The following is a 144,179-nucleotide window of genomic DNA, read 5'->3' as shown; positions in this document are numbered from 1 at the left end:
ATAGAAGCAGAATTATAAATTGTTCTTACAGTATAAATTTACTATATAATACTTACAATGCAATAGTTTACTACGCAATACATCTTACCATAGTGGAGAGGACTAAGGTAAGGCGACTGCTCAGTCTGCTAGCCAAGTGCCATTCATTTCTGGGCCCAATTCAAGGTGCTAATCAATAGGAGATGGTGCAGTGCAGGTGCACAGCTCACCTGGCCTCCCTTTGGCTGCATCACTGTGACATGCCAGCATGGTGAGGGAGAGCGGGGAGGTGATGGTGAGATGACAGCCTTGGTCTGGGTAAAAAGCAAGATATGAAGAAGAAGAAGAAGAGAGACTGGGTGCGAATTCACACATAAAATATCTTGAACTGGCTTTCAGAGTCAGAGTGGATGGGTCTATTCCCCTGAACTATTTAGGTGGTGCACATGAGCAATGGATCCATTCTTTCTCTTGTTATTTGATATCCCTGGGTGCCAGCAATCCTCTGAGGCCCTGTTCAGCATTTAAAATTGCTTTGGTGTTGGAGCCAGACACCACAACCTCAGCGACACATGCTAATTTGTAGTGCTCTCTGGAGAACTGGGCTTATTATTTGCTATTGCTCTCAGTTTGGGTGGCAGGAGGAAGCAGGTTGAACGTGTGATCCTTCTTACCCCTGGGTCCAGCAAGTGTTAAAATATAAGCCAGGCTAGTTTCCTGTGTTGAGGTGATAGCCTGGGTGATGGGCCATTAAGGGAAACAAAAGGGAGGGGCTCTGTGGGAGATGGCAAATGGGCTTGCAGTTAGTTAGAAGTAAAACAGCAAGCTGGAGAGAAAGTCAGAGCAACATTTGAGAGAAATGTTTGATTTCTGTTGGAATCCAATGCTGTGGCTATGGGAGAAACAAGACCCTTTGGGAGTGTCAATGCTGTGAATCCCTCCATCGTAGGCTCAGGTTGTATATATGCGTAAATAAGCCAGTTATCATAAAGACACCACAGTGTCCTGCCTCCTTTCTGAAAGGAAGCATGAACCTTAGATAAGCACTTGGAACCCCTGGAGTCTCACACTGTTCAGAGATTAGGGTGCCATGCAGCACTGTCAATCTTTCCTTGCTTCATTTCTGGTTATGCCACATTTTAAACCTTAAACCTTTTTTTTCCTTTGAAAAGGTCTCCTTCTTGTCTTCCAATAAAGCTGGCTTGTCTTGAAAATTTAGGATGTATGAAGCAGAATGGTAACTAAACACTTTTATAAATATAATTTTGGGTTGGCTGTACTGGTTCAAGGTGGGTGTGTCTTTCCTAAGGTCCCAGCTAGTTTTGATCCAGTCACCCTTTCTTTCATAGGAGTGACATGAGAGTTAATGCCCTATTTTGTTGTAGTCTTTTGCAAAGTCTTTGGATGAAAGGCATTATAGAGATGCAAAGTCTTCTATTGCTGCTATCAGCCTGCTGTTTGGGGATTGCTAAAGGGCTCTTCTACACCAAGACATCTGTAGTGAAGATAAATTATTAAATGATCTGTCTTGCACTAGAGAAACACTCCCTCAGCTAGAACTTTGTTTACATGCTTCCTGACTGACTGTGCTGACAGCAAACCCTGCCTTTCCCTACAGTGCTTGCTCAACCACAAAGAACTATCTCAGCCTCGCTGGGAAATATTACATTATCACAGCCAGGGCTGAAGCTTACTTAGGACGTGAGTTTGCATTTTGCCAGGACATAAGTGGACCCAATCAGCACCATGGCTGTTCAGCAGGATAGGTCACGTACCTCCTATTTGACTGCTAGACAGCCAACACTGCTAAAATTAGACAGATAATCATACCACAAAACACATTTTTTCCTTGTCTTTTGCATCTCAGGCTGCACCAACTTTGCTATGAATCACCCCTAGCACATATGATGACTGCATAGCTCAGGAAGAAACAGCAAGTGGGGATATGGGTTACAAAAAGGATCGTGATGGGGGGGAGTTTTAGGGGTGTAACACATTAAAAATGTAAAATGTGAATGCTAAATTATCATCTGCTTCATTACTATCATCAATCAATTTTACATAATAACATAAGCTAAAAAGGCAGATCCTTGCACTTAGAGTTGAGGAGTTTGTTTATGTTAGTTGATAGGCAGCAGGGGAGGATAGATCACAGAACATAAGATGCTCTATATGGGCTACCTCTGAAAAGCATCTGGAAAGTTCAATGTGAAAAATGAGCAGGTAGAAAGTTGGCAGGATCCTGACTGCCTGACAAAATGACACTAATATTATGTTATTATACATTTATACCTCGCTTTTTCCCTGACAAGACTTAAAGTGGTTTGTAGATAAAAACAAGAACTTCTAAAAACATAGAAAAAGCAACCATTAAAATAGAATTACACATCGACAGAAAAATCTGTTTAAAACATACCAATAATTTCAATAAAAACAGCATGGCACCAGCCCTTAAATTAAATCCCCCAAAGCCAATTCTTCAACTGCTGGCAGAAAAATAACCAGGAGGGAGCCAGTCTAGCTTATCTAGGGAGGGAGGAGACCCAAATTTCTCAAGATCCAAATGAAAGTGTGCTGACCTTGAACTATAAACCCTAAAGAGTGTTCAACTTGGATATTGAAACAGCTGCCTCTTTCCATATAAGCCTACCCAACCATCAGAGGAAGTCATGCTTTGTCCTCCTGATATGCTTTTGCTATCTCTTATTATGTTGATTTTTATTGTTTTTAGATATGTTTTGTTTCATGATTCTATGTGAGGGCTATAACCTAAAAGTCCTATAAGTAATGCTAACAACAATGCTCTAGTTTGAATGAAAACTAAGGGTGCAGGCCACTGAGACACTAAATATATGGCCACAAAATTAATTTCATACTATTCACCCAAAGAATGGGGAACCCAGACAGAAGAAATGAAACACACACTGAAACATGTAGGGGACAATTGGAGCATTTAACCATATGTATAGATCTTTAAAATATCTATTTGAACTTTCTTACAGATTCAGGGGGGAAAAGCTCCACTTCTGATAATAACCCTTCTTCAGATGAAAGCCATGACACTAAAGTAGTATGCAATTGGTTTCTATAGGAACCCATTGAGTCACTTGATTAAAAAACTGAGTGGCAGGAGAATGCTGAAAGGTGTTGCTGATGAAGAGATTAATTGGTGTGAGTCGGACTGAGTTGATGGGCTCCTGTATCATTTGCGCAGCCATCTGCCTTGCCACCTCCATGAAGTAGATAAGGCATAATGGACAGGAGATGTTTGTAAGAGAACAATCTAATCTCTCTGGAGTTAGAGGCAGCTCTGTGTCAATATAGGCCAGTATCCAATTTGCCCACTGAATTCATATTAATTATGATACAAATGATAAAAGATTCCTATCACATACAAAGCCCATTATTTTTAGAAAGTACAGGGACTGTCTGACTTGTGCTCAATCTGCAATTTTCATGAATTGGCTGTTTTAAAGTTCACCTAGGATATTTAACTAGGGGACGCAGGTGGCGCTGTGGGTAAAAGCCTCAGCGCCTAGGGCTTACCGATCGAAAGGTCGGCAGTTCGAATCCCTGCAGCGGGGTGCGCTCCCGTCGTTCGGTCCCAGCGCCTGTCAACCTAGCAGTTCGAAAGCACCCTTGGGTGCAAGTAGATAAACAGGGACCGCTTACCAGCGGGAAGGTAAACGGCGTTTCCGTGTGTGGCTCTGGCTCTGGCTCTGGCCAGAGCAGCGATGTCACGCTGGCCACGTGACCCGGAAGTGTCTCCGGACAGCGCTGGCCCCTGGCCTCTTAAGTGAGATGGGCGCACAACCCCAGAGTCTGTCAAGACTGGCCCGTACGGGCAGGGGTACCTTTACCTTTACCTTTAGGATATTTAACTAGAAAACTATGACAGTCGATATGATGATAAGGGTGGCAACAACCACCAACACCCAGTTCAGCTAAGTTCAGTGGCGTGGTGTGGGAGAGCAGGAGGCGCAATATTGTTAGGGGGTGCAAAATTTCAACACCCAGTGCTGCCTCAATACAGCTGTGTGCTTCTGTCACTGGGTTCTGTTGAAAACGGCTTCTCCATGCAAACGAGGAAGTGACGTCTTTGGACACCAGAATGGCTATTCTTTGCAATCTGCTGGGTGACTCAGACGCTGTTAGGCAGCTGAATGTGCATGTGTACTCCATCTTATTCCCTCTCTCCCACCCACCCTTCTGCATGGTTCCGGGTGCTGGCAACGCATGCTATGCCACTGGCTAAGTTTGTCTAAAATCAGTACGATGGGACTGAAATAATGCCTTGCATGCAGGCTATGAAGTTGGGGCAGGGCATTTGGGGGGGGGCAGCAGTTTGCCCACACTTTCTGGTAGTCTTGCTGGAGGTGGCAATAACGCTTCTCAGTGCAGAAAAGCATGTTTACCTCTTTATTTTTACCCGTAAGCCACCAAAATGAAAGTAGAAAGCATTGCCCTCACTCTGATTTGGCATTGGTCACCAACAAATAACCTGACCTAATTGACTACATGACATCATATTAACATTAAATCAGATTTCTGGTGGCCTGTAGCAGGGGCGGGGGGAAGGAAGTGGGGAGAATGGTGGCCAGCAACACCATAAATCTGAGTATGCTTTCAATTCAACCTTAAAAAAAATGGAGCGGTGACAATCCTATGAACTGCTACCACACCTCTTGCTGAGGTAGGGAATCTTTTTCAGCCTGGAGGTTGCATTCCCATCTAGGGAAACTTCCAGGAGATGCATGTCAGACTGGTGGGTGGAACCAGTCACACAAAAGTCTGAGCTTTTCAACAACCACACCCAACCCTCACATCTCTCCCTGCAGGCAAGCAAGTGACCGCAGTTCAAGGGCATATCACAGCCAAGCAAAAGCCCACAATGGGGGCAGGAGAAGGACCCATGAGAAGTATGACTTGGGGTGTGGCCTAAGCAGAATCTTTAGGGCTTGATAAAGAGACCTGAAGGGTAGCATAAGACCTCCAAGTCTGTGGTTAAGCACCCCTGTAGTAAATATACAGGGTATGATCAAAATTACTGCATGCAGTTTTTAAATAACTTTTTAAAATAAAAATGCAGGGGTTAGAGATAGACATTTAGGTGTTTAAGAGAGAAGTGCCTACAGGGTTATAAGCTAATGATCTAAGTGGACAACTGTCTGTCTATGCTTGTCACTTCAGTTGAAACCAGAGCTGTCATCTTGCCCTGAAAAGACTAGCTTCTTTAACCTTTGCATTGGGTTCTTTCCACTTAAAATACCATCTTCTTGTAGGCAAACTGCTTTAAAAAAAATGAATTAGCAGTTAGCTGTCTGAGCCATCTGTTGGGTTGCGGAATATAAAGTGGTAGATATTATATAACTTATACCTATTTTAAGCAGCCATTTAGATTCAAGCCATGTTTTTCCATGTAAAGGTCAGACTCTGCACCTGCTGGATATCAAAAGTTTGGCCTTTTTTCATAGTTCAACAATCCATTTCACTCAGTTGCTGCCTTTGTTGCCTGCAATCTTCATGGCATTTCCTTTATCAGAAGCTAATGAGAAATATACCCCTCCAGCACAGATACAAAAAGACACCAAAAACAACAGTCAGCCTTGCACTTTTGCCACCAGCATTGTTGTGAGATACACAAAAATAAGTCAACCCCAGAGAAGCTATAACAAGATTGGCACTGTTTTTCCCTCAGGGGGACACAGGAACATTGAAACGTGCAAAGAAGACTTTGAGGTTTCTGGCTTTCTTTCTGAATGTGGCTCTCATGGTGCTGTGATGCCTAAGTTCTTTTCACCTATCACAAATACGGATGTATGAATCAGGGACCATATTCACATTTAAAGCACTATGATGCTTATTTAAACCATTATGGTTTTCTAGCATCCCAAAGTTCTGGGAGCTGTGGTTTGTTAAGTGTGCTGAGAATTGTTAGAAAACCCCTCCCCCACCTCCATTGACCTACAGTTCTGAGAGTTCTGAGAATAGGCATCTCCAAACAACTTAACAAATTGCAGCTCCCAGAATTCTTTGGGAGAAGCCATGACTGTTTAAAGTGGCACCACAGTGCTTTGAAAGTATGGTGTGAATGTGACCAGGGTCAGACCTAGATATGTTGCAGTCCAAGGCAGAGAGCAGCAAGTGATCCCAAATTATTTTGGCACCTGAGGCAGAAAGTTCCACAAATGTTCCCCCTCCCCGGACAGTAAAAAATAAAATATACCAACTAGTGAATAGCTGCACTATAAGCTGCCTAAAGCAGCCACTTTCCTCTGCCTAATGATAAGGCAAGCCCCACTGAGAATCCAGTCTCAACCAACAGTTGCAACTTTCTCATATTCCTACCCAACACTTTTTCAGTTCTTGGTTTGTAATAATGAAAATGAGTGGCATGTCTTTAAAACAAAAGTCTTCTTATATTTTAAAGGCTTAATGCAAAACAAATGCAATTAAAACCCATCCCTGGGCTTTGAAGATCACCCTAGAAGCTATGACTCCATCGTAACTTTGTAATTGCTTCTTTTTGGAAAGTCTTTCATTCAGAACACAAAATAACTATAAAATACAATGTTTAAGGGAGATGGCAGCCGGATAGTCTTCACCTGAGCCCAGGTTCATACACTTGGTGGTTCTGCAAGGCATGGTGGAAGGAAGGTATGAGTTCAGATTGCTGTTAGACTGATATGGGTTGTGGTGCAGCAGGAGATTGCAACAGGGAGAGGAAAATTGGTAGAAACTGAGGAACGCACCTTGCATTAGTAGAACAATGGCTTTCCCCCCAGCAGGAACTCACTGGAATTGAGTTCCAGCACTTCTCAGGTGGGTGCCATTGCCATTACAAGAGAACAAGGGAGGCACTCAGGGTGAGTTCCTCCACCTCTTTTTCTAGAAAAATAGCACAGAGTAGGACTGCCTTCTGTTTGTGGCAGTGTAGGTTTAGTTCCAAACAATGTGGCACCCCAGTACAGCGTATCATGGTGGAAGAAACATTTCCTTCCTTAGTCTTCACTATAGGGTATTGCAAGCAAATGGTTGCTAGATGCACTGGCCCACCCACAGGGATGCTGTTGGGCAGGCTGAGGTGGCCATGCTAAGCTCCTTTTTAAAAAAAAAATTCACATGCAGCTTTAAGCTTACTCAGCTTCCTTTTTGGGGTGGGGTGGACTTGCAGGGGAACTGATGCCTCACTTGGGTTGAGCTTCATACAATATTTCAGCAACACAGCAACCAAGTTGTCAGTAGGGGCTGTTCATCTTATTAGTGTGCTCCAGGCAACTGTCAGTGCCATCTTTTCGCTCCAGTGCTTCGTGTTTTTAATTCGGAATCTATAGCTCAAGGTTGCACAATTTACCTGCCATAACACTTCTCTTTTCTTCCCATGCCTGACTTCCTTGTCATGTTCCTATTAACCATTACGCCACATCTCAAACTCCTAGGATTATCATATCAAGGAGCAAGTCCTTGTTATCATCCCAGGGCTTTTACAGAGATGGCTATTCTCTCAACTGTGAAATCACTGAATGAATGAATTCTCCCACACAGAAACCCTCTAGCTCTTCTTTTCCATTTACCCCAAGACTGGCTACGTATAATAGGATGAATTTTGGGGGGCAGCAAGGGCTGGGTTGTGTTTTAACAGAATAGTTGTAGGTTGGTGACATTTATAGCATATTATCACTCAGCTAGTGTTCAGTCAACCATCGGCTGCCTCGTTTACAGCCATTTCTCCAAGTGATCTCAAAATACACAGGAAAGATTGCTTCATACTGACTTAGAAAAAAATAGAAATTTATCTAGTTATAACCTGGAATGGAAATTCCCTGTGTTTTGATAACTCCTGGCTGCAAGGGCCATCTACTCAGCTCTAATATGTCTTCTGGACTACCTTAGAAGAATGAAGATCTGCACTATCGTTCTTCTGGCTTTTATGAAGCTAATCCCAAATTACACAAATGTAGAAGACCTTCCAGATAATTTCATGTTAGAAAGAAGCAAAAATCAATGACAAGATGATAAAATTAAAACAAATGATGAAAGCGGGAATCTAACTCAAACTTGCTTCCAAAAATTCAAATTTATATACATTTCATTTGGTTCAATCAAGTCATAATGATTGATGCAGGAGTTCCTTGGGAGAAGAACCAGGGTCTACATTTGCTGTTATTAGAATTATTGAAGTTTACACTGTCTTAATTGCCTGACGTTCTCTCCAGAGAATTGGACTGTAGCACCTAATGCCTTTCTAAAATGCCAGTTAGATCAGGTTGTTCTGGCTGGGGCTGATGGCAATAGCGTAGGTAGCCAGGGGCAGGTGGTGGTAGTTTTGAAGTCCTCACCAGGTGGATGTGGGGCCTGTAGGGTGTCACAGGGGTCTGCAGTGTTTTATGTTGGCTGCTGCATACCAGGGGTTTTGTTTTTGGGAGTTTGCAGGTGGCACTGTGGTTGCTTGGCAAGCTCGCCTTAGAAGGTCAACCAGATGATTTCAAAATTAAATGGTTGTTGGCAAATGTTGATAAGTGCATCAGCTATAGGGTGGCCCTATTTGCACTAGCGGCAAGAAATATAAGAGCAACCTTTCTGGATGGTGCAAGTGCTAAATCCTAGGGATGCTGACATTGTAGATTTGCCTTGTTCTGGTGTATGCAATTTTTTTTCTGTTTTGCAGTTGTGCAATTTGTGTTCACATTGTATTGTAATAGTCATTGGCTATTTTGATTTCCCCAAAAAAGCTCAACAACTTTGACTGCTTTAAAAAGAGCTAGAGGCACTAGCAGGGGTTGCTACATGATGGCTGACGGGAACATGGACCAAAACATCTAGAAAGCATTAGGATGGAGAGGACTGCATATCTGCTTGGATATGATGGAGGTGTTTTCACAAAGAGGCTGAGGTGCTGTCAAAGGATTTAGCACTTCTAAAAGAAGTGTAACTAACCTATGCACAACAATGCAAACAATCAATGCAACATATTCCTTTGTCCCAATATGTCAAGGAATGATCTACAGATAACTTCATAGGGGATTTGAGTGTAGGTAATTATCAAGAAACAGAGCTAGCATATGAGTGAAGTATGTGGATGTGTTCTAAGTAAAATACAGTATCTTTTCAAAGCTGGATAAATCATCAGGCCATCATCCTTGATTTGTCTTAGAGAATTTCATTCATTATTTTTATTGATTATTTAGCTGAGATTTGTGCATTGCAGGGCATTGGACTAAGTGACCCACAGGCAGGGGTGAACGAAGGCTAACCAACACCAGGGGTGAGTGAAACTGCTGGCTACACACGCATTGTGCCGCAACGTACAAAGTATACATGGTGTCGCTACATAGGGCGCACGTACGGCGTCACTACCTACAGTGCATGCATGTGACACTGTGCATGCGTTGTATATAGTGGTTTGCTGCTGGTGCTGCCCAGTGCTGTATGGAACCTCTGGTGGGATCCTCTGCTCACGGCGGCGGGATCCTCCGCTTGTGGGCATGTGCGGCATTGCTATGTACAGCACATGTGTGCGACACCACACACGCGTTGTATGTAGCGGTTTGCTGCCGGTGCCGCTCGAATGCCGTACGGACCGTGGCAGGATCCACTGCTTGCGGCTGCAGCTGCAAACGGAGGATCCTCCACATGAGGCTGCAGTGGCACAATGGCTGCTTGCGCTGCCGCGCCTGGGGGCGGTGGGACAAGCACCCCTCTGGGGTGCCTTCTTGTCACCCCCCCAGACATGGCACCTGGGGTGCACCGCTCCCCGCTCCCCCTTGCGATGCCACTGCCCTCAGGGTCCCTACAGTTCTATGATTCTATGTACTCATACCGTTATCTGGGCATACCAAATCTTATACCTCAGCCTAGGTATAGTGAGGCCTAGTCTCCACCTCAGAAAACAATAATAGACTCATAGAATTGTATGGTTGGAAGGTATCCCAAGGGTCATCTAGTCCAAACCTCTGCGATGCAGGAATGTCAACTAAAGCATCCATGACAGATGGTCACCCAACCACTGCTTAAAAACCTCCATTGGAGGAGAGTCCACCACCTTCTGTGGGAGGCCATTCCAATGTCAAACAGGCAGTGGTGGCTGGGACTGGTAGGGTGGAAGGCAGGGAGACCAAGTGAAGGTGAAGCCAGAGCTTATGATAGGCAGAGCCAACTAATTCTCATTTTACCCCATCCTCCTATCCGCTGAGTTCTACAAAGCCAACTTTGAGATTAAGGAAGAGGAAACTGACAGGCACCCCCTGAACTGGGTGTAAATTGGAAGGCAGATAGGTTGGTGGAGATTGGCTGAAGGCAGACTGAGGTTGGTGGGGCATTGCCCCATTTTCCTTAATGGCTGAGCCACCAGTGCCAACAGGGTTTTGCTGATTCCTGCTGTGCTCACATTAATAAAAATGGAGACAGTTCCCAGGGATACAGTCCAAGTTGTAATAAAACATTTTGTTTTTGCCTTTTGTTTTTCAACTTCTCCACTGAGATTTTGAACATGCAATAAATGGTTCAGGGAACAAACTCGACAGCAGAGAAGGCTACTGCTGAAATATTAACTAGGGGTTGGTAGCCTGCTGGCTTACTAAATAAGTTGGTAGGGAGCTGGCTCCCCACTGCGCACCACATTCTGATCCTTGACACTGGTGTTCTCAGGGAACTCGGAACAGTGGGCAAACTTATACATATGGTAATTACCTGAAAAAAAAGTAATTAATTTTTGTCCTATTTCAGCTGCACACGCTGGGCATACAATGACATTTTGCATAATACAGAGAGGCTGGCTGATCGAAAGGGCTCGCAAGCCCTATAATTTATTGTACCTCCCCAGTTCACTGAATTTTTCCACAGGGGGGTGGTTTTTATTTACTCTTTCACGTTTATGGACTACCAGCCCCTAATAAAATATTTTATTTCCCCCTCCAATCTTCCTGTTGAAGTGCTGGGCTTCTGGTTTTATTTTAAATAGTTGAGTTTTTATAGGAGGTCACAAAGGCCACTTATAATGAGACACAGTCTGAACCGGAAAGGTCCGTGACTGTTACGGGAAAGGCTTTTGTCTGCCCTGGACATTTGGGCCAAAGGCAGCACTCGATTTGGTTCTGATTCTACACATCATTCCCAGTAGACCTTTTCTTTTTTAGAGGGCATTTCTTTCTCTTGACCACTAACACACTTTACACCACTAACACACTAACACCACTAACACAATGAGTCTTTGGTGAATTGCATAGTCTCTTTGAAACCAGTGGGTAACAAGAGCTGAACAAGAGCATTATGAATAAGGCTCAGCTGCATTTTCCACATTTTAAATTTCTGCATAGAAAAAGCTATACTTTCAACAAATGTAGAATTTATTTAAAAGGCAGTCAGTCAGTGGAAATGGGGTTTTGGTGTGTGTGTGTGTTTAAAACAACTTTAAGGAGAGCAACTTCCCAGATTGGAGCTCTGAAGTTCCAAGGCAAGACCTGTGGGATGTGCAGAGAAGACCATGATAAACTTGGCTGAAGGAACTTATCTAATCCGTGTGTGAGCCATAAAGCCCCCTCTTTTGAATGTGCACTTAGAATAAGAGTCTGTTCATCTGAAGGAGATTTACTCAGGAGTAAGTGCCCATCCACACTTGACTTCTCCCATGCCTGGAAAGCATGGATCTCAGTGGTTTCGTTTGTTCCATGCATTCTAGGCATGGGTCAGAGCGGTTTTCTGTTTGCCCTACCACTTTTCCTGGGAAAACTTGCTCTTTACTGCTGAATCAGAGCAAACATCAATCTGCAGAAATGTCAATCTGATTGACATTTGATCCAATTCAGTGGTAAGGAGTAGGTTTCCCATGTGTGGGGGGCGTGGACAAGCAGAAGTGTGGACAAACCCTTAGTGGATGTAGGATTGCTGCCCTAAAAGGACAATGCTGGGGATAGGGATGGAATTTTCGAGGGGGGGGTTGTACATTGTATATCAACTTCTTGTATTTTTAGGAAAATTGCAATCTATAAATATTTAAATAAATACCCTGCTCAGTTTCTCTGCACAGCTTTTTTTCCTAATTCCCATCTTGCTCCTTGACTTTGATCAGTTGCATTTCATCCCCCCCATGAGATTCACTAAAAATTCACTAAAAGCAATTCTTACACATTATATACACTATTGCACCCAGTATTATACACATATTATGAAATGCACTACATGTATATACAGTCTAGGTTTCCTAAACTAACCAGCACGTAAAGAGATATTCACAACAATGCATAAAATGTATAACTTACAAAGTTAAGCTGTAGAAATATAGTACCACTTGTGAATTGACTCTATGTACAATAGACATATTTTTATGTTTAACCTTGTTGGGCTTTTTTAAAAACAACAACAACTATGCATGAGCAGCTTGGACATAAGCAGGTGCTTGATGCAAGAGGAGGTCTAATGTGGGCAAACTTTATTGGGTCAGGACCACTAAATTTAGTGTATAATCCATTTAAAACTGATTCCTCCTTCATCGTTAGCTAGGGAAGTCCCCTGGTCTCCTTTGAAAACTTGTGCACACGAAGCCTGAAAATAGGAAGGGAAACTTGCAGCTTATATTGACATAGTTCTAATTTCATTTTTCTTTTAAAAAAAAATAATTTTTATTCGTTTTTCAAACACATAATAAAAACAAAACAAGACAAACAGAAGAAAAACAAGAAAATCAAAACACACAAAACAATTAGACCAATATAACTTCATTTCATACCCTTCTTTCTTTTGACTTCCCCATACCTCCCCATCTCTGCATCCTTGTTTAGTGATTCTTTAGCAACCCTTTAGTCAATTATCCTGATTCCCTTTCATTAAATTTCCTTTAGCTTTTTAGTTACAGCTGCAATTCTCTGCTTCTTACCCCATGACATCTTAGCATTCCTCAATTTTACAATAGTTTTTAAGGTATATTTTAAATTTCTTCCAGTCCTCTTCCACTGTCTCCTTCCCCTGGTCGCGGATTCTGCCCGTCATCTCAGCCAGTCCCATAAAGTCCATTACCTTTGTTTGCCATTCTTCCAGAGTAGGTAGTTCTTGCATCTTCCAATACTTTGCCAGTAGAATTCTTGCTGCTGTAGTGGCATACATAAAGAAAATCCTATCCTTCTTTAACACCAATTGGCCAACCATGCCCAAGAGAAAAGCCTCTGGTTTCTTAGGAAAAGTCCACCTAAGGACCTTCTTAATTTCATTATAGATCATTTCCCAGAAAGCTTTAACCTTTGGGCAGGTCCACCAAAGGTGGTAAAAAGTGCCTTCAGTCTCATTACATTTCCAACACTTATTGTTAGGCAAGTGATATTTTTTTGCAAGCTTGACTGGGGTCATGTACCACTGATAGATCAATTTCATAATGTTTTCTTTTAAAGCATTACATGCAGTAAATTTGATACCGGTGGTCCATAACTGTTCCCAGTCAGCAAACATAATATCACGACCGATATCTTGTGCCCATTTAATCATAGCTGATTTCACCGTTTCATCCTGTGTATTCCATTTCAACAGCAAGTTATACATTTTTGATAAGTTCTTAGTATTGGGTTCCAACAATTCTGTTTCTAGTTTTGACCTCTCTTTCTGGAATCCTATTTTCCTGTCCTGTTTGAATGTCTCATTTATCTGATGATAATGCAACCAATCTCAAACCTTGGGCTTTAATTTCTCATAACTCTGAAGTTTAACCCTTTCACCATCATATTCTAAAATTTCATGATATTTGGCCATTTAGAGTCCATATTAAGTTTTTTTACTTCCCTCGCTTCCATTGGTGACACCCACCTGGGGGTTTTATTTTCCAACAGATCTTTATATCGGATCCAAACATTATACAGTGCTTTCCTTACAATATGGTTTTTAAATCCTTTATACACCTTTACCTTGTCATACCATAAATATGCATGCCAACCAAAACTATTGTCGTACCCTTCCAGATCCAAAATGTCCGTGTTCTCAAGAAGTAGCCAGTGTTTCAACCAGCAAAAAGCTGCCGATTCATAGTAAAGTCTTAAGTCCGGCAGGGCAAACCCCCCTCTGTCTTTTGCATCAGTTAAAATCTTAAATTTTATTCTGGGCTTTTTGCCCTGCCAGACAAATTTTGATATGTCTTTCTGCCACTTCTTGAAACAGTCCATCTTGTCCAAAATCTGCAGCATCTGAAATAAAAATAACATTCTAGGCAATACATTCATCTTAATAGTAGCGATTCGGCCTAACAAGGAAAGTTTCAGCCTTGACCATATTTCCAGATCTTTCTTTACTTCTAACCAACATTTTTCATAATTATCTTTAAATAAGTTCACATTCTTGGACGTTAAGTTTATCCCCAGGTATTTTTCCCTTTTCGTTATTTCCAAGCCTGTTTCATTCTGAAATCTCTCTCTTTCTTCCATTGTTAAATTTTTCTCCAACACTTTCGTTTTTTGTTTGTTCAATTTAAAACCTGCTACTCGACCAAATATTTCAATTAGTTCTAATACTCTTTTAGTGCTAGTATCTGGCTGTTGCAGGGTCAATACTAGGTCATCTGCAAATGCTCTTAGTTTGTAGTGTCTAACTCCGACCTGAACTCCTTTAACCAACTGGTCCTTTCTAATCATATTTAACAAAACCTCCAGGACTGATATAAAAAGCAGAGGGGATATTGGGCATCCCTGCCGTGTACCTTTTTCTATAAATATTTCTTCTGTTACCACATTATTTACAATTAACTTAGCTTTTTGTTTAGTATATATTGCACCTATACCGTTTTCAAAACCTTGGCCTACCCCCATCCCTTGGAGATTCTTTTTCGTAAAAGTCCAACAGATGTTGTCAAAGGCTTTCTCCGCATCCACAAAAATCAGAACTGCCTTCCTGTTAATATCAACGTCTAACAACTCCAAAATGTCTATAATGTTCCTCACATTGTCTGACATATGTCTCCCTGGGAGAAAGCCTGTTTGGTCCTTATGAATCTCCTCTATCAACACTCTTTTCAATCTTTTTGCCAAAATGTCTGCAAAAATTTTATAATCCACGTTAAGTAAAGATATAGGGCGGTAGTTTCTAACCTGGTTCTTCTCAGTTTCTGTTTTCGGTATAAGTGAAATAAAAGCCTCTTTCCACGATTCAGGTGCCTTTTTCCCCTCCAAAATTTCATTGCAAACTTGCTTCAGTGGTTGTATCAGCCATTCTTTCAGCGCTTTGTAGTATTTAGCCGTCAGGCCATCTGGTCCTGGTGATTTTCCCAGTTTCATGTTTTGAATGGCACCCTCTATTTCTTGTTCTGTTATTTTCTCATTTAAGATCCTTTTGCTTTGTTCTGAAATTTTTGGTAGACCGTATTTTCTAATAAATTCTTCTATTTCATGTTCGTTAACTGGCCCTTGTGCATACAGTTTCTTAAAAAAACTTTGAAAGCAATTATTTATCTCATTAGGTTTGTGGATACTTTTTCCATCCATTTCTAGACTTGTCACAGTGTTCAATTTCTGCCTTTTTTTCAATTGCCATGACAGAAGTTTCCCACATTTATCCGCTGATTCAAAAGTCTTTTGTCTCATTTGCTTTATCTTCCATTCTATCTGTTGATTCATAAGCTCCATGTATTGCATCTGGTAAAACTTTATTTCTGACATAGTTCTAATTTCAAAAGCAGCTGTGCAAGTGATCGTTCAGACATCTGATAAGAGCAACTAATCTGTCTCTCCCCTGGAAGCGAGGACAAGAGAAGGGGGGATTGTTACCTATCTCTGACTCCATGCATATTCGGTGCATTGTGCTATGCTGTAGAGGAACAGTGGTGTTCTTGTTTTTTATGGAGGCGGGGAGAACGTGAGAAGCTAACTGGACATCCTCAGTTGTTACTCTTTACCAGGTTCAAGATCTTATACTTCTCCAAGAAAAGATACCTGAAAATTTTATATTGAAATCTAGACAGGCAAGACTAGAAAAGAACAACACTGAAAAGAAGCAATAGGAACCACTCCGAAAACAATTTCAATTTCATAGTAATATTAAAAGTAGCAGTGAATTTCTGCATGCTCTGCCTCAAGGCTTTCTCTGTTAATTTACCAGTTAGCAATCAATGTTAAAATATTCATTTATTCTTACACTGTTTTGGTAATGGTAATTTCTTGCATCTGTCTGTATGAGGTGGCAGTAGAGGCATGCAGTTTAAAAAAAGTATTTTAGGAACATTTAGAGAAAGGAACATTTAGAGAAGGTGGCTTTGGCATCTTCAGGTACATAACTTCAATCTGCAGAAGGTATGAACACTGAACAACCTTTTACAGAACACAACCATTGTCCCCATATGATGGATGTAGAACTGAGGCATAGTATTTGGTTAAGAGACTTAGTCTGCACTGTTCAAACAGTTTAAACAAGCTGTTTCCCTGCTGCCCTCCAGATATTTTTGACTACAACACCATCAGCTCTAGCCAGCACTGGCCTGGAGGGTACCAGGCTCAGGAAGTCTATTTTACACTATGTGCATTACAATTTGACTGATTTTCTTTTCTTTGTGTGAGAGAGAGGTGGCACAGCATAGTGGCTGACAGGTTGGACTATAAACTGGGATCTGCCTCGATCAAATTATACTTACTTGGTGGTCTTGGGTGAGTGGCTATTTTTTTAGCCCTCCCATCATGTATATTTATCCTGCAGGGCCCTCAGCATTGCCTGTCAGTAGCTCCTGAGCAGAACTGTTAGCATACCGCCCAACTTTTCAGGAGCCAAAATTGGGACGTGCGTCTTGTGGGATGCGCTCCTGAGTGTGCCATGTGACTCTTGCTGCACTCTCAACCTGAATGAAGAGCTTTTTTGGAGTGACATCTTGCACAGTGCCCCAAAACACACAATCAGTGCTTTTGGCAGGCGAGAGCATGGTGCAAGAGAGTGCGAGATCGTGGCACCCAAAATGGCCATCATGATCTCACACAAAAAAGGGATGTCCCGTTTTTTCCGGAGCACTTGGGAGATATATTTTAGGAAGGACACAGATAACCTGGTCAGTCTCCCCCATGATCATGAGATGTAGTCATTGTAGTAGCAATGTCTAAATCAGTATAGCAGTAGAAATAAATTATCATACTGTATATAATGTTAATACAAATCTGTGCTTTTTTTGAAGAAATGTGATGCATTTCCTCTTTTTTATTGATGCACAATGAGTGCCCTACCTCTGGGGCATTAAAAGGGCACATTATGTTGTACTACTGGTGCTGGATCAGGCCTACTGCTATTGTTGTGCTAAGCATTAAATGTGGGGATTTAACATCTGGAATTGCTTCAAGTCAATTGGTTCAATGTAAATTAAGGCTTCCGGTTAAAGTGCTAACACAAGGTGTTTTAAGAATGGGACTACCATGTATCCTTGTTAAGGAACCTGCCATTAAAAAATTACCAAGATCCAAATCTCCTTCAGTGAAAGGGTGATTGGTTTTGAAATTCAAAGGTCACCTCTGCAGTGAAACAAACAGCCAGCCAGATACTGCTGATTTGGAAATATTGCACTTGTCCTAAATAGTTAATGCATTTACAGCAGCGATTCTAACTCCATTTTCTGTCTTATTTTTAGTTTTTGCATACATATTTAAGGAGTAAGAACACTATTCGGTTCTTCAGCTTGATTGGATCAAAGCAGAATGTGATTTTCAAGTTCACACACCTGAGGTAGGAGACTAAACAACAGAAAAGTGACACCAGGCCAGGCCATAAGGAAACCACTAGAAAGGTATAAGTATTTGTAGATGACAGTCCATTCATCATATGCACAGAGTTACAGGTATTATATGCACATGGTTTTTGTGGAGCAGGGTTGTAAACAGTGAAACTGGAGGAAAATTAAATGCAGAAAGAACAGGGACATATTGGCACCGCCAGTCAACACCTGCAATGTTGCGAAACTCTTACTTGTCCTGATTTGATCTACAAGTGCTAGCATTAAACTTCTTGGTGAATTGTAATTCAGCAGTTTCACGTTGTAGTCTCTCTTTGATATTTCTTTGTTCCAGTATGGCCACTGTGATATATGCCAGAGTGAGGTTTAAGTGTTCCCCCTTTGGTTTTTGAATATTGCCATTATTAATAATAACAATTCTAATACTACATATATAACAAATATATGCATTTTGGTACACATTCTTTGATTGGAGAATTACACTGCAGAATTAACAGAAGTGCAAATTTCAGAGAAGAGCTCTGATTTGGTTTGTGTAAAGGTCTGGGAAGTGAAAATTTTGTATTTTCTTCCTATTCTGCTTAAAACTAAAACAAACTGCAAGCAAGGCTCAGCTTCTCTGAGAATCACCTTCCCACATCCCTTCAGGTAACTTGCATCTCATCTTTCGTGGGGGTTAGGTTCCTGGCCATCATGCCTATAAGCAAAATCTCTTAAAGCCAGTAACTCCCGGAACCGCCCCCCACTGCAAGGTGGAGGGCTGTTTGCCTGGCTTTGGGAAGATGGCAGGAGGGCTCTCGTAGGGGCCTAGAGTCCTCCTACTTATTTACGAAAGCCTAGTAAGTGCTTCATCAGCTTTGGGAAGGAGGAAGGAGGGCTTTAGGAGCCCGCACACCTCCTTCCCAAAACTTGGCACCTTACTAACCAAGCTTTGGGAAACTGGCATAACTTGCTGCCTTCCCAAAGCTGGGTAAGCAGGTTTGTTCAGGTGGGGAAGGGAAATAAATAAATGGAGAATGGATTTCTTTCTTTCTTTCTTTCTTTCTTTCTTTCTTTCTTTCTTTCTTTCTTTCCATAACAATTTATTGATTTTCCAAATATAACAAAAAGTAAAAAATATCACAATACAAAAACAAAACAATACAGATTGACTTCCCTCTAGTCCCTTCCTTGGTTCCATTGTTTATCAATATGTCAATTGCATGTCCATTGTTCAGTTTGAGACCTATTTAAATTACTTATTATCCATTCACAACAAAATTACAAGTAATTTTTAAAACCCTGCTAATGTATTAACCTGTGTACAGTGGTACCTCGGGTTACAGACGCTTCAGGTTACAGACTCCTCTAACCCAGAAATAGTACCTCAGGCTAAGAACTTTGCTTCAGGACGAGAACAGAAATCGCATGACGGCGGCTCAGCGGCAGTGGGAGGCCCCATTAGCTAAAGTGGTGTCTCAGGTTAAGAACAGTTTCAGGTTAAGAACCTGAAATAAACGTCTTCCATTCTTCTGTAAATTTGTTGTCGTCTCTTCCTCTTAGTTTCTTTGTCAGTTTTGCCATTGCAGCATATTCCATTAATTTAACTTACCAATATTCTTTAGTTGGGACACTTTCTTCTTTCCAGAGAGTGGATTTCTTCTGCTCTCCATTTATTTATTTATTTTCCCCTACCCATGCAAAGCTGTGATTGTGTAGGTAAATATAGGGTTGCCATATCTTGAAGAGCAACAAAGAAGACAGCCCAAGCTGGGGAAAGAGAAACGGAGGCGTGGGTATGTGGGGCCGCTGCCACCGCGCCCATGCGCCTCTTTCCTTGGCTCCGGCTGGCAGTAGCCATGGTGTGCAGAGCAGCCCAAGCCCCACCCAAAAGCCAGACATTTCCTTTAAAATGTAAAAATTCGCCCTGATGGGCATGTTGGCCTCCAAAAAGAAGACATGTACAGGTTTTCCCAGAAATATGGCAACCTTAGAAAAAAAGTATCAGATGTGAGTTACCTGTATACAGTGGTACCTCGGGTTAAGTACTTAATTCTTTCCGGAGGTCCATACTTAACCTGAAACTGTTCTTAACCTGAAGCACCACTTTAGCTAATGGGGCTTCCTGCTGCTGCCGTGCCACCGGAGCATGATTTCTGTTCTCATCCTGAAGCAAAGTTCTTAACCTGAACCTCTATTTCTGGGTTAGCATAGTCTGTAACCTGAAGCATATGTAACCTGAAGCGTATGTAACCCGAGGTACCACTGTATTTTTAAAACCCCAGCAGGAGGAACTGTTCTATGCAACTCAAAGCTTGCATGCTAAAGTGTGAACTTGGGCTTGTTCCCAGTAAAGACATTGTCTTATGGTCCCTTGGACCATGCTGTTGCTTGGCATCACATCAGATATGTCAAAATTCCTACACTCCTGTGTAAGAAGTACACAATTCTCCTGTGATGACTGCATATTTACTTCACTGTGCCTACACTATGCATGTGCCTGCAAACATTGTTTTATCCTTCTCAGTCTTAGAATTAGGCTATTCTGATTAATTCAGAGGACACTTGCTGTCTTTTAAAGGTCTTTTCCTAGCTTCCCCTCCGACCTGCTGCTTGCAGGCTCCATGTTAACGCAGTGCTAATTGCTGAATCAATTACCATTCCTTTGAAGGATTCCTCCTCCAGATCAAAGCTAGATCTCAAAAGTTTCCTTCCTGGGTAAATAATGACATATCAAGGGTAAATTGTTAATGTATATTTTTTGAGAAAATCCTGTAAACTGCATTGAGGGTGCAGAATGTCTCACATGGTCTCACACTTAATGTGTTACATTTAAATTGCATTTCTAATTATTATGTTGTAAGTTGCTGAGAGGCTTTGTGTAGGTGACTCACAAATCTTATAATTATTATCATCATTATCATCACAGTGCCTTTAACTTGGGTCACACATAATAGGAAGATTCTCTTGCCGTCACTTTGGGAGTGCCCATGACTGCCCATTGAGCTTGTGACCAAACCATATTTGCACAGAGACACATTTTTTGTAAACTGGTGCCTATGTCTGGGTGGGAACTGGATCCATCTTCCCCACTGCATAGGTAAAGTTTTAAAGTGGGTGGGGGTCACCTGTCACTGAGCTGATACTCAGCTGATGTTGCAATAATGTTAGGTGACCGATTTTTGCTCACACAATTTCAAAATCAAACTGTGTGGGCAAAGGCAAGATCTACAAAGCACTGATTGTTGGTTCTTCTGAAGCACTGTACATCAACCGATAGCTGGATTTTGCAAAACCTGATGGATAGCATTGTCTGCAGAACAACCAGCTGAGAGATGGAGATTGCTAAACCCTCTGCAGAGCACTTCAGAAGCTCTGACCGTCAGGATTTGAGAAGTCCAGTGCCCAGTGCTTTGTGCAGAGCTCCTGTTGCTCTGTCCCAGCTTCTGTTTGTCCAGGTGTACTTAGCTCAAGTGGCAAATTCTTCTGCCTGCACCTTGGAACTTCACTCCCCTCTCCTCCCACCATGCACCCCTGTTACCCCCACCCCCAAATCTGCTGTCAGAACAGATTTAGTGGGTGCATGGGAGGGAAAGTCCTGTTCCACTCATGCATTGACTTTTTTGGATTAAACTCAGTACATTTGCTCACTATAATTGGGTTTCTCATAGCGTGAGGATATCACCACATATATTTATGATAACTGCAGTTTCTGTTAATAGGAACACTTCTTTTTTAAAAATGTAAGTGAAACTAAATATTGTTCTAAGCAATATGGCTACTGTTGGCTACACACACAAGCCATCCCTGTGGATAAAAGTGTAAGAAATAGATTAGGAGGGATTTGCCGGGCATTTAGACAGAGAACGTTCTCCCAGTAAATCTGATTATCAGAACCACATAGTACTCAGTGATTCAGAAAGCCAAAAGGATGATATCAATATCAAGCCTGATTTCTGAGCAGCAAGGCCTCTTTCGCTCTCCCTCCCATCCTCCCTCAGCGGCTGTCAGTCTTTGAGTGTCTAGTAGATGGAGTGTTGTCTGTTCCCTGTCATGAACAAATTGTGTTAGACAAGTGCATGATGTCTCAGCCTTGTACAACACACTGCTGACAGAGAGAGCAGTGATGCAGAACTTTGCAACAAGGGTCACATGCCCTACTTGAAGAACAGAGGGAAATGCCCCTTTTGCTGTCCCTGGGCATGCACCTGCTCTTTGCTCCCACTGGAAGACATTAATGACTGGGGTGGAACAATATTCCATTGGAAGAGGTAAGCGTGGCAGTTGTGTGCATGAGGGTTGGGAGCAGGCCAGGCCAGAGGGTTCTCTGCAAGGTGACACTAATTAATCTCTGTGGCCCTGCTCTCTCTATTTTACATAAGGAGCCAATCAAGACACTGGGCCACCCAGCAACCTGGGTGTACATTAGCAACTTTCTATATCCTGCTTCTTATCTAATGACTTCAGTTCTGCTGACTAATTGGATTCCAGGTTAATTGCCTTCCTTTTCTTTTTGCCTTACAAGGCTTTTGCTTATTTTAGCTTCTCTTGGGTTATAATTTCTTTAGAGTGTGTGTGAGCAGGGGATGATGATGATGATGATATAAAGGAATAGGCCTGCAAGCCCCAAATACTAAGCAGGCTCATGGATAACCACTGGGTTTGCCATTGTTCACATGAGCAATAGTGAAGTGGCCAGAATACAGATGCAAATGCCTATTCTACAAATGTAATTTTTCTGTGACCCATGGTGCAGTTTTGCTAATGGCAATGTCCCCTCATTGGCTTTCCCAAACTGTTTGCTGATTGATCTCTGTATTTCAAAAATATTTCCCACTGCAGCCCCCCACCCTACCCAATAGTTGATGGGCATTGCTGCGTCTTGTGATCAATTATGCAGGGCAGTGCTTACCTGTCCCCTCCAATATTTTATTCCACTTGGCACCCCAGCTCAGACCCAACCTTCTAACACCAGCTGGACAGTGGAAGGGCAGGGTGGTGGTGGGGTTAGGGCGTCGTGGTTACAGTGGCAGAACCATCAGATTAGTCAGTGGTGGTCTTATGGGCTAATTGTGTGGCCACAAGCTTGCTGTCACCATGTCCCAGACCCAGCCTTGTAAAGGGAAGTGATGTCATTGTCATGAAAGCCGTCCTTTGGCTGCACCCCACCTCCTGCTGGCACCACTTGCTACCATTGAGTTGGACAGAAAAGACCATCTTTGCATCTTTGCTGTTCCCCTTTCAGCTTTATTAGCCTGGTAGATATGCCCTAATGCGTATAACTGGAACTATATTAGCCACCACTCTTTGAAAATACATTGAGAACCGTGCATGAAAAGGAGTGAGTTGTTGTATGGCACTCTATCACCATTGTACCTGAGCGTATGCAATTAGACCACGTGGGTTACTGGTAATAGTCCATGCAGCACAGCTGAGCTGCTGAGCCTCGGCAAGCCAATCTCATTTTATAGATGACAGGGAAAGCAGCTCTGAAGATCAATTCAAGCACTGCAATGTGTGTGCAACCAGATAAAGAGCTTTTGAAAAAAATTCTAAAGAGATGAAGGATGGAAATGGCTGTCAATACAGAGAGCAGCCAGAAAGAAGAGGGAATTTAGACATTTGGACCTGCTGCCAAAGAAAAGTTGTTATAGGATCACTGTAGACTACAAGTAGCTGCTCAGCTCATACCGCATGCCAAAACTTGACTTCACCGCTCTTCTGAATTCTACCTTCCCCCTTCTCTGATTCTCTTCCACTAATCACTTAGGATTCTAATGGAGATGAGAGAGTCATAAATGTAACTGTGTTTATTTGTGCAGGAATACAGGTAGTCCCTGCAGCAAACAAATAACATATGGGCAAATAAAACCTTAAATGTCTGTGTACGTGCACCTGGAGCTCTGATGATGTTTTGGGGAGTCCCGATCCCATGCACGAATGTTTAGGGATGCATCCCTCGCAGACTGTTCATATTTGTAGTGATTTAATAAAAGGAACACCTAGAGAGTATATATTCCTTGACCGCTTGATAACTACAAAATATGGTGGCAACGTACTTAATAAATAAAATATACTTTTGCACTCATGTGGCTAAAAAAGACTGTGCCAAGATAATCTTATAGCCAAATGTCCAATAAGATATGCAAACAATAATCTTATCAACTGTGGTGATCACACAGGGTCCCTGGACATTTGACAGTCTATTGATCCCTGTGCCACCACTGTGCCCGCTTTCCCGCTGCCACCAACCCGTTACTCTCGGGTACACACTGAGTCCAGACAGTTGTTTAAATTGAACCAAATAAACAAGTTTATTTTATAAGTATTAACAAGTTTATGGTTTCTCAGATAATACTCTGGTCAGTTTCTTAACTTTAGTTTCTTTACGGGCCTATACCTTCCTAATACCTTCTGACTGATTATCTCAACTGTTTGACTGACTCCTCTTAACAGATTCTCTCACTCTCTCACATCAGACTAGCCCAACCCACAGACTTATCCTCTCCTTCTCTTCTCTAACTCCAGACTGACTTCTTAACAGCTCTAACTCTAACTCCTCCCCTTGGGTTTCTATTGGTTAGTCATTTTACACTTAGTTAACCCTTTCCTTATGACCCAATATGATGTCACACACCTAGGAGGGCAAACGCCACAACAACCAATAACATAGGAGTGCAATTAGATTCTGAAGATACTGAATGCTCTAACCAGATACATATCAAACAAAATAAAAATCAAGCAAAGGCAGAAGCAGCCCTCGTACCATAGTGCTGAGATGCAGCCTTAACAGGACCTATCTTCTTTTTTGCCGCTGTTTGAGATTAGGGCTGCAACCCTTAATTGGCTAGTTGGTTAACTACTTTAAAACACTTTTAATCAGGGAATGTTGTAACTCTGGCTTTCCTGCGTGGGGCAGGGCCTTGGACCAGATGGCTTACAAGGCCCAACTCTCCAGTGCTAGTCTGAATTGGACAACACTTAATTATTTTAAATATAGAATCGTAGAATCATAGAATTGTAGAGTTGGAAGGGAGACCAACGGACATCTATTCCAACCCCCTGCAATGCAGGAATAAAACTGAAGATGGCAGGCACCCTTCTGGAAGTACTGTAGCATCTTCCCTTTCTCTTGGGTTGACAGTTTGCGTAATTAAAATATATATGGAACTTTCCAAGCTTTAAAATTGAATTTACTCAGTATTTTAAGGGTGCTTCTCTCTCACCATATGCATCTCATTAATCATTGGGAATGGCTGCTCCAGAACCATCCACGTGACCTGTTATTTGTACTGTGATAATAAGCACAGCTATAAGCTTCCACAGGGTACATAGGAGAAGTGAGATGAAACTGAAACTGCAAAGCTAATGCCCCAATTGAACTTTTCAGCATTGCTATGATTCCAAATATCCAGGGAGACAGCCGTGTTAGTCTGTTGTAGCAAAAAAAAACCAGCTAAGAGTTTGTGACACCTCAAAGACTAACAAATTGATTACTGCATTTGATGAAGTGACCTCTGGTCCATGAAATCTTATTCCATAATAAATTTATTATCGGGATTTGTGAAACAGCAGCAGCACATCTCCAAGAGCCTTGTTTTCCTAAAGATGTGGCACCCTGCAGGTATTAATTGGCCTGCTATTAGCCAATGGACAGCCTCAGTTTCTAATGAATGATCCTTAGATGCAAATAAGGAGCCATCATTTATACGATAGTGCAGAATTAATTATTCATTGGAGGGAGAAAACCACCAGGGAGAAGGCAAAGGAAAGCACAATAAGCAATTAACTGCTTTCATCAGTACTGCTTGCACCTCATTAGTCTGTATTCATTTAATCAATACTTCTCCCCAGGAATATATTTGTTGCAGGAAGCTATAGGAGAGCACCAGACTTGCAAAGTCCAGGCTAATGGATGCTAATATTTCCTGCAGGGAGGGGGAAGGTATGGCAAAGATGAGACTCTTATGCCCTTTATGGTGCAGTTTTTATAGAAGCTTTGCAAAGGTTTGCAACATTTCACAATGCATGATCAGAGACAGGATGATGTAGAGAAATCCAGGTTCAAATCCTGACCCTATTCATCTCTGAAATTCATTGTATGGTCTGAGCCAGTTAGGATCATTTAGCTGACAAAATTGTTGTAAGTCTAAAAAGCTAGCAGCCACATGATGAGGCTCTGCTACCAGAGCTTAGAGGACCCAGAAACAAAACCACAAAATGATTTAGAAATGTGGCAGGCTGAATTTAGGATTGGAAAAATGAGAAATTGAGAAAAACTGAAATTGACAGATTCATCCATCCCTATAGTATAGAATGAGAAACTCAGTAAATTATTTTTATTATGATTTATTAAATTTATGTATCACATACAAAGACCACAAGGCAGCTAACAACATACAAAGATCACAAGGCAGCTTACAACATAAAAACACAAAATACAGAACATAGTAATAAAAAGAGAATCCCTGCTGCTTCTGGGATATGCCACCAGTGAGGGTTCTCCCACTCTGTGCCATAACATGTAGAAGCACCTGCCACATCATTCAGCATCAAAACAATGTTCATATGGCAGGTGCTCCTGTACATTATAACTGAAGGAGGCAGTGGGATTTGCCACGTGGGAATCTTGTTTTCACTGACATTCCCATGTGTGGAGGCATGAACTGTACACATAACTTTGACCAACAGTAAAACAATTCCAGAACCGAACCTTATAGCTGATATTCTACTGATCTCTTTGTATGTGTGGATGTGAGGGTGGGGTGGTGGGCTGGAGATGATCTGAGATCAAAGACTTTTTCTTTTTAAAAAGCAGCCCAAGGATTCAGTTCTGGATATTGTTGCTCTTAGCCAAAACGATGTGCATAGCTCTGCAAATAAGAAGAAACAACGCCAGCAATTAAGAATTATCAAATGCCTTCCTCACCTGACATAACTATGTAGGACCGGTCTGTGAATCTGGAATATGGCTTCTTTGTGCAAAGATTCCTCAGTAAGCTGCTAATAAATTCTGTGCTTTGTAGTTGCTGATTTATTTATTTTAAAGAGATTAATACTACTAATGAGCTGATTAAACATTGACAATCAGCCGAAAACAGTTTTTAATTAAATTTACATAGAAACAGTTGGCTTTAATTATAACAATTAGTTTGTTAAGGGAATTGAGAGTTTTCAGAAAGTGGTAAATAGACCCCTGCAAAGAAAAATGAGAGAGGGCTGAGGGAGAGGAAAATGCCCCCACCACACAATGCTATAGCAGCACATGCCCCAAATTCATTAACAGGGCTTTGGTCCTGAAGGAAGAGAGATGCTGATCATTTCCTTGCTTCTTCCAAGGGTAGGTTTCTTCAGGCATACAGCAAAAGAAGCACAAAAAAGCTTTGTAAGAACTGAAATGGTATGAAATCCCCAGTTAGTAATTTGTTCATTATACACTTGTAGAGGAATGCAGCATATGAAACCTCTTGGAAGATAAAGTTGCAGAAAAATGATTGAATCTTGTTTACTTCGATTCATGTCTAATATCTCTGATTTTACTATGTGTTACTCACTTTCTAAAAAAAGCATTTTACAAAATTGCTTTTCCTTGCTTTCCTCTACCCACCCATAGTAATACAAGTCATATGTACTAGCACAGAAACAACTTGATTATCTGATGAAGTATGCTTGCCTATTAGGCCCATGCAGCAATGTACATTTGTTTGCATTTAATGTCTTTGTTGTTTTTGCTGTTTCATATTAGCGTGTTTCGTCTAAAAATATTTCTAAGAATGAAGGAAAGAGAAATGGAGAAATACATACAAAAATGCTGATGAATTTTCATAAGAACCTTTAAACAACGCAAACTGATGTGGAGAACTGAGAAACTAAGAGAAACCAGAGCAGAAAGATTTGTCCATTCTTTTGGAGCATACTTTGCAGAATCAAACATGCAAGGAGCCCTAGTTCTGAGGCTGTCTGGTACCCCTTACTGGGTACACACTGATAAAATAGAGTCCTTAGAGTCCGTGGGACGCGGGTGGCGCTGTGGGTAAAACCTCAGTGCCTAGGACTTGCCGATCGCATGGTCGGCGGTTTGAATCCCCGCGACGGGGTGAGCTCCCGTCTTTCGGTCCCAGCTCCTGCCCACCTAGCAGTTTGAAAGCACCCTTAAGTGCAAGTAGATAAATAGGTACCGCTTTCTAGCGGGAAGGTAAACGGCATTTCCGTGTGCTGCACTGGTGCTGGCTCACCAGAGCAGCTTCATCACGCTGGCCACGTGACCCGGAAGTGTCTCCGGACAGCGCTGGCCCCGGCCTCTTAAGTGAGATGGGCGCACAACCCTAGAGTCGGACACGACTGGCCCGTACGGGCAGGGGTACCTTTACCTTTTTAGAATCCGTAGCACAAGGGATGTCAGCACACACAGCTGAATCCAGTGTCAGAAAGGTCACCAGCAGGGATGTTGGATCTGGGATTGCCTGACTGATGCTTCAGCCTTCTTCACATGTTTGCAATAAATGCCTGCAGAGGACTACAGTGGATTCAACATCTAAATATTATAGCAACTACATAAAATTTCATTAGGGGTTGAGACCCTATCCTCAGAACTTGCTCCTGTTCTAAGCTATGCTTAAGCTTTGATATACAGATATTAGCTCCAGGGCTGTCTTACTCATAGGCGCTAGGGGTGCAGGGCACCTGGGCACCAGGCTCTCAGGGGCACCAGGCCAAGAGTCAGGGGCCCAAGAGTTGAGTCGGGGAAGAGCCCACCTGTCGGTTGGAGCGCCACAGTGGGCTCTTCTACTGCAGGTGGCTCTGTGCCACGACTTGGGGAGCGACTGAGCCAGCGAGACGCTGAGGCAGCCGGCCAGCTCCGCCCACCTGCGCACTTGGGACTGGGCAGCCTGGGGGGGGGGTGCTGGGCGGATCTTTGCACCCCAGCGCTGCATATGCTTAAGACAGCCCTGATTAGCTCCCCTGTTCATTTATACATAGGCAGCTGATGAGCATGTGCAAAGGAAAGCTCAAGGGCATCTTGTGTCTCCATTTAACTGAATGGTACAGCAATAAACTGTTGTGTGACAGTCAGAGCCCTTGTGCCTCTTCAGAACTGACTGGAGGAGCCACTATCTCTCCCATGGAGGTCAATATTGCTTTATATCTGAGTGAACTGCTGACTCTGACTGTCCTCATTTGCGTTTCCTACCCTACCCCCTTTCATTTTCCATGTGGCCTTTTAAACTATTCAGGCTGAACTCATATTTAAGTAACCACATAAAACCCTCCGAATGTCAAGAATAGTCACAAAAGCATCAGAGAGAAGAACTAGTGACAAGCCCTTAAAAGTTGGCCCCAGCTTCTTCCAGCCTAACGCAGAGACAACTGGAAGCCTGTTTATCTGGCAGAGACAAAGGCAAAAGAATGCAACAGCTCTCCACCCTCCTTATTTTACGAGTGTCATCTTGTCACAAGAGAGAGAAAAATGCAAGGGGAGGAGGAGAAGATAAAAGAGTCAGAGAAAACAAAGATGAACACTTGTTTCACATGAACAAGGTAAAAAAGGGGGGGGGGGGTGGAATCCAAAGGGGAAAAATGATTTGTAAAACAGGAAAGTGAGACAGAGTGTCTGACACTTACGGAGTGTGAAAGATACAGAACAGAACACAGAAAGGCACAGTCCTGAAAGTTAAAATCAAATATATAATGCTTTCAAACAGGCAACAATAAGGAGATGTATTTGTTCAACAAGATTATTGAAGTGAAGAAAAGCACAACTGTCAGGGACTGGAAAAGGCCCCATCAGAGTTACCTTTAAAACAGTATTATACCAGTCATGGCTTCCCCCAAAGAATCCTGGGAACTGTAGTTTGTTAAGGTTGATGAGAGTTGTTAGGAGACCCCTATTCTCTTCACCGAGCTGTAATTCCCAGAGTTCACTTGGGAAGAGGAACTGATTGTTAAACCACTGTGAAATGGTGACTGGGACTGGTGGAAGTGCCTGACACTTGCAATTTTAACGTGCTAATCCTAGCTGGTGAAAGACGTGAGGAGAAACAGTATCTTGCTGGTTGCATTGCTTTGTGGGGCTGCCGCTGAAAACCATTTGTTAGCTTTATTAGTGTAAGAATCTATTTTTACATGAACCCAAAAGCCTAGAGAGGGGCATGGGTTGGCCCCAGCTACAGGTTAAACCACTTAGTAATGGGATTTGGGCAGGAAGTAGAGGCAAATGGGGAAGAATGGTGTTGTGTCTACTGCCAGAGACAGAATGCCAATTTAACTGTAATTGCATGACTTTTTTTCTTTAGCAAAAATAGAAGGCATGTGTCAAATTGCCTGTGAGCAGGGGGAGGATGCTCTCTACTATGCATCTAGGGTTGACCTAGTCCCAGCAGAACAAATGAGTTCAAAATACAATTTCTTGATGGCTTACTGAAAGCCAGAAACCACTGTTTGGCTGTCAGCCCTGCTCTCTCAGCTCAGTTTATGGACCTAGGAGATTACTGACAGCAGTTTTCACACCCAGACTTGCTGAGCATAATACAAACGTATTATGTAGCATGATGCCAGAGAAATAACATCTTTAGAGGCACCGTCAGACATATGTCTGTTTTCTTCTCACATGTCTTGTAAACAGCAGCTTGGATGTTCACCTTCTTTTGCCAGTTTTCTCCCTGGCTCAGTGATTAGCACACTGTCACAAAAGAAACCAGAGGAGGTGAACTAACTGTTTTAATGCAAGGTTGAGAAAGGAAACTTAAAGGAAACAAACATTATAAGAGATGCAGAAGGAGTTGGGTGTGCTTTGTTGTAAACATGGATTTATTATAGCTTAAGTTACAGAAAACATGCATGGATAAGAATTACTGTTATTCATTCATTCATTGTAGAAAAAAATATAGCAAGTGAAGTCACTTGAAAGAGAAAACTGTCACCTTGAAATTGCAAATCAAGCTTCTGCAGTTGATCAAGGAATGGAAGATTAGCTCAGCTGAGCTGCTCAACCAAGTGGCAAAATCACCACTCTACATGGGGTGGGATGGGGCAGCAACAGGTTTGCCTTGATTGCAGAGAGCTATTGTAATAAACCAATTAAATATCCTTTTCCTAACTCCATGGATTCACTGAACAAGTGGGGAAGAAGTAAGTGAGATAGGAGTGAGATTGACCTGCTGGCCCCACCACTAAAATCACATCTCGTACTGGCCACATCTCTGACTTTTGCACATACAAGTGATGAAAAAGGGCAGTTAATATGCATGCTGTTGTATTTACATAGGTGCTCCGTGAAACTGGGAACCATGTTTGCTGTGTGTGTGGAAAGGAACTGAAAAGGGTATAGGTTTCCTACACATCAGTTAAGGCTGAATCTGATAAGGTTCAGTAGACAACACAGAAGGGATCCCACAGTGTAATTTTGACAGAAAACCTGAAGAAACTTATTAGAATATCCAGGCAGATTTGTTCCCATAGGTTTTGAAGTGCATTTGTGAGAAGTTAAATGTGAGAAGATTTGAGTTCAGGCGACAAGTAGGAGTGGAGAAGAGATTTGGTTCAGCTTGCATTTTCATTCACATAACAAAATGCAGCCATCCTTCAAAATTCACACTTCTTTGAATTTTGTGATGCAAATAATATACAAAAATGCATATGTTAGGGGAAAACATGCACAAAATGCACATATTAGTGAAAATAGCATACAAATTGTGTTATATTAGGCAAGATTGCAGGAAAAAATGTCTATATTAAGCAAATTTGCATACAAAAAGTGTTACTTCTTACAAAAGGTTTATACAAGAACATAAGCAGAAGTGGATATTTGGATAGATGCACACTAAGAAGCAGATGAGTGTTTGCAGGGTGAGCAGGGGGATTATATCTAACCAACAGCAACCATCATAGTCACCGCATATAAACTATTCAGTACAATATGAATTCGCTGAGTGGCGTCCACTTGTGTTTATACAATATGGTTTAACACAGTTTTGCTTTACACAATTGTAACTTGTGATCACTAGCTCTTTTTGTCAGTCACTGCTTTAGCAAATTCTTTTTGAGGCTCTTTTGAAGTCAACAACAATCCTGAAACAAAACTGCCAGCTTCAGCATCTCTAATATGTAATGACAAGAGGCAATCAGCAGAGGGCTGTAAACAAGATATAATTAGTCATTGGCTATCATCATGATTAATTAATCAACTCAATTAAGTAAAAGACACACAAATGAGTGAAATCACTATTCTTAATTATGGATCACATTCAAAACACAACTTTAGAAGTGTCACACAACTTGGAACCTCACGACTTGGAGAATGTTTTTCATTCAACAACGTTCAGCCTGATTTTTTTTATACAGGTAGTGTTTAAAAGAAATGCAAATTACATGTTGCAGAGAGCTGTGTTCAGTATTCGGGGGGAAAATGTGCCGTTTTTAATAATTTAACTTACTTGAGATACATAATTTATCCTTACTAGAGACTTGCAGCCAAAAAAAAATTGTCTGGTTATTTTGTCTCAATGTGCAAAAATGGTAGCCCTTCTTACCTCTATTTACCTGCAGCAACACCACCACCCAACTCCTCCTGCCTTGCCTACGGAAAAACCTCTTCTCTGCTCCACCATCTTTGCTGTGAGCTCAGCTTCCCATTCTTCAGTCCTGTTCCATCGTCTCTATGCCTAGGCCCTGTATACAGTTCTTTCAATTCCAGACAACCACAATAACTTTGCACTTTCCTCACAAATAGCTGGACTGACTTTCAACATTCTACGGCTGAGAGCCACTTCAGATATTCATGGAGTCATGTTGTACTTACTTACTAATTTTTATGTGTGTTTCCTTAAATGTATATTTTGTTGGCATCTGTCTGTCTTGAAAGACGATGGAGTGTGCCTCCAGGGATGAAGTCAAACCTGAGGGATGAAGTCAAACCTCTGCTTTAGCGGCACTGAAGTGCTCTCCCTGGGGCAGAAGGCTGGGCATTGTGTATGGAGGTATTGGGTTGCCCAGGTGACAAGACCAAAGGAAAGGAAAGCAATATGTTTGGCACCAGTTTGGCTGCAGGAGTTGCTGGAAGGAGGCTACAAGGCAGCATCCAACCGTCTTAGGGACTCCACTCCAGAAGATATCCCACAAGGCAGCAGAGGTTTAGAATCAGAGTTGTCCTTTTCCTAGATGGGCTACTTACTCAGACTGACAAGCTGCATCAGCCCTCAAATGTATATAAGGATCACCTTTTTGAAAACACTGCCACATCAAACATCTCGTGTAATGTAAGCCTTCCTGTTCATTTGAATCACTTATGAGAATGAACACTGCATGACATCAAAGTATCTCAGGTGATGTTTGTGTGCATATATATCCAGACAACACTTTTTAACCTATTAAGTAGAGATACGAAAGGGTCAGTGTTTCTTGGCCCTGACTTAGAAAGAACTTACCTACTGAGATGTATATTCTGAGATACAACTTGTTGACTACAAATTCCAATTGAATGAAATTTATTATTTTTATTTTAGAAAACTGGGTAGCTATCACCCCCTGAAGCAAGCTGCTAGGAACACAGAAAGATTAGGCCCATTCGGTCTGTGGCAACTAAGGACGAGGTTCAGAAAGCTTTATACCTGCAGTGGCAACGTGGATTCAATCACCTGCATTGTTACCTGGCGCCAAAGCACAGGTGTAACCATCTGCATGTATCTCCCCAAAGAATGAAATTCCATTTACTTCAATGGATTGAGCTGATGCAAACACAAATTGTCCATTGACATCGGAGGAATAATGTACTTGCCTGAGCTGCATGTGCATAACTCTTCCAGCACTTTGCTGTCTGGTTGCAATGTGGATCAATATGGCTCATGTTAAAAATTAGATGTGAAAGCAGCCTCTAGCAGCGCTCTTTCACTGTAACATGCTTTCTTCTGTAAAGTGTTGAGGCTACATCCCATAGGAGGGCTCTGCTCATGAGGAAAGTACAGTCATGCAGTGCATCCAAGAGGTATTCTCCATACTCATGTACTGCTCATGGCTAGATTTGGGCATAAACGCTTCTCAGTTTATGAATTTTGAGTCAGAAGTGGGACAATGTTTATGGCATTACATAAGAAGCAGTCTCTTTAAAAATTATTTTCATTGGTTGTGCTATTCTTTCAAAAGCTGTTCAAGATGGCCAACAGCAACAGACAGTGGATCCATAATCAAAACCAATAACCAAATTATTTTTTGTGAGATAGCTTCACAGTAAGTTAGCCATCCCAGTCAAAATATTGTCTACAGCATTTTGAACTAGCTGCAGCTTCTGAACCAAGTGCAGCTTTATGCATAATGATTTACAGTAGTCTGTTCCCCCTGCCTTTTAAACCAGAACATGGATTGTCCAGATCAGGGGTCAGCAAGGTTTACTGGCCATGGGCTGGATTACTCCCACAGAGATCGTCTGTGGGCCGGACTGGCTCAGCACAATACCAGAAATCGCGTCTGTGCATGTCTGTGGCGTCAAAAATCACTTCTGTGCATGACCAGACGCCGAAAATCGCACCTGTGCAGAAGCAATTTTTGGCGTCTGGTCATGCGCAGATGTGATTTCCGGTATCAGTGCCTGCGCAGACATGATTTCCGGCGCCGCTCAGCAAGACCCCGCGCCGTGCTGTGCTGGTTTAGTGCAGCGTGGGGGAGGGGAGGACTCGCCAAGTGGGCGGCTGAGTTCGGGGGAGGCTCATGGGCCAGTAAAACTGTCTTTGTGGGCTGCATCCGGCCTATGGACCGCACGTTGCCGACCCCTGGTCCAAATCATCCCTATCCAAGAAAGGTTGCAGGTGGCATACTAGCCTGAGAGGCAGAAAGCACTCCATGCCACTAAGGGCACCTGTGCCTCAAGTGACAAAGGTAGATCTGTGATTGCTCCTTTCACTCTTCTTTTGCCTCACCAATTTAGATGACGGAAACAGAGATTTGTGTCATCTATATACAGATGATGCATAACCCCACATCCCCAAATGTCCTCTCCCACTGGTCTTTATATAGCACCCATGACATTTGTTATGGGGCCCCACCGGGTTCCTTCTACTCCCTTATATTATTTGACATCTATGCCAGGCATTCCCACCCTGGTTTCCTCCAGGTGTTTTGGACTACAGCTCCCATCAGCCCTAGACAGCATGACCAATGATTGTGGTTGATGGGAGTTGTAATTAAAATATTTGGAGGGCATCAGGGTTGGGGAAGGCTGCTAGAGATGTTAAATAACACGAGGAGCAAGGGAACCCCATAACACAGGGGTGGGGAATGTTTGCAGCCCGAGGGTTGCACTCCTTTCTGGATGGACTTCATACAAGTGCTTGGGAATACCAGGGGCAAAAGTGGGTGGAGCCCCTTGTTTAGTAGGCTAGTTTCTCTCTCTCTCTCTCTCTCTCTCTCTCTCTCACACACACACACACACACACACACACACACACACACTGTCCTCCATCCAGGAAAGCCAAAGGACACATTCCAGCTGCACAGAGATATTGAAGAGCGGTACAAAGTGGGACCAATTTAAGGGGGTATGGTTGGGTGTGTGGCCTGGTGAGAGTCCTGAGGGCCAGACAGAGAAGACTGGAGAGCCACATTTGCCCCCTGGGCTCTTGCCATAATGCAAGTGCCTTGAGTCAAAAGAAACATCTTTCCAAACTACCCTCTGGTATAGGCCATGCAAAGGGGAGCAAAGCCACCGTATCACTGTCCTCCCAATCTCCTGGCCCACAGAGCCAGTCTGAAAGATACACAGTTGGTGGCATCAAAAGTCACCATACAATCCAGGAGAATCAACCCCCATCCTTTCTCCTAGCGTTGGCCATCTGTCTCTCTGGGTGTAGCACAGTATTAGAGGTACAGTATTATTAGAATGGCTGTCCTAAATAGTATCAGAGCTTTATATGTAACAAAAGGATACACAGGTTTCCTTTCCTGACTGGGTACAGAATGTCTTTTGCAAGAAACTTCTGTGGATTGTTAGCTTAACCCTCCAAAATGCCAAAAAAGTATCTTGAAATAATTCCGTCCTCTAGTTTTGCTTCGCTTATTCAGATGGGCTTTGTTCTATAAACAGCTATGAAAACAGCATGCTCAGAATAATCCAGTGTGCTTTTCAGTGCTCTTCACACTGTTCCAAAGACACTGCAGCCACTCTGTTATAGTCTCAGCTACAATGTAGAGAGCCATCATTTCAGGCAACCTGAGCTCCTTATCTTTCATTCCCTCATCTCAGACACAGAATATACTATTCAAGGGGCTGCAGATTTTTTTTTTTTATCTGACAAGAAGAGAAGCATGAGGTGTCAGCGAGTCAAGTGATACATTCCTTGTTTCATTTCAGCCTGCTTGCCAGCTCATCACCCAGGGTGTTGGGATCTAGTTTCATAGTCAGCTCATCACTGCATCAACATGGGGCTCAGCTGGCAATTTCCCAGATACTTCCTCCACTGCCATTTCCCCCTCATGCATCTGTTTTCAGGTGAGACAGGAAGGCAAGCAATACTTTATGTGCATTGGCTAAGTGATAAGGTAGTGTGATGAGAACGACACCTACTGCAGAGGGGGAAAGAGAGACCATGTAAAACACCAGAGCCTTTTCTTCCAAAACTCCATTGACTTCACTGCATTAATGCTGACACATTGGCCATGGACTATCATTATGCAGATTCAAGATGTGACCCTTTTAGAGATCGCAGACGCTATTACCTTTTATTATCATATTGATGCAGTCTCTATGCTTGTACTGCTGTTCCTCAGAAGTGTAAACAAACATCTCTCCACATGTCCTTTCCACATGGCATGGAATGGGTTGCCAGACATATGCAATGACAAATTAAAAACTGATGTACTGATCCTTCAAGTTTCTCTTGGAGACACCCTTCACAACAATGGCTTGGAAAGCCTTGATTACAGCAGACTGCAGTCTTCCAATCTTGCAGCTCTACAGCCCTATGCATTTATGGGACAAGTTCCATGATCTATAAAAGCAAGCTGATGCTGAGTTGGTTGACAAAATCTGGAGAAGCAGAGAGGGAATTCTGCCACTTGTCTAACATCCAGTCTCTAGATTTATTGATGACCATACCATACCATACCATACCATACCATACAATATTAGCAATCTGGGGGTGGAAAAACCTTTCAGCCCTGCAGGCCAACATCCTTGTCTTGGCAAGCCACCCACCCCAGGGTAAGTTGGGCAGGTGGGTTCCTCCATCGTAAGCTCCATCATCTTAGTATGTGAATATGCTTTAAATAAAAGGGAGCTTAAGGAAGGAAAACAAAGCTGTATTTTTCCTAACCATACTGAGTTGCTAATGTTGCAGTTAAACACAATATTCAATGCAGTGCATAACACTTATGTTTATATTACCATTAAATTGGTTTCTTTTACATTAGCATTCTTCTACTGCTCTGGGGGCCTGTGACAGTGTTATGGAGTAGACTAAGTGATGTCTATTAACACAAAAAGCATATTCCCTCTCTAACCACCACTGAGAGTTGGTGATCATCTGCGTCTCAGAGGTACCACAGCCCAAAATCTTTATGATAAGATTCAGTGATGCTTACTGGTACTGAACTGGGAGATTGGTAATCTTGCCAGACCTTCCACATCACCAGCAATTTTGTGATTAACAGATTAGTCATTCTAATACTGAAAATCTTATTGCAACTAGTTTGTTCAGATATAGCCACACACGTGTCAACCTATGAAACTGCCATGTTGAAATGTCATTTGTTGGGTTGAAATAAATGACAGACAGATAACTGCAGTATTCAAGGAAGGGAACCTTTCAATAGAAGAGTCTTGTCACATGTGCAGCTATCTGAGCTCATGCCAAATTTTTATGGTGAAAAAGCTGAACACATTTTAGGAGGAGGACAGGAATGGTATATGACCTTCCAAATATAATCTCATATCGTTCTTTCTGAGTAGCAAGTATTTTCTTATATAACTATGTGAGAAGCATTTTTTAACTATTCAATATTCTGTAAAAATCCAGGCTACTCAGTTGGCACTTTATAGCAATGCTGGCTGAATCCATGCTGCCCAGTGCCCTACACTGACTTTCAAATGACCCAAATCTCATTGCATCCATCAGCTTGTCTTTGTAGATGAGCATTGACTTTGCTTTGCCTTTGCTTACTTCAGAAGTCTTCCTTTGACATAACCAACACATCTCAGTGATATCCTAAGGGACATAGATTGGCATCAACATGTCACTGCTGCCATATTGCCTGGTTTATAATGACAACACAGTCTATCGAAATAAGTGATTTCATTATTGTAACAGTTGCTGCTACAAACTATTTAAATTAAGCACACCAGAGACTAGATTCAAGAAACAAAGGTACTTTACTTAAACACTGAGTAACTCTTACATAAAAATAATGATCACTGCTGTTCTGGGCCTCTTATTCTTGTAAAGTCTCTCCCCATACTGCTTACTTACTGCAACAATGCATTAAACATTTTGGTTTCTAATATCAAGACTTTCTGCTTCATTGGATGAGCCTGGGTTCCAGTACTGTGCCTGAGGAAGAAAAATATCTCTTTCTCCACTTTTTCCATACCAAGCATACTTCCTCCTATCAAATATGTCTTTATTTCATTTTGTTCCATAAGTAGAGAAAACCGTTACAAACCTTTAAAAGGACAAGAACAATAATGAAAAGGATAATACAACAAAAGAGAGAAAAGAAAACACAACCCATACTTTTATATACCTTTATCATGACCCCCATTGCTCACCCTTTTCTTCCATAATGGAACAGTTCCAAATGTAACATTTATTTGTGGTGGAGTTGCTCCTGCCCCTTGATCATTTAAACTGCCTTTTTGTGAAACTGGCCTGTAATTTCCCAGATACTCTCTGGATCCCCTTTTAAAAAAGGTGTTGCATTGACAACTTTTCAGTCCTCAGGTATGGAAGGTGATCTTAAGGAGAAGGTACATGTGCATTTTTGTTAGTAATTTCACACTTGAATTCTTTAAGAACTCTTGGGTTTAACCTTTAAAGCCCCAAACGGTTTGGGATGAGATTATCCTGACTAGCTTCATTTGTATGAGCCAGTTCTGCTCTCTGGTCCTCTGCTGAGATATGTGAAATTGGTAAAAATGACATGGCCTTTTATGTTGTGGCACCACATATTTGAAATAACCAAAGTACACACAGACCCCTCTTTGATAGCCTTGAGGCGAATTTCAAAGAAAAGTTTTCTTGTCTTCATTTGGTTAATTTTAGCACCCTGTGCTTTTCAACTGAGGTTTATTTTCTGCTGTTATTTTGGGGATTCGTAGACTGAATATTGTTTATAATTTTTGAGGCTTGATTATTTATTCCACATCTTAAAGTCAAAATCTCTTTGGAGTGGGGGTTTTTTATCCTGAGAAGTGGGCTAGAAATCATATACATAAAACAAACGATTGTGTGTCAGACATTCAAGATGGAGCAGATTTTCATGGCTGTGTCTTTATGTGAGAACCCAGTAGCCTTGGGAATAGGCCCCGTTGCACTGCCAGGCATTTCACCTATGTATAGAAAGCCTACACGCATGACTTCAGTGGGGATTTTGCCATTCTTAATGTCATTCTTCAAATGTCAGACAGACTGTGTGGTAGTGAGGTCAACAGAGGGCAAGGGAAAAGAAAACAGCCTGATACCATTTCATTAAACATACTGTCTTGCTTTTCTCGTATGAGCGGCTGTTTCTTCACCTCAGCAAGGTGCAGAATTTCCCTTTAAAGGACAGCACTGTAATGGTGCTAATACTTTAGAGGCTCCGGTAAGCAGACTTAGGCAGTTACAATACACTGTCCTAAAGAGATATCCTATTGAGGGCAGCAGAAGTTTAATCTCATCCACAGATAGGTTTAATTGGCTATCACAGAACATCTAGAATTCTATTGACCTTTGTCCAAAGCACAGGAAGGACTGCGAGCTTGACACTTTGCAGAGACAGGACGGATTGGTTCCTTACCAGTCACAGCTGTTATCTCTATGTCTGTTGCCACAAAGACTTAGTTTATTCCATCTGCTGTTCTTTGCACAACCTTTGTCAGGGGAGTGAAATAGGCTGCCAGTCACTAGGAGTAGGGAAGGTGATACAAAGCAATCTCTAAACAGAAACATCATTTATCCAAGTTGGCTGGGGTGGGGGGTGTGGAACCAGCCTAGTTCCCAACTGCTATCATCCTTGCCCAACTGGTTTTCTTCCATTGGGGCAGGCAGTGAGAGCAAAAGTCTGCACTTCGCTGAATGCTTGAAAGAGATAAGACGTTAATTTAAGCCAGACTCTTGCACTGAGAGCCAGTGTGGTGTAGTGGTTAAGAGCGGTAGATTCGTAATCTGGGGAACCGGGTTTGCGTCCCCGCTCCTCCACATGCAGCTGCTGGGTGACCTTGGGCTAGTCACACTTCTTAGGGGACGCAGGTGGCGCTGTGGGTTAAAGCCTCAGCGCCTAGGGCTTGCCGATCGAAAGGTCGGCGGTTCGAATCCCTGCGGCGGGGTGCGCTCCCGCTGCTCGGTCCCAGCGCCTGCCAACCTAGCAGTTCGAAAGCACCTCCGGGTGCAAGTAGATAAATAGGGACCGCTTACCGGCGGGAAGGTAAACGGCGTTTCCGTGTGCGGCTCTGGCTCGCCAGAGCAGCGATGACACGCTGGCCACGTGACCCGGAAGTGTCTCCGGACAGCGCTGGCCCCCGGCCTCTTGAGTGAGATGGGCGCACAACCCCAGAGTCTGTCAAGACTGGCCCGTATGGGCAGGGGTACCTTTACCTTTACCTTTTCTTGCACTGAGGAAAAATCTTCCTCCATTTGAAGGCTTAATTTGTACCAAGCCTCCATTGCAGAGCCTGTAAGTTCAACTCTAGAACCTGGGCAAAAACTCTTTGCAGGCAATTGGGAATGCAACCTCAGACATAGCAGCCATCACACCACTGCTGGAGAGTGTGTGTGTGTGTGTGTGTGTGTGTGTGTGTGTGTGTGTGTGCTCATGCGCAAAAGAGGTCTTTTGTAGGGCTGTGAATCCTGAATCAAATCAGGCCATTTTATATCCATTTATGCCGACTTACAATAGCTACAAATCACTACAGAGCACAGCGGATGGACCTGAAACAATTTGTAGACATTTGTATTGGTCAGGAACTAAAAACCATCTCGTTAAAACCAGACAGTCTGTATCCAAAGTGTTGCAGTTATTAATTACAGTACCATATAAGAAGAACAACAGAGTAGGGAGAAGGGAATGAAGAGGACAGGAGCTGAATTTTACTTCCAGTCAAGGGCTAGAAATTAACTCAACATTCTGCAATTTAGGGAAGGGGGAACTTTTGTTTTGAAATGCAGCAAGCTCACGCTGCCTTCATTCTTTCATAAATTTTGTCTCCAGGCTGTGTGCATATTATACATTTAGAGAATCCTGGGTACTTTTTAAGGCTGCTGGAAATTATAGCTCTGCCAGTGGTGACCTACAGCTCCCAGGATTATTTGGGTTATGTGTGTGGGTGTTTAAATGTGTTTTAATGTATGGGGATGGGCAGTATCTCTGGTGGGAGACACATTGTGCACCTTCTGGCTAGTTTGTCCTCCAATGGCCCCCCTTGTCTTCTCATCTGGGCAGCCCAGGACCTCCATACACACTGCTCAGGCTTGCGCCCTGGAGACATCACTTCAGTGCTGCAAATACAGAAATACAGTCCTATAAAGAGTTCAGCGGCATTTGTTCAGCTTGTGTTTTGTTTCCTTCAAAGTACCCTTCCCAGCCTTTAGGCGCCAGGCAAAAGCTTTCCTATACAGTGGTACCTCGGGTTAAGTACTTAATTCGTTCCGGAGGTCCGTTCTTAACCTGAAACTGTTCTTAACCTGAAGCACCACTTTAGCTAATGGGGCCTCCTGCTGCTGACGTGCTGCCGGAGCCCGATTTCTGTTCTCGTCCTGAAGCAGAGTTCTTAACCTAAAGCACTATTTCTGGGTTAGTGGAGTGTGTAACCTGAAGCGTATGTAACCTGAAGCGTATGTAACCTGAGGTACCACTGTATAACCAGGCTTTGTGCCTTTAACTACCTGTGGCCTTTTAGAAGTGGGTGGGATTTGTTAATGCACTTCTTTTCCCCCATTGGTTTTAATGAAACTACGTGGGGTTGTTTGTTTTATTTGATGGAGGAAGTTTGCACAGGCCTGGTGGGGTGGGGAGTGGAGAGCTTTTGCAAAGGCAGAGATGGGTGGGTTGGAGACAGAGACTCAGAGTCGGGGTATGTGTGCACAGGGCCTGTATTTTTCATTGAATAAATCACTATAAACCCTGTGGGAAACCTGTGACCCTTCAGATATTGTTGGACTATGACTCCCATAACCCCTGGCTATTGCCCGTGCTGATGGGAGACAGAGTCCAGCCCCAGCTCCTCCAGCCCCTGCTTTCTGTGCCTTTCCGCCCACCAATTTTATTTCACAGGAAGGAACAGGGAAAATGTTCTCAAGAACATGAGAGAGAAACTAATACAAAGAGAAGCCCAAGGGGTTTTCTGGCTGTAAAACAAGACCCCTGCAGAGAGGCGGGTCTGCTGGTGCCGGCTTTTTCAGGTGCTTTGTCGAGCATAGCCTAATTTGACAGGTTAGTGCAGAACATTGTAAGATGGTTGCCATTCTGGGACTTCCCTTCAGTGCTCACTAATTCATTATGAAATTAACCCCTGCTGGAAGCAAATGAAAGCAGAAACGTGTTTGCCAGGTATGTGCGGAATGCTAAAAATGTTTGCGTGCGCTTTCTTTTTAAGTTGCTTTTTCTCTGCTAAGGAATCTTGCCTTTCATTCTGTTTGTGTGGGTTTCTTTCTTAAAAAAAATAAAAAATAAAAAATCTCCCTCTTCTCCTGCCTTCCTAGGCCTTGGCTGATCAATTATTTAGCACATTTATCCCCGTTTGGAGCTCTCTAAAATGAGTTGTTTTAAATTAAATACATTTCTCTTTGAATCAACTCGAGTCCCTAGGAGTTTTGTTTATGCACAGCGCATGCTTCTTCACATCTACTTGGAAGTAAGTCCCTGTGAGCTCAATGGGGGTTACTCTCAGGTAAGTGGGGACAGGACAGCAGCTTCCTGCTTACTTTTCTTTCCTTCTTTCTCTACAGTGAACTTATCTGAAGTGTTTGCTCTAACTCCTGTAAGTGCATGTGGGGTGTGTGTTTCTCTCCCCCTCTCTCATTTTACAAGTTTCAAGCCTTACTCCTGCCTTTGTTTAGGTTCTGCCTTTCCTCCTGCAGTGCTGAGCAGTGCCCTCTGTGACAACTTATCTGAATAATTGTAAAGAGAATGTATTCTACGGACCAACATGACATTTCCTAAGAGAATTGATGTGGGTTAACTGCCTGTGCCATATCACACTGGCTTGTTTGGAAGCATTTTGACAACCTTATATTACAGTTATAAGGTTGAATGATGGCCACACTTAGATGGAAACAAAAAAAGAAAAGCAGTTTATATGAAAGGCTGAGCTGGGGATTTTAATGCACAGTTGGCTGTGAGTTCTGCAGCCAGCTGGGACTGAAAAATGTATTTCTCTTTAAACAGCATTTGTATTATTTCATGCTGACCTCAACATATCCCTAAAATGCGTTTGCCAGGAGTAAAAGAGCATATGTACATCACAGAGCCGATTAGGCTTCCTAATATGTTAACGTTTTATTCATCCTTCTGTACATACAGATTAGGAGGGTTGGGGAAGGTGGGGCTTGCAAATGTAATCCTGAAGCAGAATAGCCTTCAGGGAATTATCTGCAGTTTCTGCGGTTGTGGTTTTGTTGTTGTTGTTTTGCATTTGGATGCCATTAAGTGCATATTCGTAGATCTTGGGGATCTTAGGTCTAAATATCACAAAATTGGTGGCCCATGTGTGTTAAATTCCATAGCATTAAAAACACGAGTTTCAATCTATTGGGATGTGTGGCTGTGTGTGTGTAGGCATGGAGGAAACTGTCAATTGTGGTTTCTCCCAGTTTCTCATTTTTCCAGTCTTAAGTTGTTTGCCCCATTTCTGCATCAGTCCACAATTTTTTCAATTGAAAAACCTACACAAAAATGTATGCACATTTTCATGTACTTTTCTCCTAACGTGCCCAATTTTGTACACAGTTTTGCCTAAAATATGTGTTTTTGCATGCCATTGTCCTGAATATAATGCATTTTGATGCATTACTTTCACTAGTATACAGATACTTTCCCTATGCATTTTGTGTGTGCATGTTTTGCTTCATGAACTGCATCACAAAATCTGGAGAACTGCAAATTTCAAAGGAGAGCTGTTCCAGTCCTCATAGAGATTCAGGAAGTACCAATTAAGCAGGCTCATAATAAAATGTGCACTGGGCTGAATTTCTCCCCCACCGCTGTGTATATATGCTGAGTGGTAAACATGAACATTCCCTCATCAGTATCTTTTGCTTCTCCTTGCCAATAAGAAGTCCACAGCATCCAGATCATGTGCTCTTTCCTGAATCACATGAAAGTAGGGCTGTTTTCCCACTAGGAGAAAAAAAACCTGGAAGCAATTTTTCCTAAAGTTCTACATTTAAGGTGGTTAGAAACATTTAACACTGGGCTCTGACTCAAGGACTGTTCAGAAATCACTACGGTCTGTCTCAAACGTCTATCAGCTCCAGGTATTCCACTTCGGATCTTGCCAAGAAACGTGGCATTCTACTCCCTTGCTGCACTTTATATCCATTCGGGACCCTGGCTCCTAACCTGGAGGGCTCTGAATACAGAGAGACCTAGAAGGTTGTTTGGAACTCACTGTGCTTGGCTATGGCACCAGGGGGTGGAGAGCAGGCGGGGGCGTGGCTGGCGTGCTGGGGTGTGGCACACCACCCGCAGGGGTGTGGTGCTCGTCCTGGGGGCGTGGCGCCAAGAGCAGGTGGGGGGTCGCGCTGCCGGGGCGGTGTGCTCTGCCCGCCCCCCTCTTCCTCCTCCAGTGGTGCTTGGTTCCTGGCAGGTGGGTCACTGTTGCTTACCGAGAGGTGGGGTGCTAAGCAGCAAGGAGGTCAGCACAGCTGAAGCACTGGATTGATTCAGCTGATGCATTCACACTGCACTGACCTCCCCTCTGCCTCACTCTCCTGATAAGCAACAACAACCCATCTTCCAGGAAGCAAACATAGTTTCTCTGGCCTACCTGCTAAGCTGCTTCTGCCAGAAATATATATATTTCGTAAACTTGAAACCCCACATTGGCTTTGATGGCGATGCTGTCTATAGGAAGAATGGTCATTTTTAAGCAGGTCATCTGCTGCCAGTTCTTTTATGGATTTCTTTTGCAAGTTGTGCAACAAGGAGTAGAAAAAGGCTGAGGCTATTTGCAACAACATCTGGGGAAAAGGTAAATTAATGCCGTAAGGCAGTGTTTTTGTTAGAGCTGAAAACATTTTCTCAGCTCATAGGTTAGCTGCACTAATGGTGCCATTGAACTTTGACATCTGTGATTACATGATTTGGAATATGAATTTAACCTGCTAGTAATGCTTACTAGGAACATAAGAAGCTGCCTAATACCAACTCAAACCACTGTCCCATCAAGCTCAGTACTGATCACCCCAGCCTTTGCCAACCTGGTGCCCTCCAGATGTTTTAGACAACAACTCCATTCAGTCTCAGGTAACACTGCCTGAAGTGATACAAGCTGTAGTCCAAAACATCTGGAGCATACCAGATCAGTGAAGGCTGGTTGACATTATCTGGCAGCAGCTTTCTAGGGTTTGAGACAGAAGTCTCTCCCAGCTGTACCCTGAGATGCCAGGATTTGGTAAGTATATATGTTTGGCACCAGGATGCCAGTCTCATTTGTTGTGCTCTCTCTGTATAGCTTGGAACTGTGCAGTTAACATATTTCACATTGCCACAAACCCTAGGTCAGGTCAGGACACATGATTTTCAGTCCCCTATGTTTTGTGCAGCTCCCCGTGGAATGAGGATATCATGACAAAAGGAAGAGTGTGGTATTTTATTAGCTTTTTTCCCACTGCTTCTAATAGAAACTGTAAAGTACAATGGACATAAATAAGTTCAATAAAAATGATGTAATGGATAAATTACAATGCAATCTCATTAAAAGTGAATTTTACTGAGTTTTACCATTCAAGCCATGAATATTTCTTCCTTCGGCTGACAGCAAAGATAATTTTCCCCCTTCTTTTTTACAATAGAAAAGAAGAGAAGTGTGCCTAAAATCAAGGCAATTTAACACCTACAGTGTGCAGCAGATGACTGAGGATATGTCACCCAGATTCATACTGTATAAAACATGAGCGCTAAATTTCCCGTTTTACTTGCTGATGTCTACCAGTTCACAGTCACAAAATGTGGTGATGGACACTGGCGTAAATGGCTTTAAGAGGAAATAAGACAAAGCCACGGAAGATTTGGGCCTACTGAATGCTGTTAGTCGTGGTGGCTATATGGCAGAAGTGGTTTGACAACTTTCATGTGATAGCCCTTTAGATACTTGGAGATGTCAGTCACATCCCTGCTGCCCCTCCCCCTTCCCCTCTCTCTGCTGGCAAATTGCAGTGAAACACCTGCCAGGAACCAAAGGTTTCAGCTCCAGCCCACCTGGTGGACTTTTGCTGTATTGAACTTCCTGGTTCAGAGGCAGGGTACTATATGTACTAATTCAAGTGTGGGTCCTTATGGAGCTAAAACAGCACCACCAGCATTAAAGGGGGGGGGGGCTACCAGCAAGCCTGGGTGAAATATATTTGCAAAAATATATTTTTAAAGGTCTTCAGAAAAGAACACAAAGAATGGTAGGTTGCCTCAAAAATGGCCCTATGAAGACTGAGCACGCCCAGTAGGCAAACAATGCTGACTGATTGCTGGCAGGGAACAGAGAGGGAATGGAATGGAGTATTCTGAGAGAGGGGTAGCCAGCTAGCTGAAATTTTGAACCTGAGCACACAATGGCAGAGGGCTGTTGCCTTTACACCATGCTTGTCTGCTTCCCAAGAAATCTGTCCAACCACTTTTGGAAACAGGGTCTTGGATTTGGGAAATTGTTAAACTAGTTCAGCTGTGTAGAGGAGGCAAGAGGTTTCCTCAGTAACGCAGCTACTGTGGAAAGACAGATGTTGTGATAATGCTTCTCTAAGCACCATGAGGAAAATACACCTTTTTAACTGGATTGTTTGCAATCCCTAAGTACCAGAGCATGCCCAGAGGTCAAGATCTCTCTTCAAAGTACAACACTGCCTTTTCAAAAACAGGTTCTTCAAAAGGCAGAGTTTTGTTGTTTTGAAAAGGACAACACTTAAAGATGTTATTGAAATAAGACATTAAATCCTAATTACTTTATAATGTAAATGCAGAGTGCTTAAAAAACTTTCAGGCTTTTGCACACTTTCTTTCTTTTGATCCAAATATGAATGCATTACACTTCCATTCAAGGTTTGCTGCATCCTTGGCCTAGAAGTCTTGCTAATGTCTCACAATGCCTGTGCCACAGATGAGCCAGAAATTGCCACTCCTTTACAGGGAAGACCTTTGTTGACATTTGTTCATTCATGCATTTCCTTAGTTGTGCAATTTATAGTTCAACCAATACATGCTGCAGAGATATGTATTTTATTTTTATCCCTAAGAGTGCACATTTTTAAAGTCCTTCATATTTCTATAAAACATGCATTTCAAAACAACACCCACACCCACACACCAGCAGTAAATCAACCTTTAGAAGACATCTGAAGACAGCTTTTTAATGTGCAATGTTTTATTATGCTTTTTTATAACTTGGAAGCTGCTCAGAGTGGCTAGGGCAACCCAGTCAGATGGGTGGGGTACAAATACCATCACCTGCCTCTGTGACACACTAATGGCTAATTCACACATGCATATTTCATCACCAGATAACATATGTAATTCAGCCCTGAAATGGCTAATTCAATATTGCAACAGAGATGATATCTGTTCTTAATATGTGATGGCATCACACATGCAAGTTGTCGTCACTGTGGCTGTTGTTACAGAATCATGACCAAGCACCTGTGACATGGCCCTAAGCACCATATTGTGGGAGAGATGCATGGCTGCTTCCACTCCACATCTCCTTGTATTCACAGCAATGTTTCACTAAGCAAGATATATGATGCACATTCTCAAAATCAGCTCTGGAGGGTAGGGGGCCTCTCCAGAGCAGATTTTTTGGGGTGCACAGGAAATGAAGTGAAAACAGACATCCAGTTCTGCAATTCAAACTCTCTTCATGCAACACTGGGTACAACCCCACATCTTCTTTAATAAGTAAATATTACCTGGAGACACTGGGTGAGTTATTAAAGAAGGGGAAGGGAACACAGGACTTAATCATTCAATTCCCGTCTGTAGTCAAGGACATACCTAACTATTCCTGCCATTTATTTATCAGGGCACTCACTGTACATATAGGTGTAGGTGTATGTACACACACACAGGGAGAGAGAGAGAGAGCGCAGTACAGAATAATCATTTCTGTGTTTGGGTACTCAATAAAATTTAAGCAACTTTCCAAAAAAAACTTTCCAAGGAACATCAGAAAGTCAAATGTGAGGGTGCTTGCCAAAACTTTGCTGGGAAAGTGTGTTCCATAGCATGGGACAGGCAGCATTAAATGCCTAACTTCTAGTTGAAGGCAGTTAGGCCTCTGTAACATGGGGGACAGTGACTAGGCCTCCTATACACCTTTCATGTATGCAAGGCCACCTCCCTTGGAACAGCCACATGAGAGGGATGCTGTGAGATTCTGGCATTTATGTTCCTGTGTGGTAATAGTGGTTCCTGATAAGAAGCCAGGAGATAGCAAGCTGTGGGGACAAGAGTTAGCAGTTGAGTAGGCTGTCATCAGCCTCCAGAAAGAAAGAGGAAGAAAGACAGAATAACCCACATTTCTCTGCATTCGTCAGATTCATAGATTGAGTTGCAGATATCAAAGGCAGATCCTTCAGATAAGACCTTTTATTTGAAGAAGCAGGATCCCACATATATGTGTATGTGGGGAAAGTGTTGTAGACCCATGGTAGGACAAACATTTTGCCTGCAAAAGCTTCCTGGTTCAATCCCTAGCTGCTTCTTCTTCTTTGGCGATCACTCATAGCTGAGTAAGATTGTTTTCCATAAACACGGTTTTAACAATGAGTCCGTAAGTGACTGTGGAGGCCAATTCTGGATCCACACATCCTTCCACAGTTTCCAGTTTCCGGACAGGAGTTGATCGCGGTGTGGATTTGCCAAGCATGCCTTCCTCTTAGCATGTTTCTCCCTTTCATCCTGAGTTTGAGTGTCTTCAAAGCCAATGACACCTGTTCTCCAACTTGAGCGCTCGCAGTCCAGTGTTTCCCAGTTGTCAGTGTTTATACTACATTTTTTAAGATTTGCCTTGAGACAGTCTTCTTTTGTTGACCGTGCTGCACCAACAAGTACAAAATAACCCCTCTGCAGTGCCACAAATCCAACTCAGTGGTGTAACGTTGGAAAATGTTGATCACTTCCTCTACCTAAGCAGTTATCTTTCCACAAGGGCCAACACTGATGTCGAAATCCAGCATTGCCTGAGCTCTGCAAGTGTTGCTTTCTCCCAATTGAAGTGCAGAGTGTTTGAGGACCAGGACAATCCCTACCATAGCCAGTTAGGGCAGCAAATGACTCCTGGAGAGCCACTACCAATTTGGGTAGACCTGCCTTCTCTAACCTGGTGCCTTCTAGATGTTTTGGACTCCAGCTTCCATTAGCCTCAGCAAGCATGCCCAAAAGCTGGGATTATGGGAGCTGTAGTCCAGAACATCTGGAGGACACTAAATTGGGGAAGGATGAGGTAGGCAATTCTGAGCTAGGTAGAGGAATGGACTGACTTGGTATAAAGGAGCATCCTCTCTGTGTGTGTTTATGTGTGTGTTCATTCACACACATGCATGCCTAGGCTGCATTCTCTGGATGGTTAACTTTTAATGCCAGTTTCTTATGCTTTCCCCATTGTATTTTGCTTGTATATTAGAAAAAAAATCCAGAATGAAACACTGAGAGTAAGTGGAATTATAGGTTTGATTAACAAGGACCACCCACTTCTGGCCATTGTATGAAAAAATGTTCAGTGTTTAATATTTGTTTCACACATTTATTCCCCTCTCCTCCACCTCCACTGCTGCAGAAATGTGACAAAGCCTCCTAAATCCAGAGCCGTTATTTGAACAAAGACCACAGTTCTGCTGTCTAAACAGCAAATTCTGATAATAAGCAGGGAAATGAGCTGGCTTAAAATGTGAACAAATCTCAAATTATCCTGTTGCAAAGAAATGAGCCTTTTAAAAGTTTGCTCTTATAAAGGTCAGCATTGCTTCTGAGGCTCAAAAGATGCATTTCCCTGAGAAGCTGGAATCCTGGGGAACAGAAAAACAGATGCGTTCTTTAAGCTGTTACTTTGGTATCGCTAAATGCTTCTCACCCTTCATCCACTGGTAATACAAAATGGGACACAACAGCTAATGTTGTTCTGCTTATTAGATTGGGTGGCTTCAACAAAATTCATTGATGCTTACACTTTATTATTGCACCTATAAACTGGTAATGATGAAAAGAAAATAGACACTATTTTAACTGTCACCTAAGTCTTCGGAAAACACATACTTTCCCTCACTGAAATACTAATTGCCCTGGTCAGCAATTTTCATGAAACAACGCTGCTTTATATGATTCTAGATATTTATCTGTCACTGCATATATCCTTTCAAAAAAAAAAAAAAAAAGTACTGGGCTATAGTCTTTAAGATTAAATATTTCAGGTGACACTTCTTTGAAATGCTATGTGCCCTGGTTTCCAGCTTTATAGAATCTGCAATTCAATTTAAATTACTTTGCATCAGATCTGGCAACTATTTCCTCTCCTTTTTTGCTCTTAACAGGGGCTATAGCTTCTCTTGTGAGAAATTTTCTGTTCTTAATTTTTAGTGGGATGCTGTTTTCCTACTTCACTATGAATGGTGCCACCATGAAGCCAATCAGATATGACTATATGAAAATATCAAGGGCTGGCCCAAGACATTTTGGCACCTGAGGTGAACCACAAAATGGTGTGTTCCCTCTTCCTACCAGGGAAGAAAGGGTTAGTAAAGTTCTATATTGGGAACAAGGGAAGAAGTGAATATCTTCCTCTGGAACAAAAGGAGGATTAAATCCACCTTACCTGATGGGTAACACAACACGTAGGCTAATAGTATAGAATATATAATAGAGTAATGATATCATTCAAATTGTAGGAATAAGCCAATCAAAGTTCATATCTACAATATAACAGAGTGGTAGCGAGGACCGTCAAGCCATGTGTTCAGAACAGATATCTAAGGACAGTCTCACAATAGTCTTTCAAAAATTTCAACAGAAGACGTCTCAAAAGTTTCAGAAGTAAAGTCTCTCAATAGTCTTTCAAGTTTCAACGGAAGACTTCCGGGTTGGCGCCCCCGGCAATGGCGGAGCTCCTCCGATCGGGAGGAACTTGCTCCATGGAAAGTTGGGTCTGTACCGCCACGGCGAAGGCGGAGACCCATTGAAATCACAGGCGGAAGAAGCTTGTGAACCTGGGATTCGGCTGGCACCTTTTGTGCCTCCCCTACTCGCGGGGAAACCCTGTTTTGGGGATCCGGAGTGACGTGGGGTGAGTAGTGCGGTGCTTTGAATCGACCGCTTCTTTCACGGAGTGAAGCCTCATTGTTGTTGCCGGAGAGCGCTGACTTTTCCTTGTGGACAATTGGATATTAAACAACAACCCATGAGTAAAACGGAAAATTGGATCTTTAAATATCTTAATTTGGCATCGAACGGGGAAGGTTCAAAACAGGAAGTCCGCCTTCCCCTTTTGTAAATAGACTGAAGCAAAGAGCTTACAAGTTAAGGTCTCGGAAAGCCTTATGTAAAGGATTAAACTTCCATCGATTGAAATTATTAGACCCCCCCCCCTTGGAAGCAGGAGAAGAGGGGGGAAATTTTGGACTGTGTATCCTGCAGGAGAGAGTGATTAAAATTAAATTACCTCTGCTCTGAACCTGGGAACGGGCTCCCAGTTTCGGGAGAGTTCATTGACAGCGAAGAGAACGGATGTTGACAGTCAGTTAAATAAGAGAAATATATTGTTTCCATTGTCCGCTTCTGCGTTTAAAAGGGAGGAAAAGTATCTGAAAATTGAAACTATCTTTACTTTTTGATCTGTGTTGGAAAAGATTGATACAAGTGGAGACTGTTCCCCTCTAGAGGGAGCTTTTGAAACTGTTACAAGAGTGGAGCTGGGAAATCTCCAGCTGCTTGATAAGAACTGTGAGAACTAGAGATTGACCTTGGATATTCAAGAATGTCAACAGGAGAAGCCTTATGGACTGCATTTTCTAAGATAAGCCACTTGTTGGAACAGCTTCATAAAAAGATGGATGCTATGACTACTAAAATTGACATTTTGGAACCAAAAGTGAGCACCAATACAGAAATTATTCAGGATTTGGCACAGGAATCTATTTCAACAGGACAAATTGCTGAAAAGGAGAAGGAGAAAGTTGCTGTTGTTGAACCTAAAGTAATTCAAGGGGGAGCCTTAGCCTTACAGAGGCAAATTGAGGACTACAAGTTGAGGCCCTTTATGATTGAGACTAGAAAAAGTCAGATTTTGAAGATTGGAGCCTGGCCTGGACTAGAAAAGGAAAGTTGGAAAGATCCCTCTATGCAGGGATTAACTGACTTTTGGAATATGTACTTGGGTCAGGAGGAGATTGGAGTTCTGGGGGCCTTTGGATTTGGAGGAAATTTGAAACATGCCCGAAAATACTTTATGGATCCTAGTTTTAATTATGGAAATCTGGCTGACCTGTCAAGAAGGAATAAAAGTATCGTTGGATTGGAGTTTCCATGAGATCTGCTCTTTAGCATCAAAGAATATGAAGAAGACTGGCAGAAGGGACGTGGAAAAGTGTTAAGAGCCTCGGACATAAGATCTCCAGGTTGATGGACTGTATGGAGTTGACGGAAGTGGCTGGTAGAGTCCGAGACTGGGGAGAGGAGATGGTGGAAGAAGATTGGAAATTTAAAGTCTATATATAGAAATATTGTAAAATTAATGAGTGATAGAAAAATGTTGGAAGGAAATTTTATGGCTTTAGCTGAAATGCTATAAGGAGTTAAGCTTAAATAAGTATACTAATTTTAATAGAAATAAGATTAAAAATATGTTAAGACATTTATATGATAGAAAATAGAGAAAGTTGGAAAGGAATTGCTGAAACAATTAATGGAAGTGGAATACAAAGAGGGAGATGAGAGGAGGTCAATGATACAAGGGAATGAAAGATAGAATATGGAAAAGGTATGATGTATGTTTTTAAATTGTTTTTGTTTTGTTTTGTTTATTGTGTTAGTTTAATTTGTTAAGGTTGTGTTTTGTATTGTTTATGTATTGTATTGTTTTTTCTCTTTTTTCTTTTTTGTTCTTTTTTCTTTTGTCTTCTTTCTTCCTTTTCTTTTTTGTAAGCTTTAAAAGTAATAAATATTATTTTTTAAAAAAAATAAAAAGCCTCAAAAGGACAGTGTCTCCAGAATGATACTACTGTTTTGTAATACTCTTCATCAGCCGATATTTTTCAACAGAATATGTAAGTAAGACTCATGCTAAGGATCAGTGCTCACTAGATAGTGTAGTGTGAGTATAGGCAACCTTCGGCCCTCCAGATGTTTTGGCCTACAACTCCCATGATCCCTAGCTAACAAGACCAGTGGTCAGGGATGATGGGAATTGTTGTCCAAAACATTTGGAGGCCAAAGGTTGCCTATGCCTGGTGTAGTGCTACCACCATGCACAACAGAAGCAGCAGGTGATGCATCAGAGGCTGGAACTGCTGCCCCTGTGGATCCTGCCACCTGAGGTGCTGCCTCAACTTGCCTCATGTGTAGGCCAGCCCTGAACCCATCAAAAGCTCGTCTACATTTATGGCACAACGTCCTGCCCTCTCCCTGAATGGGCAAACACTTCTGTTCTATACCTCAGTCTAAGAAATGGCAGAAGGAAGGCAGGCACTTTTTGCAAACGACACTACTCTAAAAGCCTTTAAGGATGCAGAATAGGTGAATCATGCTCAGTGGCATTCTTTCATGGTCCTCTGTCCCTTCACTCCACCAGTTTCCTTCCCAAAACTCCATATACTGATGCTCTATTGCATTGCCTGGATTTTGTATTAGGCATTTCCCCCTTTGTTTTGTGTGTCGTATGAAAACTGCTTTATATGGTGTTTTCATGCAAGCAAATATCTTGTGGCCCATTTACGGGTTATTGCCTCCTCCCCCCTGATGTGTGATGGATGATGAGAAAAGTGTGTTGAAGAATTTCAATGCAAGCTCCTCCAATCCACCCTGTTTTGTGCAGGCACATGCCAAGGTTTAGGAGCAATAATGAAAAGAGATGCTCAGTTTTATTACTTTAATAAGTGAATTCTCTGCAGCCTGTTGTGGTCTTACTGCTGGTTCTTTTAAGGAGTCTGGAGGCAGCTGACCGTTTATCTAGTCTGTGAGCTTAAATGTTGCAAACGTAGTTGCATGCAGTACCTGCTCAGGAGGACTATATGTGACATATGGACTGAATATTTGCTTATTTGTCATTATTTATTTTTCTATGCTGCTCCAGATGGGACAAGGAGCTATGTGGGCCCTGAATTCCCATCCCCTGCTATTGTGAATCCTCTCCAGCTCCCACCTGCCTCAGAGGCTTTGTCATGCAAGTTTCCCACTTCTTCTCTTTGCAGGGTTAAGCGCTTGAAAAAATGTGTGTGTTAAATGAAAGCACAATTTCTCAAGCTGCTGGGTTTTGCACCTGGCAGCAAATTCTGTCCTTGCGTGGAATTGCAGAATCCATATATCCCTGTGTTTCATAGAAAAACACTTTCAATAGCAACTGCAGTAGCTAAAAAGGTGCTAATGTGAGAAGGGGGCTCTCGGGATGATGGTGGCAAGGGAAATGTCCAACTTCGTTTGTTTTATTTCTCTTTTATTGCCTGTCTGGAATTGCCTAGTCTTGCTGCACTTTATTGCTCCCCACTTCCTTGTTGCTCAGCTCCCAAGGAGCCCAGCCCTTTTATTTGTTTGTTTATTTATTTACCAGTCATTCATGAATGTAGGAAATGCTTTGAAGCTCCGTTATTTATCTGCACATCTGATGAAGGAATGTGGCACGTCTTTGTATTTTATTCCATTTGATCTTACTACAGTGACGCCAGCTCTCCCTGCCAAGCTACTTGCTCAGGTCTCCATCTTTGATGTGGGTTAACAATACTTTCCTAAGATCCCCCTTTGATGCTTCCTGTAATATTTCCCTTACGTTTTCCACCGCAACAGAGCAACCTGCTTCTGATGCAGAAACTGGGCTGACTGATCTGCCACAAACAATTTTGGCGCTGGCGACTTCATGTAAGGCTCTCGGTTCTCCTCTTTCATTGATGTGCAATTACTGACCCCAGTTAGAGATTCCATTAGTGCAAACTGAAGCAGTTAATGTTATCATTGAATTACCTATTTTTACACACAACAGGGTGACATTGATAAAAGGAGAGAGCACAGAATGAATTGCATTATTATTAGGAGGTTAAAAATTTGGTTGGAAAACCTGGAGTGGAAACCAGTGCAACTGAGGAAGGCTGATTATGCTACACGCGGCTCATCTCCAACCCTCTGGCTTGAGCAAACATCTCTCATTTTACAAACACAAGGCTGACAGCCTTCTCCTCCCACACTTGGAAGACTGGCAATTATTCACATTCTTACTCTAACAGAACACTGTAGGGTTTATATCCCTCTAGAACAGCCCAAGGAATGCTTGGGAATTACAAATTAGTCTGAAGAATATTGCTGTTACAAGCAGCTTGGAAAACATGTAATCAAAAATTCTCTAAATGAATATTAGATGATTGCTCAAATGAATCTTCTTATCTGTTTCTGGTTAGCTTCCTTAAGATGTTCCTTAAGATGTGTTTCAGTCACTGTAAGAGTGGTGTCCAAATTCGATTTTCCTTATTGTCCACGAAAGCTAGGTTGCTTGTTATGTAACTTACAAATTTCAGGGCTTTTGGCTGTGTGACATAATACATTAGCTTTCACTTAAGAACCATAACAATATTATCTGTATCGCAAAAAAAAAAAAACAACAAAAAAAAACCAACATTATAGTTGGAGTCTGTGTTTGATTCAGATTCAGGCCAAATCCAGATCAAAGTAGTCGAGTGTTTGGGAGTGATTCTGATTTTGTCCAAAGTAAGGCAGGGCTTTCCCAAAGTGGCTCAAAGCAAACTGGGCTGCTCCCAAAGCCTCATATCTGCTTCCAAGATTTGCAGGATACAGGAGAGCCCCCAAGCTCTCCATACAATTAAAATAACAGACAAGGGGAGTGGGAAGGAGAGGATGAGGAAATGATTTTGTAATTGACTGACAATTCTAGCTATACAATCAGGGAATAAATTTACTTGGGATCTCATTTTTTACTTCCAGTCACAGAGTTTTGGGGAGAAACTTTTATATGTTGCTAGTTGGAGACAAATAATGAGCTTTCTCTAAAAGTATATAATCAGCTTCAGAATTTGAACCTTGACCCTTCTTGTTGATTAAATGCTTGTAGGCTATTCAGTAGGCTAGTTTAGGTAGCAGGCTATTTGGAATTTCCTACTTTCTCTTAGGAATTTACATTCAACCAGGTCTTTTCATTTGTGTTTTCCCACAAACTTCTTGACTATTCACAGTGGTCAGTGGTGACTTAATACTGCTATGTTTTCCATGTCTTGATAGCAGATGGTCACGTATCCATTTCATATGGGCTCTCGCCAACCTAGTCTTGCAAAAAACAGTGATAGGGAGAGTTGTTTGTACACGATCTATTGTATCATACAATGCTGCAGTGCTCTATTTAATGCACTCTGTGTAGGGCTGCCCTTGAACTTGTAGCTGAAATTGGTGCACAATTCAGTGGCCAGAGTGCTGATAGTCACTCCTGGTCAAGCTTGTGCAATGCTAGGTTTAAAGGAGCAATGCTGGTTGCCACTTCCAATCCTAATTCAATGTGATTTTGTTGACATATAAAGCCCCAACTGACTTGGGCTCCAAATATCTGACAAAGCACCTCATTCCACATTGCCCTGCTAATGAATTAAGATCTGCAGGGAGACTTGGTGCTCCTACTTTTGGGGGACGCACGGGAGGGACAGTGTGACCTGAGCAGCCATTCATTGTTGTGGCTTTCGATCTCTAGAATGATTATCTTCCTTAAATGCACCTACTGTCAATACTCTTAGCCTTTAATCAGGAGCATAGGCGTCACCTCTTTACCCAGACTTTTGGATGGTGGTAATGTTTCATGAGCCATTTAAGTATTCTTACTTATCTCATGATTAAACATAGTCTGAACTTGTGCATTTTGTTGATGCATGTGTGTTTGTGTGTTGGTTTTATTTTATAATACTTTTGTGGAATATTTCTGCCCTGGGACCATTTGGTGAAAGATGGACTATATCCTATACACACACACACACACACACACACACACACGACTATTATAGATAAATAGATAAATAGCTCGGGAAGCTTTTAATGTTTAATAGACTATTGTATTTTAATATTCTGTTGGAAGCTGCCCAGAGTGGCTGGAGAAACCCAGCCAGATAGGCGGGGTATAAATAAATAAATTGTTGTTGTTGTTGTTGTTGTTGTTGTTGCTGCTGCTGCTGCTAGATGATGATAGATGATAGATAGATAGATAGATAGATAGATGATAGATAGATAGATGATAGATAGATATAGATGATAGATAGATGATAGATAGAATTGTTTACCACAGTCCTTCCTTGAACAGAATTAATCTTCTGGATAGAAATAACACAAGCACAAATTGCATTCCAAACACCTAGATGATTTGCTTGCCATCACTTTTCAAAAACACATGTGAAACCGGAGCTTATACATGTGTCAATGGAATTACACAGTCACTGATGCCTGCAGTATAAACTGATCAACATGTCCTAAAGTGGATATGCATTTGCACACCATGAAAGTTGTAAATACAGTTAATAAAACAAGTGCAGTTTTAGGGTATCAAATTCCCTAAAGTCCCCAAGTAAGACCAAATATTGGATCTTCTATTCCAAAGCAACCTGACCTAATGCATTTTTGGGGACAGAAATAAACTCTAATTTATTTTCTACCACTTCTGACCTTACTACAAATAAAAGCTTTTGTGGCTTTTTCAAATGAAACATAAAATTACAATTGTGAGAAACATTCATATTAGGTGAACATAAAACACCTCAGGCTTCCACTTCTTATTAAATGTTACCTGGATTAACAAAAAGAGTCAATTGGGGGAAATTGGACACATGGTGTAGGAAGGAAACAGGTAATAGAGAATTACTGAATGAAACAGTCTAAGAAAACGTTTCAGATTTTATCAAATTCTGCTACCGCACCTCATTTAACATACACAATTTTCTCTTTGGCTGCTAATGCACTGAAATTAGAGATTGAATTCTGACTATTTGGAGAGCCATTAGATCCCCAGTGCTCCATTGATTTTTACTCAACAAAGAGACACAACATAACCATAAAGTCAGTACATATTCCATATCTTAAAATATGGGAATCAATCCAAAAGTTCTTTGCATAATGGAAAATAAATAATCAGACTTGGAGATATTGTTACAATGCCAAAAACATTCTGCTTCCCAGAATGAAGCTAATTTAGAAGAACACATGAGCTACAGAAGGACTAGAAGATCTAGCAATGGCAACCTTGAGTGTCTTCTGCAGGAGTCTCATGGGGGGATTTTGTTGTGAATATGTTCATTAAAAAGTTGAATCATATAGTCAGACTACAGTTATGTTCTAGATGGTTTTCTTCATGAGCTAACCCACTCACCCCAACCTAGTTGCTATAGCACAAAAATAAACTGAAACAAAAAGCAGCCATAAAGATGCAGAACATTCCTCAGATAACAGAGCCTAACATCTGATTCATCAGAACCCAGATCTGACTAATGGATGCTACAAATATAGAATTCATATTTCAATTTCATTTTAATAATAAAAAATAAATGCTAGCCTTAGTTCAAAAGAAACAGTTCACCAGCACAGAGTCAGCAATATAATCCTTTTCCAGATGACCTATTTTCAACATGCCTCAAAAACAATGTTTATCCATGTTTTCTAAGGAGGGGGCAAACCTTAATAAATCCTTACTCTTAAAAATGGCCCAGTCTCAGCCCCAGTAGACAGGTGTATAGCGGCTACCCCCAGAACAGAGTGATCCTGGGAAATTTATTCTGCTATCTCATAATTGTTTTGCTAAGAGGACTCTTTTTGTGCCAGGTTTCTCACCGACAGGGAACTGCCATGCAGGAGAATGAAATAATTTGTTTCAGGAAGCACACAAGTTGGATGGAAATAGATGAAAGCGGGGGGCCACCAGGTGGCGCATTGGAAGATGGCCGACAATAACATTTCTCCAACCCATACGAGGTAATTAAGAGGCTGCTATGGGAAGTATGCAGTCTCCCCCCCCCCAAGGATATGGGGGGGACTGCCTTGCCAGCGGTAGCCACAATGCACCCCCAGATTCGAGAGAAGGGGGTGCGCCGGTCACTTGGCTAAGCCCTCGGTGTGTTCGGTTCTTCCCGGACGCCGTCTCCAATTCGCGCATGCTGGCTTGCTTTAACACGAAAATATAATTGGAAATATATAATTGGAGATGTTAAAGCACATATGTCAAGCAAAGGTTGGGAGATAAGACTGCTGATTAATGGATTTATGGGATCGGAGCGGTGGGCCAAAGACAAATAAATCAAGAGACGAAGCGCCATTAAGAGATGGGTATGTTTGGAGCTAAGAAGGTGGGGTGGAGGAAAAACTTTTCTTTCTTTATATTATATGAGCATAAATAACCCTCCACCCCAAAGAAAAAAGAACCGCCGTATTTTACTACACAAGCAGGAATCTAAAAACTGTGTGGGATGAATTAATGATGAATGAAGAGAGGATTGGTAAAGATCGGAGAATGGAAAATTTTATGACGCAGTTTTAAAATGGCGTCTCGCAAGACAGGCTTGTTTAAGAAAGACGGGGGGAGGAGAACCAGGACTGTTTGAAAGTGAACGATGTTTGGAATTTGATCTTTAACCTGGCAGAGCCCTCTAGGAGATATTTTACAAGCCTGGGACAACTAATGGGCAGACCGAAGATAAATTTTTGAAGTAGGAGTGGAATGGCGGCTGTCCCTATGAAATATGACTTATGGAGTGCGTAAAACCCACACAGACGATGTTTGTTCTTAGCCTGCCTGTGAAGATTATCAGAGATTGCAAAGAAAGGAATATATGACAACAACAAGAATGAAGAAAGTAAAAAAGAGACTATCTGGATAGAACTGGATAGAACTGTTTAATTAATGCAATAATAAAAGTGATGTTTGGAATCTCGTTCGGAGCTTGATGTATGGGTACCCCCAACAAAATTGAAAAATTTGGCTGTATAATTTGGAATTAATGTGATTTGAAATAATGTGATATGATTGGCCTGTTAATAAAAATTATGTTAAAAAAAGGAAATAGATGAAAGCAGGGTTCTGCCTTAGGCGGCAAAAAGTCTTGGGCTGGATTTGTTCATTGGTCAGTCACTACCAGGTCATAATCCAGTTTATTCCAAAGCAGGGGTTGCCAACCTTTTTGGACCCATCGGCACATTTGCAAAGCAGAAAAACTGTTGCGGGCATCACATTTGCACCACAACTGTGTACGCAGTGCAACCACACATTTATGCATGCACAGTGAGAGCCTAATTTCAGTGGCAGGAGGCTGGGGGATGAGATCCTGTGGCCCCTAGGGAAGCCCTCTTTGGGCACATGTGTTCCTGCAGGTCATGTTGGTGACCCATGTTCTAGGCTGTGTATTTGTATCTGCTGTGTGGAGAGCCAGTAGGGTGTAGTGGTTAGGAGCGATAGACTTGTAATCTGGGGAACTGGGTTCGCGTCCCCGCTCCTCCACATGCAGCTGCTGGGTGACCTTGGGCTAGTCACACTTCTCTGAAGTCTCTCAGCCCCACTCACTTCACAGAGTGTTTGTTGTGGGGGAGGAAGGGGAAAGGAGAATGTTAGCCGCTTTGAGACTCCTTCGGGTAGTGATAAAGCGGGATATCAAATCCAAACTCCTCCTCCTCCTCCTCCTCCTCCTCCTTCTTTGCATGTGTTCTTTTTTTCAGAGGTTAACATAAAAGCATTTCATGCTATACCACCCATGGTAATTCATACTCCAGGTGCCAAATGAGAGAAGACACCCCCTTTCTATGAAAACTCCCTTTTCAGTGGCACTCTGTAAGTCCCTACATTCTCCACAGGCAGACATAGACTCCAAAGGGAGTTGTGGCCACTTACATCATAGGAACATTTGGCCCAGGGCAATTTCTCCTGGTTTACCTGAGACTAGAAATACAGCTCTCTTCTCTTCCACATCAAATGAATCAGGTTGACATTGGCTGATTCCACTCTCAGTCTCAGTAATTATTACTGCCCTGTCCTTGATAACTCCTGGGCCATGAGATGCATAACAAAACGTTTACTTCTGTGGCAGTGTTTCAGGGACCTGCAAAAGAGCAAGTCAGCAAATGCCAATCCTGTCCTGCCAAACACTTCCTTGCCCTTCTCTGTGTCTCCTGCCCCTCGCAGTTCTGGGCTACATTGCGGGAACAAAGGTGTGTGGTGTGTGGGTGTGTCATGCCCTCCTGAGATCAAGGGAACCCCAAATCATTTTATATTTGACCTCAGCTATGTTTGAAGTTCATAGCCTTGAGAGCATGAGCCAGAGGAATGTATTAACTGCCTCATAGCCACTGGCAAGCTAATTCCCTCGCCCTTTTCCTGTTGTGCAGGGCAATCCTAAGCATGTCTACTCAGAAGTACAGATACTAGTTGCTGGGAACCACAAGTGGGGAGACTGCTGTTGCACTCAGGTCCTGCTTTGGGACTTGCCATGGGTATATGGTGGGCCACTGTCAGAACACGATGCTGGACTAGATGGGTCATCGGCCTAATCCAGCAGGACTCTTCTTGTATTGTGATGTTCTTATTAGGGGCTGCACCCTTGCTCATTTCCCTTGCCCCCCCCCCTGCCATTTTCTTCATATTACCCCCCTAGAGCTTCCCTTTTCTGCCCTAATCAAGCTTGCCCATTTCTGAAGCCACTTCTTTCTTCTGTTCTGCAGCCCTGCTCTGTACCCCTGTTTTCAACTTCACACTGCGAAAACTCTGGTTTGAATTTGCTGGGATGTGATTGAATCCCAAACAAAAGTGCCCACTATCTGATGCTTTAGAGAGACACATTCCTGCATTATGGGGTTTTGATGCCATTAACAGAAAGCACATCTTCTTAAAAAAGAAAGAAAAAAGTACTTCAGATTCATCAGCACAGTGTCTGGGAACTACAAAGGATATGGCAGACTGTATTATCTACCAGCTGTATTTCTAAGAGGTGAATCAATCTGCTAAGTGATATTTTAAATGTAGTTATTATCTTGTGGTTCCTTCGGTGTCCTTTTCCTGCCGCTCTCTTGCTGTCTGTTTTAATCGAATCACCTTTCTATAGTGGCAATAAACCATTATCTTGCACAAATGAGCCAAATGCCTTCTGTAAGCTATTAGCATTGGTATTTCCTTTTCTCCTTAGAATCTGCTGTTTGTAAATTGCCCCCTGCTCCTGTGGAATAACTCTGAGAACAAGAATATCTCAGGATTAGGTGTTATGTTTCCAAAATGCATTTATCAGGTGATGGGGGGTGGGGTTGATCGGTTTGAAATGTACTGAAGTGCAACGCCAAATTGAAAATAGGCAGGGAAACAATGGAGGAAGAAACAAGCACGTATTTATGGAGGAGTAAAATTAGAGAAATATTTGCAGAGTGGAAGACAGCCAGGAGGCCAGTATGAATCTGGGCATTGTGTACACATAGCTGGGATTAGGGTTGCAGTTGACTGCCTGGGTGGGTCACACATATGCTATTGGTTTGCCCTAAATGAATCTAGTTCATAGATTTTTCTTTGTAAGTCTCCCAGAGTCACAAAAATCTGTTCAAAGCCCTATGTTGTAATTGTAAGGCTGTGTGAGTGCTGACTATGAATGGGAGAGAAACTTGATTTTGTTTGCATTTTTACAATAAACTATCAAATCCACACTCCTCATAGCAATATGCAAACAGAACCAAAGCTATTGTTCAAAATTTGTACTTCTTGAATTTTGCATACAGATCCATATATTACTGAAAATAGGATGCCAAAAATACATTACCATATTTTTCCGTGTATAAGATGCTCCCATGTATGACACCCCCTATTTTTAGGGACTCCAATTTAAGAAAATAGCGGGGGAGATTGCTCCATGTATAAGATGACCCACAGTTTTCCACATAATTTTTAAGTAAAAAAACCTAGTCTTATACATGGAAAAGTACAATATACATGGTACCTCGGGTTACAAATACCTCAGGTTACAACACTTCGGGTTACAGACTCTGCTAACCCAGAAGTAGTACCTCGGGTAAATAACTTTACCTCAGAATGAGAACAGAAATTATGCGGCAGCAGTGGGAGGCCCCATTAGCTAAAGTGGTACCTCAGGTTAAGAATGGTTTCAGGTTAAGAATGGACCACTGGAGCAAATTAAGTTCGTAACCAGAGGTACCACTGTACTAGGAAAAGTTGCTTGCAAGATATGCATATTACTCAAAACTACACACAAAAATGTGTATATTAGGAAAAATTCACACTGGAATGCTGACAAATTTTCATAAGGATTCCCCCCCCCCCCCAATGCAGACTCAGGCATCAATGAGAAGAACTGGTCAAGAAGAACTGGTCAAGACTGGAAAAATGAGAAACTAAAAGAAACCAAAATTGATTCTTCCTTCTTTAGTGCTGATGGTTTTATGATTGAAAACAGGCTTCACATAGGTGCTGGTCACTAAGGTTGTAGTAGTGTAAACACTTACTTGGGAGTAACCCCAGTTGTAGTGATGTCAGTGTTGGAAGGGTGCCTCTGCAGCTCCCCCCAACCACATCAGCTGCTATAAACTAACCTCCATTGAAAATCAGTGATGGTTACTTTTCAGAGATGCATAGGATTACACTGTTCAGTGCTTTACTACAAGGTTGTGTACATTTCCTGCCAGATTTTATCCTGTGACTAAACTAGTTGTGACCCTAGATACAATCAATCAATCAATCTTCTTTACTGGCGTAGAAAAAGTGCATCGTATACATGGATCAGGACACAACACAGTTAACAAAACAAAGTAGGAGATACTTTAGAATAAAACTGTCCAGGCATTGTGAGGTACGAAAATGGCTCTTAGGACCTATGGTGACATGATTTCAAGGTGTCACTCAAAAATCTTGCCACATTTTCTACGTCATGCCTACAGTTGTTCAGCAGATAATACACCCTGAAAGAGTCAGTGCGGTAAATCCCCTCCTTCAATAAGGGCGTCAAATACTTATCATATATTTTTGCATAAAACAGGCAATAAAATAAAATGTGTCTGATGTATTCGACCAGTTTTGTGCCACAAAGGCAGTATCCTTCAGAGTATGGGATTTTCAAAAATCTACCTTGCAAAACTGCAGATGGTAAGACGTTAAATCTTGTGAGGGAAAGAGTCTTGCATAGGTGAGGATCGTAAAGCTATTGTAAATATGGAGTGTCCTGGCCAAACAAAGGTGGAATTCCAACCTCAAAGGGGAACAGGTTTTATTGGCTGTGCAGATAAGGGTCCCTTAGAGGTAGTCAATACATCTGCACTTTTTAAAAAAAAAATGATAAAAGGCACATGAGCGAACTCAACTTTTGAGATGAGGGGAGGAAAAGTTTACATTTGTTTTCCATCACTGTGGTCAGAAAGGAGTTTTCCTTCTGGGACTAGTGGCAGCTGGCAGGGGAAGCCCTTTCTGTTAGGACATCAACAGAGAGGGAATGGGTTGAATTTGCCTTGCCTGTATGCTGTGGTCGCAATGAAAACTTCCTCCACATCTAGTCAGTTCCTAGGTGGTACTAAGCCTAAATAGAAATGTCCCAGGCTGGATTCAACTGCTGGTAGCTGGGCACTTTTCTGCACTCAGAGGTATAAGATGCTGTTTTGTAAAAGGGCTATTGAAGACGTTCAGGGAGGAGGAGTCAACAGCTCACTGATAGATCAGGGGAGAGTCCATGCACAAAAGCAATCTAGAGATGTCTGACTTACGAGCTTTCCAGGAATGTCTTGCTGAGTCGGGCAGGTCTTAGTCTGCCCCAGCAATGGATGCTCTTACATTCTGACTACAGGGATTTGTCAAAGGAATTCAACAGACCTAAGAAAAGAAGACCACAAGTTTGGGATACAAGAAGGAAAGTTTTATTAAACTCTGTCACTCAGGTAATTGCTTATGTGATGCATATTAAACATTTGCTTCCCTGCAGCCCAGAACTCATTCACTGCATACCTCCTCCATCTGCGGCCTGGCTGGCCACATTCAGGGCTTTGGATCAGTCGACCACATTAATGTCCTGATAGGTTATGCTGTCTTTACATTTGTTACAGGAGAAGTTGACAAGCAGATACTTGGTCCCACTTTTTCTGGGAAAGAACTTAAACTGGACTTGATAGCTGTCCTGGGGATTCAGTGGTGGTACACTGTGGATAAGGAGCAAAGGAGATAAGTCAGCCTGGGCCTGGGAAGATTGCCAGCACAGTGCATGCCTTAGGATGGTCTGTTAAGGGGGATCAGAGGCTGGTCTGTTAAGGCTGGCCAGTGGGTAGTATTTTGCATGTGCTGAAAAGCTCCCATGGAGACTGTTTGATAGATAGGTAGAACATCATTTTATTAACTCAATCAATCACAGGTATCACAAGCTGGGCAAAATGAATGCTGTTCTAGATGCCTGTTTCCATACTGGTTGCTGCAGCTCTCCACACTGGAGTGCAGACTTTGCTTGCTCTGCAAGTGCAGATGGATAATTGGAAAGCAAAAGAACAAGGCCACAAAGTGGAGAGGAATGTCTTGTTTGAGATGTTGCCCCTCCATTCTCTCTCTGTGACCCAGTCAGAAGGGAAGGTGGTACCCTGTGCAGAGCCACCACACTTGCCCAGATGCCCCACATACTTACTTTTTCTTTTTTTATACTCACTTTTTCTTGAAGGTTTTTTCCAGTAAGCCACTACGCTCCGCCTTCAGCACACCATCCTTCAGCTCCTCATCAAAACAGTTGTCAATGGTCACTGCCACCTTCACTTCCTTGCCCACTTTTGCCTCTCCCAGCACCTACTCAGAACAAAGTAAGTTGAACAGAGTTACTGGCAACCCTTCCTAAGGCTGCCCTGACCCAGGTTCAAAATGATAGGTCCATAGAGACACAGCTCCCTCCTCCTCCTTTCCCTTGGAACCACCTCCTCTTGCTGGTTCCTCTGTCTGCCTGCACTCAGAGTTGCAGGTAGCAAAGTGCAGTGATTCTTGGGGTGTTTTTATGTATGACATTTGAGCCTGCCTTAACCCTAGGCAGACACAAGGGAATCAGCTCATAATGGCAGCTCATAATGGCTAAGGGTGTACCTTTATTGCGACGCTGGGTTTCTCGAGGATTATGACTCTTCACATTTTCCCCCTCTTTTTTTGACCATGAAGCTGTGACTTTAATCAGGTTGTCTATCAGCAGGTACTGCTTGTACTTAGCATATGAAATATTGATAGGAAATTCTTTTTCTAGGGGGGGAAAATCACTATGAGGTGTGGTTGCACAAGCCTGGCAGATGGTTGTTCCTTATTTAAGAAAACCCTCCTTATGTTGCTCTGATGAAGAATGACCAGAATGTTCCCAAGGAGGGGCTCCCCCTTTGGGGCCCACTTAGTTGTAATTCTGTGCTAGCTGGAAGGGGGATGGCGAGGGATAGGAGAATTATAAAAACTTTGCATCCCTCCCTCAGTTGCCAATAGCTGAAAAAGCAAGGCCCTTCTCCATCATTTCCTGTTTCTTGCTTGGGATGGAGCAAGTGGAAAGGAGGCAGGCGTGCACTGATGTCATCACACAGGCAATTCCCCGTATTCCCCGGATGTGAGAAAGCAGGAACTGTCCATCACTGCACTCTGGTGAGGCATGAGGCAGCCACTTTGCTGGTCAAAGGCTGACTTGAAGACCACCTGGGATGGAACAACCCAAGGGAAGAAGCCATCATTGCCAAGTAGTGTTTGGTTCAACAGCACTTGGGGGATGGTAAACTTATTTCCTGTAGATCAGGGATGTCCAACAGGTCGATTGCGATCTACTGGACAATGGGGGGGGGGCATGTTACTGGGAGTAGATCGCAGTCTCTTGGAAGTTGGACATGCCTGCTGTAGATTATATTCATGTTTGGTGTGCTCAGAATAGATCTACTGAAATTAATGGGTATGACTTACTTAAATCCATTAATTTCAATGTGGAACTTAGTTTGATATAACTCTGTGATTTGATTTTCCAGAGGCATGTAATATGCAATGTATCCATGTCTACTATCTCCTGCTAGGCTGCAACAGGTAATTTGGAGTCTTCTGTCCCTCACATCATTTAACAAGGATGGACCATTTAGGATTCATTTCACCAAGTTTTATCAATGATGTGTGTTCAACTTCAGTAGTCCCCTCATTTGGTTGAGGTGCCAAATGATCATCCCTCCTTGCCCACATTCTCTGGCTTAACTCATACCTGGTTATGAAGAAACCCATGAAAAAACTTACCTTCTTTGGGGCCAAGGGTCACCAAGATGGAGGCTTTCCAGATCTCATGAATGGGTTTCCCAGTGTTGTTAATTGACCAAGCGGCCATATTGGGTGTTAGGTACTCAGTTGTAGAGCCAAGGTTTGTCAGCCTCAAGACCAAGTGGACATCCTTGCCAATTTCCAGGGGGCTCTTCACCTTGATTTTCCCCAAGACACTGGGCTTTGCAGCTTCTCTCAGGCTTCTGGCAGACTCAGAGTGGCTTGTTTTCAGATTGAGTTTGGCACAAGCCTTTGCAAATACTTCCCTTTCCTTGACAGAGCCTGAAAAAGTAAGAATAGGATGGTGAAATTTAACAGGGCCCTCTGACTCAAATGATGCAAGTTCATTAGCAGCCCCTGGGATCAAGAGTACATTGCATGAAGCTCATCAGCCTTCTCTCTCTGGCTTTCCCTAGGCCAGAGACCACTTTAACTACTCAAATGTCACAGCAGTGCAAGTTCTAACACAAAGCATGGTTGGGGTATGTAGGGTTCACTGGCAAGTTGACTACTGACCTAGGTCTAGCTTGGATGTTGCACATGGATTCAGATACAATTGGCTGTGCCTGGAGTGCAGATTTAGAGAGAAGATGCATCCGTTTTGTCTTCACTGCCCCAGCCAAACACTTACTTGGACAAAAAACAAGGTGCCTGAAAATGCATTTGAACTGCCTCTGGGTCTGTGTATTTTGGTTTCCTTATGCCTAGCATCTGTGCCTTCTCTGACGATATATGTAGACCATTCTTAGCTGCAGGCAGAAGTGTGTTGAGTCTCAAATTGTCCAACTTCATGAAAAAGCGTGGTTGCTGCCACCATGGGTTAAGTGGCCATTGACTGTAAAAAGGTGATATTCAGCTAAATACTTGTGCAAAGACAAATGCTAGTTTTAGCACAATGAGGTCTACTCTGAGTAGGGGTTGGTAAACAGATTTAGAGGGCAGGGGAGGGAGGAGTTTACGTAATGATCTGCTTATTCCTAAATTGAATACAGGCCAGTGTCATAGCAGAGACCCAATCATCTCCAAACATTTCCACCTATTTGTAGAGGAAGCTCTTTTGCATCACCTTCTTTGTATTTATAATTATCAGTGACATCCAGGCGATCATTGCTGCCCACAGCCTTTGTGCTTATGTTTTGCCCAATGGACTTGGTGTCCAATGAGCCCTCGATGTCAGCACTGACCTCTCAAAAGACGAATGCAGTGTCATATGGCAGGTCCACATCTCCTTCCTTGATGGCCTTCACTGAAGCTGGACCACACTCGACTTTCTCTGGAGAGTTAAGGAAAAGAGAAAAGGTCTGCATCTGCAGTTTGTGCAAAAATGATCAGGCAGAACTACTGTATATCCTGGGGACAAAATAGGTTGTTTTAAATAAGACAAGTGTGACATTACATGCTGCACGGTGAACCCATGGGATTTGTGGTGAGGACTGCTAGCTTAAATTGCTCAGAAAAGGACTACACAAAATCATGGAGAGTGATTCTGTCAGTGGTTATGGGCAATGATAGCTCAATGAAGCCTCCACATTTGGGGCAAGTATATCTCTAAACAACAGCTTTCCCCCATTCATTTTATATTTCAGCAACTGGTTCTGAGGGCTCATACTGCCTCTGAATATGGAGGGGGCATGACAGAATCTGGGCATTTCTATCATACAGCAATAGCATGGTGAGAAGCTGAACAGAGATCTGAACACAACCAACTCCCCCAGCAGTCAACTCTTGTACTTGTAGTACTTCGACCTTGTGGAGTTGCGTCCAGAACTTGCCACCCATTGTACATGCAGCCACGGTCAGGTCGAGCAAACCAGCATTCATTCCACACATGGTAATTCCTGCAGCCAAGAGTAAATAAATCTGATGTGCAGGTTTGCAATGATCCCCAAATCTTAGGGTCAGCTGCTTTCAGAGGTGAGTGGAGCTGATTTCCAGAAGCACCTGGGAGCCCTAAGTCTGCTTGTTTTTGTTGTATTTAGCAGACCATGCTGTGTTTGACGCAACTGACCCATGGTGACAAGATTTTCTGGGGGTGAATGAATGTTGAGAGCATAGGAGGAAAACAAAGGAACCTTGCAGCTGAATTAGACCAAGGTGAGTCTACCTAAACTAACAATCTGCTTCCAACAGCAGCCATGGTGGAAGCTGTTCATTTTATATATATGCAAAGTGTTTTGCATCAGAAAGAGGCAAGATAGCATCAGTGTGACACAAATGGTTCACATCAGTGTGACACAAATGGCTTTGGGAAGCTCACACCTCAGAGCATCCTGTGACTGAGCAAGCACTGTCTGGTGCTGCTGGAACAGAATGGTACAGTTGGTCACTACCACTGTATCTGAATAATGCAGAGCATGGAGGGTGAGCTGTCCAGGGAGATGAGGCATGCCCCTCTCCTTCTGACTATTTTTTTCAAAAAAGAAAACTCTGGCACTTATGAGATTAAGCAGAAAAAGGGTCTATTTCAGAATAAGAATGACGAACAAGAATGTTTCAGAAGTTGGAAAACTTCAAAGAATTAGCAAATTATATATGCTGAACTCAGCAGATGTCTCAGGCTTTTCAATAAGATAGCAAAATTACATCTAACACATAAGGTGTTATAACTTAGACTTTGATAACTTGTGGGTATTAAAACAGGCTGATTATTTTGGTCCTGTTGTGTTTCAGGTCCTCCACCTTTAGAAATTTCACTCCTGAGGCTCCTGTAGTAGACTCTGTATATCAGACCTTCTAAATGGTTTGGGATTCTTCTTCTTTTCCTAGAATATACATCCCCACCCTAATGAATTGGGACTTAAGTAGAGCTTCCCAGTTCTCTTATGTCAGTATACCCTTAAAAGACAATAACCACTGTCGTTCAATCTTACCTCCCCACCCCCACCCCCTGCTCAGAGACTGCCTTTTTTGGCTGTAAATATTCCCTCGGGGTGGATTTTACACAGCTAAGAGGCCACACTTTTATACAGCTGGACATCAGGCACAAAACTCTTCTCTTTCCCCCTCTCAAAGTGCTGTTTTCTCCCTCCTTTTAGCTAGCTGTAACTGGGCCTTCTATCACAGAAAGTAAGGAATTATTAGTCACTGCAAGGAGATGTTTTGCATGTCTGGATGTAGGGAAGGTCACAGATCCTGCCAAGTGTGGCAGAGAAGTGGGGGCAAAGGACAAAGATGTCTGGTTTTGTCCTACAGCTGTTGTGCCTCAGTTTCCATCTCTGGTTTTATCTACAGATGCTGGCGTATAGGAGCCCTAGATGTATTGTGGTAGATGAGAAGAAGGCTGATTTACCAGGTACTCTCTAATGGTTCCAGAATCAGATTTTCATTTTTGTCACAGCCAGAACTGAAGTTGGAAATGATGCGAGTGGGAATTCCTATGCACCGGAGGACTACGAAAAGGAGAGAGAGAGAGAGAATATGGAAATAATGGGACTCACTGGTATTCAGCAACATTGTTCCTTACTATGTTCTTTAGCCAGCACTTCTTTCTAAGATACCCTTTGTTGTTCCCAGAAATTCTGGGCCAACAGGGTCAACTATAAAACCTTCCACTTGTCACCTGTCTGTTTCTAGTGCATAAGAACATAAGAAGAGCCTGCCAGATCAGGCCATTGGCCCATCTAGTACAGCATCCTATTCTCACAGTGGTTGACCAGATGCCTGTGGGAAACCCACAAGCTGGTGCTGGCCACAAAAACACTCTCCCCACCTGCAGTTTCCAGGCAACTAGTATTTAAAACCATTGCTGCCTTTATCCATGGAGGCAGAGCATTCTGCCCAGCACATCCTGCTGCCCAGCTCCTTGTTTTGTGTGCTAATTCTGCTCATTGGCTGGGTATGGGGGTAGGCCAAGGGTTTGAAAACGGTATAGGCGCAATATATTCTGAACAAAAGGCTAAACTTATAGTGAACAATGTGATTACGGAAGAACTTAAAATTGAGAAAGGGACACGCCAGGGGTGCCCAATCTCCCCGCTACTCTTTATTTCGGTCCTGGAGGTTTTGCTAAACATGATAAGAAAGGACCAGCTGGTCAAAGGGGTTCAGGTCGGAGCGAAACAATATAAATTGAGAGCTTTTGCAGATGATTTGGTACTTACATTACAAGAGCCAGAATCTAGTACTAAGAGAGTTTTGGAACTGATGCAAGAATTTGGTCAAATGGCAGGATTTAAATTAAATAAGTTAAAAACTAAGGTATTGGAGAAAAATTTAACAGCTATTGAGAAAGAGAAGTTTCAGAACGAGACAGGTTTAACTGTGGTTAAGAGTGTAAAATATTTGGGGATTAACATGACAGCAAAAAAAAATTAATTTATTTAAAGATAACTATGAGAAATGTTGGAAACAAATTAAAAAAAGACTTAGAAATTTGGTCAAACCTGAAGCTTTCCTTGTCTGGTCGAATAGCAGTTATAAAGATGAATGTATTGCCTAGAATGTTGTTTTTGTTTCAAACTTTGCAAATTGTGGACAAAATGGACTGTTTCAAGGGTTGGGAGCAAGATATTTCTAAATTTATCTGGCAGGGCAAAAAACCCAGGATAAAATTTAAGATTTTAACTGATGCAAAGGAAAGAGGGGGATTTGCCCTGCCAGATTTGAAACTTTATTATGAATCAGCAGCTTTCTGCTGGTTAAAGGACTGGCTGCTTCTCGAGAATACAGACATTTTGGATCTGGAAGGATTTAACAATTTCTTTGGGTGGCATGCATATTTGTGGTATGACAAGGTTAAGGCTCATAAAGGCTTTAAAAACCATATTGTCAGGAAAGCATTGTATAATGTCTGGATTAAATACAAAGATCTGCTGGAGAACAAAACTCCAAGGTGGCTGTCACCAATGGAGGCAAAAGCCTTGAAAAAACTTAATACGGAGGCTAAATGGCCAAAATATTGTGAAATTTTAGAACAGGAGGGTGATAAGTGGAAATTGCAGAGTTTTGAGAATCTAAAAGACAAAGTGCGAGACTGGCTTCATTATTATCAAATATTGTAGGTCTATAAGTTGGACAGGAAAATTGGCTTCCAGGTGGAAAAATCAAAACTGGAAACAGAGTTGTTAGAGTCCAAAACTAAGAATTTGTCAAAAATGTATAACTTGCTGTTGAAATGGAATACACAGGATGAAACAGTTAAATCAGCTATGATTAAGTGGGCACAAGATATTGGTCATAACATTATGTTCGCTGACTGGGAAAGGTTGTGGACCACCGGTATGAAATTCACGGCATGTAATGCCTTGAGAGAGAATATTATGAAAATGATTTATAGGTGGTACATGACCCCAGTCAAGCTTGCAAAAATTTACCACTTATCAGATAATAAATGTTGGAAATGCAAAGAAAATGAAGGTACATTCTTTCACCTCTGGTGGACATGCCCAAGGATTAAGGCTTTCTGGGAAATGATATATAACGAAATGAAAAAGGTACTTAAATATACCTTCTTGAAGAAACCAGAGGCCTTTCTCCTGGGTATGGTAAGCCATGTGGTGTTAAAGAAGGACAGTATCTTTTTTATGTATGCCACTACAGCAGCAAGGATTCTTATTGCAAAGTATTGGAAGACACCAGATCTACCCACTCTGGAAGAATGGCAGATAAAGATGACAGACTACATGGGACTGGCAGAGATGACTGGCAGAATCCGAGACCAGGACAAAGAGACAGTGGAAGAAGATTAGAAGAAGTTTAAAGACTATCTTGATAAATATTATAAAATTAATGAAGTTTAAAAAGATATGGGTTTAAAAATTAGTGGTTTGCAGGGGTGTTGATTAAGGAAAAAGAATAGAATTATTAAAAACTATGGGAAATATGGGAATGGATTTGCTGACAAGATAAATGAGATTAGAATACAGAAGGGGGAGGTGTGAGGAGGTCGGTGAAATTAGGTTTGGAAAATAAGGTTTGAATTTATACTTGTTTTGTTTTTGTTTTGTTTGTTGGTTTTTGTATGTTTTTATTGTTGTTTGTATTTGTGTTTATATGTGTTTATTGGAAACTTAATAAATATTATTTAAAAAAAAAAATTCTGCTCATTGGCTGGACTTTTCACTTACTGCTTCAGCAGCCTGGCAAGAGATCGGCTGCTTATGCTGCTGGACAGCTCCTTGGCCTTGCTAGGAACTTGGGAAATCTAAGTAACAACACTGTGTTGGCTGGAACACAACAATGGCTGCACTGTGCCTCTTAAGCTGTGACAGATGCATCTTCCCTCCTGCAGATCAAGGGCAGCTGGAAGTGTGGCTTAATAGGTCAGGGCCAGCCCACCTATGAGGTAAGGTGAGGTGACTACCTCAGACAGCAAGATCCACAGGGGCAGCAGATCTGGCCTCTAAGGAATGCATCACCCTCTGCTGCTGCTGCTGCAGAGGCAGCAATTATTGCAGTGTACTCTTCAGAGGCCATATATCCTACCTTCTCAGCAGCCCATTCCCAACGATGCCTCTACAATAGCCTCTCAGTGAAGAGGAGGTGCTGCTGGTTTCCTCCCACTGCCCTCTGGTGTTTGCTGGGCTCTGGACCAGAGTGGGTCTCTCCTCCCAACAACAGCCTTTGATTCCAACTTCAATCATTGGATAATGTTATTTTCCCCTGCTTTTCCCCATGTAGATCTTCACTCACCCCTTCTTCCCTGGCAGCAGCAGTCGGAGGAGGGGGAAGGCACCATTTTGTGGTTCACCTCACATGCCAGAATATATTAGCCCAGCCCTAGGTAGTCTTCCCAAATGCTACACTTCTACCAGCAGCATAGGGGCTTCCTCTTTCTCTTCCATCCACTCCCTCATGTTTGTTCCCAGGACTGGCTCTCTGGGTCAGTCCAGGGAGCAATTAGGTTAGACTGTGATTCTTTTATTCCCTGGGCACTTTGAACATGCTGTGCAGGGCATGCATTTTAAAATGAGTTCCATGCTTCCCTTTGCATTTATCCAGCCACCCTTGCTTTCCAGTGATGCACATTGACCTCCTTTAGTTGGGCTGTTAACCAGCTGCAGCACTACTTGCAAAAATCTCACACTGCACTCCACTATAGCACAATGTAGTTCCTGGTGCTTGAGCACATTCCTCATCCCAGCACCATGTCTGGAAAGGCAATGTCACAGAAGGTTCCATGGAGACATACCCGTAGTCAGAACTCCTGCAAAGACCCAGCATTGCCCATACCGGACAGGTTCAAATCCAGAGCTCTCCCATTGCCTCAATATCTCCACACTTCCTGACCAGCTTTCTGGGTCTTTCCCATCACTGCAAGCCTCCCAACATCCAAACAACACTCCTCTCTCTCCATCATTGCAGTTGATCTGGAAAAAAGTCAAAATATTTGCCCATTTATTGTGCAATCAACACACTGCTGCTCTTCATATGCTGTGCAGAATCCAGTCTCTGTTTAGGGATGCCACATATTACCAGCCCCAAAGAAATGTGTGCCTGCATGAAGGAAGGTGGGAGTCTCTCTTGTGCTCTACAGAAGCCTTTGTCAACCTGGTGCCCTCCAGCTGTTTTGGAATACAGCTCCCATAAATCCTAATGAGCAGCTAGAGGTTAAGAAAGTTGTAATACAAAGCAGCTGGAAACCACCATGTTAGCAAAGGCTGCTCCACAGAAAAACTTGCCTACTGCATTTGTGTTAAGAGTGAAAATTGTAAATCTTTCCTTACCATAGCGCTGAGCACTTGGCCAATATGTATGGGGTCACCTAGATGGCTCACACCAGCAGTTGAGTCCTTGTGGTATTTTAAGCCCATGTCCAGCATGGAAAGGCAGATATCCAGAATGCCATCTTGAAACTGTCCACAGAAGAAAATATTGGACAAGTGAGTGAAATGCACCACCACCATCAAATTATTAGCACAGAGAGAGCTTTCTAAGAATACTGGAGTGCCAGGAATTCCAGTGAAATCCCAAGTGAAATGGGTTTGATGGGTGGCAGCTGCCAATACTGATTCCAAACTTCCTTCCGTGTGGCATATTCTCAGAGAAATCTCAAGCTTTTCCAGAGAATTATCCAAAGTCTGTTAAGATCCAGCCCAGGGAACGTCTTCATCACCTGCAACCCTTTCATCGGCCAGTTTCCCAAGTTTTAGTTCTATAAAATGACTTTCAGATGTCCAATGCCCCATTGGAGGCTAGGGCCATAGCTGTCCTCAAGGTGGCAACCTGGGTGGGGGGATACCCATTTTATGTAAGTCATAGGACCATCCTGAGGATATGCTTCCATCAGGTGAATTGGCCATTCCCAATGCCTACTCCAAAACCTGTACATCAGTCATCAATAATGTTGTGGTCTCATTTGACCCCAAAAGTATGTGTTTTGACTGGTTATTCCTCTCTGGTTGGGGTGGTAGGGGCTGTGGTGCCTGACCATGCAACCTTTGCACACATGTTCCCCTATGTATGCCTTTCGGTATAAATTTTTTTAGTTAGAGAATTGCATCACAAAATTCAGAGATATGCCAGTTACGAAGGTTAGTTGCATTTTGGTTTGGTAAGTACAATGGTGCCTCGCAAGACGAAATTAATCTGTTCCGCGAGTCTCTTCGTCTAGCGGTTTTTCGTCTTGCGAAGCACGGCTATTAGCGGCTTAGCGGCTATTAGCGGCTTAGCGGCTATTAGCGGCTTAGCGGCTTGAAGAAAAAGGGAAAAAAACTCGCAAGGACTCGTCTTGCGAAGCAAGCCCATAGGGAAATTCGTCTTGCGGAATGACTCAAAAGATGGAAAACTCTTTCGTCCAGCGAGTTTTTCGTCTTGCGAGGCATTCGTCTTGCGGGGCACCACTGTACAATTTAGGTCGGTTTGCATTAAACTCATTTCCTCCTCATTGTTTGGTGGAAATCACCTCAAAATGGTTTGGGGATTTCTCAGTGGCTCAGCTTGTTTGCAAATCCCTCCAGCCTCCTAAATCATTGCTCAAACTTTTCTCCATCCCTAGTTTGAAATCCCTCCATGTTATATTTACCTGGCCATAATTCCATGGCAGTAAAGTTTTTCCATTGTTGCAAAAGATGACACCAAACTCTGAGAGGACATATTCTTTGCGTGAACACATCATCCTCTGAAAGATGAATGACAAGCAGGTACTGTGATAGCACTTCTCTTTGTCGGGATAGTGCGGCATCATGCCAGTGCTCTCCTATCTCTAACTTTTCTACACATACAACACAGTGATTATGTCTACCACCAATCATGCAGAAGCCTACAGGTGGACCTGGAGGAGATCAGGTTTTGAACTGCTAGGCTAGCACTGACTTAGAGAACATGTTTTGTACCTGGCATCCAGGGGTTAAACAGCAACACAAAAGTGCCAAGGCTGGAGGGGAGTGTGCTTCTGCTGGTGTCTGTCTTGATGCTGAGCTGGTAGCATCCAATGGCAGCATCCACTGGGCTCAAAATGGAGACACTCAGGGAGCCATAACCAGCAGAGGTCTGTACTGCACTCCAAGATCTTCTGCTTGGTGTGCTAGTGATGCCAAATGCCACTCGTGTCTCTGCCTGCAGAGCATAGGTTGACCCTGGAAAGAAAAAGCAAGAGGAGGAAGAGGTGGCTTCTCTGTATGTTGACTTCATATTTTGAGAAGTCCACGCACCATCAAGATGGATTGGTATGTCAAGATAGATGCCCTCTTTGCAAGGAGATCAGAGGACTTACCTAGTCATGCTACACATTTCTGTGGATTTGTGCAGCACATAGCCTACTGTGGGTTTTGTGGGGAAGGCTGGAGAAAGACTATATGAGTGAAGCTTGGTTAGTTCCGCTCTACAGAAGAGGGACTGTTTTCCCTTTTGAGAGGACAGGGAAAGATAAAGTGTTTACCTGTTTCTACAGTAAATGTTAGTTTGTCTGCAGCTGGCAACGCTCCTCTGGATGTCAGAGAGATCAAAAACACTTGTCCTCGTCGCGCAACCAGTTCCTTGCCAGGATATTCATCAGTATGGTGCTTGATGGTGTTCTCTTTCAGTTTCCAATCAGTGTTTACCAAACCTGCAAGAACATAAGGAGGAAAATGGAGCCACTAACACCAAGCTATGAATGGGACTACTGTAAGTGCAGTTCCTCTATAGCAGTCCTCCCCAGGACCATCCTGTTTCGTTTAGGTGTCAATAGAGCTATTAAGATTCATTGTTATGTTTCTTATAGGTCTCCTAGCTCTCCTCTCTCCATTGCATTCCACTATAAGAGAACAAGGGAGGTGTTCATGCAGAGTTCTGCCACTTTTCCCCCTAGATAAATGGATAGAGGTGAGCTAGGAGACAGGTAAGGAAAGAGTTCATGTTTTTATTTAAAAGGTGGGTGTTACTGAATATTTTGTTAATGCTTCTTTTTATATTAAGCAAGTATTATTCTTAAAAAGTCATGAATGCAAACCATACTTTGACTTGGAAATGTCCTTGCATGTCATGGCAAGCCCATTGACTTATATGTTCTTCTGGATATAGTATGACATGCCCAAATGAAAACAGAAACATACTTACATGCTTAATCAAGTGATAATAAGACACACAAGCACTCCAGCTACTATCAGATTTGATGGAAAACCTTGTCTGTCCTCGTCAGCATGGTCAATGGTCAAGGAGATGGCTGCACCAAGGGGTTTTTATGAACCATTTTGTGGAAGGAATCAAGTTTGCCAAAGGGAATTGTGAAAAAACTCACATTGATCAGTGATTCTGAATCCCATCCCTACTGCTTAGCAGCCATGCAGCTGTACACACATTGTCCCAGCAGAGCAGCCTACAGAGCTGTTAGTAATTGGGGGTGGCATGAGAGAGGGCTTGTGCAGTCTGCATTCATTCCCTCTTTATGACCTCAACTCCCTATGCACACTTGAGGAACTTTTGCAAGCTCGTGATACGTTAGCAAGGTGTTACCCGTCTTACTCTGAAATTATTCATGCAGAATAGGCACAATTCTGATCACTTCTGCACCTATAGATAGATGTATGCATTCACTCAAATGGTGAGCATAATGAGATAAGTTAGAACTTTAAAATGCTATGTATAAAGTGATATTGGGGGTTCCCTCTGTTGTCCAATAGGCTCTCTGGGATATTTTCTTTTCAGCTGGTGGATCTTGGCTGCAGAGCCTCCATTTCTGGAAAGAAGCCTGTAAGAGAACCCAGACCTCCTATTTTCTGGGTTTTCCATTGACCCCTCTAAGTCTTCACACCCACCCACCTACCTCAAGCCCTGCTTCCTTAAATTGTCAAGCCAGAAGTTTGATGAATGCTCATACTCACCAGCCATTATCTCCTGCTCTTTGAGTTCTGATTTGCTCTGGAGTCCTTGCTGTCGTAGGATAAAGTTCTAAAGGGGTTTGTAAGCATCTTATATACTGCAAAAAGGAGGATTCTCTTTCTGTACAAGCCAGGGACAGTCCAATAAAATTGTGGGAACCATTCCAGGAAGTCTGAATGGTTGGAGGCAGATGACAATATCAGAATCACATGAGGCATCTAAAATCCATATCTGCACATCTTTAGCAAACAGATTACCTGGCCAGTTCTAATGAATCACCCAGTTGTAAGCAAAACAAGTAGATGGGCCAGAGATAAATGGGGAGGGAAGGAGGGGAAAACAGCAATATTTAGAAGTATTAAGGAAAGCTGGGATGATGACGTACTTCTCCTATAAGAAACCCCACTTTTTTGGCCTATTTATTATTATTTTCTTTTTACTCAGAGTTCTGGGTGCAGTCTTCCTGACTTCCTGAGGAAGAAGTCCCATTTAATTAGTTTATCTTGTTACCAGTGTGATTTATGACAATGTCAAGGTCACAATAACTTGGTCACAATATCCGTGCAGAAATCCACTGAGTGCCTGCATGATCTTCCAACACATACACCCCCTAGTACTGTGAAAATATGTCCTAAGTCCTGAATGGCTGAAAGAAAACCTACCCTTCTGGAGCCAGGCCTTTTTGTACAAAAACTGGTCTGTGGTCTCCATTCAGATGATCAGTCATGAACTACAACAGCAGTACCTGAACGATGATTGGTGGTGGGGTTCATGACTCTAATGGCTGGTATCAGGGTGAGACCAACAACCTACATTATTTTGTTCTGTACCTGAATTCCCAAAGGTGCCTTTATACTGTTGGCAATTCTGAACTGTCTTTTATATTGCTGTTGTTGTTGTTGTTTAGTCGTTTAGTCGTGTCCGACTCTTCGTGACCCCATGGACCAGAGAACGCCAGGCACTCCTGTCCTCCACTGCCCCCCGCAGCTTGGTCAGACTCATGCTGGTAACCTCGAAAACACTATCCAACCATCTCGTCCTCTGTCGCCCCCTTCTCCTTGTGCCCTCCATCTTTCCCAACATCAGGGTCTTCTCCAGGGAGTCTTCTCTTCTCATGAGGTGGCCAAAGTACTGGAGCCTCAGCTTCACAATCTGTCCTTCCAGTGAGCACTCAGGGCTGATTTTCTTCAGAATGGAGAGATTTGATCTTCTTGCAGTCCATGGGACTCTCAAGAGTCTCCTCCAGCACCATAATTCAAAAGCATCAATTCTTCGGCGATCAGCCTTCTTTATGGTCCAGCTCTCACTTCCATACATCACTACTGGGAAAACCATAGCTTTAACTATACGGACCTTTGTTGGCAAGGTGATGTCTCTACTTCTCAAGATGCTGTCTAGGCCTGTCATTTATATTGCTAAAGGGTGCTTATTCTCATGTTCATAACCTCCTTAATGAAGTGTGGCATTTATCCCTTGTGTGTCTTCTTGGAGTAAGCTTGGCTCTGAATCTGGTACCTGGCTTCATGGTCATAATGTGCAGAGTAATTTTGGGGTGTACAGCTCTAAAGGCAGTGAGTAGACTATTTGGTTCTTGTCCTTGCAAATCCTAAGGGTGTCCACATGTAAGCTAGGTTTCCCTTGGGTCAGGATTGGGGGACTACAGGGGTGGTGGCAGTACTACCAGGAAGAGTTGGTTTTTGCTGGTCTTCGTCTCACACTGGCAGGTAAGGATAACCGAACTTATTTCTGTGTTGGCAGCAGGAAGATGAGAAAATAAAACCTTTGTACCTCCCCCAAACTTTATAGTTTTGTTTTTCTTTCAGTGCTAATCACCAGAGTTATTATACCATGTGGTCAATGTCACTCTATCTAAATTTTTACAATATCTAGCTATTTCTATCATGGCTGCTAATAAAAGCTGGCCAATAAGGTGCTTGAAATACAGATACATATTGTTCCCTATGTAAAAATTAAATAAACCAACTCCAGGCCTCTGACTATATTTTGCCCAGTTATCTCTCTAATTTCTTTGAACACTTCCTCCCAGTAGTGTTCTGATGTGAACCCATCATTGTGATGCCCTCCAACAGGTGGGTGGTGGGTAGGACTAATGTGGGCCAGATGAACTGGAGTAGGTGCCACTTCTGTAGAATTTTCAGTGTCATTTCTTTCATTGAGGCTGACACTAATTTGAAGGCTAATTTGCCCCATGTCGAATCTGCCTCTTCAATAGAAATTTGTCACATAGGCCACAGCTCATTAGTTGTACCCATGTCCACCCAGAGTAATATTTTATATAGCATTGAGACCAGCCCAGGATCCATCCCATCTGCTGAGTCCACAAACCTTTCAAATAAAATGAGTTTGCCTAGGGCCTGTTCCTTAATGTTTGGTTGATTCACCCAATTTTTAACCTGGTACCACACCGGCCATGGGATATCCTTTTTTCCTCCACAAATCCTTTGGGAGAAATTGTGACTGTAGAAAAATGTATTGTACATTCCTACGGTTTGCAGAAACTTAAAGGGGAATTGTCTGCTCCCGACAATGAATTGGAATTAGAGGGTAGATCCCAGGCACCAGTTTTTCCTTGTGTTTTTGCCCAACATGCCAGACTGCTTTCATAGTAGAGGTGCATTGTAAGGCTGAAATGTGTGTGGGGGTATTAATAATGCTTTGCTCTGGAAAACTTTGGCCCATTAAAACTCTCTCAACTTGTGCCCATTGCTGCTTCTTCTAATAAAGAGATCAGATGCCCAATTTGATAGCTTCAAAATAGATCTGAAAATTTGGGATCACCCACCCTACAAAGTTGCTTTGTATCTTGATGTTTGTATCTTGATGTTTTAGGAACCCTGGGGTTGTGACTTTCAGGGGAAAGTATGCTACTTTAGATTGCCAAGTATTGAGGATTTTTGTCAGATATTTGTAATGTGTGTTTGTAAAATAAATATGATAATTTTGGAAGCACCATCATTTTAAAGGTAGCTATACAACCTGAAAAAGAGAGGGGCATTTTAGTCCACCATTATGCTATTCCTTTCCTTTGCTATTCCTTTCCAGACTGTCACATAGTTCATAGCAAACAGATTATTTAAGTTCTTTGTGACTTGTATCCCATAGTATCTGAAATGTCTGTTTACTAGGAGGATGTTTAGGTCTTTAGAAAATTTTAACTGAATAGATGAGATAACATAATGACACAGTAGTTCAGATCTCTTGAAATTTACCCTCAAACCAATCACTTGTCTAATTTGACTTTTAATGCCCAGGTCAGAACAACCAGGTCATCCAAAAGAAATGTCATATCATCAGCATATAAACTGATGACAAGATTCATCCCTTTTACACCCATCCTTCTGTATTCCTGTTTGCCCTCTGAAGAAGAAAGAGAAAACTTATCTTTCCCCTTTGGGTAGTTGGAAGTGAGAGTTGGTAAAAGAAGATGCAGCCAGGAGAACAAGCAAAGAATCAAACTATCCTCTCAAAGAGGGTGGTCTAGGGTTCCCATATGTCTGGATTTTCTGGACAGAAATTGGGAAAATGTCTGTGAAAATCCAGACATATGGCAGCTCATGTCTGCAGTGCCATTTTTGTCATTTTGGGGCAAAGCTAAAAAAATATCAACAACTTTTCTGTCCAGATTTTCACTGTTAGAAATATGGCAACCCTAGGGTGGTCTAAGGAGTGAAAAACAGCAGTGCATGCAAAGCCAGAGTTGGAAGGGACCCGAGGGTCATCTAATATCCCAACCCCTGCAATGTAGGAATCCCAACTAAAGCATCAATGACAGGTAGCCATTCAATCTTTGCCTAAAAACCAACAAGGAAGGAGAGTCCATCACATTCCAAGGGAGTCTGTTCCACTGTTGATCATCTCTTACCATCAGATGGTTCTTTCTGATGTTTTCTTGAGTGAAAAAGAGTGTCAACACATGTGAAGACAGTACCAGCTTGTAACAGAAATATTGCTGGTGCAATAAGAAAAAGAGAGAGCCATGCCAGCAAGTCTGAATGGTAGGGGGTGGATGCCAATACCAGACTAAATGAGGGATCTAAAATGCAGATTAGCTCTCCGTTGGCCATACTTTGATTGCCTGACAACTTCAAAAGCTTAGCCCAATTTTAAGGAAAAGGGGTGGATATGCCAGAGGGGATAATGGAACAGAGATTGTTCATCCCCTGTGGCCTCATCAAAGGAGGGCATCTCTAATGATACAGACGTATTGTGGAAAGCCATTATGATGACAAACCCTTCCTGCAAATAAATTGACTGACAAGTTGAAAGGAATTATCCAGTTCCAAGAAAAAGGGGTGGAGATGCCACAGCAAAAGTTGGAAGAAAAGATAATAGAGATTAACTCTTCATCCTTTGTTGCCTCATCAAAGAGGGAAATCTCTGGAGATGCAGATGTATTTCTTCTTCTGTGTGATGATGGCAACCCCTCCCCTCATCTTGAACCCAGTGTGGTAGCTGTCCCGTGCATGGCTGTATCAGGTAGCCAGGGGGAAAGGCACTCAGCCAAGTGGTTTTATTTTACTGTACAATACTTCCTTGGAACTCTGAGCTACTGTGGCACCATCTCCCTGCAACCTATGACCTATCATAAGCAAAAAAACAAAAAAAACAAAATTGTGATGGTCCTTTACTGGGAAAGCTACTTCCCAGTTGTATTAATGCAACATTTTTATATGTAATTGCCTGTTTTTGTAATATTTCTGTTTATTTTGTCTGCTGTTGCTTCAGTTTTCTGTACATTGCTTAGAGATATCTTAAATATATTAAATTGCATAGAAATTAAATCATCATCATCATACTTTCCTATAGCCAATGATGTTATGCACTGTTTACTCTTCACTATACTGAGCTATTATTATATTATTTATTGTGATGTACTGATTACTGTGAAAGGAACCTGTCCTTCCAAGTAGGGGTGCAAGAAGGCATCATTTTCTGTTCTACCTTGTATTAATCATACACAGCACTGTGAATGTAAACAATTACATATCATTTGTAAACTGAAAGAATCAAGAACGGTGAATACTGATCGTATTCAATGGACTGGTTCCTGTTCCAAACATGGGATGAAAAAAAATCATTGTTTCAGGTCTCAGATATCCCTACTTACAAGTCACTGAAGAATCATGTTGACTTAATGTTTGCTGTCCATGCTTTACACATCTTTCTATGCTGCATGCCCCCCCACTCCCACCTATTGGCCCCAAGCTGTTGTTTGTCTCTGCTTTACACCAAAGACTCCATTGCTCAAAGACTGGATAGTCACAAGCAAAGCATCCTCCCAATACATGATACTGATTCCTCCTTAGCTAAATCTGTCAGAGAGGAGCCCACAAAGAGATCCTTCCGATTAACACCTCTTCTGTTCTCTAAGCATAGAAGCATAGAACCACCAAATCCATATTTGAAGTGCCTTGCCACACCCTGCCCAGACCTTTCCTCATTGAAGGCACCCCCCATTAGCTCTTTGGCCAAACAAGATACAGGTGGGGTGATTCTATTTTTCTTTCTTTCACTATTTTTTGTCTTCATCATACAATCATGAAGATATGCTGGATAAGTAAGTTGATTTCTGAGTGTTAGGCTCCCGGGAATGCAGAATTTATGCCTATTTTGTCTTGCTTGTGGCTTATCTCTGCCCCACTTCCTTAAAAATTACTTGTTTTGGATGAGCTCGTTATCGCTTGGAATAAAGACATGGTGATAGAAATAGCGGGAACCATGCCAGGAAGCCTGAATGGTTAGGAGGCAGGTGCCAATATCAGAATCACATGAGAGATCTAAAATCCAAATTGGCACGCCGTTAGCAAGAAGGAAATTAGCGAGACGTGTGTGTGTGTGTGTGTGTGTGTGTGTGTGTGTCTTCTCCTATTTCTTTCCTCTCTTTATCTAGAAAGAGGGGGGTGGAAATGTCCCCTTGCCGCTCTCCCCAATTGGCACAGACTGAAGCTACCCAACTCTAAGGAAAAAAGCAAGGGGAAAACCAGGAGGAAAAGGAAACAGATATTAACATAAGAAGAGCCTGCCGGATCAGGCTAATGGGCCATCCTGCTCTCACAGTGGCTGCACAGATGCATGTGGGCAGAGCCATAGCTACAGGGGGCGGGGATGTCTAACCAAGTTTTTTGCCCTGGGGAAACCTTCAGAGGGGTACCATTGAGCTCCCAGTCTTTCTCTGTGTGTATGCAAATGCGTTTAGGGGGGTGTCAAACTGGGTCTTTGCCAAGGGAAGTTTCATCCTTGCAAGTGGGAAACCAACAAGCAGGATTTGTGCATAAGAGCACTCTCCCTTCCTGTAGTTTCCAGCACTCATCTTGAATCCAGGGTAGTGGCTGTTCCATGCATTAGTTGGCATGGTTGCATCACTTAGACAGGAAAAAAAAGCTTAGTCAATTGGTTTTCTTTAGCAATGCTTTCTTAGAACTCTAAGTTCACAGGGCTCCTCTTATGTTCTTAGCCTCTCTTCCCCAGTTAAGGAGAGGCTGAAATGACCCCAGTTGCACATACCCCATATATTTAAAGCACATTCTTTTCATCTCCAAAAAAACATCCTGGGAACTGTAGTTTGCTTCTCACAGAGCTACATGTTCTTAACACATTCCCGTGCAGGCATTGAATCAAACATACATTTGGCTGCTTGCACATTGAATAAAGCACTCTTGTGCATTCGCCAATGGTGAGAGCTGAATGGGAGCTGTTCTGATTCCTGAATTCTAGCCCAGCAAGTCCTACCATGTTGCCAGTGGCAGGAATAGCTTCAATGACGTGCCTTGAATGTGTCCGTGGTGCAGAGTTTTATAAGCCTGAAGTTAGGAAAGAGACAAGTCCCAGCAAAAATTGGAACATAAATTAGAGTGTTCCTGCTTTATCAGCACACTGTTTTTGTTCTATTTTGTTTGCTTGTTTTGGCTGGATGGGTGTAGAGTTCTGACGGGAGGAGAGAGAGAGAAAGAGAGAAAGAGAGAAAGAAAGTGAGTGCTAGATTGGCAGTTTTTTGCTTCCTGAATGTAGGAGGTGCGTGTGAAACTGACAATGGAGCCAAAAGCAACTCATATAAAACTATCTCTCCAGAGAAAAAGGAAGCTGCACAGGCCCAGACATTTATCAAGCATCTGATCAAAAGAACCTTCTCTCCGATATTTCGTTCAGTTTAAAGAAAAAAAAATCAAACAAAATGACAAAATCTTGGAGTTTTTTTTTTCTTGAAGTTAGAAGTAATAGTTCTTATTTTGGTTTATTACTCACCTTCAATCCTAAAGTTCCAAAGCAAGTCAGAGTAATTTAAAACATAGCATTAAAAACCAATTGCAATCACAAGAACAGGGTAGTTCCAAAAAAATATACAACTCAAGTGTCAAAAGTTTATTCATTTCTTTTTTTTTTAATATTTTTATTTCATTTCTTTTTTTTTAAAATATTTATTAAGGTTTTTTAAATACAAAATGCAAAAATAATAAACAATATAACATGTATCATAACATATTTTCAAAGCTTCTTTGGACTCCCTCACGTCTCCCGCTCCCACTTACATCATTATAAACTTTTACCAGCAATTTATCATCTTGTTTACATTCTTAAATCCCGTTCATTTAATTTAGTCTAATAGTTCTCCCAAAGGTTTATGTTTCCCTCCATCACACTTGTCATCCAGATTACATCTATTTTAGTGGTGCTCAATTATTTATAGTCTGGCATCCTTCTTAACATTCAACCAAATTACAATATTTTTGTAAATAAATTCTAAATTTCTTCCAGTCTTCTTCAACCCTTTCCTCTCCCAGGTCTCGGATTCTGCCGGTCATCTCAGCCAGTTCCATATAGTCTATCAGTTGCATCTGCCATTCTTCCAGTGTGGGTAGATCTCGAGTTTTCCAATGCTTGGCGATGAGTATCCTTGCTGCTGTTGTTGCATACAGGAAAAAAGTTCTGTCCTTCTTTATCACCCTCTGGCCGACAATACCCAGGAGAAAAGCTTCTGGTTTCTTAGGGAAAGTATACTTAAATACCTTTTTCAACTCATTATATATCATTTCCCAGAAGGCCTTCACTCTAGGGCACGTCCACCAGAGGTGAAAGAATGTTCCTTCATTCCCTTTACATTTCCAGCATTTGTTATCAGACAAATGGTATATTTTGGCAAGTTTAACTGGGGTCATGTACCATCTATATATCATTTTCATTACATTTTCCTTCAAAGCATTACATGCAGTGAAGTTCAACCCAGTGGTCCACAACCTTTCCCAGTCCTCAAACATGATATTGTACCCAATGTCCTGTGCCCACTTTATCATAGCCGATTTAACCATTTCATCTTGTGTATTCCATTTTAACAGCAAGTTATACATTCTTGAAAGTACCTTAGTCTTAGGTTCTAACAGTTCTGATTCCAATTTCAATTTCTCCACCTGGAACCCTAACTTTTTGTCATTTTTGAAAACTTCTTTAATCTGAGCGTAATGTAGCCAGTCTTGCACTTTATCCTTCATTTTCTCCAAACTCTGCAATTTCCAATTGTCTCCATCTTTTTCTAAAATTTCCCAATATTTTGGCCATTTGGCCTCCATATTGGGTCTTTTTCGGGCCTTAGCTTCCAGAGGTGATAGCCACCTTGGAGTTTTATTTTCCAATAAGTCTTTATATTTTGTCCAGACATTAAACACTGCTTTTCTGACAATATGGTTTTTAAAGGCCTTATTGATCTTAACCTTATCATACCATAAGTATGCATGCCAACCAAAAGCATTGTTAAAACCTTCCAAATCCAATACGTCAGTGTCTTCGAGAAGTAGCCAGTCTTTTAGCCAGCAGAAAGCTGCGGCCTCATAGTACAACTTTAAGTCCGGCAGGGCGAAGCCCCCTCTCTCTTTCGCATCAGTTAATATCTTAAACTTAATTCTGGGCTTTTTGCCCTGCCAGACAAATTTAGAGATATCTCTCTGCCACTTCTGGAAGCGCTCCGTCTTGTCCACAATCTGTAGTGTTTGAAACAAAAACAACATTTTTGGCAATACATTCATCTTGATAGCAGCAATTCGGCCTAGCAAAGAAAGTTTCAATTTTGTCCAACTATCTAAGTCTCTCTTAATTTCTGACCAACATTTTTCATAATTATCCTTAAATAGACTCAGATTTTTTGCTGTTATGTTTACCCCTAGGTACTTTACTTTTTTAACCACATTTAATTCTGTCTCTCTCTGAAACCGTTCCGACTCTGTAACTGTCAAAATTTTTTCCAATACCTTGGTTTTCTGTTTGTTTAGTTTGAATCCCGCCACCCGACCAAAGTCTTGAATCAATTGTAATACTCTTTTCGTACTAGATTCTGGCTCCTGCAGGGTCAAAACTAGGTCATCTGCAAAAGCTTTAAGTTCAAAAGTTTATTCATTTCATCAAATGACAGAATTTCGCTTTGAATTTTCACTGTTCCTGTTTCATAGTATTTCTGAAATCGATCCATGTATATCATTACCTCAAACCAAATCAACATTAAGGTGTACATCCATTAAATTCAGTGGAACATTTCTGCATGGAAGCAAATGGCATTGCATGGTTCTGCAAAACATTCACTACTCCCTGGACCTGCACCTGTGAGGAAATAAATACAGTCGTACCTTGGTTTTCAAACAGCTTAGTTCTCAAACATTTTGGCTCCCGAATGATCAAAAAGCAGACGTGACTGTTCCGGTTTGCAAACTATTTTTGGAAGCCAAACATCCGATGGGGCTTCTGTGACTTCTGATTGGCTGCAGGAGCTTCCTGCAGCCAATCAGAAGCTGTGCTTTGGTTTCCAAACGTTTTAAGTCGAATGAACTACCGGAACAGATTCTGTCCGACTTCCAAGGTACAATTGTATATGAATCCCTGTGGAAAGATGTGTATGGGTGAACAGCAAAAGAACTGGCTGGGTGCCTGTATTCAAAACACAGGGTTTGCAGACAGGGAGCCCCAGTACAGAGCATTAAACTCACAAAAATAAGCAACACAGAAAAGCTTTAGGAATATACGTTCTTAGATCTTTCTATTTCGTTCAGCTGCACAAAGCAGTGGGCCTCTTTCTACCCCTCTTGCAATGAGCAGACCAAACACTGTTAAGTAAGTTTAAAATGCTTTACTTACAGATTCAAGGTCTCAGTCCTTCATGAAGCAGCAAGGATAATGCAGGCAAAAGATTCTTGGGTTGAAAGTACAGCAAGATTGCATCAGACACATGCTCTAAGCTTAGAGCTAGCTTAAGCACATCCATCCTGGCTTATTACATAATGCAAAGGGAGGACAGCGAGAAGAAAGGCTTCACTTCCTCCCACTCTGGAGGAGGGGGTGGGGTGACGTAACTAGCTAAGTCCATCTAGCAATACAACTCTGTGGTCATTTACAAATAATTCACAGTCACTCATAGTTATGTTTAACTGCAGTCTCCCACAGGACCTACCCAGTCACCCCTCTCTGGCTAGCTTTTGCGTAAAGCTTGAAAAGACATGCAATTGGATGAATTCCTTCAAGCATCTTGCCCACATCATCAGACCACAGCAACTGAATTTGATCCCATGCCAGATAGTGCTCTGGACACCTTCAGATCTATACTATTTCTGTCCAGTTCAATAAGAATGCAAGTGATTTTACCCTCAAATTCCTTTGCAAAGTTGTCACAGCAGGCCTCCAAGGGTTATAATATGTCTATTGGGTCAGCCTGTTCTGTTCTGATGTCCAGCTACACTGCTTACAGCAACATGCTCTGAAATCAATATGGACTTCCTAAAAGCCATGGGCCTTTAAAAGAGGCTCTCTAGGCTGAATTGCTGTGGGTTGCTTCCTTTCAAATTATGGGTGTGATGCTTAAAAATTCCCTCTGCTGAAGTTCTGAAATGAACCCAACATTTTAACTGACCTGGCATGCTGCTCTAAACGCTTACTAGTTTTTAGGAGATGTTTTCTGCCTGCACATTGGGAGATTTCTGGTAATTTAGGTGATGGGACCTCAAAGAGGAACTTTGTATTTGTATTTTTTTTTTCCAAAGCGGCAGCACACGCTGTGTTTTATTTGCAACATTATGTGAATAGCCTGTAACCTTATTTTGTTGCTCTATAAATTACCTATTCAGAAGTAAAAAAAAACCACCTTAATCTGGTACGAATGCACTGTGCTTAATTAGTACTGACAAATCAGGCAGCAGCTGGGTAGCGTTAAAGGCTGAGAAAGCCCATGAAGTCTTTGTGGCAAAGAGCCAGGCTACATTTTGAGGTTTTATTTCTTGCATTCTAGAAAATTGTAGGAAATCAATAGAGAATGCTTTGATACAACACCAAGGGAAGCTATCTCCCATCTACCTGCAAAGCATTGGTGACTGGGTGTCCATTTGTCAGTGTTACTGTCACTGTGTCCTGTATTTCAGATTCTGTACTGAGCGGGGAGTGGGACTGGACAAGTCACTTCTAAAAGGAGAGAAAAAGAGGATAGCCCTATACATCCACATAGACTCATCAGCCCTGTTTAAGCATTCAAAGAACATGTGAGGGCATAAAGTATGGAGGGCAGACATCACCCTCGTATTCAGTCCAAATCCACACTCAGTGCAGAATCTGCAACACATTATGCTGCTGCATTGACCCTGGTAAACGAACACCCAGCTATCAAAATTATGAAAATAAGTGCACTTCTATGTGAGAGTATCTGGGTAAAGCTATAGGCATATGCCCCCTAATGGGGATAGGCAGGGAGGGCTGTTTGCCATATTTCAAACAGAGAAAATTCGGACAGAAAAGTTGTCGAGCTCTTTTGGCTATTTTTAAGGGGAAATGTCCCAAAAAACACTTTAGCAACTTCTGCCCAGACACTGCTTCCAACTCCAGTATTCTGGATATGTCCTGGAAATTCTGGATGTATGGCAAACCCCCCCCCCCCCCACACACACACAGTGCTTGCCGATTCTACATGCTTTTACATAAGATTTGTTGTTGTTGCTGTTGTTGTTGTTTGTTGTTGTTTTCCAACAAGTAAAAGCAGAATCTTGAAATTCATACCAGCTTGAGGACTGCTCCATATGGGGCTAAAATGAATCATTCACCCATGTATCACTCTTAGACGGATAATTGGCATGGTAGATGAAGAACATTATACAGCTTTTCCACATTAGCTATTCCACATTAGGTGCTCTTAAAACAGCATGCGGGACGCAGGTGGCGCTGTGGGTTAAAGCCTCAGCGCCTAGGACTTGCCGATCGAAAGGTCGGCGGTTCGAATCCCTGCAGCGGGGTGCGCTCCCGCTGCTCGGTCCCAGCGCCTGCCAACCTAGCAGTTCGAAAGCACCTCTGGGTGCAAGTAGATAAATAGGGACTGCTTACCAGCGGGAAGGTAAACGGCGTTTCCGTGTGCGACTCTGGCTCGCCAGAGCAGCGATGTCACACTCGCCACGTGACCCGGAAGTGTCTCCGGACAGCGCTGGCCCCTGGCCTCTTAAGTGAGATGGGCGCACAACCCCAGAGTCTGTCAAGACTGGCCCGTATGGGCAGGGGTACCTTTACCTTTACCTTTAAAACAGCATGCAGAAAACTATACCCGGGTTCCTGGTCATGTCACGTTGCAATTAATTTGTTGTTGTTTAGTCGTTTAGTCATGTCCGACTCTTCGTGACCCCATGGACCAGAGCATGCCAGGCACTCCTGTCTTCCACTGCCTCCCACAGTTTGGTCAAACTCATGCTGGTAGCTTCGAGAACACTGTCCAACCATCTCGTCCTCTGTCATCCCCTTCTCCTTGTGCCCTCCATCTTTCCCAACATCAGGGTCTTTTCCAGGGAGTCTTCTCTTCTCATGAGGTGGCCAAAGTATTGGAGCCTCAGCTTCAGGATCTGTCCTTCCAGTGAGCACTGGAATTAATTAATTTAGATCTCCTTTTTTCCAGAATTGTTGTTAATGAGCAGAAAACTGTAAAGCTCACAAAATCCACTCAAAATCATTGACTCCAGGTTTTTTGGAGTCTTGCTATATGCACTGGAGTGGTGCAGAATTCAGTTTCACCTGAAGCAGATCCTGCCGAACAGTTCAGTGTAACCAAAGTTTGCATACTGCTGCACTTAACAAAGTTGATCCATTGGAAAATGTCTTCTATATTGTGTTTACAGATTATGTAAGAAAACTTCCTCAGTTCACCAACAGATAATAAAAGAAACATGTGCCCAGACTGGGTGGTAGAATTCCTCGGTTATTAATTTCCACAAATACAAACATTTCACTATACTCAACATTAAACATGAGTGGTTTGACAATAAAAGTTTATTGCTGTATATCACACACACACATTTTTATTAGCAAGCTGGGATGGATCTAGGAGTGTGGAAAAAGTGTTCTAGATACAGGTAAAAAAACTAGATTAGATTATAGACAACCAAAGTAGTATTTCATATATTGTATTTATTTATATTTCTAAACCACACTTAATTAAAAAATAATCCCATACTGGGGACTTCTACCAGAGGCAAGACTCTGGGAGCTGTTCCAGGCAAATCAGGACAGTAGGTGACTAAGGAACATGTATAACACAGTACAGGATAAAACAAAATTAAAAAAATCCTTCCAGTAGCACCTTAAAGACCAACTAAGTTAGTTCTTGGTATGAGCTTTCGTGTGCATGCACGTGTGCATGGCAGACCAACACGGCTACCTATCTGTAACTGGAACTATGGAAGGCACCACATTGAGCCGCATGAAATGGAAGTCGTATCTGAAGAAGTGTGCATGCACACGAAAGCTCATACCAAGAACTAACTTAGTTGGTCTTTAAGGTGCTACTGGAAGGAATTTTTTTATTTTGTTTTGACTATGGCAGACCAACACGGCTACCTATCTGTAACTGGAACAGTACAGGATAATTATACACACCCCATTTTCCAAGCAGGAAGCAGTTCCATATGTTCAAGCATATAACCTGAGTTGGTTTCCTTGAAAGATTTCATTGAAGTCTTAAGATGTTTCTATGATATAAGGTTTATTTACACATATATCCAAGGTGAGCAGAAGATAAGGATTGACATCATTAACTTCTACAGATATTATGCCTTTCTCCTATATAAGGAAACCCCCAATGCCATAGCACAGGATTCTCATTGAGGGCACATTAGGAATTTGTCTTTTTCAGACTCAGTTTCAGCACTGGCAGTCATTTGTTTTCTTAAAGCAGGGTTACCCCAAACTGCGTCTTCAGCTGTTTTTGGACTACAATTCCCATCATCCCTGCTCACTGATCCTACTAGCTAGGGATCATGGGAGCTGTGGAGGGAAGGTAAATAGTGTTTCCATGCACTCTGGCTTCTGCCACAGTGTCCCATTGCACCAGAAGCAGTTTAGTCATGCTGGCCATATGACCTGGAAAGCTGTCTGCACACAAACGCTGGTTCCCTTGGCCTGAAAGCAGAGATGAGCGCCACACTCCATAGTCAAATTCGACTAGACTTAACCATCCAAGGGTCCTTTACCTTTACCTATGTGAAGGGCTATCCTTCCGACAAGTAGAATTTCGTCAAGTGATCTAAGTGATTTTACAGGTATACAGGTGGTCTTTCAGGTAATCTGTTCCCACATTGCCATGTCTTTATATGTTAATAACAACATCTTGAACATGACCTGCTAACTCATATTATTGCTATACTTTTAATGTGTGGTTGTTATATTGCAAATTTTTTAATTGTTGGGATTGTTCTCATTTTTTAAAATGTGATTTTAAAGTGTGTAATAATTGTGGCTTAATCTGCACTAGGAATACAGGGAATACATTTTAACATAAATATTTAAATTGCATTTCTTCTTGCTTATTCTATACCTTTTCCCCATTTCTCAAATGTCAGTCTATAATGTAATTTGCTCAATTTTTTACCATTTCTTCTCATTAATCTGGTATATATCCTTGACAACATGATGCATGATGTACCATGATATTTTTTTTAATAAAAAAAAAAAACACACGCACACAACACAACTCTTTGTTGGCTCGTTGGCAATCTTACAACATGCTTTTAATTAACTGATTATTCTAACGTAGTTAACTGTCTCTAATGCATTTTAAATGTCTGATCTGTTTACAAGCTGAAGTTGTTAATCAGTGACCAAAAACACACACACACTTGGAAACATAGAAAATATGCCCTGGATTATTAGGTTCTCTTACCCTGTGTTTGTTTCATCTCTCCTACCTGAAGATATTTTTCTGGTCTGACTCTAACTTTTGGCTTCCCTAAAATAATGTGAAATGGAACATAATTATGCTTTGGTTTTTTGCACTTCTCTGAATTTTATGATATAGTCTTGACCCAAAGTAGTACCAAAGTCTTTTTTTTAAAAAAATGTGTTTTTCATGATAAGATAGTTTAGAAAGTCATACATTGAAATACATACCGTATTTTTTGCTCTATAAGACTCACTTTTTCCCTCCCAAAAAGTAAGGGAAAATGTGTGTGTGTCTTATGGAGTGAATGAAGGCTGCACAGGTATCCCAGAAGCCAGAACAGCAAGCGGGATCGCTGCTTTCGCTGCGCAGTGATCCCTCTTGCTGTTCTGGCTTCTGGGATTCAGAATATTTTTTTTCTTGTTTTCCTCCTCCAAAAACTAGGTGCGTCTTGTGGTCTGATGTGTCTTATAGGGCGGAAAATACGCTATATAGTATTTAGCCTGAGCACTGTACATGCAATGGTAAGCTCAAGGCTAGATTACTGCAATGCACACTATGTAGAACTGCTCTTGGGCCAGGTTTGAAAGCTCCAGCTGCTACAGAATACATCAGCCAGACTGCTGGTGGGGGCACCTGTCTAACCACTGTGAAAGCATTGTTGAAACATCTGCACTGAGCCAAATTAAAGGTTCTTGTATTAATTTACAAAGGTTCGGGGTACTTTGGGGACTTCCTGAACCTTTATATCAAAGCTCAATCACTGTGATCATCTAAAGGAGCACTGCTTATCATTCCTCGTGTTGGCAAGGTTCGTCTGAAAACAATAAGAAGCAGAACCATTAGTGTCATTGGTCCACTGTCATAGAATACTCTGCCACTAGAGATTCAGCAGGTGTTTCAACTTCTGAGCATCTGCTGAAAACATTTCTGCCCCATCAGCCTTATACAAGCAATTGAGAATATATATTTCCACAATAGTTGCCCGATTTCTAAATTTAACATTTAAGGTGGTTTTTATTGTACGGTATTGTGTACAATTGTTGTAAACTGCTCTGATACTTTATATATATATATATTGGTATATAACTTTTATAAATAAATATGTATTTAAATAGTATCTATAGATAAATCTTCATACAGATATTTTTTTTAAAAGGTTTAATCTGGAAGCATAGCAGAATGGCTTTTTGAATGAACACATACTACTACTACTACTACTACTACTACTACTACTACTAATAATAATAATAATTTATTTATACCCTGCTCATCTGTCTGGGTTTCCCCAGCCACTCTGGGCAGCTTCCAACAAAATATTAAAATACAACAGTCTATTAAACATTAAAAGGGCTAATCAGGGCTGCCTTCAGATGTCTTCTAAAAGTCTGGTAGTAATTTTTCTCTTTGACATCTGGTGGGAGGATGTTCCACAGGGCGGGCGCCACTACCGAGAAGGCCCTCTGCCTGGTTCCCTGTAACTTGGCTTGTCGTAGCAAGGGAACTGCCAGAAGGCCCTCGGCACTGAACCTCAGTGTCTGGGCAGAACGATGGGGGTGGAGATGCTCAGGTATACTGGGCCGAGGCTGTTTAGGGCTTTAAAGGTGCTGACCTTTAACACTTTGAATTATGCTCGGAAATGTACTGGGACCAATGTAGGTCTTTCAAGTTATGTGGTCTTGGCGGCCGCTCCCAGTCACCAGTCTAGCTGCCACATTCTGAATTAGTTGTAGATTTTGGGTCACCTTCAAAGGTAGCCCCACATAGAGCGCATTGCAGTAGTCCAAGGGAGTGATAACTAGAGCATGCACCACTCTGGCAAGACAGTCTGCGGGCAGGTAGGGTCTCAGGCTGCGTACCAGATGGAGCTGATAAACAGCTGCCCTGGACACAGAATTGACCTGTGCCTCCATGGACAGCTGTGACTCCCAGGCTGCGCACCTGGTCCTTCAGGGACACAGTTACCCCATTCAGGACCAGGGAGTCCTCCACACCCGCCCGCTCCCTGTCCCCCAAAAACAATACTTCTGTCTTGTCAGGATTCAACCTCAATCTGTTAGCTGCCATCCATCCTCCAACCGCCACACAGGACCTTCACCACCTTCACTGGTTCTGATTTGAAAGAGAGGTAGAGCTGGGTATCATCCGCATACTGATGAACACCCAGCCCAAACCCCTTGATGATCTCTACCAGCAGCTGCATGTAGATGTTGAAAAGCATGGGGGAGAGGACAGAACCCTGAGGCACCCCACAAGCTCAGGGGTCTGAACACTCATCCCCCCAACACCACTTTCTGAACACGGCCCAGGAGGAAGGAGCGGAACCACTGTATGACAGTGCCCCCAACTCCCAGCCCCTCTATACGGTCCAGAAGGATGTTATGGTTGATGGTGTCAAAAGCCACTGAGAGATCCAGCAGAACTAGGAAACAGCTCTCACCTTTGTCCCTAGCCCGCCGGAGATCATCAACCAGTGCGACCAAGGCAGTTTCAGTCCCATGATGAGGCCTGAATCCCGACTGGAAGGGATCCAGAATTAAACAGATGCATCTATTCCAGCTAGAGCTCATATCCATTTTGTACATTGGGGTTCACTGGAAGTTCTTTTTCTACCTTGCATCAAAAACAGAAGCTATAGTTGTGACCTCCACCTCTTTACTCTCTGCCTGAAAACTAGCTTTTCTGTGCTTTGTGTCGCATGCTGAAATTTTGTCTTGTTAACCTGCATCCACAAGTCCCACCGGCAGCCAACCTGAGCTGTGGCCTCTTCGTCATCTGGCGCTCTGCTCTAGAAAGGTGTTAACAGAGACCTGCTGACCCAAGTGGTTGAGGGAGTAAGAGCATATGACTGCTCATTAGGAAAAAGCTTCACAGTTTCTCTTCTACAGATATGCTGGTAGGGCAAAATGACAGCTGAGACACTATTATTCCCAGACAACCTGCTCTAGTCATGAGCCTGTCCATTTTACAAGACATTTCCACATCTTCTGTTCTCACACCAAGGAACACATTGCTTTATTTTTATTTACTTGCATGATTTCTATCCCGTTTTTCCTGTGTAAGATACCTCAAAGCTGTTGCTTCAAAAATGTGATTGCTTTTAAACAGAATTATGATCACTTCCCTTCTCTTCAAATCCACTTGCTGCTTAGTTTCCAGGCTCAAATCAAGTTGCTGTTCTTAAAAGCCTTAATAGCTTGCCGCCTGGGTACCTTAGGAAGCACCTTTCCTTGTACATTCCTTCCTGCATGCTATGATAGTCATCTGGAACGCTGCTCCAAACCTCACCACCTCCAGAGGCAAGGCTGGGGTCAACTAGGGCTAGGACCTTTTCTGGTTGTGGCACCTACTCATCTTGCTGAGTGAGTTCCACCAGAATCCATTACTATGCTGCTTCAGGCAGTTGATGAAGACCTGACCTTTTTAAAGGACTTTTTAAGGTTTAGCTGGTTTGGTTCAATACTATTTTTTGCATTGCTAGATCTGTTAGATGGGTTGCATATTAACTTAATGAATTTGAGTGTATATTCTGAATTTCTAGGGATTGTATTTGTTTTATTCTATTGCTGTTCTATTTCACTACTGTTGTTAGTTGCCCTGAGTCTCTTTCCCTATAGCCCCTCATCATGTATATGTGGAAAGTGGCATTAACTAGTTTAATCACCAAGTGGCACTGGGGTTCCTTGTATCTGGAGTCAGGCACTTCCTGTTGCTATTGTGGTTTGAGAAAGACAGACACAGTCTTTTCTAGCTTCCTGATTGGTATGACTAATAAACCAGGGATGAGGAAACTGTGGCCCTCATGATGCTGTTAAACTCCAACTCCCATCAGCCCCAGTCAACCTCCCCAACTTCAACTGTTTTCATCTGCCTTCAACTGTTTTCATCTGTTTTCAAATGGCAGCAAGGCAAGGGATAAGCGATCTGCAGTGGGATTTTATTTTTGGAAGGGAAGTACAGTGGTACCTCGGGTTAAGTACTTAATTCGTTCCGGAGGTCCATACTTAACCTGAAACTGTTCTTAACCTGAAGCACCACTTTAGCTAATGGGACCTCCTGCTGCTGCCGTGCCGCCGGAGCATGATTTCTGTTCTCATCCTGAAGCAAAGTTCTTAACCTGAAGCACTATTTCTGGGTTAGCAGAGTCTGTAACCTGAAGCATATGCAACCCGAAGCGTATGTAACCCGAGGTACCACTGTAGTTCTCAAGAAGCACTTTTCAGGGACAAAAAATATGCAGTAGATCTAGACTGTGTGTGGACTAGTAAAGGTAAAGGTACCCCTGCCCGTACGGGCCAGTCGTGTCTGACTCTAGGGTTGTGCGCCCATCTCACTTAAGAGGCCGGGGGCCAGCTGTCCGGAGACACTTCCGGGTCACGTGGCCAGCGTGATGAAGCTGCTCTGGCGAGCCAGCACCAGCGCAGCACACGGAAACGCCGTTTACCTTCCCGCTATAAAGCGGTACCCATTTATCTACTTGCACTTAGGGGTGCTTTCAAACTGCTAGGTGGGCAGGAGCTGGGACCGAAAGACGGGAGCTCACCCCGCCACGGGGATTCGAACCACTGACCATATGATCGGCAAGCCCTAGGCACTGTGGTTTTACCCAAAGCACCACCCACGTCCCGTGTGTGGACTACATAGGGGTAAAAAGTACTCAGTCAAAATTGACTGTTGTGTGTGTACGCAAATTTGTTTGGGAGGGTGCCAAAGTGGGTCTTAGACCCAGGTGAAATAAAGCCTGGTTTCACCCCTGTCAAATGATCCCCAGCAGGCGAGAGAGACTTTTTGCATCCCCCACCTGCTAGGAACCCTGGCGGAGGCAGCAGGATGCCATCATTGCTGCAATGCTGTGCTGCCCTTGGTGGCAAGGGGAATACATGGACAGATTTGGCCACTGTGTCTTTACCCTGTGCTGAAACAATGCAGCAAAACGCAATGCAACAAAAGTGGGACTAGAGATTCTGTAAGGAAAACAGAGTAAAAAGCAATTTGCAGCTACTGCCACAGGCTTTTACATGGCCCCTTGTCGCACTATTAGCTCTGGCTGACTAAAGATAGATTAAAAATTCAGCAAGGCCTAAAAAGTGAACAAGTTAGTGTGTGTGTGAACAGAAATGGTGCTTTAGCAGTGCTCTCAAAAGATTTTGGACAGAATGAAGTAGCAATCTTAGGAGGGGGATAAACTAGCTTCACTAATAGGTTTTGAGAATTCTCTGATGTTCCTTAGCTAATGTCAGCAGCTGTATAATCCACCAGGAGCATATGCCCCACTGAAATGAATGGGATACTTGCAATTTCCCACAACACCCATTTAGTTCAATGAATGGAGTTCCTAGTGCATTGGGTCTAATATTTCCAGTGCTTCTGCATTTTTATACTCTATTGTTAATTCTAAATAAGTAAGATTAGCTGGTACACAAAGGTGCAAGACAGAAATCTGTTTTTGCTTTGACAAGTGTGCTTTTAAACCTCATTAGTGCATTCACAGAATGATTTTGACATTGGAATTCTCTTGAAAAGGTTGTAAGGATGGAGCAGCCTTCCCCAACTTGGCTGCTATCTGGGGTTGATGGGAATTGTAGTCTAAAATATCCAGAGGGTACCTGGTCCAGGAAGGCTGTTTATGCTATCACTTTAGGAAAAATAATCTGAAATCATTGTTGGCTTTTCAAAAGCAATCTGGTATCAATGAGGAGGGTGCGGGAAGGAAGGGAGCGCAGGAGGGGAGAGCTGGAGGGGAGAGCTGGGACACATCTGTTCCTCTTCAATATGTAATAGCAAAACCTTTATCAACTTATTGCACAACTCATGTTGGGAAATAGTTGTTCATCTTTTAGTTTCAAATGATCATTCAGTGCTTAAGATATGGGCACGTTGGGAGCGAATGACACACTTAAGTTTTCCCGAAGGCACCTCTAGATTATTGCATGTTTCCATGAAGAGACTTGAAACATCTGGAGACAGGCAAGCCTCAGGTTTTAATTTGCAAAATCAAGAAAACAAACACAGGGGAATCTCAAAGCAATGCCACATCACAGGATACTATTGTGCATTGCCTACTGCCTGGAAGCCTTTGAAATAACAAGCACTGAGGTTTGCTATCTGAGAGGTAAATGCTGACCAGAAAATTTCATGTCCCAAGTCCCAGCATACACATGGCCAAGATGTTATACAATGCTTCTCTGCAGATTATCTGTTTTTTCTAGTCCACTATGAAACCTAAGATGAACCAGCATTAGGGATGTAATCCAATTCATGGTACAGATTTGGATTTTCATCCGATGAACTCATTACCCATACAATTTTGCTTTAGTTTGCTATTTTAAATTATTCTCATGGATTAATAAGGAAACATAATAAGCACAATGACAGAAGCACACACCCATTTATTATACTGTTAAATAAATAATGTAAATAATATATACACCAGACTCACATTTTAACACTCACAAAATACAAATGAAGCTCATTTATGGTTATATTAATAAATATTATAGGTTTGCATTAAGACGTAAGACAATGACTGCGTTTTTTGAGTGCATTAGGCTAAGGCAGAGTGCAAAATAGTGAAAGAAAGGTTAATTAAAAATCAATGTTAGGGGTGGTTAATGGCTAACATGATCACCTCAACAGTGAATCAATCAGACAGAAGTTAAAGTGAATACAGCAAGTGCACAACTTACGCACTTTTAACTGGATTCAGTTTTATTTGGGGGGGGGGGAGAGAATTAAAAGAGGGTGAGTCACAGGGAAAATGACTTTGGCAATCTCCTCTCCGTCCCATTGTTTTGTGTTTTGACTATACACAATTTTGGTTTTAGGCACAATCCCCAGAATTTAACCCCCATGTAAGTTGTTGGCTTAATGTGCAAATTTCAGCAGTACCCTGTTAGCAGATCAAATAGCTGACTAAATAGCACTGAAACAAATGTTGTGATTCGAGGACCCGATCCCCGCTTGGGGAATAAAGACACGTGGACACAGAATGTAAGGTTAATGGGTAAGGTAAAGGCCACAACTTTATTGATTACAGCATGTGAGAAGGTATTGGCTTAGGCATTGGACCACGGAACATTAGACTCCACCCACTCGTAGAGGGATGAGTCTGAGGAGGGGTTAACCACCAGTAGGGGAAGCCTGTTGATGCTAATCCAACTATAGTCTCTCTTCCTGATGTCACCGAGGGTCGTGCCATGGCCCCCCGCCACATGGGCATCGGACAGGATCCACGACCGCCGGATTCCTTTAGCGGAATACTCAAAATTGTCGGGGAAGGTGATGGCCACACCTTGCCCCCTGAAACACCAACAACACATTCCAATGCCTAACCGCCAAATACCATGAAAGTTGTGACGGTTGCTACGAGGTAGGCGAAAAAAACCAAGAGGCCGGGCCAATTTAGCCAACTGGAAAAAACTCCTACCAGGCCCCCTGGTTAAACAGGGTGACCAACCAGAGGTCCATAGCAAAGTCTCAGGAACAGCTAATCTAAAGGGAGTGGAGGGTGGGTGACTCGAAGAAAATGTGTGTGCAATGGTGGGGATCGCTGGCACGGCTGCGTTTGATCAGCAAGCCACTCCCCCGTCGAGCTTCCCTATTGGGTGCCCAACTGGGGAGGGGCGTGGCACCAGCCCTGGAGTTGAAGCAGGGGACAGAGCGCCCCCTGCATGACGCGGGAATCATCTCCTGATCACAACCCCTCCCCTCCTGGGAGATGGAAAGGCTTTGCCATACTTGGAAAAGAAATAAATCTAAAAATACCCCCTCCCCCCAAAAAAATGGTATCAGGGAAATTCGCAGAAAGTTGCTGCATGCGAGACTGCTTTGCAAAGAGAGGAGACAAGTGACTATGGGTCACTTTCGTGCTCTGTCCACTTGTAGCAAATTCCACCACCACTCCTATCCTGCATAAAATTCTGCATTACTGAAACACTCATTAGGAGCAAAGAATAGCCCTACATCTCTCCTCTTGTGGTAGCCAGATGGAAAGGAGGACAGCATTTTTGTACCTTTGGATAACTTTGTTGAAGAAAAAGTTTCGACAGATGTGGCTTGTCAGGCAGGGGTGGTGAATGCAGCACTTGCTGAAATCCCCTTTTCCATGCAATTATTAAAGATATAGCAGCCCTGTCCTCCTTTGCATCTGCCTAAGCTACCTCCTTTTTCCTTCAAAGCATGAAAACACGAAGACAGTGTCACAAGTTTTGCAATGCAATCGCTGCAACTATTGGCAAGTTAAATGTTATATAAATGAAAATGTGCTCCCCTGGCATTTTTATATGGGGCACCACAAAACCTCTGTAAGGTAGATCAGTGTTAGTCCCAATTTAAAGATGAAATGCTGAAGTTGATGACTTTGCAAAGGCTGCACAATGACTCCATATCTCGGGTCAGTTTACAGCTCCGGTCTCTGAGCTCAAAGATGGTGACATGGCAGCCCATGAAGCAATTTTACTTAGCCTCTAGCAGCCCTAACTAAATTTTAGTGAGATTATGTTAGACACTTTGCCCATAGTTTCATTCATAATGAAAATAAAATGTTTATCTCATTACTCCATTTTCTCTCAAGCCTCTTTAATTTCATTATTCATCTGTCCCAAATTACATTCATTTTCATGATTGATTCTTTCATTATCACCAGTCCTTTTCCATTGCTTTCAATAGAAGACCCAGCTGCTCTTCTGTTAGACATAATATGTGTTTTCCACCCAACCAGTGTCACATTTCCAGGCCTTCAACTAACCCTTGAAGGCATCAGCCCTGCAAGATTTAAGAATATAACGAAAGCCCCGCTGGATCAAACCAAGGGCCAATCTAGTTCAGTTTTCTGTTCTTTTAGTGGCCACCTATGATGCAATAGCACTCTTCTGCTCATGATCTCCAGCCAGTGGTATTCAGAGGCATCGTGCTTCTGCTACTGGAGGTGGCAAATCAATTGTGAATAGCAGCCATTTCAGATAGAGGGAACTCTGACACAGAGAGGAAGGAACCAGCTGGATCAGGAAGACAGAGGCACAAGCTGTGGAGACCGAGACTGAACTCCTTCAGCCAGAGATCCCCAAGCTAGAGACCTCAGGCATAGCTTCCACTGGGTCATGCACCTCTGAGGGGCCAACCCTGAGGAGGCTCTTCAAGGCTCTGTTCTTCAGAAAGCTCCAAAATCTGGTAGGCAATCTGGCCCAGGTGGAATATAAGGCCTCATCTCACACTCAAAATCTGGTTGGAGAAATTTGTTCACATGGAACTGTCTAGGATGCTGCTACTGGCCATATATCTGACCACACCACCCTTAAGGGCCGCCACAGCCTCCTATTCATGGTCAGAACACACCTCAAGCCAAAGAGAAAGGCTTTACATAACCAACAAGAAAGCTTTTGCCTTTCTTTACTTTCATTACTCCCTCCCTTTGACATTAACATTGGAAAATTCTGTGCAGAAAGAATATTGAATACAGTGGTGCCTCGCAAGACGAAATTAATTCGTTCCGCAAGTTTTTTCTTCTTGCGAGTTTTTCGTCTTGCGAAGCACGGTTTCCCATAGGAATGCATTGAAAATCAATCAATGCGTTCCTATGGAGACCGTCCGGGGACAGAGGGGAAGCGCCGCGCGCCTTCCCCTCTGTCCCCGGGCCTGTTTAAAGCAAGGGGCGGTGGGGAGAAGATTGCTTCTCCCCGTTGCCTGCCCCGCAATCTCTGGGGACAGGGGGGAAGGCGCGCGCGCCTTCCCCTCTGTCCCCGGACCTGTTTTAAAGCGAGGGAAGGGGCGCCTTCCCCTCTGTCCCCTCTTTTGAAGCAAGGGGCGGAGGGGAGAAGATCGCTTCTCCCCGTTGCTGCCCGTTAGTTCAAAAGGGGTCCGGGGACAGAGGGGAAGGCACGCACGCCTTCCCCTCTGTCCCAGGAGATTGCGGGGCTGGCAACAGGGAGAAGCGATCATCTCGCCGCCGCCCCTTGCTTCAAAAGAGGTCCGGGGACAGCGGGGAAGACACGCTGCGCTTCTCCGCTATCCCCGGAGCTTGCGGGGTAAGCTTCGTTTTGTGAAGCAAGCCCATAGGGAGATGCGTCTTGCGAAGCGGCTAAGAAAATGAAAAACTCCTTCGTCTAGCAAGTTTTTCGTCTTTCGAGGCATTCGTCTTGCGGGGCACCACTGTACTTTTGCTTAAAAGTGTATTGAGTTGTTAATTGATCAGTTTTCTTTGCCCTTCTCTCTTTCTCTCTCTCTCTCTCTCTCTCTCTCTTCCTGTCCGGCCCCCCCCCAATTGCTTTATTTTGGATCTAGAGTAAAATGAAAGGAAAAGAATAAGCTCCAAAAGACTAACACATGAATAAATGACACTTGGAGTTCAATTGTGGTTCTGGCATTAAATGGGCCCCAAGCATTTCAGTTTTTCATTTGCTATGAAACAAAAGCAAAATTTTCATGCCAGAGCGAGGAATAACTACAGATAAAGGCCTCTTTAAATTCTCCCCCAAATTCCAGAGCACTGGCACATATTTTAAAAAGCAAAGCAATCCACTTAAAAATTAAATATGCCCTGATTTGGATTTCATCTGGTGCTTTGGCTCATGACTGGATTATTTTCCCCAACCTCACCCAACCAGTAAGAAGCACAATAACATTAGAGACGATCCAAAGGAGAGGAAAACAGTGCATAATATTTTCCTTTATGCCTTTGCAAAACCCACTTCCTTTCACAGGGGAGAGAATATGCAGATGGGGGTGCAGGGAGGTTATAAGTTATCAGAGAAGCCTGCTTTGAAGAAAGTGTGGGTTTACCCTCCAGAGGTTTGGACAGCATATTACATTAGAACCTGATTAACACCCAGGTGCCTTGTGAATGCATTTGAAAAGGGCTTTGAACTTTTGCACAGAGCATGATCAGCATACATTGCTGCACAATGGAGAAGAGCAAGAGTCCGCCGCTTCCCCTTGCTGGTGAGAAGAGAGAGAAATAAATTCCTGCAAAGTGCAGATTACGGCAGCTCCAAGAGACATGGGGAGGGGGTGGGGTGGAGATAGGATTCTGCTGATTAAATGGCAGCAAGCTGGCAAGCAGCACGGTTCTTAAGAGGATATGGGGACAGGCGGTTTCATGAAAAGTGAAGAAGAGGTGCTGCTGTCAGAGCTGGAGGCAGTGGTGGTGGAGCAAGGAATCAAGAACTGGAAGTCAGTGCTAGAAGAGTGAGAGCCAGGAGTGAGAATCCAAGGAGCCAGGCTATAATGTTGCTGCTGCAAGGGATGGGAACGAAACAAAAAACTGAAGCTCCAGTGGTGCTTTCTAAATAGCAGCAGGGTGGGGGACAGGGAAAGAAGACAAACTGACCCTCCCCACCAACTGCGACTCCACTGCTCTCCCACTCACAGATTTTTAAAAATATGCACCTTAATTCACATTCATGCAATTTGTGGGAATGTTCAGGGATGCAGGAGAGGATATATTGTTTAATGATGTCCTTCCTAACTTGCGTTAGCAGGTTCTATATCTAAGCAGAGTTTAAACATTCCCCTTTAAATGCACAGCGGTTTGCTTGTTGCAGGCTAGTTTTAGCCTCTGAATATAGGATTCCTGGTAAGCTACCTTCTTATCCCTCTTAAAAAGAATAAACACGGCAATCTTATTAAAGTCAGTAGTTTACTCACATTCATTCAGTTCACAGTTGGATCCCTGAAGGCAGACTTATGTTACAAAAGTATATACACATGTGGAACTATCCCATAAGGGAGTTAGTTCCTAAGTGACTGCAAACAAGCAGTCACTTCTCCTCACACATAGAAAAACAAAATGGAGAAGAGCAGAAAGAGAGAGAGGCATGCTCCCTGCCTTGCTCTTGTTCCCCGGGGCAGAGAGAGGGCCAGAATAGATCACGCCCACCTCTAGTCACATGCAGAGGAAGTTTGTCCCAGCTCAGGAGGAAACAGGAAGTTTTCTCCTGGCTGGTACAAAGCATCCCCTAGCATGTCCACTCTAGGAATGTTGTACTTGACTGCTATATGTTTCACATCCCACACAATTAATCACATCTATTTTTGCAAATAATGTCATATCTAGGGGCGAGATGGAGGATTGAGATGGAGTCAGTATTATCATTTAGCATTACTTATCATGGAACAACTTGTTGATACTGAAGATAGTGACATGTACTGATCTATTCCGATGAACATTTTTGTCCTTTTGTGCGAGTGGGCCCCATAACAATTAATTATTAGTCTGTAAAGGACACAGTTGCCTTTACAAGACACACAGCAAATTTGTTGGATTCTTACTGTTATATCTATTATTATTATTTCCAGCGGGGTGTTCCCTGACAAGCGCTGCAGTTTAAAACCCCTAATCAATATCAGCCTGCAGGAGCTGATATTTGAGTCTTGACAAGGTACCTTTAATTGACTCAGAAGTGTCTCTCTGCTTCATTTGTAATCTTACAGATGGTCAAGAGGAGGGGAAAAGAGGAAACAATAGAGGCAGTGTGTCAGTAAAAGATACGTGCTGCTCAGGCTGTCCTGTATAACACAAAGATGCTTCAAGGTTATAAATATCCCACTGATCTAAATAGAAATCAGCAATTTTGAGACAAGTAGCTTAGGACCATTGTTTTTTTCTCATTAATGGTGTGTGTGTTCAGAAATCCTCTCCTCACTTTTAAGTTTTGATGTATTTATTTCTGGAGCATTTGTTGCGTGAAAATTCACAGCCTAGTTCAGGGGGGGAGGCACCTTTTCCAAACTGTGAGCTGCATTGTGGGCAAACTTGGGGTGAGGGCATTTGCCAGTGGTGGAATGGACCAGATAGAAAAAGGGAAAGAAGTAATGGATGTGGCTATAACTTTCTACAGTAGGTTCTAGTCTAGCCACGCAAAAGTCAGAGTTTTCTATAGATACTTCCATCACACTATCCAAGCAAGCAAGCAAGCAAGCAAGCAAGGAAAAGGCATTATCCCAAGTCAAAAGCACATTCCAGCCAGATAGAAGCACATGAGGGGGACACTGAGCAGGACCAGTGAGAGAAGTGTCTTGGGCAGAGCTCCAAGGGTTGGCTAGAAAGCCCTGAAGGGCTGCATTTGGCCCTGGGCCTGAGGTTCTTCATCCCTGGCCCAGGGTTTTTTAAAGCAGATTTTTCCAGCTGCACAAATTCCCTGTCAGACACCCTATTCTAAAACAGCAACAACAGCAAAATGAACACAAAATCTGCTTTTCTCCCTGCTTGAACTCCCTATCAGCAGTGGCCTTTGCACAGGAGTCAGTAGTTTTTATCTACGACACACTTACAAATCTGCCTTCGTTCAGTAGGTACCTGCCCAAAGTAAAGCAGGTTCCAGCTCAAAAGAATGTGTTGCAATATTGTTTGGGAAGTTTGTTTTAAGTATGGAAACTGAGTGCATTTTGGCCTTTTACAATTTATGACGTTGCATGTCATTTAAGTGCTTAATAAATAACAAGACTAAGCTGCCTAGTCTTTCAGCTAAAACAGGAATCCAAAACATAGTCCAATCTTATGGGTTAGAGAAATCTGGGGCAAACTGATAAGGATGCATTCAGGCTTGGGGATTATTGCATCAGTCTTGCTTAGTATAACATTAGTGCCTTCTATCCCAGAGACTACCATTTTTTTTACACTGCTTTACCTGTTGCACAAAGAAACTGTGGCTTTCCGACTGATATACCGCCATGTTGCTGGGGAAAAACTAGAATACCATGCAAAATTTCATCTCATGAACTAACAACACCAAACCCCCAGATTTTTTTTTCCAGTTAAGGAGGTTGTAAAAATATTTTTTTTTCCTGGAAGCCAACAACATGGAGATAAGTGCCAAACGCCCACTAAATTCTACTAGTTTTCCAGAAGTGGCTTTTACATTGTGTGAAATATCACATAAAATGTGGAAATTATCAGGCATGGAAACATTATGAAAATGGAATAAAGTGCTGCCTAAATGCACCCTCAGGCCTATGTACCATACCATTGTTTCCTTTTTAAAGACAGGGAATTGAGCCTCAAAGGCTGCCCAATGAATCCTTGGCTGAGGTGAGACTTGGACCCATAACTCCTACATGCCGAGCACTGGCTCACAATAAATTGCCTAAGATCATTCTACATGGCCTCATTATGCCGCTGAGGGAGGCCATTATATTGTACAACTTTGGCGCACGTGGTCCCTCCACAATTGAAAAGTGCCATTAGGACAGTAGATCATGCGAAATTAGCAGCATGAGCCTCTGTCAGCTTGGACAGATATAGTTAATCTCACAGATGTGACAGATTGTTGCCTTAACAGGTCAGATGGTAACTGTAAATCTCTGCTGGAGAGCTAGCTTTCAGTGTGAAGCAACAGAGCGCAAAGAGGCCTTGATAAAAAGTCTTCTCTGGCTGAGAGAATTAAGCCACCTGTAAAGTCTGTTTCTGAGAGACAATTGAAGCTCATCAGCTGGAAACCTTCCCTTACTGAGGAGGATGGCTCTGCAAACCAATTGGGTTTCCTGTTGGAAGATACAAGGTTCCTGAGATCCTTTTGGCAACAGTGGTAGCATGCAAAATATTTGACACATTCCACCTGGCACTGATGCAGCAACAACTGTGTCTACAGGATATCCAACTCTGGGGCCATTAACTGTTAAGTTAACATCTTCGACCCCCCATTAAAATGAGCAGAGGTTGTACCCCTTCTGCTTTTCTGGCAGATGAACAGAAAATAACCATTTCAAAGTTCACTTCCCCACAGTAAACAGGAGTGTGAACACAGCCTTGATGTCAGCCCCGCTACTGGCTGCTCCAGGACTAAGGAATGCAGAGCAATTAGGGTCAGAGGAAATATCAGGGTGCAGGACCAGAGAACAAGCTAGATGCCAGGACTGAGAAGCAAGGCTATAAATGCAAGGCACATTTCAGCTCTGTAATGACACTCCTCACCATAAGGGGCAGTGCTCGGCAGTTATTGACAGGAGCAGAGGGATGAGTTCAGTGGGGCTTAGGACTGAGTGAAAATGACCTGTGTAAAATTCTGGTTCGTGCCTCCTTAAAAATTGGCAGGCTGGGGCCACAGCATCCAGCACACAACGCCCCTGTGCCCAACCACTCACATTTGTAATCAATAAAGTTGTGGCCCATTTGAACCCAAAATATTGTTTTCTTGTCTGGTTATGCATCATGTAGGGAGAGACAGGGCCACAGGCACGCAATAGCAGTAACATTTTTACATCTATGTAATAGGAATACTATTAAGTCAGTTGAAGAGGATAGCCATTTCCAGGCTAATGGCAGAATGAGTCTATAAGTCTGTAAGATGGTTGCTTCAATTGTGGCTTTTGATGACTGGAGGCTACTGGACACTTCCCACCTACAGTTAAGATGTAGGAATGTAACCAGCGGACTTATGCAACTGGCTGGTAAGAAACAGTCTTTTGAGGGGTGCTGTTACTGCAAGGCATTTATATTTTGTGAAACTGACTCTGCTTTACACATTAGCACTGCCTGGTTGCTTGTGGGCTTGTGTGTGTGTGTGTGTAGATATAGACACATACATATACCCATTCAGAGAGGGAGAGAGATTACAGACACACATAAATCTCTGATGAGCATTCATAAAGGAACTGAGGCTGTAAAAGGCTGACCCTCAAAATCCTTACGACTCAGGAAAGTGCAGAACATGAAACATTTAGCACTTCTTGAGTGAATTATATAAATTCTTGCACCACTCTGCTTCGAAGGATTCAGTTGGAAATGGAAAAACAACTGCAGTGAGCCCATGACACAGCAGAGAACAGAATGCATGTCTCTGGATCTCAGCCAAATTAAAGCAGCCAAAGCAGTATTTATCATCATTGGCTATTTAAACAAAAACAAAAACCTGCCATCCTGTTAAGCAAGATATCTTTGTGGTGAGGAAACAGTAGGCCATACAATTTTAAACAACTACCAAAAGACAGTGAACCATTTGAATTTCATCTTGAAATAGTTGTGCTTGTACCAATGATACCAAGTGGGGTTTTCATTGTGAGCTTGTGGTGTTCTGTTTTGTTCTGATGGGTCATGTAAGATCAACAAGAAGATCAGCCTACCCCAAGATAACAAGGGCTTCCATTTGTGATTTTCAACATTAAAAGCAATGTGGGATTCCACCCCCCCCCCAGTAAACATAGCCTGATGTTATTCATTTTAATTTTCTACCTCCTTGAAGGTGAATTTAATACCATTCATACATTTTCATTTACAAAATTTGTCAGTAATAAGAGAGCTGGCACATGGGAGAAAGTAGCTGCATAATTGCAACTTACACGCTTGTCTTACTGAAAAACTGCTAGCTCAGGAATCGCCCGCTCCTGTGCTCCATGCATGAAATTGCAAATAGAATTTAATTTGCCCTTGTATCCTGTAGGATCAGCTTAAAATGATTAATGCAGGAAAGAATGTTGTCAAGATTTTATTCATTACAATCTCAGAGGACTGCAGTGCAAAACCATCATGTATAACATGGTAATGTATTATATGCAACTCTTTCTGAACTGCTTTTCTTAGTGCAAACAATCATATTTTTCCTGTTTAATTCTATACCTGAAGTGTGCACAAATGCATTCATTGTGTGTTACTGTGATCTCCTGGACAGTTGGAAATGTAATTTGTTAGAATTTAGAACATTTAAACGGGCTGTTTCTGGCGTAGCACTTGAGAATGTAATATTCCAAAAAGTTCTCAGCATGCAACAATGCTGTGACAGCTCAGAGATTTGCAAGTCAAAGCACCTTGTTGGCTGCTTAACACAGAGAAGAGAGCTCATTGTTTCAGCAAAATCTCACGTTTGGCAGATTTCATTTCATTTCAGCAAGAAATAGGAATATCTACACTTGACTGCACTCGGCACACATTACCCCTTCTTCTCCAATCTATTTCCTTCTTCTTGTTCCTCCACACTGTAATACAGGCTATCTAGATGTTGCTGAACTACAAATCTCATCATCCCTGCCCATTGGCCCTCCTTACTGGGTCTGGTGGGAGTTGTAGTTAGGCAACATCTGGAACACCAAAGGTTCCCAACACCTGCTGTAACACTTGAGACTGCAGGTTCTTTGGGCAATGACCTTTCTTTCTTATGCTTTAAGCATAGTAAGTGTATCAGTTTCAGTGAGCATGTCAGAAACATAGGAAGCTACCTTATACGGAGTCAACCAATGGTCCATCTAGCTCAGTATTTTCTCTACTGACTGCCAGGGGCTCTCCAGGATTTCAGACGGAGTTATCTCTTAGTCCTACCTGGATGACCCCTCACCTTTAGACTTGCTTCTCCTCTGAGGTGTATCTCAACATGACGTTGATGTCATTTCATCAGCAAGTGAAGACATGTGTCTTTGCCCAAACATTTGGGGATGGGTGAAGTTTATTGACCATTTGAGTTTCTCTTGCTAGGTTTCTCTAGGTTTTTTTGGGGAGGAGGTAGGTGGGGAATTGAAGCCTGCATTTTTGTTTATTTCCGTTTTAATCTTATTGCACATTTTTGGTTTAGACTGTGTATATTTTTACCCTGAGACTTTGAAGTTAAGGGTTGATTTAAAATACTTTGACTAAATAAACAATACATCTGCATATGGAGAAAGCACCTGTCCTCAGACTTAATTGGAAAAAACCTCCACTGAATTCAGAGGGTCTTCCATATAAGCATGTTTAAGACTGGGATATCAGAAGGAAACACTGATATGTGATAATTAAGTTAAACTGGAAAAGAAAACACACTAGGTCCCACAGCACACAAAGTACAGTGGTACCTCGGGTTAAGTACTTAATTCGTTCCGGAGGTCTGTTCTTAACCTGAAACTGTTCTTAACCTGAAGCACCACTTTAGCTAATGGGGCCTCTTGCTGCCGCTGCACTGCTGGAGCACGATTTCTGTTCTCATCCTGAAGCAAAGTTCTTAACCTGAAGCACTATTTCTGGGTTAGCGGAGTCTGTAACCTGAAGCAGATGTAACCTGAAGCGTATGTAACCTGAGGTACCACTGTATACACAATGGATTCAGGTAGGAGTCAGTCAACATAATATTATGTTACAGTAATTACCTCCATATATGTCTTCCTGTTCTGTGACTTAAAATGGGTTCATACATTCAGATTTTTCATGTTCGAAAGCTGTGAAGTTGAAATTCTTTTAAAAGTAAAATTAAACAAAAGCCCAACAAACCTAGTTGAGTAGCTTGAGGTTTCAGCGGTTATCACTGATGAAGTCCCAGAGAGCCAGAATGCCTTTCTGCTCCGCTGCCACTGGGCTAATTGGCTCAACATGGAGAGTAATTATTGAATTGTTCTCTTTTCAGAAATCATTTTAACAATGGGTTCTTTAAGGAGGTGATGATTTAGAAACAATCCTAATAAGGGTGGTAATTGAGGAGTGAAATATGGGTCCATGATTACAGTTATTGAAATTGATTGCCTGGTAATTATATTAATACAACAGAATCACTGGAAATTTGATATAAACTGCTGTCAAGGGTATTGCCCATCTCACAGGAATACTCCCTCCAGTTTCAAATGAATCACTTAATTATTCAAACATTTGCAGAGATTTGCTTTGCCAATCCTCAAAGCAAACACTCCCTTGCATTTCCCCCTTTGAGCTCCAAGAAAATGCGAAGATTTGTGGTGCTCAAACTAGCTGGGACTACTGAGTGGTGCCTGAGAGAGATCTGCTATGTATTTGATGGACCACCTGCATGGAAAGCACTTCTGTGCATCTAATGTGTGTAAGCCACTTATAACTGGCCATGTGCAGCACACATTTGGGGTGGGTGAACTTCCCTTGGCTTGATGTGGAATTAGCCAGTGAGGAAGGCACCACAGCTCAGGGGCCGAGCATATACTTTGCACACAAGAAGTCCCAAGTTCAATCCCTGACACCTCCAGTTTAAAAAGGTTCAGGTAGAAGATAGTGTGGAACAGCCCCACCTGAAACCCTTGAGAGCCGCTGCTGGTTAAAGGTTGTCACATAAGCACTGCTAGTGCCATGTAAATACACTTATCACAATGCCTTCTGGAAATTGTACTTTGGCATCACCTGCCCTGCACACACCCCATAGCGCCAACCATACTGGAAGACTCTTGGGAATTCAGCTGCCCCTTCAAGCACTCAAACCCAAATAAATGAGACGTGGTTTTTGATCCAGATGGGGACCAACCACATAATGGTTATAACAAACAATCAAGAGAACTGATACAAATAAAGAAGACACTCACCAACCAAAATACTGCTTGGTAACGTGGCCTGGATCCATTCAGAGAGATCAACCAGCGTTTAATCAAAAGCAAAAAAATTAATTTATTAATATTTTTTTAAAAAGTGAATACACTTACAAAGCATCTGGCTTTGGATGCCTGAACTACTGAAAAAGCATGGGCGGAAGAGCTTCGGGGGGAAATGTTACAATTTGGATACCAAATCAGGAAATTACAACCTCTGGCAACAGCAGTAATGCATACAAAGCTATTTAGCAGTGTGCACATGCTGTCACAACCAAGGTAACCTCTCCCCCTATGTGCATCAGTTGGATTTTGAAGTCCTGGGAGGTTCCAAGCAAGGTAGCTCAGTTGCGGAGAGTGTGGTGCTATTAGTGCCAAGGTTGCAGGTGTGATCCCTGTATGGGACAGCTGCATATTCCTGCATTGCAAGGGGTTGGACTAGATTGTCCTTGGGATCCATTCCAACTCGACAATTCTATGATTCTATGGAGTTAGCTTCTAATGTATGGAGCTATCCAAGTGCTGAACATGTGCTTTCTCCAAATGTAGAAAAGTCTTTCTAAGGCAGCTTTCTTAAGTGCTCTCTCTTGCCATCAGTAATCTGTCTGACTGTCCTTTGCTGATACTGCTGGACTGGTTGGCCAACATCAGTGCATTCCTAGTGGCTTGTGAACAATATGCTGGTTGTTGCCCAAGGCTTGTCCCCATTTGTACAGTTCACTTTTCACATGCTTCATCTTCTTCATCCTGCAAGCTCCTCTTCTAATGCCTTTCTTGTTTTAACCTCATTTTCCTCACACCTGCAGTCTCTATTCTTAATGTTGTTCTATCAAGATTTCTGATGTGCTTTTTTTCTGCTTCCAAAATGCGTCCTAGATTCCTGACATTTCTCCCTCTTTTTGTTCAGTACCTGACCAAAGCTCATTTCCTGCAGTGTTCTGGCTCTATATGATTTCTCATTTCATCCAGAAGGGTTTCCAACATGTCTGTTCATATTGATTGCTAATAATTTTAGGCATTGGGTGGATTCAAAATGCTCCCCTTAGTCACTAGATTGGCAGCATCATGTAGGTCTGCATTATTATAGCCAGCTGACAAAGGTCCAGATCTTTGTAGAAGTTAACAGGGCTGTGGTGTTTTGTCCAGGAAACATTCTTTGTGTGCACAGTGTGTGGTTAAACCTCTGGTCAAGGCTTGGGGGGGCAGTCAGTGCATGCATTGAATTTATTATATTGCTTTCCCTAACCCCACTGGACTAGCTTGCTGACACCAATGCGTTGTCTGGGTGGCCTCAGTATTGCAGGATAGCATAGGGAGTGCCTTGCTTCTCTGTATACAGGCTTTACTGAACAGTTAGCAGAGTGACACTTCTAAGTGAGGACTATCTAAAGCAATCAGCTCCAGTTGTGTTGACTTGAGACAAGGTGACACTTAAGCTTTCAGCAGGGGCTCGCTGGTATGTATATGCCTGTTCCATCAGCCTGCCTATTCCATCAGTGAATTCTTTACCTGGGCTGACTGGAAAACGTATAGGTCGTGCTTTCACCTGCAGACTGGTCATTCCACTTTAATGAAGGTGTCCGTCATGTGTGCAGTGAGCCATCATCATTCAGTAATTATCCCCTGTTGTGTTTGGAGCTATGTGGGCAGACCTATTGTATGGGAACTTGTGAGTGATCTGTTGAATGACTTTCCCCCTTTGTGCTCTGTATTCCTGTTCCCATTTACATAAATCTAGTACAGTGGTACCTCAGGTTACAGATGCTTCAGGTTACAGACTCCACTAACCCAGAAATAGTACCTCGGAATAAGAATTTTGCTTCAGGATGAGAACAGAAATCATGTGGTGGTAGCGGGAGGCCCCATTAGCTAAAGTGGTACCTCAGGTTAAGAACAATTTCAGGTTAAAAATGGACCTCCGGAACAAATTAAGTCCTTAGCCCGAGGTACCACTGTAACCAGACTCTAGTTAACCCTTGAGCTTCTTTTTAGTTGTAGGTTTTCCTGAGTGACTCAGAGTAGAGAAATGACTGGAAAGAGTGCTTAACCCTCTCCCCAGCCATCATTTCCCTACTCTAAGCTACCTTTCGTCAATCATTTCTCTGCTTGCTGAGTTTCAAAGCATGGCTGCCTCTCCATATCATCATCTCTCAAAGCATTTGCATAAAAAAGAAACATTGCCCACTAAGTATGTGTTTTATTAGACGTCAAACAGTATACCTACAATGTTTTGTGAGCTGCTCATCTACTGGGCCTTGTTTTTCCTTATTTTTTTAGAGGATTGAATTATGTTTTTCATGCACTAAACTGCAAGAGGATACATTATTCTGCTCACAGTAGGCAGGGACCTTGAACCAGTATGTAATGTGGCTAAGGAGAGTTTAGTATACTTATCACCATGCTTCATTCCCATATTTTAATCAGAACTGTGATTTGAAATGAAGGTATGCCTCAAGGCATGAGTCTCAAGGTTGAGGAGGCTGACTGGCAGAGGGTGAAGGCCCTTTAACTTATGTTAAAATGGATGGAATAAGAGAGTGGGAACATATTCTTAAAAATGACATTCATGCAGAAATGCAAACCCCCATCTAACTAGTGAACAATGGATAATTTCATCTGGATGGTGATGGTGATGATTTGACAAGAGGGTCGAATTCTAAAAACCCTTTTTAATTTGCACAATATTTGTTTTCGGAGAGAAAGAATCAAGTGCAATTTATTTTCTGATGGTCAGCATGTGTAGTAGAACCACATTATGTACATTACTCAAAGGGTCCACAAGGCTTTGAGACACACTACAACTGTTGAATTTCACGAATTGCTTTGAAAAAAATAAGGCAAGTAGTTTCTGTTGTCTTTTTCATTTAGCTTATAGTGTAGCTAACGTTCAGCTAAATCTGACAGTATTTCTCCCCAATATGACCCACTGCATGGAGGAGAGTAGCAGCAGCAAACCTATCCTCTTAGCCCACCAAGCACATCTTCCCCACTTCCAACATCTCTTCACAATGTATATGACTGTCACATGTAAGATTATGTATGTTTAGACACTGTGGGACCAGCTCTGCAACTTTAGGTTTCATGCATTAGATTTTACCCACATAAGTCATATTGAAATTCTTACATCCTCAAAATGTAACTTGGCCCCAAATCACCCCAATTCACTTTGTTATGCAGCCCCAACACAAAGCATATCCTTAATAAGAATTTAGGAAATGGAATATTAAAGTGTAAGATACCATACATTCTCAAGGTCTCCCATTAGATGAATACGAAATAAAACTGATTCAAAGTCACTGTCTATTAAGACCAGAATAACACATTTTGAAAATTAGTATGTTGATTTTTGTTGATGTGTTGATTAATATGTTGATTTTTAATCAAACAAAAGCATTCAACCAGCATTGTATATAATTTTAAAGATATTTTTCAGGCTACATTCAGAATATAACTAAATGGGGGGGGGGCTGAATTCATCTTTAGGGATCATCTCACTTTTATACTGTATTTTATTTTTCAATTTGGTTTACTAGGTATATTTTATAGTATGAATCCATCCAATGGCTCCATATGTATCTATCTAAATTCACAAATATAAGTGAAAAAGATTCCCCCGAAAGATGCCTGAGATGGAAGTAGCAAGAAAACAACCCATTTTAGCTTGTGAAAAACATAAACGGGTTAAATGTATATACAGTGGTACCTCAGGTTACAAACGCTTTGGGTTACAAATGCTTCAGGTTACAGACTCCGCTAACCTGAAAGTAGTACCTCAGGTTAAAAACTTTACTTCAGGATAAGAACAGAAATTGCATGGCAGCGGCATGGCAGCAGCAGGAGCCCCTTTAGCTAAAGTGGTACCTCAGGTTAGGAACAGTTTCAGGTTAAGAACGGACCTCCAGAATGAATTAACTTCTTAACCTGAGGTACCACTGTGCATTATCTATCACAACTATGCTTAGTATTTGACAATCAGTTTAGCCTCGAGGTAAGGTGAAGGGACTGAGTCATGTGGCCCTTTCTCAAACCAGGTTGATGGACAAAAATAAAATCAAACTTGTTTCAAAAATACTGCGAAGAAAAGATGGTGTAAACCATCAGAGGCATTACAACAAAGCCCCTTAAAATAATGTAGACATCAGTTCACAATTTTCTAAACTGAGGAGTATCTTCATAGGACTGAGCATAGAGCTGATGTTCTAATCTATCCATCTGGATGAAAGCCATGTGTTTTCCCTAAGTCAGGTAATGGAGCTTCACTGTCTCATAAAAGGAATACAATGCAAAACTGGGACATTAATATAGCAGTGATTGTGTATCTGTCATAAAGGATATGCATATATGTTAGTAATGCATATAATAATGCACAGTGGATATTCTTCCTCTCTTCCCCCATGCCTCCATCTCCCTTCATTTCCTCTCTTACTTTCCCTCTGCTGAATGTTGGACTTAAAGGTAAAGGTACCCCTGCCCGTACGGGCCAGTCTTGACAGACTCTGGGGTTGTGCGCCCATCTCACTTAAGAGGCCAGGGGCCAGCGCTGTCCGGAGACACTTCCGGGTCACGTGGCCAGCGTGACATCGCTGCTCTGGCCAGAGCCAGAGCCAGAGCCAGAGCCAGAGCCAGAGCCAGAGCCAGAGCCGCACATGGAAACGCCGTTTACCTTCCCGCTGGTAAGCGGTCCCTATTTATCTACTTGCACCCGGAGGTGCTTTCGAACTGCTAGGACTTAAGGCTTAGCAAAACTTCAGCACCCCTGCAGTGAGGGGACCTTGGAGTCTCAAATTTCAATTAAAGCACACAGCTTATCCCTTTGTCAGCTTTTAGGCTAAGATGTTCCTGCTTGCCCAGGATTTTGGTGGTGGTGTTTATTTAGACTTAGATCATAGTTGTGGTGTTCATGTTTTAGTTGGGTGGAGCAGGAGCCATCCTTCTTATTTTTGTTCTTGGATGAGCACCTTAGAAGCTTTATTTCTGTTGTGTTTTATGTATTTGCTTTTAAATTATTCACAAGCTGTTTGGCACTATAGATAGACAGATAGATACTTTTTATATAAGGTTGTAAGTAACTGTTAATGAAAACGACAATTCAATATTAGTAGATGTTTCTATTGATTTTACCTGCTCCTTGAAATTTCTGCCTCCTTTTAATACTGGCGGTCCTGCCATCCTGTCGTCTTCATTCCAGGGTTTAATGGCATGCCAAGCCTAAGGAAAGGTTCTATTGTTCCATTACCCCTTCCAGCATTCAGCTTTGTTTTCTTGAATATTAAATAATCAGAGCTTAATCACACTCACCTCCCTTGGCTTTGATGATTAGGATAGTTTAACTGGTTAATTGTGTTGTTAGGGTGGAGCCATCGAGAAATGATTCCTATGTTGTTGTTTTTAAATTGCTGATTACAAGTCTCTCTCTCTCTCTCTCTCTCTCTCTCTCTGTGTGTGTGTGTGTGTGTGTGTGTGTGTGTGTCACATCTCAGTCTATTGAAAGGCAGGAGGCTGCCAAAACCAATTAGAATACTGAAATAGATACAGAAAAACAGTTTGGATTTGTTCCTTCACTTGCATGGCAACAGTTAAGCCCCTCATATATTGTTAACTACACCTGTGTCCTAATTTGAGCAAGGAATCAGCCTGAGAGCTCATCAGGAGTGCACTGAAAAGAGAAGGCGAAGGGAAGACATAGAATAGCTGCAGGCCTTCCCTATCACCAGTACCACTGCTACTGACATCTCACACACACCTGGGATCAAACAGAGGGAGTTGGTACCCATTTGCCTGTCTGCTTGCAAGAGTATGGGCTAGACGCCAGCCATTTAATGTAACCAGGAGTGGAATAGCACCAAAATATGTTTAAACTGTCTGGGAACACTAAGCTTAGTTTCTATGGCATAAGCAAACGGCTGCCATAACTGGGGATGTCAGAGAATTCCAACAGAAATGGAAACAGGAGTGGAAATAGTTGAAGTTTGCTTATTCATCCCCTGTCCAGAATGGAAATCAATCCAGTAAATACAACTGGTATTTACTGTTGTTTGCAGTGTAAAAATTATACGTAACTGATGACTCTTCCCCCACTATTTAAATTGTGTTTCCTTTGCAGTGACATGATGGCGTGAAATAGTAATATAAATTATTACATCATTATGTAAAATTCTGCCACAGTGGGCAGTGTGACCGATATAATAGCTTTTGTCAGAAGCAAAAATGTTGCAGAAGCAGCACTGCATGAAACAAACAGGGGTTGGAATGGAAAGTGGTGTTTTCTTACATCCCTAACCATGACATACTATTAAGAAACTTACTCAACTAAGTTTTAGAACAGATGTTAGTTTAATAGCTGTTGCCGTGGCAAGAGAAAGGGTCCAAGGGATAGTGATTCTTACCCAAAGAAGGGAATAAATGTAGTTGCTTCAAGTATACCTTCAGAGGGTACTTCTGCCTAAGGAAGAAGACTCCTGGAAAGAGTTGCCATTGGTATTAAATATCTGCAGATTATCTCATTAGCTCTGCTCCATTATTTGACAGCATGCACTATATCCACAGTGGACCATTACTGCTCTGCTTCACGCCACCAGTTGATGGCAGGGCAAAGGGTATGACTCTGAAGCAGGTTTCAGCCCAGGCCCCCTGCATTTTAAGAAATTAGGTACAAGCTGAAGTCTCATATCATATATTCACTGGGGGCCCAAGCATCTTTGTGTTGGGAAGACCATATGCAATTAACATCACATGTGATGTGAACGCTCCATGGGCATGCAAGAGTGAATTGATGCTTTTGAATTATGGTGCTGGAGGAGACTCTTGAGAGTCCCATGGACTGCAAGAAGATCAAACCTCTCCATTCTGAAGGAAATCAGCCCTGAGTGCTCACTGGAAGGACAGATTGTGAAGCTGAGGCTCCAGTACTTTGGCCACCTCATGAGAAGAGAAGACTCCCTGGAGAAGACCCTGATGTTGGGAAAGATGGAGGGCAAAAGGAGAAGGGGGCGACAGAGGACGAGATGGTTGGATAGTGTTTTCGAGGTTACCAGCATGAGTCTGACCAAGCTGCGGGGGGCAGTGGAGGACAGGAGTGCCTGGCGTTCTCTGGTCCATGGGGTCACGAAGAGTCGGACACGACTAAACGACTAAACAACAACTCTCATCCAAAAAAGTAAAAAGAAATAAAAGAAAGAAGATTGAACTGAAGATAGAAGCACGTAGGGACAGTTTTCAGTTCTATTTACAGGCAAGTGTTGATACTGAATGTGATTTACCTAGCTGACTATGTATATAAATAAGTGCATTTAATCACTAGATTGTCATGAGAGAAGGGGGAAACTGCTGCTTAAAAATCATTGCAACTCATCAGCTCACTGTCATTCCGCAGTTACAAACTCTGAGATTAATTACACTATCTGGGGCATATGAGATGTTAGGGGAGGGGATCATACCTCTGGTGGAGGATGTGTCATGCTCCTTCTGGTCCCCACCCTGCACTCAGCTCTCACCTGTAGCTCCTAGAAGCTGTCAGCATGCAACTGCAGCCAACACACAACCATGGGAATGAATTTGACTGTCAGCTAAACCAGGTGAGGCTAGCTGATGGGTCTCAAACACTCAGTGAGTTAGGAGCTTCTCCTGCATGTGAAGACAGGCTCTGGCAGATTGAGTGGACAAGACCAATAGTGGGTCCAATGGTCAAGAAGGTGGTTTCTGAACATGCTATAGAGGGAAGTGAGGGACAAATGGGGTTTGTCAACCTGGGAAGGTAACCCATCTAGGAGAAGGAAAACTCTGTTCCTAAATCTCCACTGGGATATCTTTGGGGGAAGAAAAGGCTAAGGAGCAAAGCCTAAACAAATCTGGAATAGAATCCCTAAGATGGATGAATGGTGCCTTGTACGCCTCCATCTGGCAACTCCTGCAGCCAAGCTAGTGCCAAACATATTGCTCTGCTTTCCTTTGTTGCCTGGACAGCCCAGGACCTCCATGCACATTGCCCAGGCTTGCACCCCAGGGAGGTCCTTTTGGTACCGCTAATGCTGTTTCTTGACTTGACCCCCCTAAGGGCACTCCATTGTCCCTCTTCACAGACAGATGCCAACAACAACAGCAATTGCTGGAGCCCTAAAACATGGCATGGCTTGACAATTGCATCACATAAACTTTTCATTTAGAGGAACAGGAAGTGGTTACAAATCAGATGGGGAGCCTCAGCCCAAGGGGCCAAATGCAGCCTTCTGGACTCCTCTAGCTGGCTCTTGGGACTTTCCCAGAACGCACACCATAGTCAGCCACACACCTTCTCCCCAGCCCACCCTCCCCAGCTCCACACCTTCTTTGAGTGCTTTTGCATGGCTAGAATATGTCCTTGATCTTTTATAATGCCTCTGGTTTGCCTGGATGGACAATGAATAGAAGGATATGATGGTATGTATAAAAACTAGTCTAGCTTACTGCATTTGTACCTTCACCCACTTTTGCTTCCAGTTCTGCCTGCTGGTATATGGAGCTCCAGAAGATTGCCCAGAAGGGAATGTGGCCCTCGGTGTGAAGGGGAAAAAAGTTCTGCATCTCTTTTATAAATATTTTGACAAGGTGACAATGAGAGTCTATTAAAGTTAGGTAAGCTAAGCCTGGGTCTCCTGAGTAACAGATAGTTTAGCAGTTCGTCCTATTCCCTCTCACCAGCCTTAAGATACTGAAGTTCTTCTACATTTGTTTTGCCAGTTTCATTTTCTGTATCCACTCAGCTAGCTCACACCCCCAGGAAAAACTTGTAAGCCATTGCACATAACATGCATACCTTGAAATGCATTTCGATCTGATGGCTCCTGGTTTTCGGGGGGGGGGTTGCATTAGGACTGAGAACTACTGGTAGTTGAAATTCTGTCTTAATCTCTTCTGCAAACCTCAAGCCAGATTTTGTAATTAATTATAAGCAAAGAGAAATACATCAGGTTTGGAGAGACCAGTTGGACCTCCCACTGTGTGCACATTGACTAATGCCTTATTGGTTTAGCTGCCAGTTACAATGAAATAAATCAATGTTAATTTCATTGTATTACAACAATATTGATTTCCTATTAAACAACAGACAAAGCAGGTTATGGCTTTAGGAAAGCTGTTAGGAGTTAAAATAAGAAGGGCATTTCTGTGGAAATAAAGGAACTGGAGAAAGGCAGAGGTGCTAATAGCAGAAATGGAAAGTGACAAGAAGAAACAAGGCACTTGAATAATTAGGAAGTGTGTTCTTGTGCGAATTTGTGGTTATAAATTATTGTGATGTTGTTAACTAGAAAAAAGTGCAAAACAAATGTAAGCAGAAATGGTGTAATGATTTGGGGATTCCTGAATATCATCATAATTTATTATTTATAAAAGTCTACCAAGTCTACCAAGGCACTGTGCATGAATTAAAATCTGCAGGCTTACATCTGGTACAGATATAAATGCTAGTTCTAACTTATGAGCCACTTGAGGGAAACCGTATTAATAAAAAACAAGTATTCTCATGGATGTATGGATATCCATCTTTGCAAAATTCGCACACACATGAATGCCCTCCCCCCAATAACCTTCCAAATTTCCTTGCTATTCTTCACATGTTAATTTTTGCATGGAACCTGAAAACTAGGAAATTACATGCAAATTCTATGAGTTCTTGCAGCTAAAATAGAGCGCACAAAGCAGTATGTTTGAGATTCCTGAGTACCTTGTCACTTCTCTGTATATGATCTTATAAAAAGCACACCTGCCCTGAGCACATGTCTAAAGAACCCCATTTAGCTGGTAGCTAACCGATAAAATATTTGTCAATCTATGGGTAGATCAATCAAAATTAATAGCTCTAACTTAATCATGCTTATTAATTTAAATTGTTCTACTCTGAGTAAAACTTGGTTGACTATCACCCAATAGACTTATTGCAAATGGCATATTTCACTGTGAAAGAATTGTCTTTACAATAATATTCTTGTGCAAGGGACAATTAATAAATCTAATTTCATATCTGGGTTTGACAAATGCCCATTCAGAGGGTAAAAGTAAAGGGACCCCTGACCATTAGGTCCAGTCACGGATGACTCTGGGGTTGCGGCGCTCATCTTGCTTTACTGGCCGAGGGAACTGGCGTACATTCAGAGGGTAGGTACATATGTAATATTTGCAACATTCTTACAGTGCTATACACACTTACCTGGAGGAGTAAGCCCTATTGAAGTCAATAAGGACATCTTTTTGAGTGGGTTTGCAAAGTACAGTGGTACCTCGGGTTACAGATGCTTCAGGTTACAGACTCCGCTAACCCAGAAATAGTACCTCGGGTTAAGAACTTTGCTTCAGGGTGAGAACAGAAATTGTGCTCTGGTGGCGCTGCGGCGGTGCAAGGCCCCCTTAGCTAAAATGGTACCTCAGGTTAAGAACAGTTTCAGGTTAAGAATGGACCTCCAGAACGAATTAAGTTCTTAACCTGTGGTACCACATAAAATATGACAAATTTTTTATGGTGCCAATGTTGGAAGAGGGGAGGATCTTTGATATCTGCCCTTCAGAAGACCAGTTTAAAGAAGCTCAAGGTATGATCTGAATTTACACTGATACTCAATCTCTCTCTCTCTCTCTCTCTCTCTCACACACACACACACACACACACACATTTGAGGCAGGTGAAAGAGGATCAAGATTTTGCGCCTTTGACAGTTGTGCAGGAGAAGAAATTTCAGGAGATATAGCATGGCATGCAGTCGCACCATTTAAAAATGCAGGTGGTTATTTCATGTTTGAATGTTCCATATGTTTGAAAACTCCACAGAAAGCCAATATGTCAAAGAGAGGGGTTCCAACCAAGCCTTTTTTCTGACATGTTAATTTTGTGTGTGGAAGATGGATTAAAAACAAAGAACAAAGGACCAAGAACTGTGGGCAATTATCCAAACAAATAATCCCTTACCTAGACTTCTACTGCATATAGGTCCAGCAGGGCCATACCATGAGCTTTTTTCTGAATGGGCAGCTCTGCTCTGAGAATCACCATGTTGAATTCAACAGGATACAACTGAGGACCAGAGATGAGGCACTTCCAGCTTACTAACAGCTGGGCATCAAAATAGTAGTATAACTCCAGGGAACTACAGCATTGCTTTGATATATGAGACTTTGATGGTAGGCTATACAAATATAAATGAATGGAGTAAAAGAAATCTATCCCTCTTTCCTCACCTTACTGGTGTCAAAGCAATACAGCACCAAAGTTTGTTGTCTCTCTCTGCTTGAAGCCTCTCTCCTGAGCCCTGCAGGTTATCACTTCAAGTCACAGTGGGGTTTATTAGCTTTCAGTCAGCATCTATGATGTCTTTTTGATGTGGAATCCACACCCAGGTAAGTATGCTTGTTATAAATCAAATGGCTGGCACCATCACTACAAACATTTGGCTGAAATCCCACAAATAAGCAAGCATGTTTAAAGCTTCATTCTAGATCCCTTCAGCAGAAAGATATATCCAGATGGTGCTGACAGATACTAGCATTAGGCCAGCGTTGTGCTTGAGGTGGTTTGCTTCATTGATCAGTGATTTGACAAACATTCTCGGAGAGTATGTGAAATCCTCCTGCAAAGCAGGAGACCCAATGTACAAAAGGGAGGAACAAATGGAAAGACCTATCCTACAAAAGCAATGCTGGAGACTGTAGTTAAAGATGCTTGGGTTTTGGGGATCAGAAGGTAACCAATTAAAAAGGGAGAGAAATGAAAGCATCAGTTTTCTGTCCTGAACATATGCAAATTGTAGCCTGTTAGGAATCCTGTACCATTTTTTAAAAAAATCTTTGCCCAAGTGAACAGCTAATATAGAAAACTACTGCAAACTCCTTAGATCATTTATGGTAACTCACCTTTTGCTAGGAAATATTGTAGTTATTTAAGTGGGAGGAGTCCTGAAGATAAGGGTTTTGTGATAACAACTGAATATGTTCCTCAGTGTTTGGGAAAGAAAATCATGGGGTGCAATATCTTTTACTAAAAGGTATGAGTGAAATCTTAGCTAAAGTGGACAGGGGGACCCCACCAGATGGATGAATGGTGATGACTAGGCAGAAGGTGAGGCTTCAAGTCTAGCCCAATGAAGGGCTATGGAGGATGTTCCATAGCTCAGTGTTAGAGCAAATGCTTTGCATGTAGAAGGCTCACACTGAGTGGGAAGATAGGAAAGAGGTTACCAAACACTTTGAGTGAAGGCACCTAGAATCCTCCACACAAACAAGAACCCCGCATTATTGGAGTTTCCATGTGCATCAAGGATTAGAAGCGTGTTCACCAAAACATATTTAGAAGTCCCCTTTAGATCTTCCCACTCAACACAGGAAGGTTGGGGTAGGACTTTCGTCTCCCCATATCAAGTCAGCTGAAATGTATCAAATAGGAGTAGTGTAAGTGTAGCCAGCATGGTGCCATCTAGATGTTGTGAGGCAACAACTCCCATCATTCTTTGCCAGGCATGGCCAAACTTGGCCCTCCAGCTTGTTTTGGGACTACAACTCCCATCATCCCTAGCTAGCAGGACCAGTGGTCAGGAATGATGGGAACTGTTGTCCCAAAACAGTTGGAGGGCCAAGTTTGGTCATGCCTGTCCTTGGCTATTGGTTCTTCTTTCAGGCCTCCATGGGATTGTAACTTGACAAGGTATGGAGGGTACCATGTTGGCTATGCCTAGCAGTTATATCTGACTGTGAACAGACCAAAAACTCCACTCAAGGCATTCTTTCACCTTGCATTATAAGGCTGCTTATTCCAACATTTATCTTTCATTCCTATGGATCGTCCGCTGCAGTCACCTTTGCTACTGCAAGCATAAAATTGCCCAGGAAAAGGAAACTGCTTCTGGCACCTTGGAAGGTGAGAGGCAAGCTGAGGAACAGAAAACTGAGTGAGACATTTCTGCAAAGGGTTAAATCAGACACCTTCACAGAGCGGAGGATTAAGAGAAATAATTATGAGCTAAATCAATACTGATAAAGCAACCAAAGTGGAGCTATTGGTTTATTGACTCTTTGAGTGTCACTTTTAATAGGTTTTTACAAAGTGAATTGCATGTAGTCTTTCACCGAATGGAAGAGTGTGGCAGAATCCCTGAAAATATGTTTAGATACCAAGTAAAATCTAGCCTTCATAGGAGATTTTTAAAAATGAGAAATTATTGTGGGTAGTAACTTGTTTTTAATTGCCAGTGATAAAGGATAACTAACCCTTACTGCTATAATACAAAAGGGAAACACATATACTGTAATGCTTTCCAATCAAATATACTAAAAGCTAATTCACAAGACATACCTTTGATGGGGAATCATATTAAATATTAAAGGTAAATATAGTTCCACTCCTACCAAACTCCCTCAGAATAGGTGCAGGCAAGAGATGTAATCCTTTTAATAGCAGTTAAATTTCAATTAGCGTTGTTTTGGAAAAATAGAAGAAAGGGGAGGAAATAACACAGCTAAAGATGATGTAAAACCCCTGACATTCCTGAATGATGGATTGATTGCAAAAAAAAAGTATGTGTTTTCTTTTAACATGAGTGAATACCACACAAAAATATTAAGTAAAATACTGCTGAAATTTTGCTATATACTTTTATTTTCTGGACTTATTATTGCCTTTTTTTATACTGAAAAGTAACTAAACTTACAAAAAAGGTTCATGGAATGGAGTAACTCGAAGTGGCTGACTTGCCTATGAAGGTTTCTTAGTGTGTCAGTACCTTATCATTCTCACTGTTTTTAAAGTTCAGAGCTAAGTATGGATACTTATACAGTGGTACCTCAGGTTAAGTACTTAATTCGTTCTGGAGGTCCATACTTAACCTGAAACTGTTCTTAACCTGAAGACCACTTTAGCTAATGGGGCCTCCTGCTGCCACCGCACCACCAGAGCATGATTTCTGTTCTCATCCTGAAGCAAAGTTCTTAACCTGAAGCACTATTTCTGGGTTAGCAGAGTCTGTAACCTGAAGCGTATGTAACCTGAGGTACCACTGTATAGCCACACACACAGTAAAGAGATATCAAGTGGCTTAGGGGAACCTCAGGGTTTGGAGAGGTAACTAAAAAATGGAGAGGGCTATGTGACAGAAACTCCCAAAACAGCCTAATGAGGTGTGAGCATGCTCAGACTGGGGGGGGGGGGGAGAGAGGGGAGAGAGAGAGAGAGAGAGAGAGAGAGAGAGAGAGAGAGAGAGAGAGAGAACTAGGTGGGGAGGAGAATATTATCAAGTCACATTACCTCACTCCTATCTTTATTGAGGTAGGTTGCCAGAAACCAAAAACATTATGCCCATTGAAAGAACATACTCACTCCTCTGATGTGAACACTAAGCAAATGCTGCTTGAAATGCAATGCATGGGGAATAGTCGCACTGGTTTTAAGTCACTGTGTACATACCCTGTGAATGAAAACCTCAGGAAATGCAGTAAAGTTTTGTTCCATGGACAGACTTATCCATAGTCTACATGGATACAGTGGTACCTCGGGTTACATACGCTTCAGGTTACATATGCTTCAGGTTACAGACTCCGCTAACCCCAAAATAGTACCTCAGGTTAAGAACTTTGCTTCAGGATGAGAACAGAAATCGCACAGCGGTGGCGCAGCAGCAGCGGGAGGCCCCATTAGCTAAAGTGGTGCTTCAGGTTAAGAACAGTTTTAGGTTGAGAACAGACCTCAGGAACGAATTAAGTACTTAACCCAAGGTACCACTGTATTTGCAACAAGTATGTGTTCCCTGGTAGAACTAATAGCAGTGGGCAGGGGGGAGGGGCTTTCATTTGGTGGAAATGTTAAGTGTTAAATGCCCCCTCCTGCAGTGTCACTTCTCCCATCTTTAAAGCAGCCACTTGGGGTTGCTAGTTTTTAAACATGCACACGAAACTGAATATTTCTCATCATGGAGCCCTCACATCATGTCCAGTTTGGCCCCCATAGGAATATGCTAGCCTATTATTATTATTATTATTATTATTATTATTATTATTATTATTTCTTTCCAGGGCTACCTCAGCACCCTCTTTGATACACAGTTTAATTTAAAGAGAACATATTTGCAATAATTAGTATTGTAGAGGTGGTCTGAGACCAGTAAACAACCAAGTCATTAGGAGCAAAGCCACTCCTATTATCTGCAAATCAATAGCTCATTAGCCTTAGTCGTATTCACCTTGCAGCACCTTATAATGAAAAGATTTTACACAAGACAAAGCAGGGGCAACAGATTCACAGCAGTGCAGGGATTTTTGAGCTTCGCTCCTGACCTCCCATTAGCACTAATGGATATTATTGACCCTCCTGACTTTGCAATGGAGTTTTGCTCACCATCTCTTCATGCAGATAACCCAAACAGCTTTAGCTCAGTCCTCAGACCATTGGAAAGATGAGTGGCTTACTCCATAACATCTGGTTCAGTGTCTTGCGATTTGCTGAAAAAACCTTGCTCTCCCAGTTGTCCAGTAAAACTTTCTTTGTGAATGGGAACTAAGGGGCAGGAACCGACTGTGCTGCTAGCTAGAATGCATATGATTTCTTTGATCTTTCCTCCATCACAGGATCTTGAGCCTACCCCCCAAAATGCATGCATTTTTCATGCCCTCATTTCCCATAACCAGTGGGGACCTTACGGGCTATTTCTGAAATTTCACAGAAACTTGATTATACCCCCTATTCCTGCAAATTGAATTCAAAGGTATCTTTAAACTCAATTAGCTTAAGTGCATTTCTACAGGAAACTACCACCGTTTTGGGTAGAGCAAGAGCTTTTAAAAACTGAAAATAAATAGCGTCTGTTCTAAACAAACAGAGGCAAGAGAGCAAAGAAGGCAGCTTGGCAGATGATATGCTGCAAGAAGAAAATGTGGATTCAGTTGACCCACTTGGGGTGGTATGGCAGTTCATGCAACTGGACATAGAGGTCCTGCTGGGAGTTTGTTTCCCAATAGCAGCACTGGGGTGTAACTCAAGAGTAGCTGGCATGGAGAGGCGGTAAGGTAAAGGTAAAGGGACCCCTGACCATTAGGTCCAGTCGTGGCCGACTCTGGGGTTGCGGTGCTCATCTCACTTTATTGGCTGAGGGAGCCGGCGTACAGCTTCCGGGTCATGTGGTCAGCATGGCTAAACCGCTTCTGGAGAACCAGAGCAGCTCACAGAAACTCCGTTTACCTTCCTGCTGGAGCGGTACCTATTTATCTACTTGCACTTTGACGTGTTTTCGAACTGCTAGGTTGGCAGGAGCAGGGGCAGAGCAACGGGAGCTCACCCCGTCACGGGGATTTGAACCGCCGACCTTCTGATTGGCAAGTCCTAGGCTCTGTGGTTTAACCTACAGCGCCACCTGCATCCACCCCACCATTCTCCCAAAAGCAGAGATGCAGCAGCTTTTTGGGACACTGTGAGAATGGAGCTGTGCAGTAGTGAGTTTAGGTTTTGTGGAGCCAATCCAGTGCTCCTGCTTGTGTGCTCATGCAGCCCCAACTTTGCCACCACCTTACCCTCCTCCATCCCAGTAAGGAACACTGATACCACTCTCAGGACCCTTCATACTGGACACTCCTGGTATTACTACAGACCTATAAAGGGGACGCAGGTGGCGCTGTGGGTTAAAGCGTCAGCGCCTAGGGCTTGCCGATCGAAAGGTTGGCGGTTCGAATCCCTGCGGCGGGGTGCGCTCCCGCTGCTCGGTCCCAGCGCCTGCCAACCTAGCAGTTCGAAAGCACCTCCGGGTGCAAGTAGATAAATAGGGACCGCTTACCAGCGGGAAGGTAAACGGCGTTTCCGTGTGCGGCTCTGGCTCTGGCTCTGGCTCTGGCTCTGGCCAGAGCAGCGATGTCACGCTGGCCACGTGACCCGGAAGTGTCTCCGGACAGCCCTGGCCCCTGGCCTCTTAAGTGAGATGGGCGCACAACCCCAGAGTCTGTCAAGACTGGCCCGTACGGGCAGGGGTACCTTTACCTTTACCTTTTATAAAGGGTAGAATCTGTTGGAAAATGCCCTGGGGGCACCTGCAAGCCCCCAGATATCTGAGTGTGCTCTGCAGTTCTGGAAAAGGCATCTCCAGTGCACTTCTTCTCCAGTGCACTTCTAGAGACATACATCATATTGATATATGCACACTAATCTTCTGGCATAACGCAGCAAGAAGAGTGAGACATCGTAAAGCTAATCTACTATTTATTTACACACTATGTACTACAGACAAAAGCATAATGGCGTCCGTTCTCGAGAACAAACAGACAGAAATAAAAGCGAAAGCACAGTATAACAGTACCCACAGCTGAAGAGATAAGACCTTCCTCCTTTCCCAGACTTGCCCCAGACAGGCATATGATTTGCAACAATATCATCTGCAGCATCAGAGGTGTGAAATTGCTAACAGAAACATTATCACCAATCACGAGCAATGGGGCACCAATGGGAACTCTTTTCTATGCCTTGTAGCCAAACTGTTGAGAAAGTATTTGCTTGGGGAAGGTGGATCAGCCTCTCTTTCCCATGCACTGTTATCCCCAAAGCAATCCCATTTTCCTCTTGTTGTGATAAATAAAAAAATAAAAAAGACAAATACAGCCACATGAATTGATTGACATGTAGTTTGACCCTTAGTTGCTTGCTTATATAAAAAAATGGGTCAGCCATTACTTGTGCCTACTACATCCACTGTTTAGGACCTGGAAAGAAACAGTAAAGTGTGGTGTGTGTAGGCAACGGGGGTTTCATCTCTGCACCTAGTGGAGTTGCGGTTGAGGTGTGAAACTGTCACTTAAGAACCCACCACTTCCTTGTACCTTCTTGTTTTGTTTTCATTTTGCTCTTTGTAGTGCTGTGTCAAAAGCTGCTCCAGGTATTTTTAGTAGAAGAGTGGGATGCATGATGGTGACGCAGATCATTAAAGATTTGCATAGAATTCTTGTCTTGCTGTTTCAGATTGAACAATACTTCTGCTGTTAAACACACACTCGTACACACCCCAATTTGTTGCAGACATCGCCAGACAAGAGCAAAGTGCCTGCTTCCGATTCAACTGAAGTTGTCAAAGTGGAAGAAATGCAGCTGAAGTGAATTAAGGATGTCAGTGTGTATTAAACAAAGTTGAAGTGCCTGAAGTGAATCTGAGTGAGCACCATCAACAGAAAGAAATACTTGCATTTGACAAACAGCTTTGCTCTCACTTCTTACTGCTATAATAGGCTACAGGTGCACTCCTATATGCACTTACCTGGGACACAGTCCCATTGCACTCAGCTGAGTTTACTTATGAGTAGGCATGCATAACATCACATTTGAAAGGCTGCAATCCGAGGCACATTCCTTGAGTGTGTGCCCTACTGTACCCAGTGAGACATGCATCCATGTGAGGGGGAGGCGGTGTACCTGTGTTGCTAGACATTCCTGACCATACTGCCTGGGGCTGATAGGAGTTGGAGTCCAAAAACATATGGAGGGTACCTAACCCCTGTACCAAGTAAGCATTTGTAGGTTCAGTCTAGTTTGTTGTTTAGTCATTTAGTCGTGTCCGACTCTTCGTGGCCCCATGGACCAGAGCACGCCAGGCGCTCCTGTCTTCCACTGCCTCCCGCAGCTTGCTCAAACTCATGTTCGTAGCTTCAAGAACACTGTCCAACCATCTCGCCCTCTGTCATCCCCTTCTCCTTGTGCCCTCCATCTTTCCCAACATCAGGGTCTTTTCCAGGGAGTCTTCTCTTCTCATGAGGTGGCCAAAGTATTGGAGCCTCAGCTTCACGATCTATCCTTCCAGTGAGCACTCAGGGCTGATTTCCTTAAGAATGGATAGGTTTGATCTTCTTGCAGTCCATGGGACTCTCAAGAGTCTCCTCCAGCACCATAATTCAAAAGCATCATTTCTTTGGCGATCAGCCTTCTTTTTGGTCCAACTCTCACTTCCATACATCACTAAGGTTCAGTCTTAAAGGTAAAGGTAAAGGTACCCCTGCCCGTACGGGCCAGTCTTGACAGACTCTGGGGTTGTGCGCCCATCTCACTTAAGAGGCCAGGGGCCAGTGCTGTCCGGAGACACTTTCGGGTCACGTGGCCAGCGTGACATCGCTGCTCTGGCGAGCCAGAGCCGCACACGGAAACGCCGTTTACCTTCCCACTGGTAAGCGGTCCCTATTTATCTACTTGCACCCGGAGGTGCTTTCGAACTGCTAGGTTGGCAGGCGCTGGGACCGAGCAGCGGGAGCGCACCCCGCCGCAGGGATTCGAACCGCCGACCTTTCGATCGGCAAGTCCTAGGCGCTGAGGCTTTAACCCACAGCGCCACCTGCGTCCCGCTAAGGTTCAGTCTTAGGCACACTTAAATTACAAAGAAATAAATCCCCCTCAACTCACTAGAGATTTCTTCAACATAAACATTATAAGGATTGGCTTGAAAGAACTGAAGTCATTTAAACTGATTTTCACTAACCTATAGGACTGTAAGGGTCATTAAACCATATTCCCATGAAGCTATTAATTTATGATGTCTTGCTGAGGTTTTTTTTTTTAAGTATAGAAACTTTTTTTTAATACTGTCAGTAGAAAAGGGGGGAAATCAGTAATCAAGCTTCATTCAATAGTGCCTGCAATGCCATAAAGTAAGGGCACGCCTTGTGATGTCAATTGCCATAGAATACTCTTTTCAGAGTACTTGATTAAGATGACCTCCAGAGGGTTTGCTAATGAAGAGGAAAAGTGGAATTAATGTATGAGTAAGTCTCCCTGCCTTCCTATAATTTTACAGAACACTGTTCTATGTGGAATGTAATCTTAGTGCAAAGAACTATAGAGGAAAATGTGGATGCAAAACTGCAATTCAAGTCGGACTCCACCAATGTAAAATTCAAGGATATAGACAAGTTGGAAACCAAGCGTTATGAGGAACAGTTGAGAAAGTTGGGTATATTTAACCTGGAGATGTCTTCAAATAACTTAAAGGCTGTCACACGGAAGATGGAGTAAGCTAGTTTTCTGATGCTCCAGAGGGTAAGATTTCAACCAATGGCTTCCCAATTACAAGAGATTCCAATTCAACATTAGGAAGAACTTTCTGACAATAAGAGCAGTTCAACAGTGGAATGAACTCCCTCGGAAAGTGGTGGACTCTCCTTCATTGAAGGTTTTTAAAAAGAGGTTGGATGGCCATCTGTCAGAGATTCTTTAGCAATGATTCCCCTATTCCTGGGGGGTTGGCAATTTATTCCAGATTGGGGTATCTAACCTTTTATTTGGTTTGGAGCTGCATTGACCCTTTGGAGGGCCGCCGTATTGAAGTGGACATCATTGAAGGATTTCCCACGGTATTCCACAGTAATATTAATCAACTGGATTATTATTTCATTAAGAAGCTATCACTTTATTAATTCATCACTTTATAATTTTACTAATTTGTTAGGAATGAATAAGAACCCCCAGCCCAAAATTAATTGCATTCCCTTCCATCATTAAAAATCAATCTTTGCTCCACTAATGTATCAACTTCCCCCTTTCCCCTCCAGCATTAATTTTTCCCCTTCCCCCTTTGCACTTAATTTCATGGCTGCCCATTATTGCACTTTCTCCCTTGACTCTCAGGTCTTTTTATTCTCAATGCTCCAGAATGCTCAAGATGCTTCTTGATAACTCCTTGATATTTTTATTTTTTAAAAAATGACTCTCACTAGTGCTATTGCTGCTTCAGCTTTCCTTACTAATGTCACTATCTTCCAGTTGGTTGCAATGCCTTCGGTTGATAAAGAGAGATGATGTTTTGTGATCATTCTATGGAGCTATTTATTTATTTATTTATTTATTTATTTATTTATTTATTTAGTATACTGCCCTTCGTCTGAAGATCAAAGCGTGATTCACTGCAAAGCAGTGCTGCCCACCCCTAACTCGGACAGCCACTCTAGAAGGATACCATAGTCGATGTTATCAAGAGCCACTGAGAGGTCAAATAATAAACAGAAACATATCTCCCCCATCACTCCCCCAACAGAGGTGGCCAAATCAGTTTCCTATGTGAAAACTGGGTCTGACCCTTGATTAAAATGGATCTAGAAAATCACAAAAAGTTATGAAATGTGTGCTTCAGGTCGGAAAAGCAATCATGAGAGCTCTTATCTCTTTGTCAACTGAAGGCAACACAGTCAGCCCCTAACAGTGAGTGATGGTAGTGGGAAAAGGCAGAAACGTGATAAGCAGAACACATGACTGCTCCTGGGCACTCATGAAAATAAATAAACAAGCTTGCAGTGCCTTGTACAAATATTCAGGGTGGGGAGGGTCTTTAGGGACCAGAGAAAAACCTTCTGGCTCAAAGGCTGTGGGTTAGCCATCCCTGGCATAGATATTTAATAGGATTATGAATAAGGCAAAACTATGGGACCATGTTCCTTTGCATATAATGAAAGCAGTATCCGGGGTCTCTAAGATCTCTCAAGTTTGTGATACAAATAAAGGTAAAAAGATGAAGTCACCCAGAAGGAGAAAGAGGAAAGAAGGAACATGCCCTTTTTCAAGGTTGCTCAAATAGTAGAAGCAGAAAGAATCCGCTGTGGAAAGCTTCTGTTGTCCTTGGTACTTATACTAATGCGGTGCTAAAGAGATTTTTCCCCCTATAAGAGAACATAAGACTTCAAGAGTTGCTGGTAAGGTAGTGGGTCCTTTATTCGGAAATGAACTTTTCACTCCAATACAATATGCTTGCAAGCATATTAAAATGGATTTCTCTGAGCAAAGTAAACATCACAGAGGATATTTATAAGATGCATATGGTAGCTTCCACCCCAATCTAAGTTATTTAGCTTTACTGTATTGCATGCAAGAATAAGTCCTCTTGTAATAACAGAGGCATTCATAACAGAGCCACTGTACTGGAATGCAGGGGTCATTGCCACCAAACCAAAACATAAATGTTTTGCATCAGTTGTCCCCAGTTTTAAGACTGATTGGAAGCTATGCTTTCCATAACAGAAATGAAGTAATGGGGAACGCTTCATTTTGGGAGCTTTCTGCCAGTCAGCAGCTGTCTTAAAGGGACCAGAATCTGGTCACAAAAGGTGGGTGAGGCAATCCTACTGTTTGACTGCCCAGCATTGAGTCAGTACAAAAGGGAAGGAGCCTTACCCTAAGGAATTTTTTTTTCTGAATTCAGTGGGACACCATAATTTTCAGTGGTTTTCTTATATGCAATTAGGAGATAAAAAGACTTTTGGTATAGAGCAAGGAAAGACGGACTTTGAAATTATACTGTGTACAGATGCTGAACATGATATTGTGAAAATGTATAACCTCTTGCTGAAATTCAAAACAGAAGAAGGACAGGTTAAAGAATGCATGATTAAATGACAAAAAAAAATTGGCTATAATATAATAGAGATGGAACAGTTGGAATATATGTGGACTAAGGGGTTAAAATTTACATTGTGTTACGATCTTAAAGAGAAATTTTATAAAATGATGATACATTGGTACTTCTGATAAATTATTTATAATGTTTAAAGGTGTTTCAATTGTTTGTTGGAAATGTCAAGAACATGAAGGGATATTTTACCATGCTTGGTGTAGAAAGACTTTAAAATATTGCATAGAAAATCCATACATTGATAGTGCAAATTTTAAAGGTTAATATTCAATTACCAGAAGACCTCTGTGAAACTACAAATTCTAACCAAGAATAGAATCTTGATAGAAAGCGGCATTAGAATTTTTCATTTGGGATCAGCAGTATCAGATGATGTGGCAGGGCAGTGGCACTCACCTGATCTCCCAACAATGAGTCGCTGCTCCTTACCAGGAAGGAGAGAGCAAGGGGTGACCAGATGGGGAGGTTGGTGTGGTGCAAACACAGTGCCAGAAGCACCAGGTTTGTAACATGCCATCCTCCCCACTCCCTTGCCCCTGGCATTTTAGGGTGGAGACCTTACATGCTGCAATTTCTCTGGGGCACCTACATGTTACTTTTCAATATTAAGAGAGTTCTGTTCCATGGATGTTCATCAATACTTGAGATTATGGATATTTTTTCTCCGCTTGTGGAGTTATATATACTCATAGTAGGGTAGTCAGGATGCAAAATAGGATGGGACTCCTTCACCTTTAACAGTTGTGTTGAATGCATTTCATAGGAACATAGGAAGCTGCCTTATGTTGAGTCAGATACTTGGTCCTTCTTGCAAATAATTTTTTTTATTGTTTTCAACATGTAATTCTTTCCCCAAGAATCCTTATTGTCACATTATAATCCCTTTGACTCTGCTGAGTCCTGACTTCCCTCCCTCCCGACCGCTGGTATATACATCAATTACTTTTTGCGTATATTATTGTCATAACTCTACTGTTTTACATTGGAGGTGTTATTGCAATCCTGCTAGTGTCTTAATATTTTTGTTGTTCTCCTTTATATATTCAATAAATTTATTCCAATTGTTATTGTATCTCTGGTCCTCTTGGTCCCTGATCCTTCCTGTCAACTTGGCAAGTTCTGCAAAATCTATCATCTTCACCTGCCACTCCTGGATGGTTGGTAAATCTTGTGTTTTCCATCTTCGGACCAGTAAAGTTCTTGTGGCGGCTGTGGCGTACATGAACAAGTTCTGGTCTTTTATTTTAATTTCTTTACCCACCAGACCTAGCAAAAATGCCTCTGGTCTTTTAGGAAAAGTATACTTAAATATATTTTTAAGTTCATTATAGATTAACTCCCAGAATCTTTTTACCTTGCCACAAGTCCACCACATATGAAAGTAATCTCCGTCTATTTCCCTATATTTCCAACATTTTCTATCTCTTTTCCTATACATTTTAGCTAATTTAGTTGGCATCAAATGCCATCTATACATCATTTTTAATACATTCTCCTTTAAAGCCATACATCCTGTAAATCTCAAACCAACATTCCATAATTTTATCAGATACTTGGTCCTTCTAGCTCGGTATTGTCTACACTGACTGGCAGCAGCTCTCCAGGGTTTCAGTCTTCTCCCAGCCCTACCTGGAGAGGCCAGGGCTTGAACCCGCGACATCACACAAATATTCTACATGTCTATTAATGGTGCATGTTCCCACACTGCACATGACTTTTGTCCAGCAGTGGAATGTTCTATTTCTGGACCCACAATAAGTGTTTTTGTTTTTTTAACAAAGTACTGGGAACTGCCACAATCAGGCACAATACAATTTCATCAGAAAACAGATCCCTATGTGCTATTTTAGGAGGGCAGGAGTGATAGGATGTCTCGAAACAGTCTTATGGGTTGACTGAACTGATGGCAGTCAAGCGCTTTGTGATCTTCCAGAATGGCACAAACACTGTTTGTCACGCTAGTGTTTACCCAACATTAAGTGTTTTGTGTCTAAGTTATGTCAGCTTCTGGGCCCATATCTATAATTAATACTCGATGGGTAAATAGTTTTCTATTCCTTTAAACCTCCTGACCTCCCTTATCCTCATGCCCCTCCTTCTGGTGCTCTCGGCTGCACCTGACTGGAAATAGTGACAGTAATAAACGGCTTGCAAAACAATTATGCACATTAAGATAGGGAGGATGGAGCTGAGGTCAAAACTATTTTCTTTCTATAATTACATGGTGTATAAATTCATTTTGCCACGAATAAAAGCAACACAAAAGGTCACAGAGAGTAGAAAGGAATCAGATGGCCCGCCTAGCAATTTAATCAAGGGCTAAATCCAAGGCCATTAGCCTCTCTGTGTTGCTTTTACCCAGGCATTTAATTTGTAAATATTGCCTTAACTTTTAGCAGGGACAAGGAATTGAAATGGAACAGCACTTAAACCTTATTTTTCCTTTGGTCATGACATCATCCTGCTTATTCCTATCAGCAAGAGCTTCTCTTCTTTCTTTCTTTTTTTTGCACAAGAGGAGCAAAGTCTAGTCTGAGGGTGATTAATTGTTGGCGCATTCACAGAGCTTGACTGATTGGTTACATTAGGACAGAGACCTTTAAATCAAAGAGAACGTAGGCAGGGCTGGTGCTGGGATGAGTTGGAAACTTGGTAAAAAATGTGTGATCCCCATTTGCCTTGCAATGGACTGGGAGCTAGTGAAGATCACTATAGATACAGTTTTAATGGATTAGCAGAATGAGCTGATGGTTTCTGGACACAGGGTAGCTATCACCATCAATGCCCTGCTGTTTGTATGATTCCCAGAGGCATCTGATCACATACAGTTGCAGGCAGAATGCAGGACTGGATAGACCTCAATCTCATCCAGCAGTCCTTAATTATATTCTTGCCACATTTTTGTTGGAAAGCACAGCAGTGCATTTTTTCATGTTTGATAAACACTAAGGGAGCAAGCCTAAGCTCCTAGGGGGGTTCACTGGGGAATTAAATGCTGTGTGGACGTCCCTCTTTTATGGCACAGCCGATAGGCAGAGGTCTCCTCATGCAGGGGGAAAGGAAGCTGAGGAAAGCTCTGTTGCTATCTGTGTAATGCTCACATGCTTCAAAAAAAAAAAAATGGACTGTTTCAGAGAAGCCTTGGATCTGCCAGTTCTAAAGTTTCCCTGTCCCCTCCACACACAGGCTAAAAAAGGCTTTAAAAGTATGCCAGCCCAAGAAATGCCATTGTTGTTTTCACTCCCATTAGCATCTATGTGAAGGAGAAGGTTAAAAAATACTGACTGGTTGCCAGTGCAGTGCTAAGTAAACTTCCTTGTTAGCACAAGGATTTCTACTTCTGCCTCTCTTCTTTGTGCATGCTCCTAAATCTTTTCTAAGAATTCCACCAATCCGCCAGAGCAGATTTGAGGAGGGCACAGGGAAGTAGGGGAAATCACATTGCATAAGTGGAAACCCTTGTGCTGTGAGGAAAAGAGAATTGAATACTGCCCATTGAACCAGGAGGCAACCAGAAAATATGCCCCTCTCCTATGTTGACCAGCATTTGATGGCACAGCTTAGGAAATGGTGGTTTTTTTCCAATTTTCTGCACCAGTTTCTTTCACATGTGGTAGGAATGTGAAATTGTACTGAACTTTCAGCTTATTGTATTAAACCTAATTCGAAATCTTCTCTTCTTTCCATATGGGTTTTTGATTTCAGTGTGTCCCATTTCTTATGCATTAGCCACCAGTACTGAAACAAGGCTGTTGAGGCTGAAATAAGGTTTATTAAACTGTAACAAGGTTTGTTACTCTGCTAATACAGCATATAAAAAGGCATGAAAATCAACTGCTTACTATAATGGTTAGCTCACTGCTTAACTGAAATATCTAGGCTATTTTACCACAGACTTTTAATCTCAATAGAGATTCACATTACCTAGGGATTTGCTTCCCACAGACCTGAGCTCTGCTAAAGGTCAATTCAAATATGCCCAACTTGGGTGCAAGTGTTCTCATGTGGTGATTGCAGCACCTCATGTTAAACATGTGGAGGGATTTAATTTACAATGCCCACACATGCAATCACCTCACCTGCCCCTACTCCAAGTACCATGTCAGAGATAACCCCTTATTTCATATGGATAATTTTCATAGGAAATGCTTTTCAAAGAAATTTTTTTAATAAAGAGAACCTGGAAATAGAAGCCTATCACTGTTGTACCCTTCAGCAATGGGTAGTATTGATAGGTGCTGGCCATCTGGACCAGTCAAGGCTCATTGCACTTATAATCACTGACTGAGACCAGTCTTTGCATTCTACATCTTATTTCAGAATATGGTTGTTTCCTTCCTGGCTCATTGCATGAGCAGCTAGTCTTTATAGCACATCTGATTCTTCTGCACCCAGCTATCCCCCCCACTTATTGTCCCAGCCCAGGCACTCTCTTCCAAAGCAACTACTCTATTCCAAATTTAAAATGGAAAGCACAATGCCAGTGGTCAACAAAAGAGGTTTAAAGACTCTCTCAAGGCAAATCTTTAAATATGTAGTATAAACACTGACAAATGGGAAACAGTGGCCTGTGAGTGCTCCAATTGGAGAACAGCCTTTACCAAAAGTGTCGTGAGCTTTGAAGACGCTCAAACTCCGGATGAAAGGGAGAAATGTGCTAAGAGGAAGGCACACTTGGCAAACCCTCACCATGATCGACTCCTGCCCAGAAACCTATGTCCCCACTGTGGAAGGACATGTGGATACAGAATTGGCCTCTACAGTCACTGTTAAAACCGGGTTTATGGAAGACAATCTTACGCGGCTGCTAATGACTGCCAAAGAGAAAAGTGAAGAGACTCTCTTGGATCTGATCTTGGATTACACACCTATTTTATCCTTCTGCTTTAGTGAAGGTCATCTGCTGGCCACCACTCATATTCTTGCTGCAAGGTTTCTTTACCATTCTTCCAAAAGGCCTGCTCCTGAAAGGCCTGCTCCTACTGTTTTTAGGGAGTCTGGCACAGCCCTAAGTGACACCTGAAGAGGACGAAGTAGTAAAAATCTATTACTTTACTGCATCCCCTGTTTTTCTCTGTGTGTTTTGTTCTGGAAGCAGAAGACAGGAAGCAGCTTGTTACACAAATAGTCAGATATCAGCCTGTGCATATATTTCACTGACCAATGTGGGAAGGGTTTCTAGATGCTTGTTTCAAATGGAACAAGTCAGATTATTTAAACATCTTTGGTGACTTTTCAGACCACTTTCCATGTTCTATGGAACATCTTATATTCCTTGTTGTAATATCAATTCCTTAATGGTATTTTGCTTCTGTAGTTTTTCAGCAGATCCCTTTTATTTCTGCCCTAAAGACCTTTTTAAAAATGTTACCAGTCCAAGTGAACGACTGCGTTTGCAACACGTTTAGGAGCCACAGCAATGGTGGTGGTTGTACCAACAAACTGCAAGGATGCTTTGAGTTGCATTGTGTTACACCAGTGCAGCGTCAAGTCTACCTACGCATTCACAGAAATCTCCCTTTACCTCAGTTTAAGTTTCCGGCACAGCAGCCAATTTGGTATTGGCACGACAAGGTCTATAAGTGTGCCTGTTGGCTGCCTCCATCAATTTCATATCATCTTGCTGATCTGACAGCGTGTCCTCACAACAATCCTTGCCCCAACTACCCACAAGTGCCAAAGGTAAATACAACAACATTACTAATGCTTAACACATCATTCAATGTGAATTTGTAAAACTCTGGTGTGCATACAGTGGCACAGCAATAATATATTTGTGGTAGTGACTCAGTTGCTCCAAAGACACAATGCTCTGTGAACATCTTGCCTAATTGGTGTAAATCAAAAGTGGGGCAATGTTTTTCAACCTGAGGGTCACATTCTATTCAGGGACACATATTAGTGGTGGCCAGAGGCAAATATGAATATAAATTGTACCTTTGTATGGAAGGCTAGTTTCTACACATGCTCGTATCCCTCTCTCTGTCCTCCATCTATGTAGGCAACACCAGAGTCCAAGGACACATTTCAGCCAGGTAAAAGCATTCACAGAGAACATGAAGCAAGGCTGATGAGGGATGAGGCCTGAGGGTGTGACTGTCAGGGACTGGGCAGAGGAGGAATGGTGGAGACTGCCTCCCCAGCCTGACCCTTCCAGAGAAGAAGACGACAGTTCAGAATTACAACAGGGGTTTGAGGGAGATCATAGCTCAGAGGAAGATGAGGGGCTAAGTTGGGAAGTAATAGGAGAGGAGGAGGAGGCAAAGCCGGAATAGCTGGCTGACACGTTATCACTGGAAAGCATTCCAGACCCACCATCTCCCAGAACCTGGCGAGCCTTAAAAATAGGAGAGCAAAGGGCTCAGAAGCAAAAGGCCCTCAGTTCCAGCCATAGAAGGGATGATGAATGAGGTAGTGAGAGAGAAGGGGAGGGGAGAATTACTCAGAATGCCATTATTCCAAGAGGCCACATTCCCAAGCCTCTCTCTGTGAATATTGGATAAACACTGATGGTAAGCATTTTCCCTTGTCTTGTCCATTCCTGGAAACCTGCCATGGGGGTTGGTTCCTCTGCTGCCTGACAGTGACTTGGGATGGTTGTATTTGGCCCCTGGGGCCAAGGTCCCTCATCCCTGGTGTAAATTTAGGAAGACTGTTACTTATGTGTGTGCTTGCATGGCCATTTGTTTGTTTGCACACTTTCCCTTGAGGATACACTGCTCTCTTCTCTGCTCTGCTCTTCTCTGCTCTGCTCTACACAAGATCAAGAAACATCCTTCATAACTTTCACACACCACTTTAGAGTGACCGCATTGTTGTCGTTTTTGTTGTTATTATTATCTCACCTTTCTCCTCCAGTGTGCTCAATGTGACATACATGGTTCTCCCCCTCCTCATTTCATCCTGACAACAACTCTGTGAGGTAGGTTAGGCTAAGAGGCAGTGACTGGCCCAAGGTCACTCAAGGAGCTTCACAGCCAAGTGAGCATTTGAACCCTGGTCCCTCAGGTCCTCATCTGGCACTCTAACCCAGGCATAGGCAAACTTGGCCCCCCAGCTGTTTTGGGACTACAGTTCCCATCATCCCTGACCACTGATCCTGTTAGCTAGGGATCATGGGAGTTGTAGTCCCTAAACATCTGGAGGGTCGAGTTTGCCTATGCCTGCTCTAACCACTACACCATGCTCTGAAAGTATTCTATAGGTAACAGCATCATGCAAGTTTATAGAAAACAAGTTGCTCTTTTTTCAGTCCCATGTCATTATTGCTTTTGTCCACAAATTTGGCTAGAATAACAGATATACTTTTAATATTGACTAGCAGCAATTCTCTCAAGTCTCAGGCTTGGAAATATTTGTGCTGCTTGTGGAGAGCTGAGTATCTCAGAATAGGGTGCACTCTGCCCAGTGAATTATTGTCAACATGTGCCTTAAGAAAATATATATTGTCTCTATTAAGTAGGTTTGCTCTCTAACAGCTGGTGGATGTTCACTGATGCATTCCTGGGCCACTGATCACTTTAATGAGGAAGGGGGGGGAGTGTATCATTTCCGGAGCATGTTTTGTGAGTGTAAATAAATGAGACACAGTGGGACATGCTCACACACCTCACTCCTTGATTAATCCCAGGTCACTTCAAATCTGCAAACATGAACCTTCTCTAAAGGTCTTGCTGTCTGGCAGCACTGATGCAATCCAAAGGTCACTCAGAAGAACACCATTTGCCCCCCAGAAACCTTTTCCCCATATAAACAAGCTCCTAGGCCAGGGTTACAAAATCATATTTTAAAATAGTCATTGGAGGTAACCAAAAAAGCACAAAAGCAGCTCCGGATTGTACTGTTCTTGGATTAAGCCAATCAAACTGCATGGATTACTGTGGGAAAGTGGGGAGCACTTCTGTGTGAATTGGCTTTCCTTTATCTATTGAAAGGGAAATGTTGTTAGACTCTATTTAGGAGGTAAGGTAAAAGGTAAAGGGACCCCTGACCATTAGGTCCAGTTGTGACCGACTCTGGGGTTGCGGCGCTCATCTTGCTTTATTGGCCGAGGGAGCCAGCGTACAGCTTCTGGGTCATGTGGCCAGCATGACTAAGCCATTTCTGGCGAACCAGAGCAGCGCACGGAAATGCATTTAGGAGGTAAAGGTACATAATTTTGGATTAGCTGAAATATCCAAGAGTAGTCCAATATGGCCCCTGCCACCCCCAAAAAACCCAGGGGTTTGACACACACACCCCAGAACAATGTGTCAGGTGATGCAAGGGACTGCATGACAAGGGGGAAATTAGCAAGAAAAGAAAAGGAAAGGAAAAAATAGTCTCCCTCCCCATTCAATTCATAGAAGGCTACACTGAATTAAAGAGCAGAAGGGGGCATTGGATACAGCACATTATTTTTCAGTATTTTACATTTTACATATTTCTCACATTGCTACATATTACCATGTGGCCCCTACGGACGTACTTTATATTGCACATTCATGATTATTTGTGCTTGCGATTCTTTTGGGTTAATCACATGTGATCCTGCTTTTAACACTGTTTGTGCCAGCAAAAGTGTTGGGGTGGCGGCACCAATTCATTTCCAATCAGTGTATATTTCACAACGACCTCCTGAAATCCCATAACTTTTTATTCCACAAATGTTTTGCTAATTTTGTCCTGTAACCCCACCAGACAGCAATAATGTGTTAGCTTGCGGGAAGCATTGCAGTACAAACTAAAGCAGAATAAACCCACCAC

The 144,179-nt window shown here is 42.5% G+C and overlaps 1 protein-coding gene and 2 pseudogenes across 3 annotated transcripts; all 3 read right to left on the bottom strand.

The window, feature by feature from the left end:
• Positions 1-65,181: 65,181 nt before the first annotated feature.
• Positions 65,182-67,596, bottom strand: LOC307219386 (protein-glutamine gamma-glutamyltransferase E-like). Its single transcript, XM_079982532.1, has 4 exons — positions 67,422-67,596; positions 66,261-66,410; positions 65,839-65,972; positions 65,182-65,344 (listed from the first exon to the last, which is right to left on the bottom strand). The coding sequence occupies exons 1-3, from the start codon at positions 67,507-67,509 to the stop codon at positions 65,920-65,922; spliced, it is 291 nt and encodes a 96-aa protein (XP_079838658.1). The 5' UTR covers positions 67,510-67,596; the 3' UTR covers positions 65,182-65,344; positions 65,839-65,919.
• Positions 67,526-76,563, bottom strand: LOC307219171 (protein-glutamine gamma-glutamyltransferase E-like; annotated as a pseudogene). Its single transcript, XR_013844025.1, has 8 exons — positions 76,405-76,563; positions 75,107-75,235; positions 74,572-74,749; positions 70,732-70,831; positions 69,174-69,280; positions 68,509-68,715; positions 67,600-67,724; positions 67,526-67,552 (listed from the first exon to the last, which is right to left on the bottom strand). The product of XR_013844025.1 is annotated as a protein-glutamine gamma-glutamyltransferase E-like (transcript).
• A 131-nt stretch (positions 76,564-76,694) lies between these two features.
• On the bottom strand, positions 76,695-78,931 carry LOC307219170 (protein-glutamine gamma-glutamyltransferase E pseudogene; annotated as a pseudogene). The gene is made up of 3 exons (XR_013844024.1): positions 78,683-78,931; positions 77,260-77,427; positions 76,695-76,957 (listed from the first exon to the last, which is right to left on the bottom strand). The product of XR_013844024.1 is annotated as a protein-glutamine gamma-glutamyltransferase E pseudogene (transcript).
• Between the last annotated feature and the right edge of the window lie 65,248 nt (positions 78,932-144,179).

This window comes from Podarcis cretensis, assembly GCF_951804945.1.
Source record: "Podarcis cretensis genome assembly, chromosome: 6".
In the NCBI taxonomy this organism is placed as follows: Eukaryota; Metazoa; Chordata; class Lepidosauria; order Squamata; family Lacertidae; genus Podarcis; species Podarcis cretensis.
The sequence above is the reverse complement of the archived record's forward strand: the minus strand, read 5'-3'. Positions and strand labels throughout refer to the sequence as shown.

What these genes read in the sequence shown, in the direction of transcription:
- LOC307219386 (XM_079982532.1), bottom strand. Translation starts at nt 67,509, where the DNA reads ATGGCCGCTTGGTCAATTAACAACACTGGGAAACCCATTCATGAGATC. An exon ending in GACCCTTGGCCCCAAAGAAG is followed by an intron (nt 66,411 to 67,421) that starts GTAAGTTTTTTC and finishes TTCCCCCCCTAG; the next exon opens with AAAAAGAATTTCCTATCAAT. An exon ending in AACCCAGCGTCGCAATAAAG is followed by an intron (nt 65,973 to 66,260) that starts GTACACCCTTAG and finishes TGTTCTGAGTAG; the next exon opens with GTGCTGGGAGAGGCAAAAGT.